Source organism: Anopheles darlingi, chromosome 3 (assembly GCF_943734745.1).
Source record: "Anopheles darlingi chromosome 3, idAnoDarlMG_H_01, whole genome shotgun sequence".
In the NCBI taxonomy this organism is placed as follows: Eukaryota; Metazoa; Arthropoda; class Insecta; order Diptera; family Culicidae; genus Anopheles; species Anopheles darlingi.
In genome coordinates this window covers 16086467-16211466 of record NC_064875.1, presented here as the reverse complement: position 1 = coordinate 16211466, position 125000 = coordinate 16086467, and the positions used below count along the sequence as shown (strand labels likewise).

Sequence of the window (125000 nt, the reverse complement as noted above, 5' to 3'; positions counted from 1 at the left end):
TCCCGTGTCTCGTGTCCCATGTTTTTCTTCCTCCCACTGCACTAGGGAGGAGTGCGCTATGCTATACGCTCTCCAAGAGACGATTGTTCAACATCAAGCTTGTACCAGTCACGAGCTCTCTGGATGTCTGTCTAGAAGAACGATTCGGCTGGCGCACCCGACAGACAATTTGGGTTTCTTTTTTCTTCGCTCTATTCTGGCGCGCCACCAAAGCTTCAGAAGTTTAGAGATGCAATTTCACGAAATGGCAGTGCATGTGGCGTTTGCATCTACCGTTTACCGCATATGAAGTGTACGAGCGCCACTTTGTAGACTGGATAATGATGATGGCACTCTCGTTGCGCGTTCATTTGCCTTAAAATGCGAACATTAGGCTTTAGATGGTGGCAAAGACTGTAAACTCTTTCACTCTGCCAGCGAATGTAGGTAGTACATAAAATTTCAGAATATTGTAATTGAATGTATGAGGGTAATGATAAGAGATAAATGACCTGGTACGAAATTGGGGCGATATCGAGGGTTTCGTAATTGTTTCGGTAATTTCTGGAATGATTACAAAACCAACAGCAAGTGTATGGTTTGCGCAACAGCCGCAAATTTAATTCGAAACATTGAGGATTCCCAGCGAGTTTCGATTGAATTACCATATCCAATATGGTGTGTATCCAACCGCTGTGTAATCATTGCCATTGAAGTATGAATTTCCAGAAGACTTCTACCGCATATTGCGGGCTGATAATGCTTCTTAGAAGCGTCTAGAGCCGTATGCCATGCCACTGAGCAGCATTCACAGATTGAAACATGATCATTTTGAATAGAATGAAGCGTTTCCAGGAATAGAATAATACTATACTAAGAACAGGCTTTGGGAATATACATTAATTTAAATTTCCTTTCAAAAAAGTTTTTTAGAAATAATGGCTCCGACAGGACGATGTCCATCCCATTTCAATTGAACGCTGCTGTTCGCTTATTTAGGTTTTTTTTTTACTTACGACCATAAATTTCTATCGGTTTCCGGAACATCATTAAATCCGATGAGATGCCGATCAACGCTGTCCCCGGATTCGCTTCTTAATAATGCAGCTTCTAGCTACGAAAGGCCTGCAGATTAGCAAACACCGATCCAAGCACCGATAACCCGCTGCATCTGCTGCTGTCAGCCTCTGGACTCTCCTGGTGTAGTCCGATATCTCCGTCCTTTCCCAGGCCAGCCGCCAACCGCCAACCGACCGCGAACCGGTTGCGTGGTTTAGCGAGTTGTTGAAAAGTTTAATCGAGCACTAAATTGACACCTACGGTATTGATCGTTACGTGCTAAATGGTGGGGAAAGCCTTTTTCCTTTTTCCTTTTTTCCCACTCTCCCATTCTCACTTTCCTGTCCTGGTCCTGGCCGCTACAAGACCGCCATTTAAACGGAAGGAGAGCGCAGGACGGCGTAAAGGCTCACCGGTCGACCGGTTGTATTAATTATTCACGTCAATCTGCACAAAATCGGAAGCAGGAAAGTGGTGGGCATCTACCACCGTACGGTCGGTGGGCGGACGGTGTGCCGAGGTTTTCCAAGGATATCGATTTACCATTCGTGTATGCGTCGAACACCGGTGCGTGTGGATAAAATAAGAGAAAGAGGAGGAGGGACTCAAGTTAAATCAATTTTGGGTAGTCGCGACCGGCGACCGACGCCCGCGCTCGCTCGAAAGCGTTACCAAAATGTTTGCCGATGAAAGATCAATTAAATCGGGGAGACGGTAGTGGCGGGAGCTTCTGGGATAACCCCATCATCCGCTCATCGGCAGCTGTGCGTTCGATGGAGTATGATGGTTTTTGGGTGAGGTGTATTGATTATTTCGAAACTTTTTTACCTGTCGGGGCCACATGATGGCGGGATTTATCAACGGGATTTTGGAATCCCCTAAATTCGTGCGCTATCTGTCTATCGCAGTGTATCGAGATGGGTTGAAAAGGAGGGCAAAAGGGTTCTAAAGCCGGGAGCGGGATTCATGGAATTCTCCAAACACCAAACTTTGGAACCACACACACCATATAGGATGTAGGATAATTGGAATTTGATCGACACTCCACCTCCGCGGTGCTTGCGACTGGATCAAAAAGGAATTGGGCCGCGATTGAAGACAGAGATCAACAGAATGTGTGCCGCCCTGCTACGGAGCACCAACAACAACAGAAGGATATGATTCGCGGTCGGCTGGATGAGCAGATAAAGGGCCAACAAAAGTTGTCAAAGATGGCCCCACGAGATGCCAGAATAAACGGCGTTGGTGGAAAACTCCCCAATGAACAGCTGGATTGACACCGTCGGGTATCTGAAGGTGTAGCTTCTCTGATTTTCTCCGCCCCCCCAACTCTCACGTGAGGTCTTTATGATGGGCCGTGGCACGTGCCACTGAGGCCTGTCAGTGATAATCATCCACCGGGCGGCACTAACTTTATCCAATCAACGAATTGCGGCAATCAGGTTTGAGTTCTTCCCATTCAGTTCGCACCGAACTACTTATCGCCCATTTGATGTGTCTTTTCGGGGTGGAGACTTACGGCTTTTGACGGCTCCCCAGTCATCAGGGACAAACCAGTTTGTACGCGTGTTGTGTTTGATGTTATTGTCCCTTGTGATGTTACGCTAGGCTTTTCCCAAGCAGTGAGGGAAATCAGTTATGGTTTTTGATGGAGTTTAACGTTTCTAAACTCTCCCCAGAGGGAATGAAAGATTTGGTATGATTGAGACGTTCTAAGGCAACTGTTAAACTCCGTTTAATCCTTGGCATATAGTACGTATAACACGATTCAATAAACGCCGTTCAGTTTCTATAAGATCACTTATTTTCTAAAAAATCATCAAAATAAATGCCAATATAAATATAAAAGGTTATAATTATTCAAAGAAACGATATATTTAGAAACTCTGAATGGTTTTTTAAACAGTTTTAATCAAAAACTTAATTTTCGTTGCTATTTTTACAATTATTATTCCTATAATTGCTTTTGATTTAAATACAACAAGACGATATCGGTATCGATTAGTGGTCTTTTATATTCCTTTTTATTTATTGATGGTAAAACACTTTATTATTTATAATTTTACATTTATTACTTTTCCTCGCTATGTTAGTGATTTTCGCTTCGACATTTCGTATAGTTAACTTTCAAAACATTTCTAGTTTCGCAAAAATTAACTGATTGTTCCAAAAATTAACCCTGTTAATCCACAAAATAGGACCTTTGAACCTATTACTAGACTCGTAAAAAGGATCTGATTTTGCATATACTGGAAGCATGAGCACAAAAGTTTATAAAAATCTATTCTAATATATTTGCTCGAAAGAGACACATCTATCTGTTCTTGGTTAGTAGTCGCAGGCAGAATAAGACCGCAAGGGATTTAATTAAAATGTTTTTTTTATTGTTCGACACAACCAGAGTTCTACTGTTTCACACACGCCCAACCAATACCGCACAAACGCCTTAATTTAACGAAAACCGATAACCGACTACGATGCCAGAATCTACCATTTCAGTCGATGATCACATGACCAAATGTGTTGTAAGTCGAGCAACAGCTCCCGTGGCAAAGGATATGCGTCTCCATCCAGGCGGAAAGTGAAGTGAGAGTTCAACGAAGCGGTGCGGTACACATCACGGAGCACCAGCACCGCGGCAACGGCGACGAGATGAGAGACAGAAGAGACCCAAGCCAGAATCCAATTGCAAACTTTTGAGCAGAAATTCAATTTCTACCCCACCGGGGTCCCCTCGCCATATCATGTTCCAGTCGATTGGAAATCTAAACTGGAAACGCAAATGAAAATACAATTACCTCGCAAACGGACGATGCTTGCCGCTCCGTCAGTCGTCGGTATCGGGACAGCATCGTCATCGGGACACCCAGACACCGCTTATCACCCCAGCAGTGCCCTCTGGAATGTGTCTCATCGCTCAACTTCGCCAAACAACACGCCAGTCCAACGCTGTTTCTCTTTCGCTCCTGAATGAGTCTCCATCAATCGCGAGCACTCTAAACGTTCTGGCTCTATTGCTGTTGATCGTATTACATATTCATGATGAAGAAAGTCAGGTTTGAAAAAGTACTTACGATCTAGAATTCGCCCACAGAGAAGAAGGTTAGTCGTTCGTTCTTGTGCCACAGTAATAGCCACCGATTGCGGGGGCATTTTTGAGTGGAGCATTCGGGAGGGAGTGGTCAGTGGCACAGCGTTAGAACCTTTACTGGCAGTACGTTAGTTCCGTTGAATGGTCAGCTAACATCAATCGTCATCGTCCAACCGTGACCACCGTCATTATCGTCGTCAGTCAACCAACCGGCGCGCTTAAAAGCCTGACCAGCTCCACAGAGGGTGCTTTTGATTTTCGTTAATTAAAAGTAGGCTAACAACAATCGGGAACGGTAACTAGGGCCACCGTCAACTACCGGTCTCCGTTCGCTCCACTCGCTCGCCTACTAATGAGTCCACGAATCGTGCCAACATTAATCGTTACCTTAGGTACCCTAAACGACGCGTCTCTCCCAAATGACCGATCAGAACCTGGAGCATGGAAGCAGGGAAGCGGAAAAAATCCTGGAGGTGGGAGGTTTTGTGAAAAATTGCGTTTTCCTCCAATCCTCCTGGGTCGCTCCCGTTTTGAAGCGAGATTAGTTTCGATTTTTTCCATCCCTCCATCCAACGTCCTCCGGATCTGCGAATAGAATGCGAGAATGTAAACCGAGCTGTTAAGGAAGGAATCCAGTTGGAACCTACAACAACAAGCAAGCAAGCACCGAAAAAGGGAACACACAATTACGAACCATGATGAAGTCGTTCGGAATGAAATATTGTAACTCGATGGAGCGCGCTCCTGACTCCTGGACGCCCACCAGGACGAACCGGAACAGGAACGTTTACTCAAGTAGCACTAGTAACAGTAGCACCACCACCACCAGGGCTATGAATTAAGATCTACTACTTGGCTAAGTGACTAAGCGTATCGTGTTCCTCTCTCGCTCTCTGTCCGTGCTGAGGGTGCCATCAATAATGGTAATGAACAGGAGATTAGCGAACAATATTATTACCCACCGATGGCTGCCACCGGTGCCAGGGGCTCCACTGGAGTATGAGTTTCCAATGGTTGGTGGTTGAGGAGGAGTGAGGAGAGAATGGCTGAGAAAACAAATTAATACGGCGCGATACGCACGAACATTCGAATCCGACACGCCACGTTTGGCCACGTGCTCGCTCGCGGAGGTTCATCTCATCGTCGATGTGGCGATAAATCGGCCCAGTTTGAAGGGATGTTTTGGTGGCAAGGGGAGTGGGTGAAAGGAACATAGACATTAAGCTTAACGAGCCAGGGAGAAGCTCAAATCGAGCTTCGCCTGTTACGACAAGAGAGACAAACAGCTTCTAATGAAGTGCCAACTTTTCGGTATATCCCGATATGGTACATTCAGTTTGAAGTAAAGGTAAGAGGTGGGTGCCTCGTCCCTGTGCTCCTATGTATTGGCCGCCATGTTCCGAAAGTCCCACACAATCCATAAGTGCTTAGCCTGGTTGCTCTAGGATTCGGTCTGCTGGGCGTCAGTAATCCGAGTCGATCGGAGTTCGTGGAAAGTGTAGCAGCATGTCGAGGTCAGTACCAGTGTCAGGACGAATTCTGCACCGAGCGGGAAAGCCTATTTTACTCTCTTTCACACACCGACACACACACACACATGCACACTTGTTGTGGGAATTAAATGGAGGAGGGCGTAAAGTGCGCTAGTGGCAAGCATAAACACGGCTTATACATTATAACATTCAATTTATGTTGCTCACCCTACGCCGCCTACGTTTAGTGGTTGCACAGTCTCCTCCTCTCCTCTGGGAAGGGGTTCTTACCAAGGGGAGGTTGGTTTGACTTGTACCCGCGGGCAAGCGTTAAGCTGGGATCTTGTTCAGCATCATCCAAGGATTGCGGTACCGCGGAATGGTGGTCGCTTGTGGCTCAGGTGTTCTCGGCGCTTAACAGGCCGAGCAGGAGAGGACGCTGGCACGCTGCTGCGCCCTACAGACAGGCAGGAGTTGGACTTAAATCCCTGCTGAAAGCTTCTTCGGAACGAATGGAGCGGATTTGTGACGCTCTTCACGTTCGATCGAATCACCGGCAGGCGAGCGAGCTACAGCGACGTCTTTTGTCGACGGACGCCGCTGTCGACACATTCCGGTGTTGACGTTAACAGGTGGCGTTTCACTCTTCTTCGCTTTCCAACATTCCGACCGATATAAGGATGCGATTGGAGGCGCCGTTTGTGGAGCAGGTATTCTAAGAATTTATTATTAAAAAAGCAACCATTCGCTGCATATCCGGGAGTAGCAGCAGCAGCAGCAGTAGCAGCCCTATCAAAGCAAGGACTTATGAGCATTCGCTGACCCCATCCGAAGGGTGAGGAGAGGGAGCCAATGCTACTCCAAGAGCGAACTTTATAATAAAGTCCATCCGTGACCGCCAATCCCGATCCCGAGGAACCCGAGGAAACTGGAATGAATGTTTGCAAAGACAGAAGAGAGTGACGCGATGCTGGTGGCACGTCGGCTGGGAGAAGTTTTGGACGGAAAAGTTAGCTGGAAAAGCCGACAAGTTCGACACAAGCGGACAGGTCTCTAAAAACTTTTCCTTTTCCCGTTCTCGAGACATCATGGGCTCCCCTTTCCCGGTTGGATTCTCTCATTCGATGAGTTTTCAATGCCGACATTGGAATGAGAAACCGATTTCGATAACAAACGCTGCCAATGCGATCGTGCACCACAGTTGCTGACATTCGTTTTTGGTCGCTTTGCAATGGCGTAGCTCGATGCAAAAGTAGGCGGCCATATTACCGAGCCTGTCAGCGAGTGCATGGAGCACACACACACACACACACACACACACACATAGAGTCCATGGATACGAAAAGATAATTCGCGTGAGCCACATTCTTTTTTTTTTTTTTTTGGGAGAGCTGAAATCGGCATAATTTGCATCAGCAAACCCACGGGTGGCGAATGCAGGAAGCGCGAAAAACCATATATTTACCTGGCACTGAAAGCAAACAACGTAAAATGCAGCATAATTAATTCCCATCAATCGTACCCCCACCCCACACAAGCACTGCACCCACAGCCTGCTGTCCTGTTGCCGTAGCAGCGCCCTCTCGTCTCGGACTACTCATCAGCAATTTGCAGTTTCCGTGCAATAAGTGTCAATACCGGACCGATGTACCGGATTCGATGTTTATTGTGGTTGTACCACATCGTGCGTTCGATGATTGATATTTTTGTGATTGATTTATACGGTTTTGCTGTACTTTAAACCACGTTCCGGTTTGGTTTGTGGCTGTTCCGAGAGCAATGGTTGGGTCCTTTTTTGTTCTGGAATGGAACAGACCACCAACAGTCCAACAAAATTTATCGCATTACAGGAAGGAGGGGGTGGGGCGGAGGATGGTGATGTTTTAATTGAATTGGAGTGCGTTACAGCGTTGCCTGTCAATGCATCGTATACCGCTTGTCACCGCAGCAAGAGGAAAGCGTAGACTGACAGGGACCTGCGGACGCCATTCTGTGTCGTTTGATTGTCGAACTTTTATTTCACACCCATTAGGCTGATTAACATGAGGATCTTCAATGTGCCACCGGAAACGTTGCAAACTTGTGGTTATTGTGATCATCGCGGAGCACAACGAACAAGCTTTTCGTCAGTGGAATAATTAATTTCAGGATCTTTGGAACGCTTGCGATGTTCCAAACATCGACAACGTTTGCAAGCAGCATTACAGATTCAGTAGAATACAACATTAAGTTTACGTAAACTGAACGGAATGTAAGAGAAAACCGATTAGGATATCAGTATCTAGACATTAATCTACACTATTCAAATCGAAGTAAGGAGTCAATAAGTAATGCACTATTTTTGCAAGTAACTGAAATATATATTCTCGAAATTCGAAGTGGAAGGAAGTTTAAGCAAGCAAAAATCTATAATTGATGTAATATAAAAAAACACACACAACCACGTGTCACATCCTACACTGCTCTTGCCATTTGATGTAAACTCTCGTGCTTTTAACGATTGGAACCCATGTCCGTACATTTTTCACGATTTGACATATGAAATGAATTAGTTTTCCATGATATTAATAGCCCATTGTTGAAAGGAATTAATATTGTCATCCTGTAAAAGCAATGGAGTACATCTCCGCAAACTGATAAGCAACGTACATTATGTTGAGAAGAGAAAAGAAAAATAGGATCTACCCCCTTGCTGCAAAGTGAATTACTGGCAATCAATATCCGCTGATTACAAGGAATCAATAATGAATCAAGCGGTTGCGGTTACCAGGACCAGCCGCCAATGGCTACGCGTAGCGGAAATGTCAACATGGAGGCGAGGATGCCGAGAGCTGGTAATCAAACATGCTGCAACAACATACCACAATCCCGGCAACTCCCTGACAACTAACGAGATAACCTGGTGCAGCTCTGCCTCACACGCGAACACGTTAATCCCATTTTGTTACAAATTATGCAAATCAGTGAAGATTAAGGAAAGGAGAACATCCCTAATTACTCCTGTGGGGGCTTTAATGAGCTCCGCGATGGTGATGATGATGATGATGATGATGATGTGGATGATGATGCCTGATGATGTGCCGGTTGGTGAGGCGTCGCAATCTGCGCAATCGCTTGCTACCGTCCGGGAGATGATGGATAAAATTCAATTTTGAGTTCCAACCACCAGTCGTACGTACCTTCCGGAATCAACACACCAGCGTTAGCGCAATTCCGTAGTCAGCAACAAGTCAGCAGACGGTGACTAGGACGGGTTGATCGTGTTTTTTTGTTTCATCACTACAGACGAAAATGAGTTTTCCAACAAACTGCACCCCGATGAGCAATTTGTGGTGCTGCTGGGGAAGGAGTGTGTGTGTGCGCGCGCGCTGGGCGAGTTAAAGTATTACAATCCTGCCTGTCTGCTCCCACCGATTTCATGGGAGGAATCCTGAAACTCGGATGCTTCGCATGCGCACCATTGGTGTTTCTGTATGTGGTCTGACAGCTCGAAGAAAAGCGTGTCCGGTCCATTTGGGGCTAGTTGCAGTTTAGTCCGGTATAAAATCGTCCCCCAGGGAACTGCGGAAGGTTCTCCGGGGATTCAAACAGTAGGCGGGATGTGTGAGAAGAACGTAGATGAACATAAAAACGTCCAGCAAAAAGGCTTCTGTGGTACAAACGAAAAAAAACGCTATTCCCTACTTCAATCGACTAGCAGCTCATATACATGCAGTGAAGTCAATTGGTTAAGTGGAGAGTGAAGCAGGTCTGCAGAAATAAAAAAGAAAAAAAAATGCACGGAACATTAAACATTCATAAGTGTGAACGACCGAATGGCCCTCTGGGTCCGCGGGGGTATTGAATGCGACCGCTGCTTTGTGGTGGGTTTAGATTTCCGTTTCCTTTCGCTTCCCTTCTTTCACCCATTTTGCTGTTTATGTTTGCGAACTATTCGAAGTGTCACAGCATCCACCACAACACCGCGTGGGGTCAACTTGTTGCCCGATACCCTGCGTCCAGGCGGGGGGGTTCAGGGGTTTTGCAACGCTTTTAAAATGGCAATAAAAACTAATGAGCAACTTAATCGGGCACCGGACACCGGGACGGTCTTTAATAGATGCAGTAAACTAAATGTCACTGATCATTAAAGTGGACCCGAACAGCTGCTCTGTTGGTTTGAAAGCGGATTTGAATGTTTGTTGATGAAAAATTATTCGATAGAACTTTTTCCTTAATTAAAATTCAATGCCGTTTTTAATGTTAACACCAAGCAGTATCAAGGGAAAATGTAACATGCTAACTTATTCATTAGAAAGCAAACATCTCGCTTTAAGCATCGTCGGTTACTGCGCTTACTATTACTACGTCGCTTACTATTAACAATGTGCAAAACTCTATAATTTTCGTCTATCAAGGTTTGCATCTCGTAGAACAGAATGTTAAGAAAAGCATTATATTGTGTTCCGCCAACCAAGCTAAAGTTTATGAACATGCAACGAACTAGAACCTAATCAATTCTCTTATAACAAATGCTGATGATAAACCACAATGATAAAATGAGCAGGAAGGAATGCTATCTTTGACATAGATTTTTAACAAAAAGTATTGAATATTGAATTATCAAGAAAATAATTTTCACAAAAATCAATCAAACCCATGCTGGGATAGACACAATTTTGTTGGACAAACAAGGTTAACAACCTGGTAATGCAGTCAAACAAACACGATTCAACAACAGACAGCATAAGACGACATCCGGATGCGGATCTCAGTATAAGGCGATCATAAGGTTCGGAGCTGCTGCTGTTGTGCGTACGTGACAGATTAACTGCACACCAAACACGCTCGCCCCTCTCTCTGTCCCTGCTATCAGTCGACTTACCGCAGGTTTGCCGGCCCGTTTAACCTCCGCCACTTATCGCCACCTTCTGCCACTGGGACTATTAATGGTGATAATTGTTTCAACAACCTGTCCAACACAGGAAGTCTCTCCCTTGCTTGCGGTGTCCGATGGTCCGGAAGCTTCTGGTGTTCGAAGCTTGTCCGATCCGACCAGACCAACATTCCACGCCTCTAATACGCCTCCCGCTACACATCGGCCCCATCGGCGATCGTCAAGCTGTGCAAACGTGCCACAAATAATAATAGATTTTAGATCCAACAACTCTCGTCTCCTCGGGAGCTGGGCTGCGGTCGATGCTACGTATGCCGGCACGTTGCCGATTGCTAAATCAACCGGAACTCGGATATGAGTTTAAAATAACTCGACCGGGGCCAGAAACACCCTCCAGTAGGATGGGCGTCGGATATGGTATCATGGCACTCGCTGGTTGGTGACAACGGGCCACCATCGGCATGGTTTCGTTCGTAAATTAATATTCCCCGAAGCGTGTGTCTCCAGGAAACACCAAGCCTCATACACAAAAAAACTATACGAAGAAAAAGAATGAATGAATGAAGCATTCCAGCATTAGCATGCTCGGTAAGGCTGGTCGGTCGGTTTGAAACCGAGACCACAGTGGCCATATTTCGTTTCATGCTTTATTTGGCCAAATTCGGTGACACATCTGTGACGAATGATGGACTGCGGCGATTTCCCGGGAAGCCAGGCTCAACGTCCGCGTTGCGCTCATCGTTAGCCGTGACAGAACACGATGAACGGAACGATGAACGGAACGATGGTGCGGTCGCCTGGCTGCCTGTGCCTGAGCCCTGGGCGATATGTTTCCTGTACGGTGACACATTGATTCATGTTGAGCATACGTTACCTATTCTACCAAGCAGTCACTCTTGCTCTCTCTCTCCTTTCCTTTTTCTCGTGTGCACATGCTGTAGTGCCATCAGAATCTTTTGTTTTCCTTATTTTCCCCCGCAAGGAAATATACACGAACCAGCCTCATCGAGAGTGAGAGAATGTTTGTCATGTTCGCTGGATGATGGTAGGAAGTCGCAGCTTACCAGTAGTCACCGTCACCGTCACACCATTTAGCGGTTCGCACGGGACGCCAGGGCAAACACGCCAGGGATGCCTCTTGGCACATGGTTGCAATTATTTTTATGTTCCGCCTTTGTTTTGTGACGATATTTGCGCTCCGTTTTTCCGTTGCTACGGCTCGGGCCAGCCACCAGCCAGGGGCGGTTGCTTAATTTTCCGCCATGCGAAAACTATTCCGGAGGCCGGTGGCAGTATTTGGGTAGAGAACGAGCACGAACGGAAGGAACGGGACCACGCGGGAACGGTGTCACCGCGTGTTACATGGATGTCTTACAGATGTTACGACCGTACTGCTCGTCATTTGCATCAAAGAGCACGCGGAAAGATAAAGAGGCTAGCTGGGCAGTAGCGAGAGAGGAGAAGGTTTCCTTTCCTTGCTGGTGGTGTCGCTGGATGCTGCTTTACTTTTAAAGAACTTGGCCAGCATTAGCAGGAGCAATATATTTTATTAAACCCATGCTTAAAATGCGGCGTTGATAGACATTTGAGACATTAAGAGTAGATTGCAGAACTTTACGGCATCAATAAATTGACCGTGTAGCTTCGGCTGTCTGCATCACTGTAGCGCAAGTATAAGAGAAGATATTAAACAGCTTGCCGTGTTATTATGTATTATAATGGCTTCCTTCTTAGATAATACGCCATACTTCCCAAGTAGGAATCGTTCTTTTATTTCTGTAATTAACAAACAGGTTCAAAGCGACAGCAACTACTATCGCAGACGTTTCCTGATTTTGAATTTGGTTTCGAAAGCTGCTCGAAAATAATCGAAGCAATCATCGACGAAGAGAAATGTTCTCACAAATGTTGTAGCGATTTAGTAACAATTTTCCATCGAATACCACAGTTAAGATAGTCCAAAAGTATGGATTAAAGGTAGGTTCACGACAACGAGCGCCTACACTTAGCTTCAGAACATTTGCTTGAAAAGAGGATCATGTTCGATAAAGCTTCCAATGTCACAAAACATTTTAATATCATGTTGATCCTTCAATACGTATCAGCCGCGAGGCTGTAAGGTTGTGCAATAATGCTGCTATTATGGAGAAGCAACTAAATGCTGAAAAAAAGGACGGTACAAACATCAAATGATGGAAAATTGGTTAGTTAGTTAGTATGTGAAAAGTTTCGTGAAAGTAGTTTTCCTGTCAAACAATGGCCCCTATTACGAAAAAGTCGATAACGCTATCGATCGACAAATTAATCGACTCGAATTTCAGATGAACACAATCGATATCGAGTCGATAACGCGGAGCTGCTCGAAAGCAGGCAATACGTCAAAAGTTGTTTAAATTGACAGTTATTATAGAAAATTTTGGGGGAAATGCTGATGATCTGATGCTGATCTGCTATCTTTTTGATTAATTTTATAACCTAATTCATGTATAATCATGAAATACATGTTTTTTCATGTTCATTTTCATGTTTTTTGGTGATGTATTTTAATATTCCTTCTCGATATTTCGATCGAGAGGGTGGATTTTCAGAACGTTTACCCTAGCGACGGGTCCTCTGATAGATAACAGAAACCGCGATGTAAGTTTTGCTAGGACGATGTGGTGCAGGTGTCTCTTGGGTTCCGCAGTTAGCTCCGTGAAGATTGTGGGCGTTTAGAACTGTTGACGACGCCGAATTTGACTGGTGATTCTTACGACGGTGTTCCGACGCGATTACTGGAGCATTAAGAAAGCCAGGAATCGCCGTGTCACCGCATCGAAGCATCCGGTTGGCTAATCGCGAAGGTTCTACAAACAGCCGCATATGCGCAATCAAAAATCGATGGAAATTACATTGCATTCCATGCAGAATTAAGCTTTGATTGGTTTAAAAAATATCTGCTTTTAATAAGAGCTTTTCGCTGCTAAATTATAGGAAAAAAATTTTTTTGATGCGAAAAATATTTTTTAAAAAGGGGGCAAGACAGGGAATATCAAATAAAACATTTAAGAATGTTTTCCTTCATCCTAATTAACATTTACATGCTTAAAAACTACCATCTTCCAACCAAAAACAGCGTTAAAGATGAACTATCGACGCTATCGACTGCTCCGGAGCAGTCGATAACTAATCGATCGATAAATGTGCGTTCGCAATGCCATTTTGTCGATTGACAACCAAACTGCTCGAAAAAATGTATGGGATGACAGTTCGAGTCGATTATTTCCTTATCGATCGACAAGCGGCTTTATCGATCGACAAGGAATGAACCAAAATGAACAAAAATGACCAAAAGTTCATCCCTTGTCGATCGATAGCGTTATCGACTTTTTCGTAATAGGGGCCAATGTTCGGACAAGTATGGCCAATCCAGTAGTAGCAAGCGCTGCAGAAGAATGTTGCGCATTCCAGTAGAAAATGAAATTAAGTGGAGTGCAATTAGCCAATCTTTCAAACTATCTTCACAAAGTATTCAAAAAAAAGGGGTACAAATCAATTCCCTAGCACTACTACAAACATTTATGTTCGTCCAAAAGGCACAGATCAACCGATAAGAATTATATACCTTTCCGTGAAGTTCATGGCCATGGTTTGCTTCTGCAACCGTAACCAGCACCGTGGAATCTTTGGTGGGAACTTAAAATTTGTTTCAAGCACCGAAGCAGGAACTAGTCACTCGAACTCCGTTTACACAGTGTGCTGGAAGGACCGTGGCGCACTGGCTGGGCGCAATCGTTGCCACTGAATAAGTTGAGTTCAGCTGGAAATCGTGGAAAAAAGGAAACGCGAAACAGCGAAAACTGATTCACCGGAGAATCTCTCTGATTTTGCTTCTGCCGCTGCTGCTCCACTTGCGATTATTAGCTAGAGGTAGGAGTTCATCTTTCACTCCCCTCCCTTTCCGTCTCTTCACCCACCGCCCCGCGCGCCATTTCTTATTTCGGTAGCTCTTCGTCACTATTTTGCCACGTGATCCGGGGTGGCTGGTCTGGCCCCCTCGGTTAGCAGCGCCATTCTCTGCCACGCTTTTTTTTTGCTAACCCACTACCACTACTACTACACGGTACACGGCACACTCCGATGGCAATCGTTCATCACTGTCAGTTTCACCGTCGTCGTCGTCGTCGTCGTCGCCATCGTCGTCCTCGAGGTCGTCATCTGGAAAATGCGAAAAAGCGGAAAATATTTTCCGGATACTCGAACGCTTTTCCCCCGGATCTTCCGCGCGTTCGTTCCACGAGTTCCCCTTGGCGGCCCGAGGTTGTGAGTAGTTTTCCTTTTTCCAGCAGAATTGGTTGCGGTCGTTGTCGTGGTTGTCGTCCTCTTTGCCGGTCGTTGTTCCGTGGGTTGGGTCTGCTCTGCTAGTGGCATCCATCTAGCAAACATCGCGTCATTGTTGATGAGATAATTAATTAGGTGAAAATTAGATATGGTTTTCGGCGGTGACGGCGGTGGTGGCCACGGGGGTCTTTTCGGATCGGGCCTTGGCCGGTTGGATTGGCCCCTTATGGAGTTCCCCGCCAGTTCTGGTGGTTGCCACGGTTGGCGACGGTTAAACCGTGCGTGTCATACACTCCGTCCGTGTCATGGATGGTTTGTCACCGAGAATTCTTCTTCTTCCCCATCTAAAAGGCCTCCTGACGCGGTTGGGGAAATGGAAATGGTAAATCATATCCCCCTCAATCCCCGTGCACCGAGGGAACGAGTAATTTATTAGAGCTTCTTCCGACAAAGAGAGGGCTGCTCCTTGGAGAGAAACCTTTGTGTTTGCTCTTCGCTTTTTCGCTTCAATTTATCATCTTTCCGATTTGCCGGGATGATTATTATGTGAACTTCCCCCTGCCCCTCGCCAATGGGGAGTTGATTCTTCTTTGGGGTCAGTTCCTCGAAAGCCGTCCTCACGATGCTGGCTAATGCTAATGCTGGCTGGCTTTGTGGTTGATGCGTGCGGTGGCGATGGTAGTGTAAAGCGCTGTTTTATGCTAAATCCATGTTCCATACTTCATGCTGCTGCTGCTGCTACTGCTGTGCCTTTTGCAGGAGGAAAACAATTCACCTCCCGCCGTGAGCGCACGGTGCAAAGTAGAACAACAACAAAAGAAGAAGAAAAAACGCAAACTCGTAATGCAGAACCTCAGCAAAACGGTTTTCAATAAGCTTGCGACAGACCATGGCCAAACGGTAGGGAGCATCGGCGCTTCGGCGAAACAGCGAAACACGAAGTACCATCTCTCGGTTTTCCCTCGATTGATGTTTTCCCTCGAGGAACCTCCTGCTGGAGCGCCTGGAGTGTGCGCAGGTGTTTGTTGGTCCTCTTCTGGCGCCAGGACGCCTGCTCGCTCGTGGAGAATGATGGAAATGATTTAAAATTAATCATGAATCTGAGGTTCGCCCCAGGGAGGGGACGGGCGTGCCAATGGAAGCATCACAAAATTCTATTCACTTTAGTTCGATTTTACTTCCCGCCCTTGCGCCCACTGCCCCTTGCCTCTTCAAAAGGTCCTGTGAACCGCGCACTGGTGCTTTATCCTTGCTGGAGAGATGCGCTGGGTAAGCCTCTTCAATTTCCATGCCACTCTCCCCCGGTTGGTCGATCGGTCGGTGGCTGCTCATGAATAATGTTCAATCACGGCGCCTGCTGCGTGCCGGAATCAATAATGAGAGTTTTCTTTTAATTTTTCCTCCTATTTGCTGGCGGAAAACAACCGAATTATCATCAGAGTGCACATTGTCGTCGTTGTCGTCCGGTTCGGTGGCATTGTCATTGCGTCGTATGCCAGTCGACGGGTCGAGGGGTCGGTGCTTTTGTGGAAGTGTTTTAGTGTTCTGGCCTGCCAGCATGCCGGCCGGTATAAGCGCTGCATGGAACGGGAGGAGGGCTTGTTCCTCCCGGTTGATGATGAATAATTTAAGGATGTAAATCCTGATTCCCGTGGCATCCCCGGGAGCAGTGCGACTGATAGACGATGGCGAAGCAAATGTAAACCCGATTTGATGGGATTTGTGTTTTTTTGTTATTATTATCGGTCGACATTCGTTTCACTTAAATCGTTATTTACCGAAGCAGGATCAACAATGGTTCGATGTGTGATCGTAAGCTTACGAAGGATATTCTTTTAAGTTTTGTTACGCTTCGGAATGAAGTACAAAATCATTTCAAGCCACTGCCTCGCTGTTTAATGCTGCTATGGTAAAAACCGGTTTAAAAACGTTTTGATAAGAGGATTTGGAATGCAAATATGAATAAAACAAGAAGTGAAACTTAAGTCTATTGTGCATGTTCTAAGGTACAGTGTAAATAACATAGAGCTTAAGAATGTTTTTAGTTTTTGGATAGCAAAAAAGCAACTACAGGAACAGAAAAAAATGATAAACTTTTCGTAGTTTTTCGCATAAAAATGATATAAAAATGATATACCAAAACTGGTTTGCCACAAATGTTGCGATGAGTTTTATTTACTTGCTGCGATAAATGCGATTTTCTGCCATCGACAACAAATAAGAAACAGCTTTGAAGCTCTGTTCAAATGGTTGAAACGATACTGTCGCCATGATATTAATGTTACACAGGAAGTCATTGCAAAACAAAATTTTAAAAATCTATCCAGTAAAACACTATTTAATTCAAGTTCCCTTGCCCTAAAAAATCAACTATATTTTTCAATTTTCAGGGAAAAATGAGAAAAACATAAAAACATATTAAAACTATTTGGGTGCATCAGCATTTGGCCTTGGATAGTGACTAATCGTGTAATGCTAGTCTTTTCTAAACAACATTAGAAATTAAATCTTCTTTCAGTACTTAAATGTGATGGGATTTATTTCGAAAAGCATAACTTCATACAAGTAGAACATGTTAACAAATGTTCGGATGAATTTAAATTCCTCCAAAAACCAACAAATTTCCAGCCCTTTACCTGGACCTAAAGTGTCTGGAACAAAAGTGTGTTGGCTTTGTTTCACACAGTTCCAACCCCAATTGAATAATCCGCCCACCTAGCGTTAGTGCATTCGGTCGCAGCTGCAGTCGCCTCGAAAAGGTCTTCAGACACACATCCCCCACCATCCATTGCCAATACCCAGTTGTGTGACGAGACAACGGCACTCGGTAACATGCACCGTGGAGATTAAAACAAATAACAAACACAAGAGAAGCGGATCGAAAGCGAACGCATGGACGAGAGAGACAATGCAGTATTTAACGAAGATAAAGATCTGTCGGAGGAGACGGTTAGCAGCGATTGCCCGGGCTCGGAGTCGGATCATCGATAACTTCGACCCAAATCCGAAACCGATGCCGGTACGACTGTGGTACGACGACCGGAATGCGACAAGGCCATCTGCTGCAACATCGGTCCACCAATCGTCTGGAAGTGTCTTTCGATTGCAAGCTGTCGCGTCTCGTCGGTTAGAGCGTCGTCCAACCCATCGCCCAGGTCGTTCATCGTCCGGCCGCGTCGATGGTCAGTCCCCGCGTCCCACAGGAGGTAAGGGCGTGATACCTGGTGCGATGGTACGATCTTCGCTGCATCCCTCCAGCCGGTCTAGAACGAGAGAATCCCTTTCTTTTTGCCTTCCACGAACCACGGAACACAACAAACAAATCCAATTCGCTTGCATTCCGATGGTGCTCAGAACGAACGATGCTGCTGCTGCTGCTGCATGCAGTATTTTGCGTTTTCCGTTCCGTGCACCTCTTCCTCTTCCTAGTTTGACCTTCTCGGTTCCCGATCCTCGGACCAAACCGGTCAACATTGCATTGCTCGGATGCCAAAAGGGCCTTTTCGGTGGCATCGAGAACGGCAGACGAAGACCACGACGACCGACGATCGGTGCCGTTCAACCTTCGTCAATTGTTGTCTTTAATTGTTACACAAAGGCACTCCAAAGGAGAAGCACTTCTCGAGCAGGACAGGCGGAGAGGATCTTAAAGGCGAGACGGTTCTTATACTCTCCACCAGTCCGCGTCTTCGCTTTGTTTCTTAATCATAATTTATCGTTCGACGCCAACTTTGCTCTGGGGATCGACTTTTACGGTGCATCCTCCATTCAGGCGGAACATCATCCTTGAATTTCGCTCTCTCGCTAAAGGCACGATCTTAAGCCGGTGTCTGGGGAGACTCTGGATTGAATCTTAAGTCTGGCTTTGGCTAAGGCCACCCCTTTTTATGACGGATCGTGGAATTACCTCCGCTACACACACACACACCCACTGCAATCGAAGCTATAATTAAAGGCCCAGTCCGGCCCGTCTCTGTAGCATCTCGTGGTGCTGATTGGCGAAGAGTTATGCCTCGCGATAAGCAGACATGGTGCTGCACATCATAAAACACAACGCAAACGCGTCTGTGGTTTTAAGGCTTTCCTGAGAAGCAGTGACTCAAGGTTCTGCCGCTGCAGAATTGGGCTGAGGACGAGAACTGAGACCATCGTCTGCTTGCTTTTGGTAGACTCTGCGAATCGTGATGGAATTTGAATTGTTTCCGAATTGTTGTCTTCAACTGAATTGCGTTCTTTTGCGGTAATTGAAACATATTGAACTGTGTTTTCGTTCTGGTGTCGTCACAACGAATTCGCCGAACAGTCGCAGCAGGACACAGTCGTATTGGTCCCCTTTTGCTTCTTCGCGCTTCCTCTTCTGTCACGCTGTCATTTAATGAGCTTTCGTTCGGTTCTTCAGTTGGGGCAGTACCGCCATTAAACATTTCAATCAAATTAAGTACGACTTCATTTCGCCTGCCGCTCCTTTTACTTCTCCTTCAGGGCTCTCTTCCCAGGGAACTAATTGAGCGAACATGACGCACTCCAATTTGAATATTTGTGGGCTAAACGAGAAAAATTTTCCCAATCACCCAAAAAACAACAGGGTGGAATCGGTCCGGTCGGGGGTTCCGCAATCGTCAAAACTTATTGTCCCACCGCACCCCATTCCGAACTCCATTCTCCTGTTTCCAAATCAATCAACCAACTGTCAAGCTCCTACCGGGCGAGTACATTTTTCATTCCGCTGAGCTGACTACTTCGTCCGCCATTATGCCGATTGCCATCCATCCTTCGGGTCAGGTCCCATCGGTTCGGTGGAGTGTTTTTCGTCTGTTTTTTCTTTTTTATTGAAGATCCTTTTCGTATAGGCCGCCATGAAGCTCGTCATGGATCTAGCAGGCCGCCCCCCATCCCGAAGACATCGATCGAGCAAAGCCCGATTGGACCTGTCAAAACGAAGCAAGCTTTGGGTGTTTCGACTCGCCTTTTGACTTTGTTTTCACCGCCACAGTGTGCTGTGTGCTCCGGCTGGCTGGCTGGCTTGTGGCTCGATTTTACATTTGATCCGTCCACTGGCCGTCTTCCATTCGTCCTTTCTGCTCCGTCCATCACTCTGTGCCTTTATGGTTGGTCGCGACGCGTGTTCCGTTTAAAAGAAACATGGATTCGCGCGGACGGACACACGGAACGAACCAAGTGAACCGGAGAGACCACACAAGACAGCGAAACGAAAAACAAAAAAAGCTTTCGCGAAAATCATAAAAAAGCGGTCAAGTTAAAAATACTTGCGTGCCCGGCACACACACACACACACACCAGACACCTCGCGGCTCGGAACCGGGACGGTTACGACCCGTTACGACGATGACGACGGCGACGACGAAGCGGGAATTAAATTGATTTTAGATTTATTGACTGTTTTCCTTATATTCCACCAATAGGGGGAACCTGCGGCGCCAACCTGAAGAGAGTGAAGCGTGTGTTGGGCGGCCAGAACAGAGGAGAGGGGACACGCCAACACTCCTGCGAAACGATAAGACCAAACGGTGCACACCGCACACATCATCGCATCAGCCCCAATATAAAGCCTGCCAGCAACTTTTACAACAAACTTTTATTCACCGTTTGGTGAGGTCCCACCTCCTGCGCCTCTACTCAGCTCCAGCTCATGCCAGCCCAGCTGCTGACTTTGGGGAGGCAGCACCGCCAGCTTTTTGCTTACTTTTTTCGCGGGTAAACTTCCCGCGAAAAGAATCATAAAAACGGCGCTCGCGCGCTCGCGTTGGTGGCGTTAAGCGGCAGAACACGAGCCGAATCCTGGCAGCCGGGACCGGGACCGGGTGGGCCCCTCAAGAAATTTGGCAATTTGTGGTCTGCGCGAGTGAGGGCGCGTTTTCTTTTTTTTTTGGGAGGGGGTCGTGGAGCCGAATACTAGGCAGCACTGAAGCGTCGCTTGGGCTTTTCACCGTCAGCCGGCGGCGTGGGAAATGTGTTTTTCCCCTGGCCGAGTTTCCCTGGCAAAGGATATCGAAGTGAAATCCGATCTGGCAGTGGCTGTTGTCGAGGCCCACGAGGTGATGAAAGTGCTGCCGTGAACGTCCTGGGTCCCGGGTGCTTGATCGGGGTACCTCGAAAAGGGAATGTCAAAAAGTGAAAACAAAACCAAAAACGAAAAAAAACTAATAAAATATTTGCAGAAACCGGCACGCGGCGAGGTCGTCAACGGTTCTTGGGAGGAACGTCGATGAGGTGAAGGGAATTAAAAACTCGCGCAACTTTTCATCCTTTTTCTGTTTTTCTTAACAGTGTTGAAGTGTGTTTACCTCGTGGTTGAAGGTGATGAGAAAGCAAAAAGTACAATAAGTCGGCAGGTGGTTAAATACTGCCGAGTAGGTCAGCTACTTTAATAAGGATGATCGGTGCGATAGTAAATCAATAAAAGCAGAGCATATCGAGAACGATGACGCACACCTGGTTTTGACGGCAATTGGAATTTGACAGTTCGACTGCGCGCGTGCTCACCGAGCAGACCTGCTGTACAAGTAGGCGCAACCTGAGCTAAACTAAGCAACCTTTTCTTTCCTCAACTTCTGAAAGGTCTACCAGAGTGGAGAGCAATCCAAGCAATACAAACCGAGACGAGACACGTATATACACACTGCATCATAATGTGCTCATTAGGCTCGTGTCTTCAATTCTTGGGAACATATTTAACCACCCACTGGGGGGCGCTTCTCTTTACGCACGAGTTTCCATCAATACACTTGGCAGCCATTGAGACAAATGTTGGCGCGTGTTCCGTCGCTTGTGTGGGTAGTAGCTAGAACAGAACTCGGCACACAAAACATTAATACCCGCTGGATTTACGCCCTCGTGTGCCAATACTGACTAGATGTGTGTAGAGCCAGGGGCAGGGGAAGAAAACTTTTCTGCTGCCCGAAAGCACAGACCGTCCCCCCAAGTATTTCTCGTTGCGCACTTGCGTTATCCTTTCAGCACACACACCCACACACCGTAGCGCGGAGGTGGCTGCATCAGTGCTGCTCATCGGAATGTTTTGATGAATTCCAAGTTGCCGCCATCTTAGGCTTAACCGAATGGTGGGACGAGTTCTCATTATAAGCCGGAGTTCTCGTTGGTTGCGCCATTTTTTTTGTTGCTTCTGTTGTTGCGTCAACTTTCTGTTTGTTTCTGTGTTCCAACCCTCTACTCTTTTCACTGTACCACCTCACTGCTACTGCAGCCCCGGCTCCTCCTCTGTTCGCGATTCGTTTTCAAATGCTCGGATGAAACCATTCCCATTATCGCGCTCAGCGGCAGGTGTAAGGCGGCTGTATGGAAAGTAATCATCCCTTCCCCACAACCCGGAGGTACTGGGATGGTTGGCCACTTGTCTCGTCCTCCCTTTCCATCCCGGACCTCCACCTCATCCCACCGACGGCCGGAACAAGTTGGAATTTCATTGCATTGGACTTGCCTTGGTATTTGCTTTGGTGAAAACGGGTAAACAACGGGGATGATGCTGTTGCTGCTGCCCTGGAGAGAAGGAGAGTTCGCACGATGGCGAAGCAAACATGCAGGTCTCGTGACAACAGGGTGGCCATAGCGCACACTCAGGGGCACCCCTTCCGCCTGTTGCTCATATTTTAATTTCGTTCCCACCAGTCCGTCTTCTGAAGCCCACCTGAGATGATCTAGGCCGCACTTGGCCGTCTTTCTTCTCGAGAACCCGCTGCAGATTGAATGGAATGACCATACATGGCCGTGTGGTGCGGAGCTCGCGCAGGTGACACTCCCCAAACAGACAGACACACACACACACACACACACACACAGTGAGACGAGCAAAAGTTTTCCCATTCCGGGGGACCCCGGCCCCGGCTTCGGGGTTCGAGCTGAATTGTGCGGCAAAACGCGGTACGATAAGTTGCTCTTGGAGTACCTTCGCTGTGTGTGTGTGTGCACTCGGTTCGTTAATTATGCTCTATAGGATCCGGAATTACGGACAAGTAGTGTGGCTCCGAGGGCGTCATACCGGCGAGGCGAGAAGTGCAGCACCGTGGTGCATACAGCGCAGAGAGAGAGAGAGAGAGAGAGAGAGAGAGGGCTCAGCAACAAGTTCTCCGGGGCCCCAACAACTGGCGGTAAATTATGAACTTTTGTCAGCATTTAGAACCACGCGCCGTATCGGGTGTGGTCACCGATCGCAGATGGCGGTCTTAGCGAGCCTTAGACTAAATGAGATTAGTTTTTCAAATAAATCAGGTCCCTTTGCAGGGTTATTCCCAAGGAGCCATAGGGCGCTTTGTATCTGCTGCTGAAGCAGAAACAATCTCCGGCCATGGCCCGGGAACTTACATATTCATCGATCTGCTTCGCCATAACTAATGCAACCGGATAGCTTAATGAAGGCGCGAGCGGGCGCTTGCTCTCCCGAGAACCGAGAATTTATAATGTGACGCTCGTCCCACAATTCCGGACCTCCGGATGGAACCTGGTCCAGGTTTTGGGTGCCAAGAAGCGCCACAACTAATTACCATCCAATCAGTTCCAGCTCACCGACAACGGCCCGGCAAGCAGAGAGCGAGAGAGAGCGAGAGACGTGGCATAATACCGCGTGCATTATCGATTATTATGCTGGACCATGCTTCTCCTCACCTTCCATTGACACCGATTGGTAGGTGACACAATTACCTTTTGAGCGTTAATTATCGCCCCCCTGCATTGGCACGCGGTGCTTGTCAAGATGCTTCTGCTGGTGCCAGAGTGCTGTCTTCCCAACAAACATCTAATTACCATAATCGAATCGTTTGGATCGGACCGGGGGAAATCGAAACAGGAAATGGTGTTCACGTGTCTTGTAGCAGCAGCAGCAGCAGCAGCAGAAGGTGTAACGGTTCCCGAATTTTACGATAATTGAATGAACTGCAAATGGGTTTGTTTGGCACCATCGTTTCGCCCTACGCATTGTTTCGATAACGGTACTGCACTAGATAAGCCGTTGCCGAACGTCATCGTCATCATCGCTCAAAATCGCGCAGCCAACACGAACAGCAACAACATCCGGTGCTGAAATGATGGGGCCTTTAAATTTGAATATTTTTGCCATAATTCACGAGACCATAACTGGTGGCCGTTGCGCACATTCTCAGCCGGCTTTTCTCTCAACCACTTCCACTGCAACATTCCCTCGAATTTTCTTTCGAACGTCCACCACCGTTTCCAGGGATTGAATCGAAACGCAGAGACCGGTTACGGTTTTATTGGATTTTTTTTTCTGTTCCGTGTTTTTTTTTGTTTGCAGTTTTTTTTGCGTTCTCCTATTTTTAATAAATACTTCAGTTTCTTATTTAACCGGCTTAATGGCATATAAAAATAGTCTAATAAAATACTATTTACATGTAAGATGGTTTTTGGGGCATGCATGCATGTGGGGCGCCGGTCGCCGTGATGTTGTTTTTTTTCCGGCACGTGTATTTTTTCCATTTCTTGTTCGTTTGCACACACGCCAGTTTTTAATTCAGTTGGTTGCAGCCAGCAGTTGAAAACGGAAACAGAATAGGGAAGGTTCGAGAGGGGCCGGAATTCCCGCGGGGCGTTCCCAAACGCCTGTCGAGCATTGATACTTTAGTAGTACTTAGCTCACCTTACTGTACTGTTGCTGCTGATGCGGCTACCGCTGCTGTGTAGAATTGTTTGAATATTTGTTATGGTTAAAAACGGTTTAAAGTGATTCAACTGTCTGGCCTGATCTGCTTCACTTGTCAGGGTATCTGTTTGTGTGTCTGTGTGTGTGTGTGAGTATAAGTTTCTGGTAGAGAAGTTACAATTTTACTTAATTCGTGTGTTAGTTAGTAGCTAATACACCTAATACGCCTTACTCGTGACTAAAAAGGGAGATAAAAAGAAGACAAAAATAATTGGAATTAAAAAAAAACGAAGAAGTAAAGAATGAAAATCGTCCCCCCCCACTCCGCCCTATTTGGACGCCACGTGGTGCTGCGACTGCGAACGGGGACACAAGTCGTTCAACTGTCAAATGGTCGTTGGTCGGTCGGTCGGTCAATGGCCAACCTCTGGGTCTCGGTTCATCCGCTCGGCTTCCGGTGATATGGCGATATAGTGATGGGGTGCGTTGGAAGAAGAAGGATAGGTGGTGGTCACGCCACCCTCCGTTTAGATGAAAATAAACTGAGCATCGCTGGTGGGACACTTCTTCGGTTGGCCCACCGTCAGCCGCATCCATTTGCCCCGACAGGCCGGAAGGGCGAGCGTCGTGAAGCGGGTGTTCCGCCCGGTCAATCCATCCCCCCGGCAGCGATACTTGGGCGTTTCCGGATCGTCCTCATCGTGGATCGAATTGCTGGCCAGCGTATCGACGCTCTTGTCCTCGTGCAACGCCTCCAGATCGCAGCGTACGATCACTCGCTCACCCTCGGCCAATCCGCGGTAGGTCGCGTCCTTGTGGCATGCCTTCGTCGCCTTGATGACCTCGAACTCGACGCAGTACCTGACGAAAGAGGGCGAGGGAAAAACCAAGCGTAGGGAGAAGCGTTAGAAACACCGCAAAGAACCATTTTCCGACGGGCGCAACCGAAGAAGAAATCAGATTCGTGGTCAGGATTAGCTTCCGTGAAGGGAGCCCGTATCCTGTGTCTGGCCATCCTGTACCGGATGAAATTTCAATATTCTCTTCATCATCGTCCCGTGCACGGGCTCGTCCGATTGCAGATAAGGTTGCCGCATTTATACTGCTGTGAGAGAGTGTTTTGCCAAACGAGCAGCGCCATCGGCAAAGGGCGCGAACACACCAGAGAGAACACACCATGGCCCCCCCGGGGGTAGTAGGGTGGTGTAGGCGCATCCCCAAGCGCACGGATTCGGTTTCGGTGCGGAAAAGCTCATCGCAAACGGACGGCGGCCACTCTCCCAGTCCGGTAGCGGTGCAATCGGAGCGTTCACATCGAACACCATCTTTGGATGGGCGCTAGTGGAATCGCCCTTTTCAGGCTCGTCGTCGTCGTCGTCTGGTGGCGTCGTCTGGCGTCGTCTAGCGGAACGTGACCAAGAGACCCTTGATACGATTCTGCAAAGCAAGCGGTCGGTACATTCCAATGATGATGATGATGGTGATGCTCCGTACATGGTAGCCGGAATGAACAGCAGCAGCTGCTGCTACTGCTGGTGCTGGCTGGCAGAAGGTTTTGATCTCTGGTCTCTGGGGGGTGAAAAGTGGCAATTCCGTTGAAAAGTTTTGGGAACCTTTGATTTGCAGCACTGGCGATCTGGGCGCCGCAGACTCCGGCAGGCATCTGCCGCAAACAAGGCAAAAACCCCGCAACCGGAGCGCAATGTGGTGCTGGAGCATTTCCGGAAATTAATTTCATTTCCAGAGCGCCTCCCCCAAGCAGCGTCCTGGTGCAGTGCCTTTGGTAAGGCGAAGATTGCTCTGATGTCTGGGTTTATCAATCACGCAGGGAACAACATTTCCCATTCCCTGTTGATACCCTTCTTTTCGGGGGGTTAGCAAACTAGTTTTTAATCAGTTTCCAAGGATAATTGAAAACGAAGCCACTGTAGCACAACTGGTAAGCACGCTTGTTATGACGTCTGGAGTACGTACATCGAGACTCCTTTGAAGCAGCCGTTGTTTGATGATATGAAAATACTAAACAACGTGTTTGAAGGTCTACTAGGTGTTAGAGGGATACTATGAAAATCTTGTATATTTAGTTCAGGAATCCATATAGTTGATTAAATTAAGTTGATTAAATAAAGTGGGTTTATGCATATTTAATTCAATATTTTTTTATAAAAAGTCTAAACAAATGCTAAAGATAAAAGAGTACGAAGAGAGGATTCACTTGGGACAGGTTCTATCAAAAACAAATCAAAGGTTAAAGCACTAGTCCTCTTCATCCCTGTCCATGACAACATGTCATCGAACAAAGGGGAACGAACCGTCATTAAGTCTCAAATAAAACATCAACCAATCGTTCTCCTCGTCTACGTACGAACGAGAGTCACACTGCATACACTGTGGGATGGTGTGCCAGTCCCGGTGCAATAACATGACCTATTCGAGGCGAACCTCTCTCACTGGCTACAGTTCTCAAGCACGAGTTTATTACAATTCTTCTGTTGCTTTTAGTAAAGATGCAAGCAATACTACCTCACCACCAGCCGCTAGCGAGGTTTCGAGGGCACCGTATACGGTCTCGCTCTGCAGCCACCACCACCACCATGACCACACCACGGTTCTCGAACTGCAATTCGCTTATTGAATACCGTTGCACCGTTGCAATCGACCAGAAGCAATCGTCGAGCACCAGCACCATCACCGGGGTCAAACAGTGCAATTTCATCGGCCACAAATTGATCGATCTTCTTTCCACCCCCGAAACTCCCCTCTGGTGGTCCCCCGTTTGAATACTTACTCATTTCCTCGGTTGTGCTTGAAGGCGTTCTTGTAGCGCAATCGCAGATTCCGCCGGATGTCGCTGGTGTCGTTCTCGTGGCGGCTCTTGGACAGGGCGGCCGGCAGCAGGAGCGCAGTTTCTGTAGAGTAGAGCCAGACAGACGGGGAACCACGGTTAGTGAGCGAACGAACGAGCGAGCCCTGGAGAATGGAAACAGTAGCCGATAGCGGGCCAATCGATGGCGATGCAGACGTAGACGTAGCACTTGCGTCTAGGTCTAGGACGGTAGAAGGTGGTTCCATCGTCCATCGACCGGTTGTCCGGACCGGGACAACTACCATCCTCGGGAGGGGTGAAAAAAAGTTTTGATTATTTTAGAATCCAGCAGCAGCAGCAGTAGCAGCAGCAGCTGCAGTAGCTAGGTAGCGCCATGTTGTTGAGCGTACATCATTGGTACAAGCACCAGCGGCCAGGGAACATACACGAGAGGTCTGGTCATCCGGACGACCCGTTCGTCCTTCTGACCTGATAAGGCATGCTGCGTTTGCTGCGCGAACACCGAGCACGAGCACGATTGGTCCATTAAATCAGGTTGCTGCGGATCACACACTGCGGTCCGGTCGCGCTTATGATGTCCATTTTAGGGAGGTTGAGGCCAATGCAGTGCAATGAAGCGCGAATGGTTGGTGGGGGCAAACCTCCGCAGGAAGAATCATCGCGTTCGCGCTTCGTCGAGCGCGATTTATTCTCACGCTTTCGACGCTCAAGGTTTGCCACCTGGTCTACCGTACCGTGGGGACCATACGAGGCGCCAGAGGTTATCCCGGGTCTTCCGGGGTGACCATGGAAACCATTTTCACGGCGCACAGGGTGGACGATTTTCCTGTGGCGCAGATCCAGACGTTAGAGCTCGATGATGCACCGTTGCTCATAAATTGTCCATCGGAGAGATGTGAAGTCTTTACCACGGTACATGCTACTGCAGCATACCGTTATGCAGCATCGCTCCAATGTAAAATATGCAATTTTCAGTGCAGACACATGTGTTTCAATAACACCTCAGGGCCCGAAATTCCAACTCCCTCATAAACGTGTGCTTTTTATGCTTATGCTGCTGGAAAATCTCATCACGCCGATCAAACAACTTTATTATCCGAGTAAACACACGAACGGAACGCACGTGAGAAAACTCTATTAAAATGTAAATCGTTTGTCGGCCACCGGGGGTCCATGAGTTTAATCACCCCGACCCAAAAGACCCAATCCCATCATCAATCGCCTCCTTTCCTACACCATACGGCACGCGGTATTGCCTGAAAACACCTACAAAAGGGACGAATTACGTGTTTGCCAGCTTCTGAAACCGTTGAAGGGCACCCGTTGAGAGAACTTAAAGCTTCTCGCTGGCTGGCAATAACGAAAAAAAAAACGGTTGAAATTCTTGCGCAAAAATCCTCTCACCAAAAAAAGAAACACAAAACTAGAATTCCAAAAAACATGCGGCCTCGCCGTGGAGTCCTGTGGATTCCAGGTTCCCGCTGGATGACTTTTGCCCTGTCGAGACCATTGCTAATACCGTAGACGTAAGCCCAACGCGGCGCTGGTGATGCCAATAATATTTTTTTTCCTCCCGGTTTTTCGTGTTTAAGCAATACGAGTGTCTGTGCGTTGCGTGTGTGTATGCGCGCAATGTAGCATGTGGCGTGTAAGGGAAGTGTGCCCTTTGACACCGCGGTCCTGCCAGGCACATCAATCATCCGCCGAGAATGGTTTGGTGCGAGAAATTGGCGTGCAGACGATGTGCTACGGGGAACAAACTCCGGAAACAACCAGCATACCACACCGTACATTACACTACACAAGCACATTCCTTCCACAGCTTCTGACAGCTATCGATTGTTGTGAAACGATAAAATGTGTTTTCATTTGAAGTTGGAGCTGAGCTGAGGCTCAAAAAAAAAAGAGACTCGAGATGACTTATACATGGACTTTTGGAAGATGAGCCGGTGAGGAGGATGGTAAAACAGGGAGCAATGGGACCATCAAACGGAACAGCAAAACCATCCAAGTGGCAGCCATGACTATCCCGTGGCTAGAGAACGCAGGAGAAGATAACGCGTGGTGATGGTGGTGATTGAGAGGCACTGGCAACTGTCCGTGTTTCAGTTCCTGATAGAACCACTGACGCACATACATGGCGGCGGCATACATCAACGCAGACACAGACAGACAGAAACGGAAACAATATCGAGTTGATTCCGGACCGACAGAGGAAGCAGGGACTCCACTCCAAATGTAAAAAGAAACGCCGCAAACATTACGTCGATACTGTCAGTCAGCAGTGCGCGAATTTGGCGTGGATTCCATACGATTCCTCTGCCGGATAAAACAACATGGCCGGATAGCTATTTGAATTTCACAAAACAGAACAAGGAAAAACAAAATGAAAATCCCTCAGTAGTGACTCAGTGGATTGTGTTACAAACACACTGTGTCCATGTTTTCCGGGGGTCCGGGTTGGTTCGGTTTGGACCACTTACCTCGCAGTGCTTTCCGGTCGTGGTGGTTGTGGCACTTGAGACCCTGGCAGCCACGTTTCTGTACGAGCGATGGGCAGTGTTTGCCACCGTTCTGTGGCTTTTGCTCGATGATGCGCGTCCTCGACATCATACCGTTACCGCAGGCCGTGTCACACTCGCTCCACTGGCCCCATTCACTCACGATGCAGTCGATTACTATGGAGAAGGAAAGAGAGAAAGAGAGTGTAAGAGAGGGACATGTGAAATCAATCGAACAAGGACAACCTCAACCCGGTGGTGCTGGTGGTGTTTCAGTGTTTTTAAATTATGGGTTCTTTGCATCCGTATTCCCTTTTCCAGTGTCGAAGCGGGAGCATGTACCCGCACCTAATGACCGGAGATTGTTGTGGTTTCATTTCCTGTTTTGTGGTGCGGTGAGACACCCGGCAACCTTCGCACTTCGTGATGCATATGCAATTCCGGTCAAAGACACATTGACAAGAGATGGACAAATTGACCAATCCCAACCAATTCCGTCCGGTCCGCGTTGTTTCATGCTGCACCATAAATCATTCGCCAGCAATCATTGGGATGGGGGTAAAGGCGAGATGGTTCAGTGTCAAGGACACTTCTATATTGAGGCCCAACTGATTACTACGAGGTAGAGTGTTTTGTCAGAAGCAAAGTAAATAAATGTATGTCGATTTGTTATGCTACAGCCGGTTCGTCCTTAAGAGCGGAATAATGAGCAGGCAATGCTCTTGGCATTTTGTCGTATTGTTCGTGATAAGGACTGGGAGATGACATTGCTAATTTTTATTTTTAAAGCATAATTTTTGAACTAACAGCTAACTAACGAAAATTGCGCTTTACATGTAAGGTCGATAGATGCAATTAGTTATTGATTAATAAATCAATTAAGGATAATAAAAAATAAAATAATATCATATAAACTGATTAACTTATGAAAGTAATTATAGAAATGAAAAAGAAACTAATGATATAAACGTATAAAGAAAATTTATTAAAGAACAACACAAAAATTAAGATGTATCCAAAAAGAAGTAAAAGCTTAAAAAAGATTGATTATTGAAGATAATCATTTAAAAACTATAAACAGCTGAAAACCAAAGAAAAAAAAAACAAAACTTGGTTCGCAATCTGTATCAAATACTAGCTAATAATGCTGATTGAGCAAATTAGCGACTCATGATCCAAACGATAAAAAGCATAGAAACCATTAAAATCGAAAAAATGGAACTCTACTTAGCGGTTTCTTCACTCCGTACTACTTCTTCAAACCAAGTCGCAACGCGAATCTCAAATCCGCGCACCATTGGAGCCCATTTTCCATTCCATTTCCCTTTCCCAAATACGTAACAAAGCGATTCCAATTTATATTCCAATGGTTTTCTTTTCCATTTCCCGAACGCAGTTGCGGGGACCTTACGAGAGGACGAACCAAAACAACAAAATCATCGACGACCTGCCGAGCTCGAGATTGGTAATAACGTTTGATTTGATTTCCAGCGTCATTCCATCGCAAAACTGGCCAAGGTGCCGTACCGTACGACAGAGGATGAAAAACTACTACCGGCCAGTACCTTGCCAGGTCTGACGGGCGGATCAATAGGAAAACCGGCGACATGCCACAGACCGGCAAATCGGTCTTATATAATCGGTAACATCCGGGGTTTTTGAACGCGAACGAACGCGGATATTCGCGCTTCTCGATTCCACTTTCCTTCCTTCAGTTCCGCGACACATTTCTTCACCAAACGATCTTCGCTGGTGAAAAGACTTTAGCACAGGTCTCAGCTTCGATTCGGAAGAAGGTTGATTGCTTTGAGTGCATCTTCCGTGCCAGCGTGTGTGTGTGTGTGTGCGGGCACGAGGGCACCATGTGCGCCTTTGTTTTGCTACCAGAAGCCCATTTCTATTATTCATGTCTTGAGAGATGGTCTCGGGAGTGCGTACGGAAGCTGATGGATTGTAAGGGAACCTTCTTGTACGCTCCAAGTAGAACGTAGAACCGACCGACCATGTTAGGTTTTCTTTTTGTCAGGGACGGGGCAAAGAGATTGTCTATTTGCCGCCCCCTCCCACTTGGAAGATCCTGATTGGATCTGGTGCGCCAAAATGATACAAATACGTAACATACCTGCCCTGTCTGGGTGTCTCTCTCTCGTTGGTCCGACAAATTGTTTGTTGTTTTCGCTCAAAACCACTGTCCTTAGGTCGATCTGTCCGGTGTCTAGGCGTGCACTAGGAGCTACCAGTCTCAGCCTCTTTTGTTGTTTCACTTTGTTGAGTTGCTTTACTACAACAAACAGCACACTTCCATCCTATCCCCCCTGGTCTATAAGCCTTGTCAATGCTTTGTAGCACAAAACTACTTCAAAACCATCTTGCACCTCAAGATCCTGGCGGTACCAGCTCTCGTCGTTATGGCGTGTCGGTTTGAGTCTTATCGTCGTACGCCCCGAGTGTCCATGACGTACCCCCAGCTTACAGGCACGACCATAGGGCATGCACCAGCAAAAGGTGCGGTCTAATTGAGAGCCTCTGAAGCCGGGTCCTCGGGCCTGAATCGTGCTCCATTCCATGCCCTGCTACCAGGCCAGGTGCTCACCATCACTACCATACCTTGCAGATGAGTTGATTGTGATGGACAATAATCGACACTTGGCCCAGCCAGTGCAGGACCAGGAGGCCAGAAGAGATGCGAGATGCAAGATATAGCGAAGGGCGAGCTCCCTGGTTCGTGCTGCCAGGCGGCCATGACAGGCAATGACAGATATAAACTTTTATGACAGCAACGTTCCTTCTCAACCTGGTGCACGTCAACCGGGTGCACGCCACCAACGCTGGCCTGTTGGTGTCGGTAATGCAGAGAAACTCGAGACCGACCACAGACCGACTGCAGCAGAAGCTGCTACATTTCTGCCTCCACGACTGCCTGGGGCACTGGGAAGGGACCGAGAGCTGACCCCCGGAAAGCTTTTGCGCTTTACGAGGCATGAAATGTTATTACCTTTATTCGCTGTAAACATCCTCCTCCCTTAAGTCGGCCAACAACCAACGGAACCGATGATTCAGGCGTTCGCTTATGATTAGGCCTCGCCTGTGCCACGATTGCCGGCCCTGGCCGGGCATAGCGAATGATGCGCTTCCCCGTTTTAACAGCGCTCCGATTCGCGCGCCCCTTGACCAAGCGGACGGACGGAGCAAAACGGGGCCAAACGGGGGAGCTGGTCGACGCGGATTGCATGCCAAAAGGTGATTGACTCTCTCGGTGGTATGCAGTGCCAACTCCTGCTGCCTGCCAGCCAAGGTGTGCCTCCTAATATCCTGCTGGAGTACCACCGGGAGTGCTATTTTGTAGTTAAGAAATTTTGAATCGCAAAACTGGTGGCGTGCCGTCATGACTGGTCACGCACAGCACAGTGGAGGAGGTGTAAGCGCAGCGAGAGGAGTCACCACGGTACAGCATCGACACTTATCATAATTAGCTTTTGATAGTGACACCGTCGGTTCGGAGCTCGCGGCTCGCGGTGGCAGATTGAGCAAACAGTGCCGTCGGGGGGGGGGCCTTTAAGGCTTTGCAGTTCGCGTACGATTGGCCTCTAGGCATTCTTAGGAAATGGCACACACGCACACAGGTAACGGGGAGACTTATGGCACGCGAACAATTCAACGCGAACATCCAATGCCATATCATTCCACATACGAATGCGCATAGCACGGAATGTCAAACCGCTGGTTAGGTTTGTTAGCTGTAAGGTAGGTAATCTCTCTCCGGTTCTCGGAATGTAGCGCTACAGTCGCTCGACCTTTGTAAACGAGAACCCCCCGCGCGTCCTGGCCGCACAGCACAGCACAGTATGGGGAGGTTGTTTGCGTAATGATGACGTACGAAGGGCATGATAGCATGTTTTTCTTCGCTTTCGAATGGTCGCCCATTGTGTGTGATTGAAATGTAACATTCCAGCCAAGGGACATACATACATGTGTGTTGCGTTGGTTAACAGAGACCAACGGGGAGCCACAGACATGCTGGTTGGTGGTATGCGATTGCATGTTTTTATCAGATGATAAGCGGATGGTTCGAGGCACGCGCGTGCACGCGAACCTCACAAATCATACACCTCCCTCAAGCAAAAGCCGGCGAACCAAAGGCTATAACAACAACAACAGCAACCTAGCTTTACCAACTTTACAGCCGGACTCAATCCGATCCGATCCGATCCGATCCGATTCCCTGGTTTCCCGAAAACTCAAAAAGCCAAAGGCACCGCAACAACAGCAAAAGGAACAAAGGGATAATGTTGTCCTTTTTTTGGAGGCAGAGGGGCTCGGATAAGATAAGCGCAGTGAAGTGAAACACGCAGAGAAAACACCAACAGCACACAGTTAAAGCAAAAAACAACAGAACCTCCCTCACCCAAAAAACCACCAAATACCGAACGATCAGCCGAAAAAGGTAAATCGCGGTCCGAACAATATATACCGACCGCCATCGAACGCTCGTCGCGGTGGCCGCCCCAAAATCGAATCCCAAATCCCTCGGGACACCGGGATGACCGAAATGAGGAGTATAAAGCGACCACCCCTCCCACTGCTGGAAAAGCGTTTTCCCTTTGATCCTTCCTGATAAGAATCAACCCTGCCGGATCCTTCGCCAGTGAATCGGCGCCCGAGTTTCAATCCCGAGTCGTGTTTTTTGGGTCTGGCTGGCCAAAGATTAAAAGTATTAATCCGCTTTAAGGACACGGGGATAACCGCGAACCATTCGAGTGGACCGTGGTGTCTAGGGGGCTTTCAGTATTAAATTGTTAAAATGCAAGCCCGATGTGACAAGTTTCGAAATGAACATGATGAAAGCTTTTTTCAGCCGAACGGCGCAAGCAGCAATCCATTCGGATAGTCTGTACGTGTGTGTGTGTGTGTGTCGTATCCAGTGTCCAGTTAATCCAGTGATCCCTCTGCGACCGGACAGACGCAACCCCAGGTACGCCTGCTTCTCAATGAGTACAATCCGTACACTAGTACAGATACATGAAGGTAAGTGAAAAATCCTTTTACAGCAACCCCTAGCAGCAAAGAACGAACCGTAATCGCACTGGACGTACTAGCGCTAGAGACACCGCAAGGTAGGACGCTTCTGTTCACAGGTTTGTGTTTTAGCTAATGAGGCTTGCAATGAGAGTGCATGTCTGTGTCGGTATTAGCTGCATTGCTAATGGAGTCGACAGGGAATGGAATATGTAGCAGACGTAACAAATGGAATTGCATTGCACCGCAGCAAAGTCTGCACCGACTAGCGAATACTGACTGCGAGTTCCAACAGCCATATTTCGCTTTTTTTTTTCACTCGAGTTGAGAGGAATTCTGTTTCGAAATCAATTAAAAGACGCACTCAAACCGGTTGAAAAGTTTCCCAAGTTTGCGCTACTACCTCAAGCCTCGTTACAGCACTCCTTAAGACGATCAATTGTTCTCGAGCTTTTCTTCTTGAGCGGCGTGTTTTTTTTCTCTCTCTCGTTCAAAGTTCGTTCAGAACAGAACGCATCCTCTATGCATCCCTCGTTCATGCATAATTCAACCTCGGCATTCCTGCAGCGCCAATTCGCATATAAAGCAAGGCCCCCACCTTCCGTTCTTGGCCAACTTACAAGAATTGTAAATGAGCCTTCGAGGCTCGACCTCGGCCCGGGGCGCACTCGCGGAGAAGGATGACGCACAGCATTTCTTTCCAGCGTGCAATCCAGCACCGCACCGCACGCTACTCCCACTCTCAGCTTCACTGCAAATCAGTGAAGCAAAACTTTACCACCATAGTACCGGAGCTAGCTACTCCTCGCTCTCGCTCTGCCAGAGATCTGGTGAAATCCCTCAACCGTTTCACCGAAAATCTCCACCAAGCGTCGGAGCTTTAGCTCGCTCACTCGCCGGCGGCGGCTTCCGCCACATACTTCCGGCGAGCTGGAAGCATTTTGCAAAATTACCCAGCCAGCCACCAAGAGCCTGCAGGCCTTCGCCCTCGTCGAGTCGAGTTTCGTCAATGAGATGCGGCGGCCAATTTGCTGACGGGCTGGCCCCGTGCTTACGTACGTACGAAAGGCGAAGGCGTAAATTATTTACAGCGAAGCGTGCAAACAGACGCGTAGAAAGGGAGTAATTTAGATGTTAAACACCTCCCAGTTCTCGGTGCTTGAGGAGGTGGGGGGAGTAGTCAACGGGGAAGGGGACGAAGGATTAAAAGTCTAAAACTTTGGCCCAGCTGATGCCTTCCCGGTGCTGACTGGGAGCGTTGTTGCGGGAATCCAAACCAATCTTCATTATCTTCAAGTTAAACTGTTTGTCTTACAAATTGCTAGCCTTGCTAGGGGGGTGATGGTCAACCTGATGGGTTTAGAGTCAGCCACAATCCGAGAGCTGGGGAGACTGCTTACAGAAGCACCCTGGCGAGTAACCCTGCAAGACTGAGGGCGCAAGGGCAAACAAAACCTCAACCTCAAGCTGAAGTAGAGGGGAGGGAGGGATGTCGTCTCGAGTGGAGTTAATACAATATTGAATTATTATTATTCCCGTCGCACAGACAGGCCCGACCAGCCAGCTTCCGGTGGCTTTCTGGACGGTTTCTGGTTGGTTCAGCTGCGCCGCTGTGTTGAGAGCCGTGGTGGGATCGGCCGATCCAAAGGCGACCGTCGCTCATACGTTGCTCACACACACACACACGAGACGTGAAAGAACATCAAAACCGACTGCCGAAGATGAAGGAAAGGCTCAGGTTCTCTGCATTACAAACACGTACCACCATCACCGTATGCTACGGTCATTGCCAATGGTTTGGGTTCTATGAGTCGCTCTGTGTGTGTGTGTGTTTTGTGTGCTTTGTGTACGTGTGCCACGAGTGGAAATGTGCAGAAGCAGAAAAGACCTTCCAGATGAGCGCAGCGCTTCTTATGAATTATTGAAAATTTGCATTTCCTTGCAATCGGCTTAAGGCCCCCCCCTTCCCGCTCCGATCAAACATTTGCACCGCACCATGGAATGTCCTTTTGGTGCACCAATGGGCCGTGACTTAGAGCTCCGAGAAGTTTTGCACTCGTCGTGCTGCTCGAAATGTGTGCACCGTGGGTACGCGGGATTTTAATGAGATTGATCCGGATGGTGCGGATGCGCCGGCGGTTCGAATCCGAGGTCAGATCATCAGAGCCAGGGAGAGAGAGAGAGAGAGAGAGAGCAAGGAGAGAGAGAGAAACCGAGGAAGCACAGCGCCTCGAACGCACCCGCAACGTTACGTTGATGGATGATGGAGGATGTTTTATGCATTCAGTGCACTCAATCAGTTAAAACATTTGTTCCATTCTTTTTGAAGTGTTGATGGTACGAATTAATGGTACACGAAAGCTGACGGATGATAGTGGGGGGTGGAATGGTGCTGCCGGAAGCCAGATAGGAAATGAATATTCTATCCCATTCACCATTTTCTGCAAATGGCTTCGTCGTGCGCTCGAACGAGAACGGAGCGTCCTTAGACGTTAGAGTCAAATGGTTTGCAATGGGTCGTTAGCAGAAGTCGTGGGAGGCTTCTTGCTAGTTTGTGTGAGATGAATAATGAATTGGAGAATGAGCTGCTGCTGCTATTCCACTCCATTCATTATGGTAGCTTATGTTGAACTAGAATGTGGTAAATTAATCAAATGATAAATCAGCAAATTGTAGCTAACAGCATAACGAGTATAATTATTATCTGTACTTACACCCCGGCTAACTTGTGATATTATCAGGATTCGAAGAAATACTTTAGTAACATTCATTCGAGTGCATCCATATTCCCCCGTCATACTGGACACAAAGCAGTTCATGTGTGTCCACAAACGAAACTGTTCTAAGAAGTGTCACCACCAACCAGCAACTGGAATAGAACCATTGATCACTGTCTTCTTAATTAACCTACCTGTCAAATTGGCTACCCTTGCCCTCACTACAGGACGCAATCGTTGCTGGTATAGAACTGCATTACGCAGCAAAAAGGTAGCAACGTGAATCGATCGAATGAAATACCATTTTCCATCGACCAAAAAGAATGCAATTGGATATATTGGAAAGCTGTAAAAGTAATATACTGTGACGTAAAAGTTCGAATGTCACCATTCCACACCGTTCCACAACTATTCACCAGGGTAGCTAATAATGCTACCTGTCCGGAGAAAGGACACTGACAGGGCTACCACAAAAGTTATACCCGCAGGTAACCCCAGGAGATCCAATTTCATATCGAAACTTTGCACAAGTAAACACAAGTACACCGCACCACTGTCCGCAGTAGACTTCGGATGCAGACCAATCTATTTTCCCCCCTCTTCCTCCTCCTCCCTTCTTCCCCGCGCAAAAACGCAAAGGGGTATTACTATTGGATGGTAGTTTGAAGAGAGCATATAGCCTAAAACAACTAACAAACCTAAAAAAAAGGCAACCACCACAACCACCACCAGCACCACAACAACAACAACAGCAGAAAGCAAGTATCCAAAAGATGGGTCCTCGGGTTCGGGGGCATCGACTGACGCTCGGCGCGATGGCGTTCCAGTGCCATCGTCGCAGCATTACCATTTTCATTTATATTCCATTTTTCGTCATTTTGTTTTCCCCATTCTCGCGCTTGGTGTGGGAGTAAAAAGTTTACGAGACCATCCACTCCCCCCAGTTGGGTGTTTCATGAATTTCATTTCGTCGTCTTTCGACGGCTGGATGGATGCTGCTGGTGTCTCGACTGTCACACCACAGTATGAGCGCACAGTCCGGGCACAGAATGCTCCAATGAGCAGAAGCTGAAAGGAAGTTAGTTAGACGACCGGAAATGGCTATTTTACGGTGTGGTTTTGTTTGAATTTTTACATTTTCGCTCACTCAGGGAGGGGGAGCCCGAGATGGCCCCGAGGGTTGGGTGAAAGTAGTAGCATCAACTTATTCATAAACTATGCCACTATGGGGTGTGTCAGTGGTGCGCGTGGTGAGCAGTACCCGTACACCCCCGGGTTGATGTCGTCAGCGAGGTAAAGCTTTTCATCCCCAGAAGCAGCAGCAGCAGCAGCAGCAGGGGTTCGAGGGAGCCGGAGAGGCGTTTCGTGGGATAGAAAATTGTTTTTCGTTCTTGGCTCGTCCGAAGCGCAAAGATAACAAAAAACCTTCCCCCATCTACAGCCCCAAAAACTGACACACACACACAGACACGGCCACGGATGGAGTAGGTTCTCATTTGAGATGCAAATAAATTACGCTCGGCAACTCGGTTGAACATTTCAATAAATAATGGGATAACTGCATGACAACTAATGCCCCTGTCGACGAGCATTTTTCCCCCCAACCCGACACAAATCACCAACACGAACAGCAGCAGCAGCACCAGTGGAAAACCTGGGAATTAGGCTGGCAGGTGACGCAACTACCAGCAGGTCACCCCCGTTTGGTCCGCGCCAATGAGTTCGTAAAAGGGCCCAAAATCTACCCCCGGGAGGCGGTGTCTGTTGAAACCAGCGGCTCTCAAGTACCGCACACCAGGCTGCATGGTTACGGAAGCGATGCGCCGGTTGTTTCCAATCCGCAATCCGGAGCACCAGCTATCGAAAGAGACTCCCTTAGCGGCCACCGTGGTTCGGGAGATTGCAGCGATTCTCCTAAAAATATAATATCAAACCCCGATCGAGCCCCGGGTCGAGCGGCTGCATCCCGGAGGAGTGCTGCGTGATTTATGATCGGTTGTGTAGCGGTGGCCGGTGTGGCGCGTCGTTGATTCATCGCACGCAGCATCACGATTAATTATGCAATCATTGCACCAGCCAGTGCCAATGACCGGTTGGTCCCGGTCCCGGTCTCGCTCGTTCGCTCGATGACCTTTTTCCCTTCCGTCGTCATTCCACGGGGGGGGATCGCTTCTCTCCCCCCACCCTCTTTTGGACAGCGTTTGCTCGTGCGAGACAAATAGCAAAAATAGGAAATGATTTTCCACCAAAAACCAAAACCAAAAAACAGCGATCCGCTAGCAAACAGGTCGTGCGTCGATTCGAGATTGCGAAAGAATTTATTGTTTCCCTCCCCCCCCGGCACATTCTAATCCTTTTTCGATTTTATCCCCGTCGCCGTGGATTGGTGTCCATTTTCACCACTTTCCAATTACTTATGTCGCTCAAGCGGAACCAGAGATAACCCTCTCCCGGGGGGAGGCTCGCGACGTGCTCCGTTCCCCGGATTGGGGGATTAATGGTTCGGCGAGCATCGAACATCGATCCATGGGATGTCCATGGAGATCCTTTTCCAATCGAGTGGCGCCGTTAAGTTAAGGTTGGCTGTTGCGTGCGTGCGCGCGCCGCCAATGCCGTGTATTTATCATTTTGCGGCTCAAACCCGCGGTGACTAATGGTCAGAGTGGTGGGCAAGGATTTGGAGAGTGTTTTGCGTGGAGAAAAGTTTTAGTTCCACCGGGCGGCGCGGGTGGGGGGCCACAACCTTTTACTCTGATTAATCGTCACCGAACTCGTGATGAATGGTTCGGGATGAAACAATCATACCACACATAAGCGCACACACACACATAGGCGCGCGCGCACCAAGCACCAAGATAGTAGCCAATCAAGCGGAAGCGATGTGGATTTGGTTGCCACGGATGCGGTTCGGAAATGCACCCAACAATGCGCGAGCATTCGCGGATGAGCTGATTGCACACCCAAGAGGATAAACCAATCAAAAGCGGGTCCGAAATGTAAATTAAAAAATACTTTCTCTCCCGGTGTCTGCCCGGAATCGGAAACCGGTGCATCCCGGAATGGAATGAAATTTCCATTTTCTCGATAAAAAACCCTCTCGGTAGGCCACGGTAGGCCACGAATGAAACAGTATGCAATCAGTAAGCGGGGGAAACTATCGCGCAATCAAAGTAGCGTCGTGGGTTTATTGCAACCGGTATTGCATATTTTTCTCCCTCCCCATTTTGATTGATATAAAAGCTTGATTGAGGCCGGGAATTTCGATAACAAGTAAAATCATGAATATTCATCAAGAGCAGCGCGAGAGCTACTCTGCTGATTGATGAAGAAGAAAAGGTCGTCGTCGTCATCATTTGTTGTTTTATATATCTTTTTGTGATCGATTATCTGTCTTAAATGATGAGTAAAATTTTAATAAAAACCTCCAGAGAATCCACAATGCTTCGAGATCTAGATTTGAACCATGGATCGACGTCACACGCTGCAAAGCGCCTTCTTACCAACGGTGCTATTGAGCACACCGTAACCTTGGTGTGGCAGCAGAAGTAACACCACAGTATTGAGTTTGCTTCTCTAAACAGTCGCGTTGAACAGTCGAGTTGTCGAGCGTCGAAGCACGACCCTATCGGAAGCGGCAATTTCCGTTCCAGCCCAGCCGGCACGGAACACCCGCCGGGCCCGGACACACACACACACACACACGCACACACGCTCACTTACCTCCGCAGTGCGACTTGAAGTCATCGCAGCAGTCGCCCAGCTTCAGGCAGGCATGATCACAGTAGCACGGTTTATCGTTCAGATCCTCGATGATGGCGTTCAGCGGTGCCTTCTGTACGACGCACGACGAGTCACGCCCGTTGCAGCAGAGCGTCGCCTCCCGGCACGAACCACCGTGGACGCCCTGCCCGGTCAGCAGCGCGAGCAGTAGCAGGACCGCGGCCGGCACGTACTGACCTGCGCTCACTACGCCCCATTTTGCACCAACACCACCCATTGCGCTCTGTTGCTGTTGCTGTTGCGGTTGTTGTTGCTGTTGGTGGGTGGAATTGGTATCTTCAACCGTGAGGCGGGACTATGCGGTTTCAGCTCCAACTTCTCCTGCTGCTACGTTGCCCGTTGGGTGAGGATGATGATGATGAACCGATTAAACGGTCAGCGTCGAAGCGCTGCTGTACCTTAGCACCTCGTCACACGCACTCGTCGAACACCGTCGCCGTACCGCCGTCGTGGTTACCACCAGGTTCCAGGTGAGCGACGCCTGCTGTGATGCTGCAATTTGCTTCCTGCGTGAAATGGAAACAGTGGGAATAAAAAGAAAGAAAAAAATATGCGGTGAGCATCAGTGAGCGCGATGACGCCGAGCCGTGATAATAAATTGCTTGCTTTCCTTTCTGTTTCCTTTCCTACTCCCCCCGGGGGGGAAGGAGTGTTGGAGACAGAAGTTGCAGAAACCCTGCTCCCTGCGGTGCTTGCCTTTGGCACAATAATTGCAACCGGAAAGTGAAGGAAAACGATGAGTATTAAATCACAATTCGTAATTGGGTGTAGTGGGAAGGGAGGGGAGGGACCATCCTTTTGGAGTCTTTATCTGCCCGTTTCGTCGTGTTGCTCCTCTCTCTCCCTGCGGCCTGCCCTGTCACCATCGAGATGATCCTGGCACTATAATTCTTCCGTCGGTCACTTCCACTCTACTCCCCTTTTGTGCACTTCGTTCTGTCCGCCGAAGCTCGATTCGAGTCGATTCTTTCGGGAGCAAGGAACCCATGGCAACTTGCCGAAAAAGGATCTGTCCGAACCGAGGGAATCGGTCGCTCACGGTCGGTCGGTCGCTCGAGACGAGAAGGATTGAATTACCGAACCGATTTTCCTTTTCATCGAGCCGGCGGCAGCGGCAGCTCCCTGTCTCTGTCCCCCCCCCCCCTTGACTTACAAATAAATGCCGGCGAAAGGTTGCTGCTGGCGGTTGCTTCGACCGTTTGCTTCGGTGGAGCAGCAAAAAGGCAAAAAAAAAAACAGAAAATATCCGAAAAAGGAATCTCCGCCCCGCTTCCACCACCACAAAAATAAAACCCCAAAACGCGGCATGATTTGAGAGATTGGATGGCAAAGGAATTCCGGTGGTGGTGGTGGTGAGGGTGGTGATGGTGGCAACCCCCGCGGGTCCGGGACTGACTGGCTGGCATTGAAATATTGCTGACATTCATGCGTTATCGGTATTCGGGGCTAAATTACTTTTCGTCGCGAATATATATTGACGATAAATTTTTATATTTTTGTCAGTCCGACCGCCCACCATCGGTTTGCTTCTTCTTCTTCTTCTTCTTTTCGGCATCGTGCGCCGATTGTCCGTTGAATTCCGGTTTTTAATCAGCGAAACTCCGTTACTGATGAATGAGACAGAACGGCACGTCACACACAAGGGTAACCGTCGTGGTCCTTACGAGAAGCGCATTAACTTCGCAATTCGGTTTATCCTAGTAGTCGCCTCACCCCAAAAAGGGCTCCTTCAACAGAAGGACGACGACGACGGTGGTCGTAAGGATCCTTTCAGACATGCAAATTCATCGCAAGCCCAACTCCGGCGAGGTTCCGTTTGCTGGATGGATTACTAACACCCGGAACCCGGAAGCGGACCCCCCCCCCACCCCCCCAAAAACCGGAACCTTAACGAGCTTCAAGACAAGATAGAGAGTAACCCATTAACGTGTTGGATCAAGCACTACAAGGCACGGCAGTTAGCCTTCCCATCATCATCATCAGCTTCTTCTTCTGCTGCTGCTGCTGCTGCTGCTTCATCTTCAGCCTTCAGCAACGTTCTCCGAAACCGAAAGTACAAACACGCTAATGCCACAAAATCTGCGCACAAACGAATTACCGTGGATGGTGAAAGCCTCTATCTATCTTCACACTGGAACCATCTGCGTGGGAGTGGGGAGGGGGGAGGGGGAGGCTAATTTATTCCCCACAGCAGCACACGTCCCACACACACACACACACACACACACACACACACACGCCGGGGGTCCTTTCCGCCCAAGATTGATAGAAGAGAAGATAAGCAGCAGCAGCAGCAGCAGCAGCACAAAAGTCGGAAGCAAACGAGAGCCTTTGGCCGAGACTGGCCAAGACTGGATAAGTCTGGCCAGAGCTTGCGTTTGCGTGTTGCGGGCTCGGCCTCGGTAAGGGCGAGGGCCTGAAGAATAATGAAGGTAGAAAGTCAGCCCAAGAGATAGGAGGAGAGCCTAACTTCAAATTTCGGTTCATTCATCGTCGCCGTCGTCGTCGTCTTCGTCGCCCGCAATGTCGCTCTTAGTTGCGTGTTTTTGCGTAGGTTGTTTCGGGGGGTCAGCTTCTCACCTCCGCGCCCACCACTCCACGGATGTGATTTGTTCACCTTCTTTGGACCACCGAAAACCCCCGAGGGAGAGGGGTGGCTCTTATCTTGGTGACAGACATCCCGATATCCGATACAGGGCCGGGGCTGGACCACGGGGGCTAATAGCCGCGGACGCTGCCTAAACCAGATGTCACATTCCTTGCATGGTGTGGCGACGACCACGAATCGGTAATCGGTATTCCATTCATTCGCTCGCTCGCTCGCTCGCTGGCTGGCTACCACTTCCTGTTGTTTTGCTCCCCCTCCACAAACACCCAAGAAGCGACCTCAAGAAGCGATAGAGATAGCTCTGACTTCTGGTCCGTTCGTTAGGCTCAGTTTGCCCCTAATAAGGGTGCTTATCGACCACGGTGCTGGTGGTGGTCAGTTGGTCCCCCGGAACCCCGGATTAACGTCGGTTCGGTTCGATTCGGTTTTTCGGAGACGATGAACGGACGCGCATCGACGCGGGAGTGGGATGCTCAGTTTGGAAAAGAACATGGAAAGTTAATCTGACCATGTCCGGGGAGAAGGGAAAAGATTTATGTCCATCGCATGGTTCACCTGGCCACCCCCTGGCCGTCCTTCAAAACCGGCGTCACCTTTGCCGGGTGTAATCGATGAGTCAGTTCTGGGGCGACTTCATTCGAACAATCTGCTGGACATGGCTGGACGCGGTTATAACGTTCCCTTTGATGCACGCGAACCCGTCGCTCGCTTGTCCATCCCAGCTGGCGTTCACCGACCGTCCACCGATTTACAATTCAAATTGCCATATTACGGGAATCGGTTGCAGCATCATCGATGCTATGGATAAGCTCCTTCTCGTTCTCTCCCTATCTCTCTCTCCGATTCGGAATTAACTGATCGAAATGAACACCGACGATGAAGCGGTTGAACTATCCCCGTTCTGGTCCCGGATTAGAGCGTAGGAAGGACAGCTTCTTCATCAACAAACGACCATCCTGCCTCATGCCTGTAGCTGTCAGATCTGCCCATCCGGCCGTGAAATGGGAACAATGGGAGTCGCGATGGGATGCCGATATGAACCGCGGTCACTCATCATAATGCTTTCCACATATCATGCGTTGCGTTGTTGCGATTTGAAGAAGGAGATTGAATCCACCGGTACAATGGGGCGGTCTGCACTGCAGGCGGTCTTGTGCGAATCTCAATATTAATCCCAATTTCATTGCTCAATCAACCGCAGACGAGCCGAGAGCGTGTTCCGCAGAAAACAGCAGAACCCTGGGGAGAAGAAATATTAAAATTGAACACACAGACACACACACACAGGTGACGTGCAGGTCAAAAGGCCAAACGGCGTGGATCGTGAACTTCGAACGCCGGGGGACGCGCATCTTAAGGGATTGCATTTTCCGGGAAGCACGGAAACACAAACTTTGTCACCGATTCCACTTCGTCTTAGCTGCAGCATCCTGCCAGAGAGGAACAGGGATGTTATACCTCCAATGGCAAGGAAGTCAAGGTACCGTTGTCACCGGTGTTGTCAGCTATTCTGCACTACGACGGACCTGATGGACCTCACAGTAGCCGCTTCACTCCACAAACTTCCGTCGCTCTTTCCTTTTATTTTTCCATTTCTTTTTCCCCTGTACTTGTGTGTTCCTTCCTGGACCATTTTCTTTCGTTTCTCGTTTTGAATGTTTTATCTGGTGCCGGAAAACTCCCAGTGGACGCTAGTACCAGGACGCTAGTGCAGCGTCACTCAGCGGATCGGATAGCGAATGCTTTCACCATCACCACTACAACTCCCGGTTTTGCGAGAGAAGCTACTCTACCGGTTCTCTGGATAGCACGAGAACAGTACACGAAGAACACGTAATACCTAGAGAAAGGATATCCTCTAGTCTACCTTTCTGTCCTCATCCTTCACCACCCCCGGGGAGACGGGCTCATGCATTTTCCATTCGTCCGGGAAAAATGTCAAGCAAACCGGACGGCATCAAGGCCGGCAATCAGGGATTGCAATCTGGGCGGGGAAAAAATATGTCTCCCAGTTTCACGGTTGCTACAACCATACAACCGGGCAAGGATTATTCAACTGGCCGTCGAGTACTGAGTAGCTCCAACGCATCGGTTCTAGCAGCCATAGTAACACCGAGACCAACGGCAACGCGTAAACGGGATGGAGCGTTTCCATGGCACTCCCAGCGCTGGCCAGATGACAGGTCGGTCGAAAAGGCAACACTGCAACACGCCGTCGCGGTTGACCGCAATCGCAGTGATCGGAGAGTTTTGTAGTTTCCGAAGATCGGCGACCGAGACCAACCCGCCCGGACCTCTCGAATGACGCATGTCGTGGCCGCTCTCGATGGCACTTTTATGACAGTTCGAAAGTGGCTTCACAGTTTCAGAGTGTTCAGAGCCGAGCGAGCGAGGGGTGTGTGTCGGGGAGTATGACATGAACACGAACATGGCACCATGGAGGAGGGAGTGTAAGCGTTATTATATCATGCCGCCCGGAGCCTGCCGTGAAAGCCGATGCCTGTTTGACTTATTGATGCCTTTGATTGACACATTCGTTAGCGCGAGCATTCGTTGAGGTAAGCCTGGGGGGGGGGGGGGTATCGATACCGATCACCGATGCACCCTCCCCCCTTTATCCCCTCTATCCCTTTGGCATTCCTTTGGCTTCGAACGCTTTAACGTAAAGCTGACACAATAATCGGTGAAGGCGATGGCGTGCCACCGGTTTGGAACGTAAGGGAACAGAAAGGGGAATGAGAAAAAAAACATCCCTTTTGGGCTCCTTCGACTAAGCTTGGATCTAGGCTCGGATCTCGGTTTGAATGTTAGCAATGGCCATAATTGGTCAACGAGCGAACGATTGAGAAACATATTCTCCCCCTCATTCGGACCCCACAGCTAAGGGTGGAATGTTAAGCGGCCCTTTTACGTAGCGCCCCAACTCTCGATCGGTGGATCGTTCCATCTGATGATGACGACGATGACGACGACGAGTTATTGGTGGCGCGCGAGACATCTTAATGGGGTCATAATGGGTGTTCGAATTTCGCACGAACTGCAACCATAAATCACCGCCGGGAGGGAGGAGTAGGTAATAGCAGCCATACACCCACACACACACACCCACACTCGTCGTCACTCGTCCTTCCAATGTGGGTCAATCAGAAACGGTGGCTTTTACCGTGGAGCAATCAAAGCAACCTGCACCCCGATGGCAGGGAGCTAACTCAACCGTTGGAATCATACTCAATTTGTCTCGAAAGGTGTAAATTGATGGTCAAACGGACCTTAAGGGGGACCGCAAATAGGTGGTTCGATGAATGGGACTTGTGGGCGGCATATGCTTGCGCAATGCACACGAGGATCGGGAAAGGTGTGAATCGGATGCTCGACTGCTGAAGATGATGATGAGCTCGTGAAAACGGTGGGAATTAGTAGTTAAACAACTTGCGCCGGAGTGTGTGTGTGTGTGCTTGTGTTTTAATTCCCCGTTTTTGGGGGTCTGGTAACCTTACTTTCGCTTTTCTCTTCGGTAAATGGCAATGGGCCCAAGGGTAGCGGTAGCAGTTCAAGGGTATTTACTTTGAAAGTGAAAAGCCTCACCTTATGGTATTTGTTTGATTTTGTATTTGTTTTGTAAGGAATGCGTTTCCTACTCCTATTGTTTGCTCAAACTCCCTTCCGGAATGTTGAGCTTGGATGAATAATTGATTGATAATTTTATGAGAGATAATTGCATGAGTTGCATACATGTATAGTTAGAGGAAGTTTTAAGTACTCTTCCTTTAATGTGTTTCATTTTATTTTAATTGAACACTAACAATTTGTTAAATTGTAACTCTGCGTAACTTATGAAGCTAAAAGCAAAAGTAATGCTGCAATTACTTAGAATTGAACTGATTTCTCGTTGATTTCAGTAAGAAGAATTTTTGTTCAAAATTAACACATTGTATGACCGAATCGAATGAAAACCGTGAACTGCTCCTGTCACCTGTCAAACAGAAAATGCGAAAATGAAATTAACCATGTATCCGAGGTAGGCTATCGACATTCCTAGAATAATTCCGAACCTTTTGTAAGGACCGATCAACCCTCATTAACCGTTGATCGATCATCGATTGTGGCGAGTCCCCAACAAAAAGCCAATGTTAATGGCGAGTCAATTAACCCACGGACCACGGGTTATTGAATGCTGTTGCTGATGCTGCTGCTGCTCTGAGATGCAGTTAGTTACTCAAATGTGTTCTACCCATAGCTAATGATGCCCAGCGCTCACGTTCTGGGTACGATCGCCGAGAAGTTCTCACATTTCCTGCTTATTTAAATTGATGATTTATGTTCCTGTCTATCCAATGCACCTCATCCTCCTCCCTTGGCGTTCCAGGTTAAAGCCTGCCAGCCAGCCAGCCAGTGGTCTCTGTCTGCGTGACTCACCTCAACCACAACGCCAACGCGAACGGGTCCATTTTATGGCTCAATCAATATCCTCCGGCCTCAAACGCGGTTCCAGAACACTAACGTTTTGCCCCGTTCCACCAATAAAATCCCCAACCCCCCTCCCCTTTGCCTTCTCTTCACTATCCCTTCGACATCGGGGTGCGATCGCGATGATTTACCGTGCAACCGGACGACCCAATGGACAGAGAGGCACACACGCATGAACGCGGCAGCAGCCCTTAGCGGATACGTAAATTCTCACATTAACGAGCGCATATTTTATGCGCTTATGCCCATCGTCCATCGTGCAACCCAGGCCGGGCTGGATGGTTGCATTTTGGCGCACCATCCCATCCACTGTGCCCACCATCTTGCGTTCGCGCACCGAATTCGATTCGATAATTTATGCAAAGCACATTTTATTTCTCATTTCCGCTCCACGGGAATCAATTAATTAATAGCAAACGCAAAAACGGGGACGAGAACGAGAACGAGAACGAAAACTCGACCGGCAGGAACAACAGGAGGGGCAGTTCATAAAGCCAATAGCAAGTCAGCACCGCCTCTGGCCCCTGGCACGCGATCGCGTCAGCGCTTGGTATGGATCCGTTTTTAATTAAATCCAAACGAATTTGCACATCGTGCGGACATGATGGCGACGACGACGACACCGATGGACGATAGACAGCCACCGTACGAGCGGAAACACTCGTGGGTGCCCCCCTCCGGAATCAATATTCCGGGCACAGCGGGCGCCACCACGCGTTCACTAAGACCCCTGGTGCTGCAGCAAAACTAATTGATAAATCGGATCCGGCACCGGAGCCCCGGGACGGAAACTTCACCGTAAGCCGTCCTCCGACCCCTTTTCGGGGGGCCTTTTCAGGTGTCTTATGGCCATGCTGTCTGCCCCCTTTTTTACCGAGTGGACGCGCGCGTGTGGACAACAAACCCCCCTTTCTGATTACATTAAGGGCCGCCGCCGCGTGCACGGTGCTCGGTTACATTAATAAATTTGAAACGAAATAGCGCTTGACTCTCGGGATGCTCTAGGGTTACCGGAGCGAAAGGACGACCGAGGACCGAGGACCGAGGACCGAGGAGGCGACGCGACCGTGTGCTGCCCTTCTAGCCCGTGGTCTAGCCACGAAAAACCTGCCTCCCGCTGGCTTCTCAGACGCTGCGGTTCTCAGACCGCCACGAGGACCACGCGAGGCTTCCAGTTTCAACCTTCCAGCGGTCCCAACGCGCTCCGTGGATGATCGGTTTGCGGTCGCTCTAGCTTCCCACGGATCCCAACTCCAATTGGGTGCGTGTGTGTGCATGTGTGTGTGTGATTGTAAGTGTATCTCTAGCATCTAGTGGCTATCGTCTTCGCCGGAGACCTCGTGGGTTCGTCCCTTGCGCTCCCAGAATTTAGCTCGTTGTCAGTGGAACAAGTTTTTAATTTGATAACGAACGCCGGTCGGAAAGGAAAACGGGAAAAAGAAACCATCCTTCCCCTCCCCGCCAAACTCTCTCTCTCTCTCCCAACAGTCACAGATTCTGGCTGTCTGCAGACACACGTAAATGAATTAAAAATCCAACAACCAAAACCAAAAAAAACAAATTGGTGAGTTGGTGGTACTTCAGGAAGTGCTTTTGTGTTCCAAGTTTATCGCCCACGATTGCTCCTGGTAGACGCGATTGCGCTGCTCCGGTGTCTACGGCAACCTTGAACCAGCGGATGAAAATGAGAAGTTTCCCTTTCGCCATTTCCCGCGCTTCCCCCCGCCGGGTTCCAGCCAGCACAAGTACAGGAAGTCTCGCATTTTCTCTCTATCTCTCTCTCCCTATCATGTTTCTGTTTCTAGCCACGTTCTTATCCCCAGGCGCTGAGTCTCTAATTTCCTTTTAAGTACAAACTTTGCTGATGGCTGTGATTACTGTATGTGTGTGTGTGTTGTGTGTTCTCTCAACAGCCCATTCCGCGTAAGGCTTCGAGATCTCGGCTAATGAAGCGCCGGACTCGTTGGCCTCAGAGCGTTGGCCATGCTGACCAATGGTTTAATGTGGTCCAAGGGCTTAGCAGCCAAAGACTGTGGCCTGACCGGGCACTCGAATTAGATTCTATTTTCTTCATTTCACGGTTCCCTGCCACGTGCTGCTGCAGTTCTCCTCCGAATTGCAACGTGGACCATGACCTAGTGGACCTCGCACCGTCCACCTTCAGCCAAATCGACGCCATAGTTCGTCGTGTCCCCGGTGGAAGTTGCAGCATGGATCATGAATTGGTTCCAACCGCATAGCATACCCGGTAGAGGTGGTCATGCTCTACCTTCACTTGGCAGCTCAGCCACAGGGTGTTTCAACACCCGGGAAGGTCGCTTTTGTCCCCGCGAAATGAGTTTACTTTCGTCCTCATATTATTTGGTGTGTTCGGTGCCAACCGAGTGACGTTGGTTATGAATTTGAAGAAAGGAAAAACGAAAATGAAAAGCGCTCTAAATTCAATCCCCCACACCCTGGTCACTCTCGCACACACGTCGTCGCCTGTACTTTGTGTGTTTATAGAGAGAATGGTTCGCGGGACCGCCATAAAGTGTGCCGGTTGATGATGAGATGAGAAAGCATTTCAAGGACGGTGGTGGTGGTGGTGGTGGACGCTATAAAAGAATGTTTTCTACGACCGTTCAACGCGTAAGAACCGCGCGAACCCAACCCATTAAAATCAGGTGAAGGGGGGGGGGGGGAAACCAACAACAAAAAAATCCATTAAACCCGATAAACATCATTAGAACACGAAGGTAGCGAAACCCCGGATCCGGTAGCGATCGAGACCCGTGCCGTGCTGACTCCGGTTTTTTTTCGGAAAACCCTGTGGTCCCCTTGTTAAAATGTTTAAACTTATCGTCAAACTCGGTAGCGGGCGAGGAGTCCTTAGAGACGGTTTTAGAGAATCCAAATTATGTTTCCCGTCCCCGTCTAGAAGGTCTGCGCCCTTCCGGCGGACAGTTTTATTAAATCCAATCTAATGTGCGCCACACGATGCCCCCTCTTTCCGGCCGCCTTTCCGGGACTGGTTCTTCCGAAAAAAAAAAAAACACTTGGCATGGCCCCAGTCGAGGACACCACGTACACCATCGGTGCCGTCGTCTGAGTTCGGTGGTGCCAGAGTTGATGCCAATCTTACAATTTCCGCAACCATCCCCTCGTTCGCTCGCTCGCTCCCCAAGGTTCGAGATTAAAAAGAACGAGAAAATCAAAAATGCGAAGCGGATAGCATACGGCGCGTCCGGATACCCGAGCCCTGCCAGACGAACCTGGGCCTGCCCGTGGGATATCAAATCCCTCACAAATGAGCCGTAGAAAAGAAATTATTTTTCATTCTTATCGCCACCACCAACCGCCCTTTTTCGAGTGAAACCAAGCAGAGTGTCTGTTCCTCCGTTCCTAAACACAACATAATCGGAGCCCCAGACCAGGCCAGAGTTCTGGTGGAGGAGCCGGGAATGAATGGCGGGCCAAAGAATAACATGGAGAAGAAGAAGTTGAAATGGATTTGTGTCTGTTCTGACCGCGCACGGGCTCGTGTCTATCTGACAGATTTCTCAAAACAAAAAAAATGTACTCAAAACGAAGGAGAAGGGCAAGAAAATGTTGATGAATCCCTGGGACTTGGGTGCGGGACTTTCTGTCGGCAGCAGGTCGGTCCTGACGAACCCCGAACCACACAATCATCCTGCATCCTGCTGAACCTTGGCCTTGGCCCGGACCCCTTGATATGGTGCGTTGCGTAGGTCAAGTGGGTAACAGAGAAAGAGAAAGAGAGAGAACAGGCCGAATGGAATGGAAGCTGCCAAGCGGCCTGAGGTCATCCTCATCATCCTCATCATCAGCATGATCAGCGTACAGGCTCCGACTCCTCGAGTTGATCCACATTCATCAACAAGTGTTGGCCACGACGACCACGACCACGACGACGACGAATAGGCTCGCAAAGAGAAGATGGAGCGATAAAGGCGGAAGACACCAAACAGGACGACTGCTGCTGCTGGTGCTGCGGTGCGGGAGTTTGGGAGGACTCCTCGACCACGGGCCCATTCCCATCATCGCCAGGGCAGCAGCAGTAAAGGGTTTTGGCCGAATTAATTATGGACCTTTGTCCGGCAGAGCTTGTTTGCGTCGTCGTCGTCTTCGGGAAAGCTAACAGCAACCAGGAAGAGGCGATGAGCGAATGGTAATAAAGCTCACGCGAAGTCGAAGGCTCAGCCCGGTTTTTGGGAGGTTTTGAGAAGCAATTAAAAAAGGTAACCCATCGGCCCCACCCCTGGGGCCCCATCCATGGTCCCCACATTTCGGGGCTACACTTTTGAATAATCATTGCTGATGGAGGTGGAATAAATTAAGAAATCGTAATTGAGAGGAGACAGGTAGCATTCCGGTTGGTAAGTTTGTCGTTACGGTGGTGCTGCCGCTGCCGGTGCAAAAAAATAGAGATTATGGTCTCTGGCGGTCTGCGCACGAGGCAGCAGCACAGTAGCTCTTCATTCTTATGCCAGGCTCCGGTGAACGTGAACGTCGAGCTATCGGAATGCGGAATGAGCGAAAAGAAGAGATAATGATGTGTTTATTGAGTTAAGAGGCTAGAGAAGCCTTCAAAAATCCCTTCAAAATGAGGATCGCTCGTTGAAGGTTGTGAAAAATGTGTACCGGTCGGATGAAGAAGGTTCCTAGCAACGATCCCGTCGTCGCATCTCAGGAGGAATTTATGGCTTACTTTGTGTTTACACAATGCACAGAATGACAGCTCTACTCCGCGCGTGTGTGTGTGCTCTCGATGGATCGTTGATGGACAATTAACCGTTTATGGGAGGAATCGAACACGAGGTACCCTACGAGGTTGCTAAGATCGACGTGCATGTCAGGTATGCTATGGCCTCTTCCTGGTTGCTGGTGTCTTCAGATCGATCATCTTAAATTACCACCTCGAACCATCTAACGATACAAACTGCCCTAGAAGCAATTTGCTGAGTAGCACAGAAATAGCACCATCATCATCATCATCATCATCATCATCATCATCACATAACCGGTATGACCCTTGCGTTCTATGCTTCACAGAAACCGAACGATTCGCTCCCGGGAAGGGGCTCCCTCTAACTATTTTTAGCTCCAATTGTACCGCGCGCCATCGCAACGCGCGTCCCACCGCACGTAGGCTTGGCTTCTTCTCGCTGGAAATGCCATTATCGCTGGCCCTTCATAAACGATACGGCGATGCAGCAGTGCAGCAGCATCCCACCCGGAGCAGCAACCTGGTGCAGCAACATGGTATAGTCGTTGCAGGCCGCATTTGCTGCTATTGCTGCTGCTGCTGTAACTCCAATGTTTATCAACATTCGAGGGTGTTTCTGGCACCTTCGCTGACACCCTGTTTGCCGCTGTCTGCCACCCCAAAAAAGAGGGGAAAACAATTTCAAAGTGACCCTTTAGCGAAGGATGCAACATGGTATGCACCGGATAAAACCGACCGTTCCTCGGCTCACCACCAAAAGGGCGTTTGGTGTAAACGTATTCAAAACATACGACCAACCCGTTGGGTCGCTGGTGGACTTGACTTGTGGCCTGCGATGTTTACCTGCGATCGACCGAACCCGTTCAGGACCGATCAGGTATCGATGAGAGAAACCTCGTGAGCAACAAGAGGCCATCAAACACATCAGCCTTCCTCGTGCACCGTGTTCGATCCTCTTCGGCGGTGTTTTCTTTAAATTTCAAGACTTATTATGTATTTACGGAAATTCGAATTCGAAATTCGGAACGAATGTTTTACTTTGCTTTCCGTCCGTGGCTGCCGGTACTCCGCTCGGCTCCGGAAGGTTAGATCAGATTGTGATGCCGTCAGCGAGCGAGCCTGTTGTTGATGGCCCAATGGCGTGTTCACGGTGCAGTTTCAACTCTTTCTGCAATAACACTTTGCAACCACAACGAGTAGGTTCACAAAAACCGGTGGTCACAGAACTTCGTCGGTCGCAACAATCAGACGCAACGCATCACAACGCAGCAAAGCACGCCACCGGACTGGCCACACACACTCTCACTCACACTAGGCGTCAGAACAGGGCAGCACTGGAAGGCAGGGCCACGATTGGATTGGAGCCACCATAAATTCATAAATCACGCACCTCGATCTCGCACCTATCTTTCTCTCTCTCCGCGCGATGAATATTGCAAAAGCCCGAAATCCACTCCGAACTCTCACGAACGGATATCGCACTTTAATGCACGCACTGGATACCTGCTGCCAAACAAACCAAACACCGCACCAACAGTAGTGTGTCTGGGGTCTGATGGAAGGGTTTGCTATCACCGCACACGCGACCGCACCGTACGGCGTACGAGAGATGAATGCCAGGCGCCTCCACGAGATGAAGCGGCCACGAGAGAAAAGATGGTAAAGCATAACACCGTACGCAACTCAGTCCGTTAGCATAAGCCTTCAGCGGCAGCAGCAGTGGCAGCAGCAGCAGCACCAGCATAAGCATAGTGTTCATCCGAAGCCGAGCCGAAGAGAAGCAGAAGTATTCATCGCGATGGAGCGCCGTCTGAGTTCCTCCTGTGGTGCAGTTTAGCACGTAAATTTACAATTACATTTCAATTTCAGGAGGAAAGGAGTTAGTAGAACATTGGAGTATATTAACACAGATTGGCTAATTAAACATTCATTACAAGTCGTGTTAAGAGCACAACGGATTCCATCTGAAAACGCAACGCTCGCAACGAGTCCTTCAACGAGGTTCTGTGAGGGAAAAATCGTTTGAACCAGACTTCAGCCACCTTAAAGCACAATCTCTCCTCGTCGTCTCCGTTTCATTCACTTTCCATCTCGGTAAATCCAGCTTTTATCTATCCTAATGGCAGTTTAAACGGAGCCCGCAACCTATACACCCTCGTGATGCTCGCTCGTGAGCTCCCAAAACAAAGCTCCGGCTCCTGCAGCATGCCATCCACTGGGAGTCTTCGATCAGCGCCCGGGGAATCGAGGGAATACGCGAGACACACTGCCACAGCGGGCTGCTACTCTGTATGCATCCGTTTGTAATCCGTTCGACAGTCGGAGCCGACAGTCGGATACTTTACATCGAACTTTTCGAGGTTGGTTGGGCGGAGGAGTACCCAAACGAACCCAAAAAAGGGCGAAACGGGGGCGACGGCCAACAACGATAACACAAAAATAACGAGCCACAAAATGAAATTCCACTTAACTCCCCTCCTGGTGCTCCTCCTTCTCCTCTTGCTCCATGGCACGGGTTCGGATCGTTCTCGGTCGGTGCCATTAATCATTAGGTTTTTCTCGCCGGGTGCATACGTCGCCCTCAGTACACCTCAAACAGGATGATGGTGATGACGGTGGTGGTGGATGGTGGAGGATGCTGCCTGCGTCTGACACAGGTGAGGCAGTAAGCCGCACCAGAGAGAACCAACCGCCAAAGTAACGCCAAAGCAGTGATCGTGCAACGCGGTAGAAACAGAAGGAGGAGAATTTAAAAAAAGGAGGAAAAAAGCCGTCGAGCGGTCGAGAGTGAAACGCAAATCCTGCATGTCGAACGTCCCTGCCCAGCGCCACCCCCCTCCCGTTTGAACCGAGGACAGAATGGGCAGAAGAGATTAAGGAAGTTGGACATCATAAACGAAGCCAGCCTGTCCCTGGGAAGGGGGGAAAAAAGCGAAAGGATTAGCCCACGGAACAGGCATCAGGGCCGAACAGACGCGTGCATGGGCGTCTCACGGCGAAGTACGAGTGTGTATGTGCCGGACACAACGGCTCCGGGGTTTTGAAGTGTGCCGAATGGTGTACCAAGAAGGTAAGGTACCGGGGATTGTATGGCTGGCTTGGCTGGGACTGCGCTGCTCGGTGGAAGATGTTACAATGCAAAAAGGCGTGCTGCTGACTGCTCTGCTGCAGACTGGAGTGCAGCAGAGTGGAGAGGAGCTTCACTCGTAAGGCAAGCGAATTTCGAAAAAGGGAATCAGCCCGAACAAAGAAGAGATCTTGCGAGGGGTTTTTGGAAGTTAAACCGTCGAGCGAAGTGTCGCTGTCTGTTTGTGGTGGTTAGGAGCTAAATTTAGTTGGCTGGACGACTTCTTTTACACACAGTCATTGGCCACAGAAAGAGAAACGACACCCGGTTGGTCCCATGCCAGAGAGGAGATGTTGTTGCTAGTTAAATTTTAGCTAATCGTGAACTGATTTGTTCCAGCTCAGTTCAGATAACTGAGCTGTCAGTTATCTAAAGAGTTGTCTAGTCCTCCTAGTCAGTTCTCTCCTCTAGAAGAACTATCAAATGGAATGTGTTGTCATGAAGAAATGAACCCCAGACTTCTACTTAATATCCAACATAATATCCTACCATCTCTACAATCACCACTTCAAACTGTAAACTATTGCAATAAAGGCTAGTAGTTTCTCAAAACCTCGTGCACTAGTTTCCTACAATGTTGCCGAAACTAGCACACACTCTACCCTCAACCACACAACGTACTGATAGCCTGAACTATATTACACTTTAATTTGATTTACAACCTACATTCTAACCATCCATCGTGCTAGACCAACCGTTTCATCAACGTATTAAATGCAAATTTATCTAGCTAACTTTACGGATTTGTTGAGCAAACTCAGCCCGACGCAGCAGCAGCAGCGCCGGCATACTTAATAACCTTGCAGCGGAGACGGAATCACGGGACGGATCTGCAGAATTTCCCTTCGCAGACTCGCATAGAACAGCGAAGGTGTGCGTTCGCAAGCTGCGGCAAACAAGTTTCTGTGAACTCGCGGTTGACGCAGTAAGTTGATCCACGTTGAACGGGACAACAGCCTCTGGCTACTACCAAACAGCAGCAACAGCATCCCGGAGGAGCGTGCAGCGCGTGTAACGATGAAAATGGAAACCCAAGCAACACATACGCCTCAGGATGCGTCGTTGGCCAGAAAATGGGAGAAGTGACTCTCGCTTCTCGGGTTGCGCTCGCTCAACGTCTGCAGCGCGTCTGTCTGGCACGTTTTGACCGTACGCCACGGTTCCCGACAACCTGGCCAACCATTGTATCGATGTACACGAGATGCCACCGGCGGTTCCCTGCTACCGGTTGCTATCGTCCGCCATCGCGCTACGCTGGATAACTTTGTTTGTTGGTTGGTTGGTTAGCTGGTTGGATATCGATTCTTAATCCAGCACGCTGATGCCGCCGTGCCGTCCGAGGCGCACACAGCAAGAAACCACGACACCGTCTGGCCGGGGAAGATGGAATCGGGAAGATTTATGTCCAACGCAGCAGCCCATCCCTCGGACCAGGTTTTGGTCTCGGTCTCGGTATCCGAGGCCGGCTAATTTAGGAAGCTCTCGGTAGCACCGTGCGCATGCTGCATCCAAAAATCGAGACGGGACTCGGGACGAGGAACCGAGAACGGCGGTGGTCGGGCCCGCATGCAGAGAATGTTAAATCTGAACGGAACCATGATGGCCACGGCATATGTGTTCCTGTCCGTCGTCGTGTCTCTTCACGCTTACTCCTGCTGTCGTTGTTGTTGTTGTGCTGCTCTCTTCTTACCGTGTGTGGTATTCTAATTCCATTCGAATGCCGTCTTGGAATGCGTTATCGTGCAGTGGGATCTCGGATCGGATCGGATCTTCGCTTACAAACGCCGGCGTGGCGAGGAACTGATCCTTGACGGAAGCTGGGTAATTAGGTGGTTAAGCATTTCAACGAATTAGTTTCGGCTGCTGAACCCACCAGTGGGTATCAATGGGTGGTTTCCGTTGGTGGTGGTGGATCCAGTGGCTATTCATTCGAACAATGGTATGTGATACTTTGCCTAGCTAGTTATCTCCTTCGCTGCCCTTTGTGTGCTTGATCTCGATACTGTTTCTGAGATATTTTGGACGATGGCATAGAGGGTATCTATTACAATACATATCACATAGTTCTGGCATTTCTTGAAGAAATGAAAGATCTATACATTCTGTTTCCTTTGTCATAGAAGCCAATGCAGGAGAAGAATCATCTCACGAATCAGCTCCAGATGACTTTGCACATAAATTTGAATTTAGCGTTGATAGAAGGGGCACTGTCTAGTGTGCTGCATAAATCTTCATTTGGCGATTGGCGACAACGACAGCTACTCGATACTCCCCAGGACCATAACTAGCATAACTGCAAAAGGTCATCAAACGCACAGCTCCTAGGCCCAGGAGCTTCTTCTCCCATGAACTCCCACAGCGGACGGCGGAAATTTAATTCCTGGTCAGCGGATCCAAGCGAACCACCGAGCAGCCCAATTAGTCCGGCAATTAAAACACTTTAACGTATCCCTCAGCACAGCAATTGCCCGACTCTTGTCCGGTCACATCCGCATCGAATGAGTTTGCGTCTACCAAGCCGCAACGCAAACGGAGACAAATTGATTAATTGCAATTTTCATAATTGCCCCGATGAGATGCGATGAGATGTGCAGCATACGCCCCATTGAACGCTTGGTTCGTTGAACTGGCCTCGGTTCAACCCTCCGTGGACCCTTCTTCTTCCGGGGGGCCACCAGAGGTCACCATCCCGAGTCCGGTATGTCGGACCACAACAGCACATGTTTGATTGGCCGGCTCCCGGCCAGCAACTCACTAATCGATCTGCGAGGGTCTGCGATCAGTGAGGCGCATCGAGGCCCAACAACCAACGCACCATAGCCTACTGCACGCAGTCGGCGGCTCGTAGCTGTCACAACTTTGTCAGAGCAATCCGTTGGTGGAGGGCGACTAGTTGGGCGATCGTTTGCGTACGACCATTGGTGCCCATCAATCACGCCACCCTCAGGACCTCAGGATCTTCAAAACCACTCCCCCCGACGGGTACTACTCGTCGATGTGGTTAAGCCAAACCGAACTACGACGACTACGACCTACGTGGTTCCTGCCAAGGCAAATGACAAAATAATCTTTCCAAAGAACAACCTACCTCACCTCGCGTGAGACGACCGGTGGTGAACGATGGCCACGGTGTTGGCCGGACTGGATGATGATGGAGACGATGATAATGGGTTCGTTGCTTTGCTACTGGAAAGAAGCAAGCAATCGTGCCGGCACATCGGCGCGTCCTAATTGGGGGTCCCCGGATTATCCCAGTTTACAGTGCGCCGTTCAAGTCGTTGCGGTGATGGTGGTGGTGTGGGATGGTAACCACAAGAGATGGCCACTTCCGCCATCAACCATCAACGTGCAATCACGTGGAACAGCATGAACACTGTTTGGACTGCGGAGTGGGCAGCACCACCATCGAGCATCAGAAGAAGCAGTCCCGCAATGACTGTTCTCCATCTTCAACATTCTGTCCGGGAAATGGCTCTGTCGGGATATGTGTTTTACCGTCGCGCGTTGGTAGAGAAGTGGTCTGCAAAACGGTCCCGTCCAACAGACCGAACCGGAGGAAGAATGCATGATAAACGATGTGCCAGAACGATGCGATGTGCTGGCTACTAATTCTGAACCGGGCGCTCGCCTTCGAGGAGGACTCCCACGGATTTACCACCGGAGTGAACAGAGCCTCGGTGCCTCGGTGGATGTAGGTGTAGGTACCGTCACCTGTAGATGGATGATTCGTTTCTGTCTGCCGCTTATCCTACCGACCGAAAGCATCCCGTTGCTCCGTAGGCTCCGTGTAAGTGGAAAGAAAGTAAATTACAACATCGAATCAACGTGAATTCTCCCCGATCAAAGGATCTGTTTTGGGGACATCAAAGGAACACCCTGGCACAGGACGAGAAATACTCGAACGGGGGCCACCCTTCTTCCACACGCACGAACCGCCGGGTATGTGTCTTATCATCATCAGTCAATTAAAAAGCTGTCTTCGGTGAATGTGGATCACGTGAAAGTGTGCTCTTCGGTGCAGACGTCTCGATGGATGGCTGTGTGATGGCTGTCGCACACAGTTTTTAGTGCAGTTTGATGTAAAGTGATACCCATGACCCTTCCATTAACCGGGATGGTAATGAAGACGTCGATGTGTGCGCACAATGTGGCTCTCTTGTTTGTACCACAAATTTAATCACTTATCGAACAGAAGAAAAAAAAGTAAAAAAGCTTTACAATGAAGTTGTGGTTTGTCAATTGCCTTCATAGAGGTACAGCTGACGGTAGGTGAACTGAATTGGGTTGGATACTTAGTTGAAATGAAAAACTTCAAGAAGTGATAGCTTGATTGAGAGATTAAAATGCATCAAGACACATCAATCGTTTTCGAAATCAAACATCATCTAGTGAATGTCAAAGACAGGGGGTGTCTAATATTGGCTCCAGTACTACCGTATGGATAGGTGGAACTTTACCTTTCTACACGTGTAAAGCTAGTCTGCCAGTTTGTGTGAATGTGCACCTAAAGCCCAACGAACATTGCGAAATATATTCCAGCAATATTATGCTCTGCTTTATACGAATTCAAACTTCATGCAGGCAACTCCTGATATGTAACACAACGGAGCAAAAAATAAACCCGCACGTTCCTGGCGCCCAATGTTGACCAATGATACACGGACAGCTGATATGATAGCTGCCTGAACGGGGGGGGGGGGGGGGGGGCAAAGGTGAGCCACGAAACCATTTCGATCTGCTGCTCCAGTTAGGGATGCTGACGCAACATGACGATGATGTTGTAGCAACCAAACTATACTAGTGAAAAGCTGTCAGCTATCATGACAAGCTCTTGTCATTCTTGATATGCTTGCAAGGGAAAGGTAGATTGATGTATGTGTAGATGAAAGGTTTGAGATATCAATGAAGCGTCATCATTCAGACTTAATAATAATAATTCCAATATGCACAGCTCATTTGCACATCATCACAAATGCTCGACAGGTATGTTAATTAGGCTATTCCAGGTGAACCAATTCAGTAGATAATCAAACAGTCGGCAGCGTGAATTCCAAGCAATATGAAATCAGATTGTATGCTAGCGAAACAGAAATAATGTTTCCGGATTTCAAATGATTTGACGAAGCGAAAAACGATCGCTTGTCGAATAACTTTGTTCGTACGCTATACAATTTAGGTTTATTGGTTGGAACAATGGATACCGGGCAAAAGGTTAGGCAGGTTCTGGTTCCAAATGCAGCTGACATACTTTTGTGTGCTTGAGCCTTTTTTACTAGACCCTGATCTGATGAAACGTTCCGACAAATCAATCGTAAAACCGACCCCCATTGCACACTAATCCATGAATCAAGCCCGACAAGCCATACTGAGCATCCTCTGCAGGTCAGATGCGGAGAATCCATCGCCTAAAAGCTATTTATTATTACTGCACCCGAGACCTCGCTGCTATAAATGTCAACCAATAATTCCCAGTACAAAAACAATACTGATCGCGTCCAGTGCTGGTGCGAGGCGATGTTTATGGGATGGAATTATCTGAGAACACTATCCCGATGATTTTATGTAATGCCCCGGTACACGGTATGCGTTATGCAAGTTATGCACGAGGATTGTACAAATCCGGATCTAGGTCGAGGTACAAGCGAAGCCAGATTACATCTCGACGCAGGTTCAACCTGCTGCTGCTGCTGCTTGCATCACTCTATCCGTTCTAGTGCTTTTAAAATGGTGAAACATATACCAGCATTTGAGATGTGTATTGTTTGCCAGGAAAGCGGTTATGGCATTCCGCGAACACTGCATCACACCGTGCACTGACGCAAACTGGAACGAGAGGAATGGAAGCGTCATGCCAACTTTGTTCCGGGAGTCATGGTCCGGTTTCAAGGATGCTAGATGCGAGATGCGATTTCCGATTGCGTTCGAGCTGCATCAAAGCATCACAAGTGCATCTGGATGTGATGCAACAGAGGAACAGGGCTATTGGTTACAGGAGACGGAGGCTAATGTGTGCTCTATCGGTTGCAAATCGCTCTTCACATCGATCAATTTTAATCGAGTGAAATGCTCTTCCTCGAGGCGGGCATTTTATACTAATAGAGCGACGCGGTAACGACGATTCGAAAGGATCCTTTGGAACCACCACTAGCCAGCCAGTGTGACCGGTAATTTATTTACCCAGCTCGATGCACATGCCGCCAACAATAGGTCGTTAATCTTTTGGTCTTGTGTGCATGCGCGCGCACGCGTGTGTGTGTTTGTGTGCCCGTACGTAACCTTCGAGAGTTGGAGAATTTATTTCTATTCTCAAGAACTTTTGCTCACCGCCCGATCGGCGCCATGAAGAGCACGTACGGTACAGCACGTGTCACCCTCGCAACCTCTATGCTCGTGCGTGGTGCATAACCTAATCCACTTTAATCCAACGCCCCAAGGGCTGATACAGGGTGCAGGAAAAGTTACCGATTCTACTGCAACTTGCGGTTGCATGTTGCTATCATGTTCAATGGTACTCGTTAGCATGGCGGGCATTCCATGCAAACGAATCGCTTTTGAAACAAACTCATATTAACTCCTTAAAGCCCACCCTCCCCTTTTCGTCGTAGTCGGAAGTCAACCCATTTAGAGTGTAGCATGTTTTCGGGAAGTTTTTGCCGTAAAAAGTTGTTCCAGCACTTCCCTCTGCCTGCTGCCACCATTCTCTGCCGCCCCCAAAAACTAAACAATAGAACCCGGGTGTTGCTGCGTTGGCACCACCGAAAGGTGAAAGCTAATTCTAGGTTAGGGCACTAGTTGGGGGGCTGTCGTCCCCTTTTCGGTACCAGGATTTTTAAACATACACTTCACACCTTCCGCACACTCTAGGGGCACACACACACATCTAGTACACCGTTGCAACACTTGACCTGGCCCCAGGTGCCAACACCGCTCCTCATGCAAGGTGCAACCTTCCTTTTCGGAAAGGAAACGGATTGCCAAGCAGCTGGCAAGCGGATGGGTGACGAGATGAAAGAAGCTGCACTCGTAACGGGCTCACGATGCTGCAGCTGCGATTCCAGCTCGAACGGTATGCTGTGGATGCTGGAAAAACCCGGGCAACATTATGCTACATGCTCCGAGTTTTAATGCACTTTCTTTCATGTTTCGACGTCTGTGAAAGCCTTGGCGGAATCGGAATGGAGCGGCTCTGGATGCTGTTCCCTTTGCCGTGTTTCCTACTTTCGGGACCGCCTTCAAATTGGGGCTTTAAAAATGGAAATGGAAAAACTTACGTGCGATAGTGCTTCATGCTGGATTTAACACTTTTGTGGGAGCTTTGAAATTCCGAATTGCCTATAAACGTTATAAACTGTTCCCTACAAAACGCTATAGCTTATTCGAACTTTAGTTTACTGTTGACGCAATGTAACAGTGGAATAATCTTTATGAACTAAGCGTAGGTTGCTTAGCCTTCATAGCAACAACCGGTATCTATAGTGATGCCGGATTACTATTCCAACAGCCTTTCTTAAACCATATTCCCTATCTTTCGTGCAGTAATCAAATCGAGTTACCATTCCAATAAAAAAAAATGTTTAAACCATAGTGTTGATAAAAAACCACGAAGCGTTTCAAAATTGTCAATCAACCCACCATTCCGTGTAAAGTCAATAAGTCTACTCTAGGCGGCTGGCCCAAGGATTCACATAGCGCTTATGTTTCTACATATTTACCCAGCAGCAAATTCAAACAAGTTCGATTCGAAAAATCCCTCTATGATACAAATGTAAAGCATCATTTTTCAATCACACAACATCCACTGCAGAAGCGTCCTTCCAGCGACCTGGAAAACAATATCCACAGAGAAGAACACCGACCAAGCATCGCAACCATCCGGATCCGTGCCCTCTCAAAGGACATGACTTTTCCGAATTGGTTCGATTGCGCCATCCCGCCCCCCAAAAAAAACACTTGAAATGCGAAACAAAAGAAACAATTTCCGAGCAAACCGAGGTGCGCAGCCAGACTAACGAAGCTGCAATCTGCCTCGGATGCTCCCGGCATGGCCACTGCTGCTGCTGCTGCCGCTGGTGCTGCTGGCGTTTGTGATGGTGCTGCAGCCTATAATAGCTATTTTCGACGGCGAACAGCGTTTCCCCATAATTTGACGTTTAACGAGAGCACCATAATGGAAGCATAATTCAATCAGCCACCCCCCGGGGGTGGGGGCGGCCAGTGCAATGCTTTGCAATGCTACGATTACGTTGGGACGGGCGGGTATTGGCTGCGTGCCAGCCACTCCTAATGGGATCACCGTACCGTACCGCACCGCACCGTACCACACCGCAACTGCTCCATCGTTTGCGCATCGCTCCATCGTTGATTACGTTGAATGATTCGATCTTTGAGCTGTGCCAGAACCACGCCACGGCACCGGTGGGTGGATCTGCAGAAGCCACCGGGATTAAATTGAGTTGCCATGCCATGATCCGAAGGCCGTCGTGTGTGTGTGTGTGTGTGTGTGTGTGTGTGTGTGTATGTGTGTGTGTGTGTGTGTGTGTGTGTGTGTGTGTGTGTGTGTGTGTGTGTGTGTGTGTGTGTGTGTGTGTATGTGTGCGACGCACGACGGACTGCAGGACGAACAAACGGCTGGCAAGAATTTATAATTTTCCATCTCCAAGTTCTCCAACGCGTCTCGCCCTTTTCTCAGCTATACTCACCGGAAAGGGATCCTTGGCGAGTGACTGACAGACTGGCGCTACGAGCGTGCGAGTTGCCTTCCCAGACTCATTGGGCATTGTTTTCGATTTCGATGGCCATTATGGTTCGCAATCATGTTGATAATACTGTGCGATGTAACGCCAACAGCATTGTCCTTGCTGTGACTATGGCATACTCCTAGGCATGCCCCGGGGCCCGGGGCTCGTTCCTTGCTCGTTGGCTCCTTGGCATGGCTTCTGCTTGCGCGACATCCATATATCATTGTTGCAAAAGCAACAGTACCGTCGCCTCGCAGAGCACTTCCAGAGGTCGTGCATGTGTGTGTATGTGTCTTCTTCTTCGGCGAAACATTGTAATACCCAACGGTTTTCCTTCCTTTTCCGGCGTCAGACGTTAACACCGACAACACCGACGCAACGCCATCGACGATTGTGACTCCGACGACGACGACGACGACAACGGAATCATGAATAAACATCATTCTTAATTCACACGAAGGTGGTGAAATGTCACCGTGACACCGAGAAGGAACCGGGACCGGGACCGTAACAGTGAACGGCGTACCTTTGGTGGCGCGTATTTGCGCCAAGATGATGATGATGATTGTTAACCAGCCGTTGCCGCCCCGTTCGACAAACAAACAACAATCCGGGGAACAATGGTCCGCTGACACGCTGACGATCGACAAAGTCCAGGCCGGCGGCTGCCGAAGGAGCGATCGCTAGCAGCACATGCCAGCCAGTTGACAGTTCGTGCTCCATTTCCATTTCATCGAACGGCATCGTTTTCCAACATTCACAGCCACAGCTCCCAGCCGTGTGTGTGTGTAAAGAGGGCGCGAAAAGGCAAATGTCCCCAAGGGGAGGGGGGAGGAAGGCAACGTGGTGCTTCTCTCTCTGCGTAACCATCACCAAGCTGGCAGTTTGTGTGCGTTCAAACGTTGCCGGTTGATGATCCACTGTCGGTACGGGGCATCAACGGAGAACCGGAGAGAGTCGGCATGCGTTGGTCATGTTGATTTGGCAAACAGTGCGTCCTCCGAGGCCTTCTCCTCCTCCCTGGTGTACCGTTCCGGTGTGCTTCGAGTTTTCGCACCTTTTCTTGAGGTTGAGCCTTGAGGTTGGAATCTGCACACGAGACGCACCGCGTCTTACGGTTTTTGGAACGCAAAATGCGCAAGCAACGAGGATCGTATAGTTAGGAAAGGGAGGAACGGTGGTGTTTGGAAGGACAAACAAACGCACAATCACACACCGCACCGCTTGATTGATGAGATTAGAGGCATTGTGAAAGGCGCATGATCCTCACCAGCAGTTTGCTGCCGCGGCCGCCGCCACCACCGCTGCTGCTGCTGCTGTGCGTGTGAATGATGGTGCTGCGTAAGGTGACAGATGTCAAGTTGTCTTTAGCCGGGAGGACGCATTAAGATTAACAAGTGTTTTTCCCTGTGTTGAGTGTATTGATTGCACGGCACCGGGAGCTTTTCTTGTCCTGATGGCAGGTTGTTCGAGGGGTTTTCAATTTTTTTAATGCTCAAGCATCGTTTTTTAAAAACATCTTTTGTTAACCTTTCATTTTGCTCTTTTTGTTAACTTTGTTGTCTGTTTGGTGGTACTGATAACTTTTCTCTATTTGTATAAGTTTCTTTAGTCATCTGTTTTTTATGAAATGATTTTTTATATTTCTGTTCGGATTTTAATTGTGTGTGCAATGCTTGGAAACCTACTTCTCAAATATAATTGTTTAACTTTTCATTATCCCGTTTTTGTCACATTCTTTTATCAACTTCAATTTCGCATCAATAATATTATTTAGTCTTCTATATTTGTATAGGTTGCTTGTTATCAGTATTATATCCATTTTTTTTATTTATATTCGTGTATTTTATTATATATTCGTTTCAAACAATAACACTAAACACGTTTAAGCTATTTTGTAATAAACTAAATAATAGCAACCGTAAATGTGTTAGCCATTTAACGGAAATGAAAGAAACTTTTTTCTAAAAAAAAATCATATAAATGTGTGCGTCTGCGTTCAACAAAATGCAAACGAGAAAGGTACAAGGAGGTACCGTTCAACAATCAAATGAGTTCATTCCTCCCACAAGACAACCACGTGGCCTCGCAAGCTCTTCATCGCATCGTCATTCGCCCGGAAATGGGAAAATGCAATTCTTCCCGCATGAAATTTGTTCCCTCCGCGTTCATTCATTCACACTCCCCCCCCCCCCCCCCCCCAAAAGCAATTGTCACACTATGCATGCGCAGCCAGGCATGGATTCGCGAAACTCTGTCAACCGCTCCCCACCCGGTGGGGCCAAACGGTTCGTTCGTTCCTTCGTTCCTTCGTTCCTTCGTTACAATATTTACACTTTCAATCAAACGCGTCCCCGGTTGCTCCGGTTGATCCAGTTACACAAATCATCGTTTCTCGCTCGCTCTGACACACGGAAAAGAGAAAGAGGATGAGGATGAGGATGGAGTGTGATGTGAATATGCAAATCTTTAGTCTGACACATACGCTTGCGGCATAAAGTAGTGCCTGCCGGTGATTCTGTGGCCAGAATCGCACGGTGACGACAGCCTGCCAGTGACACTGTTGAAGTGCCGATAAAATTGCATTTTGCGAAGGGAAAATTTCGGGAAAAACCATATCCAATGCACCACCCACTCGCACACCAACGCCACACCCCTTCCGGCAATCTGGTGCGCGGGCAAACGAGCTTCCATGCTGCTATGGCATGGATCGAGCAGACACGGAGAACAGTTTGTTTGCCGGCAATTCATTGGAATGGAGTTCAGGGGAACCGAAGGCGAGGGTTGATAGGGGAAAAAAACGGGAAAAAATTTCACTTCACAGACCTTATACCTCATCGCCAGACGATGGTTTCTCATGTCGAACAGGTCACACACACGTTATCATGAAGCTGAGCCTCCCTTTGCTCATTATGTCCTTCACAATGTCACCGACTTTTGGGAGCAGGAGGAGGAAGCTTTATGCTGAACTGTCTCCTCACTGCGCGGAGCCTGCAGAATGTGAGTTTCAATTATGAAAATGAACAACTATTTACCCATGTTCCCACTTTGCCTTACCGTACCTTTCTCTTTGGCTTTTATGTGGTAAAAGTTGTGCATTACGTTTATGTTTCGCGAGACTCCAACAGAATATACCGGAAGGAAAAAAAACACGGCAACTAAACTTTGCTTGGGCTAGAATTCCTAGACTCAACAAGAGTTGATCGTCAGTTGGTGCTAAAGTTGCGGAAATAATTGGAACACTGCGATAAACTACGCTTCTGTAAATCAATTTACATGATGCATAGTGGAACATTGCAACATAACGAACTATTCATTAACTAAAAGCTGTTTGTATGCTGAATTGTATTCTGTGCCTCGCTAAAGTAAATCATTTCCTTCTACTCGTCGCGCGAATCTTGTTCTTCCATCCATCATTAAACCATAGTAACGCAATAGCAACCACGAGCAAGCATGCCACGATGCCGATGCCCAGGGCGCGACGTTGCACCACACTCAGCTGACCCTCGGTGGCTCTGATGTGGTGGCACAATTTATGCGTTATGCCTCCATTCTTCTGCAGGGAACACGGGAATTTTCCTGCAAAATAATAGCCCTTAATGAAGCAGTACCGCACCAGCAGCAGCGCCACCACAGGACACAGGACACCGCAGAAAACAGAAAGCTTATGCTGACAGACTTTCCGGGAGAGCTGCAACTGCAAAAGGGGAACCCGGGCGGATTTCATTACCATCTTCACCGGTCACGCGGAAAGCGGGGGTTGGGCCACCCAACCGGCAAAACTTTCCAACCCAACCCACCGGGACGGGACGGGACGATGCTGTTGCGGTTGACACTGGAGACAGCTGATCGATGACATCGTCGGTGGGGTGCGGACCGACGTCCAGCAAGCATCGCTCGCTGCAGCTCAAAGTTTGTTGCCATTTTTTTTTTGCCATGTTATGTGGGCCTCTTTGATTAATGTCCAGACGCGGGGAGAGGAGAAGGCGGATGTTCGTTCGCCCGAATCCGGGGATCGTCGTCGTCGTAATCGTATCGTCCAGGTCCAGGTAACGGATTCATTCCGTCGGTCATACCACAGGGACGGACCACCGGCTAAGCGGCCGATCGGAGGTGCGCCGGCCTCCGACTAGAAAGTGCCAGATCGGTGTTTGGATAATTTATGATGCACCGTTTGACGCAGACCTCACCGGCAGACGATGGGGGGGGTGCCACGATGGACGAGCTCGAGCTGACGATGTGTGGCCGCACGGAGTTCCGTACGAGAGGCGCGTAACCACAGAGGCGGCACGTCCGGTCTATGCCACAGATTCGCAGCAACATGGACACGGTAGCAGGAAGATCAGTTTGCAATTGAGACAACTTGCATGTGTTTTGGCGCCATTTTGTATTTTCTATTTCCTTTTTTTATTGTTGCAAAACCAGAAACCGGGCAGACGACGCCTACTGGACGCCTATTTCGATGAGGCTGCACTAAGGGTGAATGTGAGAATCAAAACTCACCGACCACATTGTTGCACTTTGACATACTCGATGGCCAAAAGTAGTGAAGCATCCTTTTTTTGCTAGTACAATATCCGCAATATTATCAAACTTCAATCAATATTTTTTACAATCGCTTAAATAAAAATTAACCTAAAAACCATTTTTGGTTAAAAAAAAACAATGTTCCAGTATTCCAGAAATCGGACAGCGGACTTACTAAAAGGTTGCAAAAGCTTTGACCCACTAAAATGGATCTCCCGGAATGCAGACCAGCCCGTTACAAACGGGGTGCCCGTTTGATGCTCTCCCGAGACGAAAATGGCTCTCACGGATGTGGTTTTTTGCAGTTTGGTCAGCGGTTTTCTGGGTTTTGACGCTGCTGCTGCTGCTGCTGCAACCGAACTACCGAAGCCCTATGGCCAGCTCTTGTGTTCCCTTGGTGGCACAGGACGGCGCGTTCACCGCATCGCACAACCAGAAACATTTCGAATATGATATCAGCAATCTTCACCGTTCACAGGACCAAAAAAAAAACAGCATTCGCTTCGAGTTGGAGGAAACATCCACTAGTTCTCCCTCCCCGGGGTTGGCTACTAACGAAGGGACCAGTAAAAAAAATCCCCCCTGGTGAATTGCCGTTTGGTTTGGCTAGACTGGAATGAAGGGAAAAGACCATTTCGTCTTCTTTCACTGCAGCATGGAAACACGAAACTAGCCAAGCGACGAGAAACCGGAGTGCCGGTACATCCGGAGGGATGCGTTTTCATCATTCGCTGGCATCACATGCCGAGTGCTGGTACATGGTGCACCACCTGAACGGTACTATTTGTTGATGTTTAGCAGAAGATGAGCAATCGAATGCATGCGAGCGTTACTAGACCAATCGATTGCGGTTTTAGCGGGATGTTTGATTCGGTTCGGTTGATATTCTTCGTTGAATCGCTCGATTCCGCCATCCTTCTATCGGTGAATCCGAAGAACCGCTTGTTGGTTTGACCAGCAACATCCTGCACGTGGAAAACGTTTGACTTTTTCCACAAGTAGATGTCTACTTGGACGATTTAGCGAACCGAACGATGCCTCTTGCTCCTTTGCAAAGAAGAGCCAAAGGGACGTCTTGCATCGTCAAGTACCTGTCATCGCAACTTCAATCGGGTGTTTTTAACAGTTTAAAGTCGTTCTCGTGTAAGTGCGCGTCATCAAAAGCACATCAACTCCTGTGATGTCTCACAATCTCATCGCGAAGTTGCACATCCCACACAGCAGCAGACGCACACACCTCAAGACCCCCCGTAATGAGTCCGATGACGACAGTGCGACAGTGAACGGCTTTTAAAATTCACTTACCCGTCCCGTCCAAACTTTGCTCGCTCCAAACTCGATTACCACCACCATAAAAGTCCCAATGGGGAATATTGCTCCGTGGTAGTCCCGATATCGGGGACGAGATTTATGGCCAAGGAGGAAACTGAACCGAACCGACAAGTTCGAGCGGATGAAGCAAATCCACCTCGACAGTTTTGTGACGTCCGCTACACTTAGCCCCGTGTAACGATGAAGATACTTATCGCCATCAACAGCAATAGACCAAGTATCCCTCTACCGTGAAAGGTGTTGAGTAATTGAATAATGAATGACGAAAGCTGAGAAGAGCAGGCAGCGTAACTCCTGGAGACAAGTCGATGTCAGCTTCGAATTCAAGGCAGTTCGATGAACGAACGAACGACGAAAGATGACTACGATAAGCTGTTTAGTGTTTTGATAGAGAGCATTGAATGCCAGAAGATGCTGGTTCTGGCAGGACCGTACACCAGATCTCTAGTCTAGAGGTCGTCTAGTCCCCACAAAGATGTGGCGAAGGTGGAACTAATTAAGAGTGATATAGATCACTCCATTGGGTTCACCAGATCAGCATAACCAGGGCGAAGGCGTACACCGCATCATGAGAGTTTGTAGAAGACCTCCGCTTTCCAGGGAGTCCCCCTCCTTTCTCCTTCTAAAGTCCCGTTAGGGTTAACCCACTAGAACCTTCTACACCCACCCACCCTTGCACGAGATAGGAATCTCTTTGAAGCGCTCCGGGAATTATGTTATGAGGCAGCGAGAAGAAAAACTCATAAACCACTCCCTAGCAACTCATAATTGGCCTCCAGCCGGGTGTGCGTGTGTGTGTGTGTGTGGAAGAACGTACAATCCAACCCAATATCATCTCCGATCGTCGTGACATCTCGTGACGCTACAGGAACACGCGCCAAACCATTCCACGGTTCACATTTCGTGCCCATTTCGTGGTCCTATTTTCGTTCCGTCGTCGCCCGGAGTAGCAGCATAGCCTCACCCACCACGGTGTCACGTCTCGTGACGGTTATGTCGGGTGGGGTGGGACTGGGTAATGAATTGCTCATCGTTATCGAATCCAAACTCCAAACCCGATGCCCCCACACGGTGGTGCGTTCGCGAACCCTGCCCTGCCTCCCACCCTCTTTCTGCCGGGTTTTTGGAAAGAAAACTCTCGCCTTTTACGCGCATTATTTATAGCCTTGCGCCGAGTGTGAAAGGCGATGCCATTCCTCGACTGTCGGCGTGCTCTGGTCCCCGCCCGGATCCCAGCCTCCTCTGTTTGTGAGTGTGTGCTGTTTGAGAATTTAATTTTCTGCTTGCATTGCGTTTCCGCCTTTGCTTGTGGTTGGTCCTTGCTCTTGTCGCTGCGTCCTGGTAGTGGTGATGGTGGTGATGGTGGTGGAAAACATAATAAAATCTGGTACACCAAGTCCGCCAACCCCGGGAGATCATGATGGGATGCGGTGCCACTGTCAGGCAATCATAGTAGGCCCCCCTTTACCTTGCACACACACACCTTCATCTTCACACTTTCAACTCATTAATGTGACGTAAAAATGAATAACACTTCCTTCCTCCGCAGTGTGCAGTGCAGACAACGAAAGTCTTCGGCCGAAGCCGAACCTCGGGACCCCAAGTGGGTGAGATGGAGATGAAACCGTCTTAAATTTATTGCCCACTCCTCACCACCCCCTCCCACTGGTTGGTTGTTGCGAGAAGTTGTCCCAGCAGTGCCACGGTGCGTACAACGCAACGAGTGACTTTGCGTCGTACCGACCGTTCAGAGAGATCGAGAGACAGAACGTTGAACGATGAGTCGGTGTCAGTGGCGAAGAACTTCACCTCCTTCTCCTGCTCGAGCTGTAATTCGGTACTTTCGGTTACGAACTGCATTCGTGGTGCGCTGATGGTGAATGGAGACCGGCTCCGACCTAAAGTTATCTAATTCCCCGATGCTTTATTGCATTCCCCGGTTTTGCGGAGCTTGCCAAGCTTCTCGCATTCACTTCTCTGCAACTCTGTCGCTCTGCCGACTGCAATTGTGAGTTGATTTGCGGAAAGATTTATGACAGATTCCCTTGCCCCTCGGCTCTTTTGAATCCGCTTGCTATCACGGGCCTCGGGCACGGTTGGGGACGGTCTGCTGGTGCTGGTCCTGGGTTATGAAAACAGAGGAAAATGCAGGCAATTTGCAGGCTGGTCATTTGAAACTGTCTTTTCGGTGCGGTTTGACTGTTGGGGCGATGGTTTGTTGGCCATTTGAGGCCAGGAATGCAAATTAAATCGTTTTAATTTCTACGGACTGATTCGAATGTCTGCGAATGCCCGTTCGGAACGTGACAAAATGGCAAAATTTGGTGCCGGACGAGTCCATCGGCAGGAATTTTGTAGCCACGGGGGTAGAGATTATAAAACGCAACACCGAAATGGTCAAGAGCATAAAATCGCAGGCAGGCAATTGGACATTCTGAGAGGAAAAGTAAATGATACGATGCGTTATGATACAATGCAAACCACAAGCATTTTGGGCATCGTTTTCGGATTATAGCAAATGAAACAACAAACGAATTTGGGTCTTTATGTTCCGAATGGACCTTCTGAGCTGAGCTGCTGCAACGATACGTGTTGAATGCATGCATATAAAGGGGTTTTGGGAACTAGAAAGTGTAGAAAGACAAAGCTCAAGTGTCCCTAACCTTCTCTAAGAGCAACAATGCTGAAGATACTTGGAGCATAGTTAGTACATCTCTTGAAGTCTCTCGTAGTTTGTCTACTCTCATTTTATTTTTCCATTTAAGTTGGTCCTAGCTGTTGTAAGATTAGTAACAAGCTAGATTAATACATTAGTTCAGATATGAATAATGCGTTTTTATTAGGCATATCGTCAGGCATGGTTTTTAGATGGAATTATTGATGGGAAATTTATTCTCCTTCCTAGTGCTCTCGACAACTTGATGCAAAAAAATTCAGCGTTCGTTATTTCCTCCTATGCTGTTGAATTTGAAGATTAGATTATTACTCTAGCCTAATTTAGCATTCATTAAAACGAACAACACACAATCCAGGAGAAAATTCAATAATATGTAATCAGCATGCGATGACATAAAAAGAAAACATCGATGATCTGATCTGCCTTCAGGCTATGGCCAACATAGGAAAATGAAACAACACGCAACAATGCAATGTTGCGTAATGAACATGGATTCTATTCAATGAAAACGCCGCAGGTCGGTATGTTGTATGGTATTTTTGTAATTCCCCCCAAAACCAGTCCCTCTCCCCTCTTTTTTGACCGCGTTCAATGATCAGTCACCGGTCTTGTCGTGGTGGTATGCTTGTTTCTACAATTGAACGAAACGAACCACAACCTGAAACACGATAGCTCATCAAACGAGACATCGTTTCGGTTTGAGAGTGTTACGGCCCTCCTACGGCACGACAACACCAAACAGGAGCAGGAGCACCAAAAAATACACAAAACCGGCTTCCAAGGATCAAAGACCCTTCGGCAGGGCCCCCGTGGTTGTGAATACGATTCCGCGATGTTGGCTCTCCTTCGACTCCGAGTCGTCTTTTGGGGTTTCCACGAGCAGTGCGACATGCAGAAGACATTTTCCTGCCACACACACACACACACAAGGCATGTTGCCAGGCTGGGCGCGTAGTTAGCAAACGGGAGCGCATGATCGATGCCGGTGATGTGATCTTTGCTACTCGTCTTCCATTCATTCGACGCCGCGTTCCTCGTGGTAGACGTTAGGGAACGAAGAGAGAGGAGGATGATAAAGGTGAAGCTGTTGCACGCCAGCATGCTCCCCTCCCCTCAGTAACACCCTCCGCTTCTTTCCCTGGAACAGCGGACACGAGTGCACACGAGACGTAATTAATTTTGTTGCTAAACGCGCTGTCACTGTACACTAAGATCGGGTGTATCCTGTTCTTCCCCATAAACACACCGAACACATACACACACCGCACACACACACACACGTACAAAACAGGATTATGTGTCTCGGTATGTATGCCTCTCCTCTTACACTCGTTGTCGATTTCGGCGAGAAGACAGCAGGGAAGAGCAAAGTGTCCACACACGATTTTTTTGCTGACAAATTCCTACCATCATCGCACACTTCGTGGAGCACCAGACCGCGTCTCCCTGACGGACCAACAGCCAGACCAAACCCCCAATGGTGAGTCAGTAGCGATGGAATGTGAACTGCTGCTGCTGCTGGGGAGTTGCAGCTGCAGGCAGCTCGCTTCGCCATTCGCATTGCGGGTGCCAAATGGCCGTCTGCGTCTTCGCCGACAGGAAAGAAACCAAAATTCCTTCGGCAGCAACACAAGCTCCTCGGGGATTTGAAATATTGGCCACGATGGCGACGGCGACGGCGACGAAAAATTCCAGTGATTTGTTCGTGTTCCGTGCCGGTCCACGGCAGCACCGTTCAAACACGACATACTCGCATACACGCATAACACGATTTATGGTCAAAGCTGGGGAAAGAACATCGTTCGTGTGCAGCACGTTACTTTGGGGCACGTTTGTTGCACGGACACGGGCCCGCCAGATTGAATCTTTAAACTGGTCTTTAAGATTTGCGCCCTTTACCTGCGCTCCGAACTGCTTTGTTCTGCTTCTGTGTTGTGCGACATTCTCTTCTGGATTCTACAATCGGTCATAGATAGACCCTTATTGGATTATGAAACATGATTATGACAATGTAGTTGTATTTTTAATACATATTTCTCACCTGCTGTTTAAAGGATTTGTTCAGGATCAGAAAAGCAAATTCCTAGAGCAACACCAGCGAGATGTTTTCTATTTATTTCCTGTCATAACTACAGGGTTGTTTTGTCCTTGACGGTTTGCGTTATGGCATTCGCAGGGATACAGATTTCAGCTCAGGGTTTTTTTTCTTTCTGAACAATCTCTAAAGATACTGCTAAAAATCGCTTACTATCAGATGTTTTTTTGTATATCCTTATAGTTTTTATGGGTTTTGGTAACTCACAGTGTACTAAACCTCGATAACTAACTTATTTATTCAGAGCACTGTCCAAGAACCATCGTTGGTCAGTTGCAGCGTAGAAAATAAAAGATCCCTGTAAGCTTTCTTAAGAAGAATCCTTGTAAGCTTCGTAACAATTGCTTACCTTAAATTTCGTTAATCAAGCTGTTTGCTTATTGTCCAAATGAAACTGGACACAGATAATTCTCATGAGTGAGAATGTCTAGAAAGGTTGTCGAAAGCAAATCAACTAAATTCAAAATAAATAAACCTTGTGCTTTCATGAATGAAAAGTCCATTATGATCAACGTCTCTTAAAACAACAGCACCACACTCAAAGCAAACCTTCTCACGCCTTTCGTCCGCGTTGGAACTTCAAAAGAAACGTACAAACGTACCCGGTCAAAGCGAAGCCAAACCTGAAAACGCATAAATAAATGCTCACGCACACGTGAGCTAACACTTGTTATTCAGCTCAATTTATGCTGTGAATGCTGATTGCGAGCAAGTGGACCCCAAAAAAAAAACGATGAAGGTCCGGAAGTCCTTGGAATAAAAAAAGGATGACCCTTAACCATTACGGTCAATCAAACTCGTCGCATGTTGGACGCATGCTGCCACCGTCGTCACCGTCGACCCAATGAACCGGGACGGTCGCCGCGGACACTGCGGAAATGTTCGGCGATCGTTTCTTATCTGCCTTGGACCACACAATCCCCCAGCAAATCCTCTTATTACGGCAAATCGAATCTTTTTTTTCCTTTTCTTCTTTTTTGATCATCCTTTTCTCCAAGGGACAAGCAATAAGCACCTCAAAGCAGACAGGCCTGCCCTCCCGAAAAGGTGGAGAAGAAGGTCAACGGCTTCACAGCCGTTTGCTGTTGTTTGATAATGAACTATGCTTCAGCTAACAGAGCCACATAATAAAATTACTCAATCTCGCACACAAACACACCGGACTGTCCCTTGTGCTCATATGGACGACTGATCTTGCGGGACCGATCCAGCCCATCACACAGCCCAATACCCGCACCCAGGGGCCATTTCAGGTGACGAGACAGGGGGAATAGAAATCAAGAGCAAATCAGGTAGCAGACCACAGAAGCGGGATGCAACCTCCTCATCCTCACACAAAAGAACGATGGACGACACCCGGATCAGAAACATCGTCCCCATAATCCCACTGATACAGAGGAAAAACGATAAAGAAAAGCTACAAGAAAAGGTCACAATTGTCATGGCGTGTTCAATCCCTATTGATTAATATATTTTCCACGGAAACACGACCACCGCACGGTTCGAAGCGCTGGCTAGTCGTCCGGAAAAAGAAGCGAGCAAAAAACAAACGGTTCCCAGACCCGGAGTCTGGGGATCCGGGAAAACGGTCATCCAGGGGACACGGATGAAGAGAAAAAAAACGCTACAAAACCGTCGCTTCTCTCACTCTCCCGCTGCCTCGCTTGGTAAGTTGGAGTTGATTTAAGGTATGGGTTTTGCGTGTCGCAACTTTCCTCACCCCCGGCCCGGATTTTGCGTCGCGGTGACACGATGAAAATGCTTGTCAGCGGCGACCCCCCAGCTCCTCACTTCCTCCATTGTTCATTTCCTGGTCCGAGCGAACTCTCACCCACGCCGCTTTATGTGTAGTTCGTAAAAGTTTACGGACATTGTTTTTAACGAGTCCGATCTTCTTCGGTGATTGTCTTAGATTAACTTTTGATTTTACTGCTGCCCAGAGAGAGTGAGAGAAAGAGAGAGCCTTTTCTTTTTGTTTCTCCTTTCTCGTTGCCCCTTGGCGACACCTGCTATGGATTTTTCCGTCCTTAAAGCCGAAATCCAGTCCAAGCCCTCGACTTGACTTGACATCACCAATAATGCAGTAGCCTGCTTCTCAATTAGTGCGTCTGCGCTTGATCGAGACTTCGAGGCATCGGCTCACTATCAACGAAAAACATAAACCTTAATGCACCTCCCAGTAGGCTTAGCACAAAACAGATGACGCGCACATTCGCCAGTGACCGAGAGGCCCTTTACCCTAGAGCCGGCACCGCAATTTATGTGCCACCAGATGGCATTCCGTGGATGACGCTAGGCCGCCGCAGTCGCCGTCGCCACCTCCGGCATTCATTTAAATTCTCGAACAAATTAGCTAATTTACTAGCAAGCACGAGCACCGAGCACCGGCGGCCATCCACTACTAGACGAAGCGAGAAGTCCGCAAGCAAGGGTCCCACCAATCCAAAAAGGCAACAATCATCACATAAACCGAGCCGGGAAACGGTGTCTGGCGGACCTCTGTCTAGCGGTGTGACAGCGTGTGTGTTGACAGAGACTCATCAAACGTAAACTGCTGACAGGTGTTGCTGCTGCTGCTGCTGCCTATGCTGATGGTGATGATGACGACCGCGAACGCGAGGACGACTCCTAGAGACAAATGAACCGCCCGGGCCGAGTACCGAGTACCACGTCCGTCGACCAATCGACCGGTGGCTCAACGGCCAAGGAAGTATCAACAAACATCTCGCGTGTCACATTTCACCACCCCACCCTTGCACCTTCCCTCCTGACCTCCCCCAAGGGATGGGTGATAAATTTTCCAATAAAACTAGCCCACCTAACCTTGTCGGCCAGCGCTGAAGGTGAGTGTTCGGCGGAATATATCAAAGCCGAAGCCGGGATTGCTGGTGGTGGTGATACCATCATCAAACGACCGTATCAGGGGGAACCGGCCATCGTCGTCGTCGTCACAGTCGTCGTAGCAGTCGTTGTCGCTGAAGACGCGGATTACACGCGTAAATCGTCCGTGGTTGAGTCGCGCAGCATACTATTAACATTATGCGGAAGGTGCTGACGGCACCCTCCAAGGGTGATGTCGGATGCGTATGCTCACCACCATGTGGATTCGATTATTTTTAGCTGCCGCATCGATTGTACGGTGATGATGACGGTGCTTCGGTACAGTTTTCGTACAGGGCCGCTACGGGAACAAACAAATTGGTGAGACCCTTAGGTGCGTTTGATGTTTGAGTGATTTGAAAATTGATTCTAAGTGGATCTGAACGGCCTTCATCAGCTTCACCGCAAACGACAGTTGGTTCAATTTAAAAACACCATAAAATGTGGAAATTAAATGATAATGGTTTGTGGTTTTGAGGTTGCGCTTCTCGTGTTCATATGATTACGTTTTGAAGTAACATCACTATTTGCTATTTTTAGCATATTAGTGATAGTATCTTTTTATGACTTATTTATTACACGCTTTTAGCATCTGAACTCAATTTGTTCGGTAACTTTTAAGTGTCGGCCATTACACTTTTAACGATGAAATACACAACGGTTAACTTGTTCTTCGGCTCATAAACATTTTTTCTCATAATGCTAACAGTCGTTCGTTATTTGTTTCTCAAGTAGCAATTCTTTGTATTCCTTGATTATCAATTCGATTACCAAAACTATTTATGGTTCTGTCTCTTTAACTATTTATTTGAGCTTATTCATTCAGTTTTTTGCATTTTATTACATTTTGTACCAGTTTATTTTGAAGTTGTATTCTAGCTTTGAGTTTTAAAAAGTGCACCAGTTTTTTTCTGAATAATTTTCGTCAGAAGCAAAGAAAATATGAATTCTATTAACTCTACCATTATCTCGTGAACAGCATATCATATACGCCATCCAGTGTCTCACGTGGGAGGCGTATTTAATGTTTCTTTTTTATTATTTCAAATCTTCAAGCCTTTCGCCATATCGTCCATCCTACGTACAGAACAATCTTTGCACCTTTGCCCGGCAAGATGAGCATTCCTTTGTTTAGTTCCGAGCGCTTTGGCAAGCGAAACGGGAGGAAACATTAAACCGGTAAGCACCGAGCGCTCGGTCCCATTGCGTGGCTCATACCGAAACGACGGCTATCCCGCCTATCTTCTTCGTCAGTAACGGTTCTAAATTGTACCATCCCACCAGACCCGCGTGAATGGGTGATCCTCAACCGTCGTAGGTTGGCTGGCTGGCTGGCTGCACCGTTCCGTTTCAGCTTCAACCGAACAATGGCCACCTACGCTAATGACGTTTGCTTCTGCTGCCACCATCGACTGCTGCTGCTGCTGCTGCTGCTCTTGCAAAATCCATCGAGATCTGGCACCACTCCTTGGACTCCTTAAAACACCGACCACGACTCATCCACGCTCCTAGACGGTGCGTTCGGCCTGTGGTTATACACATCCAGCGTCCACACCTTCGCATGGCCACCATGGCCAGAGGGCCTGGCTGAAATGGCTGTTAAAATGTGTGTTCGTCGGCACACCCGGTACGGCACTCCCGAGCACCGATAGACCTTCTTGCCGGCGGTGGTCTTGCGAACCAGGCAATGTCTGCTTGCGTACGTTCACGCCTTGCCGTTTGAAGGTGCAACGCGTGCAACCCACCCTCCCAAAGCGAAGCCAACCCGACGGGGCTGAGGAAGGTCCTCCTGGTGTGGCGACGACGACGACGACGACGACGACGACGGCCAAGGAGAAAAAGTGAAGATGCAAATCGACACCGAAGCCAAAGGGCCGCGCGTCTTCTTAAGCCGTGCACGTCTCGGTGTCTCGCCGTGCGGGCGGTGTTATGCAGCGGCATAATGAAGTGTCTGGAGTGCTTCGAAGTTGCGTCATTTCAAACGCCCGATGTCTATGCCCTCGCCTCCTTTGCTGGCCAGCACCAGCAGCAGGAGCAGAAGCATAAACGAGTCCACAGCGCGTAGGGATGTTGGAATGGAGTTCTTTTTTTTTATTGCTTGTTCCTGCTGAAAGCTCCTTCCGGGGGAGTTTTGTTTTTTTTTTGTTTTTTTGTAATGAGAAACACAAAAGATGAATCGCACGAAAGTTCGTTGCCCACGCTCGTGGATCTCACGGCAACCGAAGGCGAAGAATGAATAAACGGTGGACACTCAGCTGAAGGAGTGAATTTTCATAGCTTTCCAGCAGCGGGAATCGAGAAAAGTATACTTTACGATCCATTTTCTTATAATTTTCGCATCTTTTACTAGATTTATAAGGAAGACATTGTTTTATGTTAGAGTGTTACCATGATCGTACATTTATTTAACAGCTTTTAATTTTGTATAAGTGATGGATATTTCTGCCATCTTATTAGACTTTTTTTTCTTTTCCATAGCGCAAGAACTCAACTAATCAACTATTATATGTACTTATGTAATTATTAGTTCACCAAAACTGCTATAATTATCCATGATATGCTTAACTGCTTTACGCTACACTTGATATGTGAAATGTGTGCTTAAAACCAATAGAAGCTGTCTTTTACTCCTAAAAGCATGCATCTCAATCCAATTAAGCTATTTTTATTGTTATAAAATATTAATATTATTATCTTTTTGTTCGTTTTTGGTTAAACTTTTCTTTTTAGAGTTTAAAACGTATCGTTTGACTTATATACAACATAAGCTTTGCCAATAGATATTATTGTCTTCCAAATTTCTCTATAGCTACATGAAACCTTAAAACAAACTAAATTTATGGGAATTACCACACACAAAACAACTTACACATCCGCATAAAGCTAGCATCCCTTTGGTGGCATAACAAGAGAGGCATGCACATCGTTTGCTGAATAATTGCTCGAAAGCCGTATTCCAGGATATCTTTCGTAATCCAAATGGGAGCTCCGCGTTTGCAGCATCAACAGTGAGAGGCACGTGTCAGACAAACGCTTTTCACTTTGCAAATTAATTTTAATTTAACAAACAAATCAACAAAGTCCGGAACGATCGGCTTACCGGATATGAAGGGTATGCCGAGTTCTACAAATTAGCAACAGAAACGTACGGCAAAACCAAAAACCAACAAAAAATCAGAACTGAAATGCCAAGTACTTCTTGCATTCCGTGGCCAGTGCTGAGCGGACCAATTGCACTGGTAAGCGGTTAGGGGGTAACTAGTTAATTCCTCGGTAGAGCAGGGGTAACCTATCAGCGCGCACCATTTACCCAATTAACACGATCGCTGCTCACCTGCCCGCCCCAAAGGCCACTTCTGGCGCCAGAGAAACAAGGAACCAAAGCGAAACTCTATTTCCATTAGCCACCGGTGCTGGTGGCACAAGCAACAGCAAACCACCGCGAACCACCTATCCGATGTGCAGCATAAATAATAAACGAATCCACCGGCCATCTCGAGAGCCTCAAGAGCAGCAGCAACGGCAGCAGAAGAACACGCTGTTCGGATTGTTCGCTGCGCTGCGCTTGACCACCGGGCGGACCATCGACCGGAGTAATTAACCGCTCGATTAGCTTCCTAGCAGACTGTAAATTGTTTCTCGTTCAGTGACAAATTGATTAATCAAAGCGATAGGAACGACGACGAAGACGACGACGATGGCGATGCTTTCTTCTTGTTCGAGCGTAACCACCGCGTACACGGCGGCGCACACAATTTCGGGACGCAATCGAGCGGAAAAAGCATCTGGTTTCATCAATGCAGAAGCGATACCAGACGACCAGATCGTTGCTGTACCACGAAGATGTGGTCGCCTTGCGCTTGTTTACTAAACAGAGAATTCTCTCGGTTCAGATAGTGGTTCAATAATGTTAAACATAAGACACGAGAAGATGACGGCTCTTCATTCGACGTGTACAGGTAGGTGAACCAGCATTCAGCATTTGGCGAAGTCACGCAAACACTCCAAAATCCCGGAGCCCAACCTCGGTCGGAACGGTTACAGTTTGGTAGACGTTATTTATGAATGGCAGGCGGGATGGAACCGATGCCGCTTTGTCGCGACGGACGGTAGAAGACAATCTCTCTCTACTCATCCATTCCGTCATTGATATTTAAATGTTTGCTGCGTGCCGTGAAACCATAAGGTAGACTTTGCAAAGCGGAGACTTTCCGCTGGCCTCGCCGATGGCAAGATGCTGTCCCCCGTCGATGAATAAGTATTTGTGCGCCCACGTACAACAGCGCCAAACAGAGAAGCGCACCACGCGAGCCTTCGCGAACCGCACCATTTGTTTGGAGTAATGATTCAGGGCCATCCGGAGGCTGTATGTACAACGCTGTCGTTACTGTCGTTCTTTCTACCTTGTTTTTTTTTTCTTGTGCGTCCATTTTCTAAATCGTCAATCGTCGACTCCGTCCGAAACGACTCCTTGGTGCTGCCATGCTGCCTGTTGCGCTTGTGTGTTGCTTTGCGAAATATTAATTTACGATTCAAACAAGGCATTGATAATGCATAATGCTGCCAGGGCACGCTTTGAGCTGGAACGGCGTGCAACCAGTGGGCCATATTTTATATTTTCTTTCTGGTTGAACATCGATATCGAAGCAGGCCGTGAAGTGATCATTTTATGGTATTCGATGCTGTCTTCGTAGAGGTTTTAAAGGTTAAACATTTGAACTCAAAAACAGAATCTATTTTCCTTATCGCAAGCATTACATCTACTTTAGTGATGTTGCCAGTACAAAGTTACTTAACGACCTAGTGTACGCAAACAGATGGACACCATACTATTTCCTCCAACAGGTATTTCCAACATTTCTCCTTCCCGCCCTCCGGGGTCGCTTTGATCACCGTCAACCCACGGAGCAGAGACAGATTTCACCAAAGCTAATTGATCAAACAAGATAAAACGAAATTCAATTAGTCACCGAGCGAGCTACACCTGATCCACTGAAAACGTCCTGCCCGAGGGAACCGCTAGCCCTCTGGATACACCCCCTCCCCTCGTCCTTATCCACAACCTGTCAGCTTCTCGTTCGTCGAACGCCGATACGTTTCATTCCGTTTGATGAACGAAGCAAAGCCGCTCCGTTACAGGATGCTGTCGATTGACAATGCGCAGATCCCCTTAAAGGGGACACCAGGTAGTCTGTTCAACAATCTAGCCAACAATCCACCGGGTTCAATCGGGGACCCCAGCATATCACCGATCGATACGGCGAGAACGAGGGAAGGAATTTGTGATCAAAGCATTTACATAACATAATTAGTTGAGCCGCTGCTGTTGGAATTGTTCAAATATTTTCTCGCCAAATCAAGCACAACAACACACTGGCTGACTCGGCAACTCGGCAAGGCAACGTGAACCCTGCCAGAACCATTGGCACGGCATCGCGTAGAAAGGATTCATCGCGCACCCCATAAAAAGACGTACGCTGAAGACAGGACAGGCGGAAGCGTCAGAAGTTAGTTCTGCTCCTATCAGCGCAATATGCACACCACGCTCCTCAGCAACTCTGTTGAGTGCAACTTTTAGTCCCCGTCGAACGTCGCATCAATGCGCACTTACTAAGCACGAACATCGGCGCGTACATACAGTGGCACCCACCGTGTGCCTGGTTACAAGCACAAGAACTTGTGTTCAGCTTCTGTGCTTTGTGGCTTATGCAGCAGCCAACAAGTTGCCTACGCAGAAAATGCCGGGGAGGAAACCATCGATAGGAAAGTTATGGGGGAAGTCAAACCAAAGTTATCGATATCCGCATCTTGCTCCTTGCTCCGTGTCCCTTGCCCCGCATCCCTCCAGCCAGTTCCATCGGAGCGCAATTAATTAAAATTCATTGCTTCTGCTTCTCACGGCCTGCTAAGTTGCTGCTGTGGAGTTACCTCGTGTATGACAAGGATAATGGTTTGTCTGCTCGAGATTGAAATGGATTATTGTTCCGCAGACTGTGTGCGCTGCTTGCCGGGAGTCGTTGTTGTTCAGTCGTAAACTGTCGATGTACTACTTCATTACACTAACTACTTTCCTTGTTTCATCGTCACGACAGCATCGCGAGACACATTCCTCGGAATTTAATTGCAAAATGTGTGTCAATCTGCAACACGTCCAAAGGCCGAAGGCTCCTTGGATTGCGGCACAAAGCAGAGCATTGGATCAGGATGCTTTAAAATCATTCTCTCGTCCTGAGACGTGCCCAACGGCCCAGTGTTTCCAACGGATAACGCTGCTGGTCAACGGAAGTGGCATGGAAAGTGGCAAAACTTTAATAATTACATTAACTTCCAGCAGCGGAACTACCGGACCGCCCCAGGGAGCAGGTGCAGTGGCTTGCTGCACTTCTCCTTCTCTTCCTGCGACCCCTCCAAAACCTGCCCGTAGCTGCCGTTCAAACACAAACGCTCGATACCAGTGCGGCCGATGGAAGGACGAGCATGTTCTCTAATGGTTCCGGGGGTTTCCTTAACGATGGAGACCGTGCTACACCACCTCGCGCTGGTGCCACAGTTTGCGCCACTGGTTGGACCCGCGGGGCTCATTTGCTTACCGGGAACATTCGGTTCTCTCGGTCGCTCATCACCGGTACGGGCACCTTGGTAGCCGGTTGGCCACCGTTAGCATACAACTGCAACTCCACATGGCCAGCTTTGTAAAAAGCAGACTACGGCAGGTAAATGAGTGGGGGTGAAATGCAAAGAAGAGCCAGAACAGAGAAGAAAAAACGGAGAAGAACGGAACGGAAAAATGTCAACTCCATCTCCATCAGCCGCAGTCAACATTAATCATAATTTCGCGAGTTACAAAATCTTGATCGATCGGCGGCTGGTAGTGGTGTTTGGGGGGTAGAGCTGATGTCCATTAAAGTGGACTCGGGGCATAAGTGTACCCAGAGGAAGGGGCTTATCACGACGCTACTTACAGAATTCCCCCGTTGCCGTTTTCGGTCTTGTTTCGGTTGTTTGTACTTTGTGGCACTCGTCCTTGTACTATTGGTGCTGGTGCTGCTGCTCGAACGAACACTTTATGCAATTATGATACCAGTAAATCACACTTTAATGACCTGCCCCCCCTGAAGAAGGGTGAAGGTTTAGAAACAACATTTTTGTGGCGTTCTTTTCGGGCACGTGTTACTGATGGGAAGGTGAATGAATTAATGAATTCAAAATGTACTAAAACATTGTTTTATGGGAGGTTTTGTGGTGTACATTGAAGGACAAACGATTCGCCACGTAACGATGTAAAATTGGAGATTATTGTACTTGAATGTGTAAAACGCTGCGCAGAATCAACAACTAGTTGGCGTTTGTGGTCGATTGGGTTTCCGTTTGTTTCTGGGTGATACTGTACTCCTTGTCTCATGTCTCAACATTTATTGTTCATTTTGATGACTTCTTGAATGTGGACCTAACAACAACATTAACAACCTCACGACACCTTATGTTCAGCAATGACAGAAGCGTCTACAGGCGAAGGTTGTCCTTGATACTCATTTTATCTCGTTAAAAGTGACCAAAGCACTGCGGTCAACGACCGAGTTTCCTGGTGCCAAGTCTTAATAATATTTAGCAAACTACACATGTAAAATTTAATTCAAATTTTCACTGTAGAACTAACAAAAGGTTCACTGAAAATATAAAAATGCATACAGCAGTAAAATTTGATTCTATAAAGAATAGAGCTAACTAAAAAAAGTAAGAATTCAATACTAGTAGTACCGATTCTTGGAGTTGGTCAACATTTAGTAATCTTAACTGTTATGTTATTATAAATGCATCAATATATCAATTATTGCATATGGCATTGGCTCCAATCACCTGAAATTGTTTTGATTAGCTTCAAGAACTTTACTTACTGCTGACTATACCTTTGTGCGTCGAACCTACAGCACCAAATTTTAAGGAAAGAAATGCATTTAAACATGTCACTTTATAAACCATTTGTAACTCCATTTTTCAAAACATAGATACACATATAAACTATACAAATAATACAAGGCTAAGGAATAAGGATACGAAGTATAAATTGCTGATTTTGAATCATAAATCGAATGATTTTCCCAGCAAAAAACCACGTAAAGTCAAACCAAATACCACAAATTAACTGTTCACGCCATCGCTAAAAGCTAACAAAGTGCGAGAAACATTAATTTACTCCGTGTTCAAGCTATTGAACTAAGCGTTCGTTGAGCGCGAACCAATATTGACGCTACGCAGCGTTGGACGGAAATGAAGCATAACGCAACCAAATTGCTTAATGTAAAATTATTCATTAAGCCTATTTACAAATAACACACAAAGCAGATCATAAAACTAATCACAAGCCTTCTCCCCTGTTACCCCCCAAACAAACCATCCGTAGAAACGACACATGAAGCTTCACATTTGCGCACGGCATTCAGGAGCTAGGAGGGGCCACATCGTCCCCCTTCTGCGTTGCCTAATGGGAGTAAATTGCCTCCAATGAACACTTACAGCCTCCGAGATGTGTTACTGATACATACACTCCCACACACACACTCACTAACCACTCCTCAGCCTCATCGGCCTCACGCGGGCTGTTAACGCGAAACATCGAAACACTTTTTGCGGCCCCCCCCCCACACACACACACACGCAGTAGCAACGTTTCGGTCAGTCAGCAAACTGGCCGGCTGGCCGGCCGGCCGGCACTGATGCCAACGTGACGTGCCTTCACGCCTCGAGGACACATTCGTACAACGCAGCCCAGGAACAATGTACTGTTTTAGCAGCAGCAACAGCAGCAACATGAAGCGAGTGACAAAAAAGAGCAAAAAAAAGCCGGTGGCCGGACATAGTACATGATTGGAATCGGAGATTAAATATCGATCGCCGGACATTGTCGGTTCGCTTCGATCGGCGATTCGGTGGAACAGCGTGTGGACATTACACCTCCCGTCCTGACCCCGAAAACGAGCTTTTTCCTCGGTTGGTCCTGGGGTCGAAGTAATCGATGCATTAAATGGTAAACAGGATTAGCGCCAGTTAACCGGCAGGGTTTTGGAACCTGTGACATCGAGTAAACGCCCTGTGTGCTGGGAACGTTCTTAAAGCGCCCGGAATGGCTCTGAAGGTTTCTCGGTTGATTAGAAAGATAATCGAAAGGGGTTCGTCTGCCCGAAAGGGTCTCCCGGGGTTCTTGCCATCCACGCCACAGTTTTCGGTTCAGTTGGTAAACCGAACGAACGCGCATCTAGTCCGAGGCAGGGCTTCCTTTGATCTTGCTGACTGCTTGGCTGGTTACCTGCCTGTTTATGGTCGAGCCAATACGGACCGCCTCCCTCGATACATTCGCTCCCTTTTTACAGGCGCTGGTGTAAACCGCATTGCAGCTCAACCAACCGTCCCTGGAGGTCCCTGGAGTGGAAAACTTAATTCGCTTTCCCGTTCCCACCAAGCGATCCAAGGTGTCCCGGATCCGATCCGTTGAATAAGTAATCATCTTGAGCGAAATTATGGGGCCGCCACACTGGTTGCTGCTGCTGCTGATGCTGCTGCTGCTGATGATGATGAGTGTCCTGCAACAAGTCTCCACGCCATAAAATCCTCGTTGATCTCGTCACGTCATAACACGGGCACTGGGTGTGTAATATAATTTGTGTCTCGGACGATTAAAAGCAAACAAACGGTCTAGCTACCAACCGACCGGTACATCCGGCGGAAAGGATCCTGAAATGCGATGTTTAATAACAGAGAGAGAGCGAGAAAAAAAAGAGAAACGACCCAAATGTTGGTTTTTCCACCAAACTCGCCCTCGCGTTCCCGCCCATTCGGAGCAACCCATTCTCCCTCTGAAAGAGACCGCCCCGTGCAGGATGTGAAGACTTCAAAATGGTAATTCAACATTGAAACTCATCCCGGACCTGCTCGCGATACCTAAGCCGAGCGCCATATTTATTTATGTTTCTCGCTAACCGAACCGGCGAACCAGGCGCATCGCCGGCATTCTCTCCCTCTCTCCCTCTTCCGGTGGATCGCCGTTCTGCTGCGACTTGTGTGTGGATGGGCAAGGAAAAACATTTTAAAATGCAAAATAGCATGCACCATCGTATCGGGTGTGGCTGGGGGTGGGGTGTGTATGCAGTCTGGCGTCACGTCCGGAATGCTGCTAACAACAATCGGCTGCAGTTTGCGCTTCGCACGGTTTGTGGTTCTGTTCCATCATAATCGATTCCGCTTTAAACCTCTTTGTGTGGGTTGGATAAATTTTGATCATTTGTGTTGGGTAATTTTTTTTTTCCTGCTCCCGGATGGGTTATAAACCTCACCTGGGCAAGGCTTAGGTCCTGGGGAAAGGGGAATGGCAGGGCAGGGTTCAAGTAATGAAAGAATAATATTTATGAGTGATGAGCAACGTGACGGAGTGTTATCTACGAGACGGCAAGATGCAAAATGCGGAAAAATTATAGCAAATTGTATGAAAACTCGTGACATGAACGGACTTAATCCCATAATCAGAAAGAGAAATTGAAAGAAATCGCCATAAATACATCATAAACCATATTTCCGGATTTTTTCCCCCGATATCGGAGGCTATAAGATATTTTTGGGGGCATTGATTCATTGGTTTTATTCACTTCTATAGCTATAACTCTATGCTATATTTCTAGATACAAATTATGATCGTTTAAATGGTTTTAATTCAACTTTACCTTATATGATAATCATAATCAAGAACACAAACCCATTACGGAAAAGTAGATTTCGTATCCAAAAAAAAATCCATATAATTGTTATAACTGCAAATTAAACTTTCAGTAATTAATATCTTTAAAAATGCGTCACATACACGGTAAAATACAGCAAATATTTCATAAAAACAGCAACCATCTTGACCGTGCCTGTCTGTGAGCAATGTCAGCTTACGATATCGCATCATTTCATTCTGTCACATGTCCAATCGCTTCACCGTTTCTCTCTCGCAACTCGTTTAATGGTTGTGACACCACGAACGGCATCAAGCAAAGGAAGCCATTAGCGAAGACAATGCTGAACACGAGGCACAATAGAATTCACGAAGAAAATGATCCCCAATGCCATCTCCCAAGGAGCGACGAAACAACTTCCGCTATGATGGCAGCAAATGGAAAAGTAAACAACTCGTTGTCCATCGAATCAGGGGAAATATTCGAGCAGCAGCACAATTATCCGCAAACTGCGCTCACTCACTTCCAACCGACAATCATTAAAAATGTCTTTTGTTGTGTCTGCTAGTGCATGATGTCTGGAACGCTGGCAAACTACTACTAACGGACCTGAACCAAACATATATTTCATTTCATCACCTCTGGAACTCGACGCTCAAAGCTGTGTTCATACCCTGCGACAGCGGTAATCGTGCCGTTTAACAATGTTGGCGCATCGTTCCGGCATAGTTGTTCAGGTGTTATTCTACCGCTTCTGGCGCTGTTTGCATTTTCCAGGGGAAGAGATCATAGAGGGATGGCGGAACGAGCGGAAATCCCCCCCCTCCTTTTGCATAAGCGGAGCTTACGCTAACAGCACAGCGCATTTTACGCATTATTGGCATTCTAATCCGAAACAATCCGGTACCGGAGTTTTCTGTTCCGCCAAATTTATCGAACGGCAACCGTACATCCTGCGTACATTGTACGCGAATGGGCGGATTGGGGGCGGTCCGGAAAGGGAAGCTTAAATGAAGAAAAATGGTTCAGTGTTTAGTGTGCATATTTCATTGCACTATTTGCTCCGAGCATATTGCCACCCATTTGCCTTTGGTGTCCTGCCAGTGTCAGTCGTGTGCGCGAGGCGCGAGAACCATGAAATGGGCACGCACATTAATGATATCCTGGAATCTATGCAGCAAACAAGAACAAAAAAATTGGCTGCAATGTTTATCAAATCGTGTGCATTCCATACATTCCATGCATTCGATGCTCATTAATAATGCATGGTTGTGCAGATTTTTGCGGGGCACGCGACTGAATATTCAATTTTAATCAACAGAATGGGGGTGTCAGAATTGAGCGTCCAGCATACCAGCTGCAGAAACTGTGTTTTGGACATTATTTTACACTTCAAAAACCCGAAACATGTTACGCTCGTCACTTCAAAGTTCTAAACTAGTATATGTTTTTTTTTATGATCAGAGTATTTGGGATACCTAACCGTTTAGTGAAACCATTTTTTTCGTTTGAATATAATGAATATTCGTATTTAGTTGAGCAGATGATGTTTCGTGGAATTTCAGCCAACAGCATTTATGATCAATAAATCCTCCATGTATAGTTTGCAAATGCTGCTGTAAACCAAATTTAAAATTAAAGGTGTGGTTTGGCTTAATAACGTAAACATAATCTGCTAAATTTATTAATAAATTGACGAATAATCGAGGACAGGTATAGCACACGAATGAATTGAGTATGTGCCGTTGGTAAATATTAAGGTTTTTATAAAGTGTACATCTGGAATGGGTCCACGGCACAACGGTTCCATTCAAAAATAGAAATTTCACTTTCATGTTCCCATCCCATGTAACGCATCCTTCAACACATCTCAACGCGACCACGTCACCCAAGGACTCGCTATCATGCCAACCATCGTCTGCTCGTTTCAACATCCGGAAGGAAAAACGAGTTTCATAAAAAAAAACCCACCAAGGAAGGATAATTTCATTTTCATCCATTAACGACACATTTCTACGGTACTCGCGAACCGCAAACTGTCACGGATATCATACATTCACACACACACACACACACACGCCCACGCGGGCTCGAAGAGAACACGCACCGCGAAGCACGTACCACGGAACACACAAATAATAACATTATAAAACTCTCTCCCTCTCTCTCTCTCTCTCTGGCAGGCTTCCACATCGCCCCCGGGAGTCATCCACCTACGGGACAACAATTTCGCGGTCTTGTTCGCTGCCTCACTTGATTAATACCGCGCGGCACATACACGCACGCACACACACGCGTGCAACGCCCCGAAGCAGTTAAAGTCAGGCGCAAGTAATGGAATTGTTAAGGCTCTTGGTGATTTATTAATATCCCCGGAGCCGGATTAGCAGCTACTCCGTGGCTACTTTGGTGGGGGGATAAAAATATAATTTCCATTTCAAAGACAACACTCTCGATGATTCCTGTGAAAGCTTTCCTTTCCGCCTATCCGGGTCCTGGCTATCAGCAGCCGGTTTCGATTCGATTACGATTCGTCTTTCCAATGCCATCCTCTAATGTACACTGGAAGGGCAGCAGCTCGGCATTGTAGCAGCAATTAATGAAGCAAACAAACCGGCATGTGATCATCGCCTTACATCAATAAAACAGCGGCACATACTCCTCATGCTCCGTGGAGTAGCCGAGCAATGGCGAGATTCCATCACCAGCAACGGGATTGTGCTCGCCATAATTGTCTATCATGCGCTTCAAACAACTTGATAAAGTATTCACGAGCTTTTACCGGCACTCCCGGTCTCTCTCACACATCCCACGCATCTGAAGAAAAACAGCCGGAAAAGGCAAAAGAAATCCTGCCACATACACACGCACACACTCGCTTTGGGCTCGGTAAGATTCTTGCTGCATTGTTTGCCGTGGCGCAGCGCGTGCGTTGCGGACCGTGAGAAGGAAGGCACATGCCAAATGAACTCGATGTGCGCCTTTTATGCTTACATGGTTGAAGCCGGAGGGCGTGAATTTTATTTGCGAAAAATTCGAATCTTCAATCCAGCTGGTTGGCGGGAAGCTTTTTGCACGAAACTACAAAAAAACAAAACCCCATTGACCGACCTTCTTCGACGCATGTTTGCAAGATTTATTGCTTTTGTGGCGCAGACCACAGACCACGATTTCGATTGTTTACAATCCATCCCCATTCGCTTAGCGGCAGTGAACAGCACTTTATCCGATGTCCGAGTGCTTTAAGCTGGTTTACGCAACAGAAACCCTCCAACCGCAAACGCTTCAAACAACAAATGCACTCTCTTGCAGGAAAATGGATCACTTTTTGCGTGTTGAATGTACTCCCCGAATGGGGGTGGCTCCTTTCAGGTCAGGTGGCAAATCCTTAGCGCGCGTTTCATATTTCTCTCACACTTTCGGTAACAAAGCGCTGTGTGCCAACAACACCCGGGACCAAGGGACATGTCGTGTGCAATGGGAGATAAATGAACACAACACGATTTTTTCCTACACCATTTTTGCACAACGTGACCCACATCGATGGAGACGCCAGGTACTTCTTTTTATTTTTTAGGAAATGGAACCCCGGGTGGTTCGATTCCAACTTAACACCATGCTTGGGTGGTTGGTACGTTTTGTTGGCCACAACGGAAGTTTCCTCTCCACTCACTTCACTCTTTAGACGCTCTTTCTAGTATCAACCGGATTTGTGTCGCTTCTTTGTCACACAAGATTCTCTTTACTTCTCTAATCTACGGGTTTTCTGATACAATCGTTGGACGATTTGTAGGAACAGAGAAAACCGTAAGCGATGCAACGAGAGCATGCAATTCGATGGCTACATTTTATCGTACGATGGAAGAGGGTAAATCGTAGCAACGTGAAAAGCGAATGGGACGCTGCCTTGCTCAAGGACTATTGTGACTATCCGTGAAGCGCAACAGGTCCACAATTGATACTTGCCTGAACCATATTTCAATAGAACCCTTTCATCGTGTTTGAATCATAGCTGCTACATACCAAATTGAATGTTTCATTTCTCATTATGATTCGGGGTGTAATGTTCATTAATATCCCAGTTGGACATTGGTAATCAATTCTCGGGCAGCCCTCAATATTTGATATGCTGTGACATTAACGTTAGAACTGGACTAATATATGATATGGTGTGACATTAACGTTAGAACTGGATAATGCTAGCTGCGCTTTGATCATAGCTTTTGATTGCTTCAATTTCTGTACTGTGTGCTTCTAGCATGCATATTGTGTATCACGGGAGACATGACGTTTAGTTTGAATTTTAATCAACGTTACAACGTAACTTTTTGATCAAAAGAACAGAAAGTATACAATCATAATACCGCGCTTCTGATTAATTAGTAAGCGAACATTTTCTGGGAAACTACTGCGCAAACCCGCGGTGTCCGGGCTTTAAACAGTTCTGCAAACTGATGTGACGTACACATTTTCTAAAAACAAACTTAATCCAAACCGAGACCTCCAATTCCGCGATGCAGTGCCAGTTAGTGGCGTGTTATTGTGAACGGAACCCACAATTAGGACAAATAGAAAACAATCGTGCCCACGTTTCATGAATCAGAACCACGCCAGCAATCCGACGTGAAGCCAATGGCGTCGGACAACTGTTGTCAAAGCAATTATCTGGCTAACTGGTGGAAAAGCTATCCATTTAAAAAAAATATACAACCGAAACAGTCGTGACCCGCTGGAACGCCACAGTAAAGCCAAGTAAAATTTCAATAATTCATTGCTCCCTTGTCCCCCACCCTTGTCGGCGTAACCTACCCTCGGGGTAGGCGAAAGTTGGAAAGAGCCTCAATTCGGCCAACTTTTGCCCGCAGGGAGGTTGCCGGCAATGGACGACAATAAAAGTCAGCAGCACCCACCACAAGTCGGTTTTGGCATTCCGCGAGACGACGAGTTGTGGGTTTCACATTTGAATGGCCGACACGGAGTGGAAAGCGGTAGAAACAAAACAAACAAACGACGCAACAACAAAAAAAAAGGAGGCAATAAGTTAGCTAGACAGTCCCAAACCAAAAATTGTCGACAAAAGGCAAGGGGAACCGAAAAGCAGCGAAACAAGCGAACGAGCAACAGGAAACCGCGCCGACCAGCCCGACCATGGTGAAGGGAATGTTGCGCCAACTGACCAAATTAAATTTTAATTCCAAACCACTTACGAGTGTGCAGCGGAGGCAGGCGGAAGGAAGTGATAAAGGTTGGTGTTGCTAAACTGCTTCCCCCAGTCCTAAACTAACACCGAACTTTGGAAAGGACTTCGGGTGGGGTTAAGACAGACCGGCTCGAGCTGAGGCTAGTGCAAGTGCTGCTCATTCGAGAGTGTTCCCGTTAGAAGATTGTTTTGCCTTCAGCCACGTTCGGGGCATCATGCAGAAAGTCTAGGTTTGTGACGTCTGTAGTGTAAGCACGTGTGAGTGAGTGTTAGTGCACATAACAAAGATGGAAGCACACAGAAACGAAAAAAGGAAACTGCTTTCTGCAGAAGTTTTGTCCTTGTCCTTTCGAGCACCGCAGATGAACAATAAATTTCATTTGAAGCTGACCAGCAACTAACTTTCACGCCAACAGCCAAACACACTGATTGCTATCGACTAGCGTGGCCTAGCTAGTTCGATGGCAAGCTTTTAATCACCGACATAAGAGTAATAAATTTAATCAATTTTCAATCGACCAACTACCACATCTCTTATGCTAGCCTAGCATACTATTCTAACTTACAATGTAATTGTGAGTCATTCATTGTATTGGCTCCACGTAAATTTGTCCGGGATCGCATCCCTTCTGTGATTTTATGCTGACCATCGGACGACAAGTTTTCGAATACCACAAGACGAATTGCAACATGTGCTCTGGGCTGGGTCGTTACAGAAACATATCAAAATAACAAAGTCCTTTCCTACCGGCCTCATCCCTTTAACTGTTTCCTTTTCCTTTGTCAAATCACCCTTCTTTGAGCTCATTAATTCAGTCAGCCTTTCGGTTGACTTCTTCTGCGTAGGAGATGGTTTGCAAAACAAAATCTCAGAACTCATTATTTTGTCACGCCGCGTTCCTCCATTTCGTCTGCTGCGGCTTGTTCTTTTTCACTTTTTCTGTACCTTGTATTTGTGTTTTGTTTTTCCTGCTTTAAGCCCATGCGAAGGATGATTTATGGGTCCCTTTGAGGTTTCAGGACGTGACGATTGGGATGCTAACCGACAAATTAACATTCGTCACACCAAAGCCCCGCCGGCAGGAAAACAATAAACAATATCTTTGATATCCATGTGGAATTAGTCAATCGCTTCTAGGATAACAACGTGGGAGAAGTAAACAAAAAGATACTAACTGGATAACTCGCAATCACGTGGCCCGCAATAGCTACATATTTTTGAAACATTTTGTTGTTTAAAATGTTTCCCGCTGTGAACATTTTGTTGTTTAAAATGTTTCACGAAACATTTTGTGGTAAAAAACCAATATATACACCTCAACCGATTCGGTAGGCTAACCGATTCTAATTGCATACATTTAGGGGCCAAACATTTCAAAATTTGGCCGTTAAATAACCAGCGGAATGAACAAGAACCTTAAACATGAGATTAAATCAATTTATGGTTCGAGAAACTACCCAAATATTATCTTTCGACAGTGAAAATGTAATGGCATCTCCCTCCCCTCTTCTGTAATAGCACTATTGAACATTTATAATGTATTTTTCAAAGATATTTAACTGAAAAGGTGTGTATGTTTTTGGGACAATTATTATGTCTAAATCATCTTTTTATCTATCTCGAAGAGACGGGGGGAGGTACAAGCGATGTACTAGGTATGTACTCGCTCCCTCACCACCCCTCCTCCGTTTTCCATATATTTTTCTGTGTCCGGCTCATTCTATCGGTTAACCAACGGCACAATTTTGAAATGGATAACCGCTTAAATTATTTGATTCGGTTGAGGTGTATATATTGGTTTTTTACCCGAAAATTCAATTTTTTTCTTACTTGCCCATGTTTCAGTTACAGCATCTGCTATTGAACCTATTGGAGTCCCGAGAGGACTCCTTTGCGCTGCTTTGCGGCAAACATGTGGCATAAAGTTACATCTGTTTGTTTTATGCTCTATCTATTCACGTTCTTTCGTACGTTTCTATTCTATGTTGTGTCGATGCTATTGTAATCCTCAAAAGTTCTCCCGATACTTTAGTCCTCAAAAATATAAAATACTATCTCTTATGTGTGATTCGGAAGTTCTTTATTATAGTCCATCAAAAAAAAAATTCAGAGTTGAACATTCGAATTACCCACCCTTTAAATGTATTAAGAAAAAAGGTTTATGATTTAAAGAAGTTTTTGTAATCGATTTGGCGTCCAAAACGTGTTGAATGAAAAAAATTACCATCAGCCATAGGTATCCTCATAAGCATAACGCTTTAGGACATCAAAACATCAATTCATTGGGCGTTGGAGCTCCGGGAGCGGTACCTAGTGGCATGGATCTAAAATGCGCAAGAAAGCTATCCACAATATAACTAGCATCATCATAATCCGACTCAATTGAATTCACCGAAACGAATCCTTTAAAATAATCTATGAATTGATAGTAAAATGCATCATAATCCGAGTAAGTGCAATGGTTGATTTCGTTCTCGTAACAGAACGACTTAAACTGCCCGCTACGAAATTGGCTTGATTCATTGGTAACGATAGTTTGCGGCAAGCCACGCATTATGAAAACATCATCGATGCATTCAATACACGATCGTGCCGAAAAATCGTACGTTGGAATTATCTCTGGCCATTGCGAATATTCATCCAGCATCACGACGAAACATTTGTCCAACTCTTTCAAGAACCCAACATGGACAGTTTCCCATGGTGCACCATGTGCTGGCCTCTTCGGTTTCTTTTCCAACACTTTAGGAACAACCTTCATATCCTTCAGGGTAAGAGGAGTGATGGCTCTGTCCAGTTTCTCGATCAATCGTTTGCGCAGATCGGATTGGTTTGCCGACGACTGTAGTCCAGAGATAAACATCAGGCATTTCATCGTATCTGGATCGACCGCATCCATCTCGGCGGCACAAAATGCATAAGCTACCCTTTGGCCATAGCTAGCCAAATCTTCGTTGTCTCTTTTCTCCAGTTGAAGAAACTGCAATCGTCGAGTGGTACGTGATTTGGTTTTGGCGAACAGCGACATGAGTTTAGCGATCGTGTCGCGGAATGGTAGATCAGTCACATGATGGGGCTCGATGCTTTTTACATATTTTTGATACTCCGATTCCCCCAGCCTCGTCAGCAGTAGTTGCGCCTTTGCCCGATCGTTTAATGAGGTCGTCTCTTGTTTGAAGATCTCACCGTACCTAAAATACCACGCATCGAAAGTCTCCGAAGGCTCGCGGTATTGAAACAACGGGATGAACGAAGCCAGAGATTTCAGCTGCTGGTATTCGACCGAACTTTGTACGATCGGAAGTTTCGCGTATTCCTTCAGTTGTTTCTCCATCGCTTGCTGCTGAATCTGCATTTTAGATAGTTTTTCCTGCAGTTCAGCGTACGATGGTGCTGGCACATTTCTATGGCCGGATCCGGCGCATGGTTGCGGCATTCTGTCGGAAATAACAAACAATTATTAAAAACAATCGCTCAAAGAAACCATCCAAGAAACACAACGACTCACGTACTTTACTTCACTGTTTATTTCAAACTCCCCAATCGCAGCAAAACCACTTTCCCAGTTTTTATACTTATTGAACATCGTTTCTAACTGCAACACTTTGTATCACCGAACAAGAGAATTAGCTTAATCTGGAAAAGAACAAAGAGACCACCCTAGAATGATATCTCTACCAATAACAGCAGCCCAGTCAAAATAATGTCTTTCTTTGAATTCGTCAACGCCATCACCTCTTAAAGGGCTAAAAAAGGATAGTCGATTTCATGCGCTGATTCGACAGAATCGAAACGCGCCAAAGCGAGACGGCGCAAGTAGAAACACAAACTGAATTCTGGGATTTTTTACATTTTGTTTTGTGTACCCCTTTTCTTCTCGTGTTTCTATTTTGTGTTGGTGCATTCAGCGTTAACGCTTACCTACAAAGTTGCATTATAGACGAGTTGGATTACAATAGCAAAATATGAAATTTTTATTTCATTGTAATAATTCATTCTTATTTTTACGTCATTGTAATATGTATGTAAAGTATGGCACTTTTAATACATCAGAATTTTATATATGGAAGAGTAACATCGATTGGAAAAATAATTTAAAATGGATATCCAGTACCAAACACGCTAACAAGATATTCCGGAGGTGCATCCTCTTTATCCCGCAAACGACGGTCCAACATTATCTCGGCGGGGTTTTTTTGGTCAGGTGCTCCAGGGAACGATGTAGTTCTATATACTGTCAAAAACGATCTTATAACTTCGGTCCAGGTCTCTGTGCGATCCTCAAGGACCAATTTCAATTCTTCTTTAAACTTCAAATAAACTTCATGCAAAGACATGTAATGGCCCGTTGGTCTTAAGTGCAATATCTGATTATCAATGCAGTATGAGAGGAACAATTTGCTTTTAACTTGAGTTAAATGTGGATTACACGATAAGAGCAGCGTTTCCGGTGGGCCAAATCGTGAAAACACCGTTCGCATGCATTCGACGATTGTAGCTGCTTTGCTATCGCGGAACACATACACTTCCGGCCAATGAGAGTACGCATCAAACAAAACAACGACATGTATCTTGTCAGTATGGAAAAAGTCCAGATGAACAGTGCGCCACACTTTCGACTGGTCCGATTCGGTTTTCATGGTAGGTTTAACCGAACCTTTTTTGGGATTATTGTCCTTAAACTGGTCGCACAGCACCAGCAAGTCACAAAACTTAAGAGGCTCATACCATCGCTTATCCATCTGTTTGATTAACCACTCCCGTAGTTCGGCTTCCTCTGGGCTCTTCAATCCTGACACGAAAATCACACACTTGAACTCTTCCGGGCTTATCTCTCCCATTTCACCGGCACAAAATGCTTTATCTACCCTCTGTCCATAGCTGATAAATTCCTCGTTTTCCTCTCTCTGCAGCTGGAAGCACTGCAGTCGCCGAGTGGTGCGTGATTTTGTTTTCGCAAACAACGACATGAGTTTAGCGATAGTCTGGCAGAATGATGCCTCCTGCACTCGTAAAGGCGCAATACTTTTGGTGTATTTTTGATACTCCGATTCTCCTAATCTTGAGAGCAGCAGCCGCACCTTTGCATGATCGTTTAACGGCGCTGTGTCTTCTTTGAACATCTCACCGTACTTGAAATACCACTCATCGAAAGTCTCCGAAGGATACTCAAACAGCGGAAGGCACGTTGCCAGCGACTTCAGCTGCTGGTATTCGCACGAGTTTTGGAGGATCGGACTGGATGCGATTCCCTCCAACTGCTTCGCCATCACCTCCTGTTGGATCTGCATTTTGGACAGCATGTACTTCAGTTCAGCATACGGTTCTCCGATGTTCTCAGCGGATGAGGCAATCGCCCCATCCGGTGTTATGGTTATTCTGCAAGTAAAATAACGAAACACTAATCAATATACTAGTTCACCAACGCAACAATATACAGAATCACGCTATAACATACTTTGATTGACTCATTTTTCGTTAATCCTTCCTCAATTTCACAGCACAAGTAAAATAGTAAACCGTGCGCGCTGCGCAAAAACGTTAATTTGTTTTTACTCTGTCAGCTCGCGCGCCTCTGATTCGTCAAACGATTTTCGAAACTTAATGCCTCCACATACAGGTTTTTAAAGTATAGCTGCGGCAAACTTTATCAACAAATTAACAAGTGTCGGCTGGAAGCAGCTTAAGGCTTTAGCCGTGGCCACACGGAGCGAAAATTTGCGCGCAAATTTACAAATTAATGCCAAATCGTTTACGCTTCGATATGTTTACGTGGCCGGGTTGAGGAAATAGCCGTGGCCACACGGGGCGAAAACCCTAGCGCAAACGAAAAAATTAATGCCAAAACGGTTTCGCTTAACCCTTACACGCTGTCAAACTTTTATACGTCCGCGGACTTTTTCGCTGAACCCTTGACGCTATCGAACGCTTTATTTACGAAAATGTAGGTTCTTTTCGTATTGTTTTTGCATTTTTAATATAAATATAGCGGCAACAGCAACAAAATCGTTAAAAACTGCAAAATTTATTCGGAAATCAACTTCAGCGGCCAAAACACAGATGAAAACAATACGTTTGACATTTCGGCATAAATTTTCGGGTTTTTACCCCTGCCACACGAAGCGAAAACATTTTGGCATTAATGTGCAAATTTGCGCGCAAATTTTCGCCCCGTGTGGCCACGGCTAATTAAAATCGTTTTGTGGAAGAAAAGGATTGAACACACTAGCAATGATCACTATCTATCAATGTAAACCACAAATAGAACATATTGCGAGCCCTTCCGTTTGCAAACAGCTTTTACTCTAGGTTTTACGCTCCACGGACCTATAATCGTTTGACAGCATGTAAACGGCAAGCGTAAATGTTTTGGCATTAATTTTTTCGTTTGCGCTAGAGTTTTCGCCCCGTGTGGCCACGGCTATAGGAACAGAGGTGTTGCCGTTGAAGCTGCATTCACGGCCATACTTTAATGGTCAGTATGTGAGGGCCTTAAGTTTCGAACATATTCGAAATTCGTTTGACAGCTCACACGCGCGCAAACTGAAAACAAAAATTTAACGTTTTTGCGCACGGATTACGAGAATTTTCCTTGTGCTGGGAAATTGTGGAAGGATTAACGATAAAATGAGTCAATCAAAGTATGTAATGCTGTCCTGCTGTACATTCTTGGGCTAGTCGATTAGTATATTGATGAGTATTTTGTTCTTTTTTAGAAAAAGAAATGCTACGGCGGCTCGTGCGAGCATCGCATCTGGTGAGGACATCGATGAAAAGTGTGCTGACCTGAAGGAAATGCTTTCCAAAGTACAAATTCAACAAGAGGCGATAGCCAAGCAGTTGGAGGGAATTGCATCCAGTCCGATTTTCCAAAACTCGTGCGAATACCAGCAGCTGAAGTCTCTGGCAACGTGCCTTCCGCTGTTTGAGTATCCTTCGGAGACTTTCGATGAGTGGTATTTCAAGTACGGTGAGATCTTCAAAGCAGATACAACGCCGTTGAACGATCGGGCAAAGGTGCAGCTGCTGCTCTCAAGACTAGGAGAAACGGAGCTAAACAAATTCAACAAATTTGGAAACATTTACGTCAAAGCATTTCCCGAGACGATCTCTAAACTTATGTCGTTGTTTGCGAAAACTAAATCGCTCGTAACTCGACGACTGCAGTGCGTAGAGTTGGAGAAAAAGGAGCACGAAGATTTGATCAGTTATGGTGATACTTATACGAGTTTGATACTTAAACGAGAAGAAATATATTTCTGAAGAACCAGTTACGAAGCCCAAAGAAAGCCAGTCGAAAGCGTGGTGCATTGTTCATTTGGAATTTTACCGTATGGGGGACATTGTCGATACCACTTTAGCATACCACTTTATCGTACTCTTCGATGCCTATTCGCAATGGGCGGAAGTATATTCTACTCGGGATACCAAAGCAGCTACAATCGTTAGTTGCTTGAAATTTATCTTTTCACGCATTGGCCTACCGGAGACGCTGGTCTTATCGTGTGATCCATGTTCAAGTCAGGTCAGAAGCAAACCATTCATCGCGTTCTGCAATGAATATGACAAAATCCACATAAGACCGAATGATGACTACAAATCATCGCACAGAGATTATTTGTGGTTTAAAGAAGATCTAAGAGGTGCCCTTGAATGGCCAATGGTAGGCGGAGAATGCGTGGAGGAAACCTTAGAATTGTTTCTCTTAGGGCACAGAAATCAATCGGTTTACAATGCCCCTGAAAACAAAACGCCCACTGAACTAATGAAGGGCCATCGTTTGCCGCTCAAAGCGGATCCTCCGCGACAGGAATCTGCTGTGAGCGTGTTCGTTAAATGAATTATTCTTTTTCATTGTTATATTATTTTCATTGATTCTATTTTATATTCTTTGCTTATTTGTACTCTATCTCATCTTCGATGCAACTACGTTGCGGTAACGTTAATGAAGTAAAACTTTTTTCAATCTATATTGCTACGGGAAAGGGTTATAATCGGTATATGCTCCTCATTATCGAAATATTGAGTGAAAGGAGCTTCTCAGAAATAAAAATTACGAGCATTAATTTCATGTACTGAAATTCATTTACTTCCACGTAATCGATAAAACTGCTGAACTGAAAAAATATATACTAGTCTGGATTTGTTCAGAATTCGAAACTAAATAAAAGAAGAAACGAGCGCCAGAACTTCCCTCAGGCACAATTCGTGAATGTTGATATCTCCCAAACGTATCGTTCTGCTGCTGCTACTGCTGCTGCATCCGACGCTTAGCTTCACCAGGACCACCACGTGTGCCGGTCCGGGGAAATGTTGTTTTTCCTCCGAATTTCTACTACAAAAAAGGTGTTCCGAACAAGTGAAAACATCCGTAGGGCTTGCATTTGGCAAACACCGTACGCCTTTTCCCACAGCGCGGCCACCCGATTCTCTACGGGAAAATCTCTCACGACACAGTGCCTTCAAATATTGATCGGGCCTCTACGGCTCTGTGCGCACTTCCACAGTGACCACTTCGAACATTCCCTTTAGGCGATGGTGCTGACCTGTGTGCACCGATTCTATACTTTTCCGATTGCGAATTCATGCTCCCGTTTGCCCCCTCGGGTCTGGAGCACATTATACCGAGGGCTTTCCTTGTTTTTCAATCGATTTCAAATGTGGCTGTGTTTCGGAATGGATAAAGGTGTGGGAGAACATTTCTGTATTGAAAAGAGAAGTAGAAAATGTGTGACCATTGCGATAGTTTACACACAAAATGTTTGCTGACGAACAATGATGATAACAATTCGATAGATGGAATTACCAGTCTTTGATTTTTATAGGTTTTATTATTATTTCATATATTCTTTTACAAGTATTATAAAATTAAATTGATTGGTATAATGTTTAGTTGGGAAACCGGATTGTTATTCTGGGTAAACCTGGATTTAAAATAAAAATGACAGCATTCGAAACAATCTACCTCTCGAACTTCAACTTCATAGGAACAATAAAATAAAAAGAACAGCATTTTAATACTTGTGTGCCGTACCTCCACGTGTCCGTTGTTACGGCGTGAAATTACACAATCTATTGTTTCGATTCGCGTCACCAGTCGCGTCGTAGAACTGTAATTACTTCTAAACGCCTGTTTGCTGCTTAATCCATTCACGACCCGCCGCGATGCTACTGTAGACGCCGTACTTGTTAGGCCGGGCACAACCGATCGCCCACGAGATGATCCCAGCCTGCTGTCCACGACAGATTAGCGGACCACCCGAATCTCCCTAATCGAAAGCAAACAATGGGTGGTGAGCTTGTTGTTTAGATACGGCCCACATCGGCCGTGACATCGCGGCGGCAATGGTTTCTTACATCACACGCATCCCGTAAACCTTCGGCATATCCTGCGCACAGCATGCGACCCGTTATCTCATCGGTGGACTGGTACGCCTTACGGCACACGGGCTGCGCCACGATCGGTAGCGCAACGGAACGCAGCTGTTCCCTCGATTCCGGTCCCAAGGTGTAACCCCAGCCGATCACTTCACACAGCTCGCCGGGTGGGAAGCGTCTCTCGCCGGAAGGTAACCTAACCAGTGCCGCTCGCAAGTATCTGCGCTGTAGCTTCAGCAATCCATAATCGTAGTCCCCCGTGATGTAGGTGAAGTTATCGTGCCTGATCACCTGCGCGATCCGGTGCAGTTTGCCACCCTTCTGGTAGAACGAAGAGTTGGCGCGCACCATAGCGGTCCGGGGAGTGAGGCGGCTGAAAAAGAAAATGACCCGAACACGAGAGTGGACACTATGAATCAGGCACGAATGCACGATGCAAAACGATCATGCTGGCTGGCACAAATAATACTCCACACAATGAGCTGCACTCAGTATCCAGGTATCGCTGATGAGCGTTCCACCGCAGATGTGCGTCTTGTCCAGGGCTGTCCACCGTTGTATCGACACAATGTACGGATAGCTGGTGATCTGGGTGGCCGTACCGTTGACAATGCGAAAGGAGATTCGCCGGGTGCTTCCACCTTCGCCAGCTATCGTGCAGAAACAGGGCAGAATACGCATTAATGAATACTTGCAATTGAATACGATCAGCGGGTGGCGGGAAGGGACATTACGGAACATCAAAACAGTGGTAATGACCGCGATAATTTGCACCACGCACAACATGCTGAACCTTCGCTAATGGACGTCACACGCTAAATAGAAGCCAAGGTACACATTTTATTCTTTGCCGATCGGATGTTGGTCGGTTTTACGTGAGGTTATTAAAATCCAATATTCTCACAATCGGTACACGGGCTACAGTTACTCGTCCGTGGGGCTGCACATCAATCAGCGATGAAATTTGCTGATAATTGGAGAAACGAATTGCCCCAAATGTGTAGCATAACCTAGACACCGGTTATCTGTTGAATCCAGGACCGTTGATTCGATATGCTGCTGTAGACGCCATATCGGTTCGGTTTGGCACAGCCAACACCCCAAGAGATGATTCCAACCTGAATACCTCGGCAGAGCAGTGGTCCACCGGAATCGCCCTTGAAAAGGAATTGAAAAAAGAAAGTGATCCAATGAACAATCGAATATCCCTCATGAGCCGTCCACCCATACCTCACACGCATCCCGGCGTCCTTCTTCGTATCCTGCGCACAGCATACGCCAGGTGATGGGTTCGAACAGGGAGTACGCGTCGCCGCACACGGACTGCGCCACGATCGGCAATCGGACCATCCGGAGCTGCTCCCGATCGCCGGTACCTTTGGTGAGGCCCCAACCTACGACGGTACACATCTCACCGGCCGGAATCCGTCGATGCTTGGCAATGAGTCGTATCGGAACTGCCCGTTCGAACTTGCTGCTCAGCTTGAGCAAACCGAAATCGAAATCGATCCCGGGGGAACCATAGCGGAAGTTTTCGTGTTTCAGCGCCCGGCTAACGGTCAGTAGTACACCGCCGGAATCGTGGAAGGACGATTCGGCACGCACTATAACCGATAGGTCTCTTTCAATCTCGCTAGCATTTGAAACAAAAAACACGAGAAGAACAGGTTCCAATGGATGCTATCGAAGAGCCGAAAACGTGACTTACTCGACGCAGTGCCCTGCTGTAAGAACCCATAAGTCGCTGATCAGTGTACCACCGCAGATGTGTGTCTTCGTTTCCTTCTCCCACCGTTGAACCGACACCAGGAACGGGTATTCCGATATGGAGACGCCGGTTCCATTCACTATCCGATACGACACGTTAGCGGTCAACCCTCGTGTTAGGTCTGCAACGGTAGGAAAAGAGAACAGTAACAGGCGTTCCATGGCGTTCTTCGCCTCAGAGAGTGTGCTTGCCCAATAGGTATGCCAATAGCACCGCTCTGTAGCAGCAGGTATTCATACTGCCACATGGACCTCCGGGATTGTACTAATGAGGCAAACTATCTTGCAGTGCGGTATACATAACCGTAATTCGGTGACAGTAAATACGATTATCCGATTAAGCCATGTGGGTAACAACAGGGTGATTAGGCCTTTTGTAACAAAACAAGATCATTTTCAGTTCTACTTCGGTCGTGCGAAGGTTGATGCCATGTGCCTACTGAGATTCTCGATGGATTATAGTTGTAGTTTACGTTCTTTTTTCTAAAGAATGGTCTGCCATCAAAGAAGGCGCTGTGCAATTGGAACTATTTTACGGGACTTTTCGGTGTCAGCAGCATGGAAGAAACACGCACCTGCTCCGAGCTCCTCGCGGCCGCTTTCGGATCGCCTGAGCCCGGAGCCGTAAGTCTCACATCGCTCCGCCAGTTACTGCTGGTAATGTTGCACAAAATAGAAGGCAACCGATCCACCGAACACCCTGCAGAACGTTCAAACACTGAAGAGCAATCAGAAAAACCGGAGGAACCGAAGGAACTAGCTGAGCGATTTGAAGACACCGAAGCCTACCGAGAGCTGGTCAGCAAAATCGATCACCTCGCGACCGCACAGCGCACTCTCGCTGATCGTTTACAGGAGACGCAAAGGGTGAGTGGAACAATCATGCCGACGGTGGAACAACTGGAAAAGTATCGCGGCAGCCGAACGTCCTCACTGCATCCGGCGCATGAAAACGCGATCGATTACCTGACGCTCGTGTCACGCATCGATAAGATCGACGAAACGATCGGGAACCTCACCTCACTGGCCAACGATACGGTGCTCGAGTACGCACGGATCGAAAAGTCTATCCTGCCGCTCTTGGAAGGTGACGTGCTGGCCAACATTCACGCTCAGCTCGAAACCATCCATCGGCAGCTGCAGGCACAGAATCCTGATTATAAACCGCAGCGTCGATCATTGAGTGGCGTCGTTCGATCGTCTAAAACATTGCGTCCGGATGTGGAACCTTCTCCGATCGATTTCTATCAGCATACCGTACCAAGTTCGGTGAACGCACTGGTTCCGAGGCGTAGCACCCTAGCCGAGCTACCAAGCAAGGAGGAGCTCTTGGAGCAGGAACTCGATGGCATACGAAGCATTCTGTTGGGGCTGATCAGTGACTCGACACTCCCCGCAAGGAAGGAGGATCTCTTGGAGCAGGAGCTCGACTGCGTGCGAACTATTCTCTCGCGACTAATCGGTGACTTGACACTGTCCGAAACGAGTGAACTCGGATCACTGGCGACTAGATCGACGAGCTCAACGTTAACGGCGGATAACTGTCGTGCCTTGTGGCCTCGAGCGCTGGAAGAGATGCTTACATCGAACCAGGACCGTATCGATGCACTCGAAGAGAAACAGAACAGTCTGCAAAAGCTCTTGGAAGCGTCAACCAAAAGTGGTCGTTCAACCGGTGACTCCTTGAAGCAGCTGACTGGCGCGCTACAGAACCATAAGCTCAAGATGCAGGATCAATTTCACGCCCTACAAGCGAGCTTCTCGGACCAAGCACTCTATCTCGAGGATCAGCTGGTTGAGTTGAGGCAGCAAACTCTTGCCCGGCTGGAAACGATCGATCGCGAGCTGGAACGGCGCGTCGAGATCGAACACTTCCGGACGCGCGTTTCGAAGGATCAGTTCAACACGGCCATCGAGCAGCTGCACGGGGAAATCGATCGAGAGGTTGAGTTTTTTAGCGATGAACTGCAACGCATATGGAATATGGTGCAGAATCTGAGCGTCAGCGTGGCGGATAAGTGCGAGCGTGACGCGGTGGAGTTGATGGAGACGCGCCTTCGACGGTCGCTCACCTACACTCAGTTGATGATGACCAAACTGAAGGGTGCACTGGCGGGCTGCATTCAGGCAGCCGGTACCAAGCGGCAACTACAACCGGATGCACTGCGCTGTCTGTCGTGCAATCATGCCGCCATGATGCAATCCTTGGAGCAGCTCGTTCCCACCGGAAAGGAGCTGTTTACGGCCGAGGTGAAACGGGAGCAGCGTATCAGTCGGCTGAAGACGATGGCCAACCGGGAAATGGCCAAGGAAGCTCGACCTAAAACGAACGCAATTCCAGTGATACCGGTGCAAGGCGCTACCACGATGGCGGATATGGAACGGCCGGAGCAAGTGGCTTACAAAATTCATCCGGAAGAAGGCGATGGCCAGCAGGGGTAACGATCATGGATCCGTAATGGGTGCAAGCTAAGCCATCATTTGAGACATTTTTGTACAAGAAGGAAGGAATAGGGGGAAAGATCAATCGTCATCAGATTCAAATATCGTAATAAATTTATATTGTTTCCATTAAAACTAATGCATGCAGGATTTGCTGAAGAAATGATTTAAAAAAATATATAAGAAAGTATAAGTTTTGGGATTGGTATGCTCAGGAAGATCTTTATTGCATCTATGTGTTACAATTTTGCAGGGTAGCGCGAGGCTGGTGTACATGTGCACGTGTACATCAGTGAATATGTATACCACACTTCTTTAAATCCTGGTTTTGTACGCTCCAATTTGAATATTTGAACTTGTAAATCCGCTATAAATAATGATTAATTCCAACGGAGTTATAGTTTTTGTTCTCCGACTCGTTTAAGTACCTAGTGATTAATTTTGTATAACTTATTGATTTTTCCTCTTTTTTTAGCCACACTCGATTGCTTTTACGCCAGCTCAATCGTTTCCAAGCATCGTCACGTCAATTCGTTGCAGTTTTTTGTTTCAATTTGGAAGTATATTAACAATACATGCATCATCGATTGTTGATAATATTTTGAACAATATATGCTGTCGAAAAGCATTTAATCACGATGTTTTCTATAAATGCATTCTTTAATGTTTTCTTTGGAAAAGAACATGAATAAAATAATAAAAGAACATAAATAAAGTTTTGTTAGCTTCTTTGGCCAATCGCGTCACCAAGACAAACCAAGCTCCTCCATAACCGAACCCTACCGAAGAGCGGCGGCGTGAGTAACATAACAACATGCACGACTAAACCTTTATTTTCCATACATCCGACACCACCCAAATCCGAACGACTCAGCGGATACGATAACAGAAAAGTGTGGCATCATCCAGATTCCGACGACACTCCGCAAGCGCTTCCAAATCGCTCGGAACGAACAATAGACTTGGGAGGCGCAACAGCGACGAACCTCACGACGACTCGCGATTGATTGCCCAACCGAAATCTGTCTCGGTCTGTTATCTATTCCGCACACACACACGCACACGGTCGATGCCTGTGCAGCCGCACGCAGCGTGCGTTAGGAATTATGCAACCACGAGGTGCATTCAGGAACCTGTTTCCTGCGTGCAGTGCGTCTCGCCGAGGTGTTACCGTTCCAATGCGGGCAATGTCCGGTGCCCATTAGATGAATCAACGCGGAGAACAACAGGTGACGATTCCTATCCGCACTAAAAACCTCTTAATGCGTGAAGAACGAGCGCAGCAGCCCCACCGTATTCGCATATTCATCTATGCAAATGTTATCGCGCGCGCTCACTCCATGGGCTTATGATGAAATACTATTTACACTTATCCGCGTGGTCCATGGTCAAAGCATGAAGTGGAGCTTTTGTGCAGAGAGAGAGTGCCATTTGCTCTACGATCTGGTATGACGAACGAATCATTACCGTTAAGAAGAAGTAAGCCCACCTCTCGCAGAGTTCGTCTCTCCGCTCTTCTGCGCTGCTGCTATTGACATCGATCTCGCGGTTTTTGTCCACAGCGCCGTTGTTGTCGTTGTTCGATCATTGCCTAGGGATTCAGTAGAGACAGAGATAGTGGACCTTGAAACGTGCAGCCGAAGGGGCGAACCCCTGGGTAAAGATTCCACCACTACCACCACCATCGCTACGGCGCTGACCTCGGCAGCAACGCCGCGCATTCGGCGGTTCGGCTGTCCGCGGCGCTGCTGGCGTGTGTTTACGAGTTTTCGAGACTCACCAACCGGAGCCATTCTCTGCAATGGCGGCCTTGACGCGTCGTCTTGTAACGTGGTGCAGCGGTGTCCATGTGATGCAACAACTGCAACAGGCCATAAGCCCTGCCAGTCCGGTCTCCAGTGAGATGGTGTAACTTGCAACAACAGCTCCATTCGTGCGTCTAAAGAATGGCCAGCGATCCGATTCAACTGGATGGAAAAGGGCTTTACTATATTCCTTATTCCATCGTGACTTGCTCGATCGTCGGAAACACATTAAGCGAAAACCTTTACCAACGTTAGTTTGCTGCGGTGTTCTGCTTTGTCTGGACTCGCGTGCTGTTGCTTAAAGCGATCCTTCTGTGGTCTTTGCAAATGAATGTGAATTGCTTTAATGGAGGGGCGTACGAATTGATCATTAAAACCGCAACACCACCCGAAAGCACCATTTTGTTAGTGCTTGTGCTCCCATTTTTTGTGAGCTTTTGCTTTTTTGCGCGCGCACACAAACAAACGACGACCGCTAAGGGTGCTGGCTGGTGGATCTCATCATCTACTCAAAGATGCGTAAGTGAAAGTACGAAGCCCCAGCCGAGGAGCATCTTGTGGTGTGGCGTAACACGAAAACTTGGTAATTAACGATAAACATACCAAAACGCCATGAAGCGGCACCAGTCGGAGGGGAGATGTTGTTTTTGAAAGCATTTTTTGATCTCCCACCTGGCCCTGTTGCTTGTTGACGTCGAAAGCTGCTGAAGTTGACTGATTTGTGTCTCCCTCCCTTTTGGGGGGGAGGCTGCGTGCGACACTAGCCGGGGCAGCTGGCCCAAAGACGGCCGAGAGAACCGTCTGAGCGCGGCCGTTTTGGGTCGTCGACTTATTGGGCTGGAAACAGCTTGAGATGCGTTATAAAGCGGTATCTCGCGATGCGTTTGGTGAAACGATCATCAAGGAAAGAGAGCGAGAGGAAGAGAGAGAGAGAGAGAGAGAGAGAGAGAGAGAGACCAACGGTGAAACCGGATCAATGGTTGCTTTGAGGTACCTTGATCACTTACCTTAGCAACACTTAGCTTAGTAACCAAATTGCAGGTTACTACTTCAATAAAAACTAGCTACATATTACCCTGGAACATCAATTACTTCGTAATGCTAATGAATTGGCTAGTGACTGAGCAATGCGTTAATCTTACAAAAACAAGAATGACTAATGTTTAATAGAATATTTTGTATCATGCAAAATTTCTGACAAAAATGAAACCAACCAAATCCCGTAAAAAGCATAACGAGACAATCCAGAGAAACAAAGAAAAGTCAGACCTCTAACAATAGTTTCTAAGAAATGCTACTAATACAGAAACATCAAACAGAACACCACGAATAAAGCAATATAAAAAGATGATAACGAAGTTTAACAAGCAATCCGAAAAAACATTGTTTAAAGTTTAAGCTTCTACCATTCCAAAACTATCCAAATTTGACCCACGCGGTGCGGTACGGATGGTTGGCGAGAGACTTGTGCGCGAGGCATAAGACTCGAGCGAGTGGACCAGACAGCGCCATGAGAGCAAGCAGCCCACCGTTGCGTACATCTCCAAAGCCAACGATGCGATGTGGAGGGGCCAACCAACCCCCCCAAACCGGGGAGAGCAGGTACCTTGATCTATGCTCACGCTACTGCTGCTGCTGTTGCTGCTGCTGCGGGGCTCAGCGCGCTGGCGACTCAGCTTCAGTATTACCACGCCGCGTCATCCAAGCGCACACGCCACGCTGCGTTCCGAGCCGGTACAGTGAGAGAGAAGTTGCGCAAAGCCACCGTTGCTGCGCCACTTCATTTTGCTTGCTTCGTGAAGCTCCAATCTTGAAAACTCTACGCTCCCTACCCCCAGTGTACCTTCAGCACCGTTCACAACGAACCGGCACGAAAATGCAGCTTCTGAAGCGGAACAAGACCAATCCGAGCTTCGCCATCAACATCGAGAGTGGTGTCGAGGAGGTGCGAGACGTTAAGGTAAGAAGGGGGGTGCAGAATGGTGTGGTGTACAGCGCAGGTTTTGCGCAACTGAAGATCAGAAAACGGAGTGTGGATAATAGCCAACAGTACCTAGACCACAGTCTAGACTACGCGGAGTAACTGAAATTGGGTTTGGGGACAACTCTGGTGAAGGAGGAGGATGCGATGCGATGAATCTCCCCCGTTGCAATGGTTGAATCGTGACCATCGGTGCACGATCTCGCGCATTAGGATGCCGATTAATGCTTACCGCCTCTTCTTACTCCCTTCTTTGCTCCCCCTTCTTCTATAGGTGCACGAGGAATGTGACTTTCTGGTCGATGTGCTGACTGGGAAGAGCTCCGTTTCGCCGGACTTTTGCTGCCGGATGCTGTACATGATTCTGTGCACCTGCTTCACGACCGATACCCGCGAAAAGCGACGCCGCGTTGCCACCGAGCAGCGAACACGGAGTCTAGCCTCGTGCCAGACCATCTGAAGTGAAGATCATCGTTGTGGCCCTCCCTCGGTGTTTGGGCTTTTGCGGTGCAATCTGGAGCAACTCGGTCTGCTGGGCCCACATGTGTGTGTGTTTGTGTGTGTTTGTGTATGTGTGTGCTATGTGAATTCACGTGCGGGAAAAGTGCAGCGTACGGTGCAACCACCAGTCAGTCTCCTCAAACAGTTGTTAGTGCAATAGCTTTGTAAGACATTACTGTATAGACGTTAAGGCAGCAGCACCTCATCTACCGCGAAGGATTAAAGTTCCAACAACCATACGACTCATGATGTTGCATTGTGCGTAGATGTAGAGAGTGAATAGATGGAAATATATAAAACGAAGTGTTAAAAACCAAAAATCGTGTGTACAAGCTGTTCTTAAGTTGAGTGTTGACTTGTTCAAAACCCGAGTTCTCCCCGCTGGAGGTCCTTCCATGGGCTATAAAGCACGCATTGCAGCCGTTTCACGTTACATCCGTTCGCCAACGCCGGACAATGGCCAGGCCGCCCGGTAACGGATGGAATTATGTGGCCGCGCGAAAAAACCTGTCCACCCTAGTCCGTGCCCTGCTGTTGCTGCTGTTGCTTGCCAATCTGGTTTTCATGATAAATTTTTGGCAAACCAGTTTCCACCTTTCATTATCAAAACCTTGACTTCTCCACGGTCGGCTTCGAACTGTGCGATCGGGCCCGCTCAACAGTGGGTTTGGACGAGAAAATACGACTATCTGGGCCAGGGTCCCAAAAAATTCAATCGTACGGGGGTTTTTTTCGGGGTTTGCCGGTTCACCGAAGAACAAGGATCATCTTTCACCGTCATTTTTTTTTTCACTCTTCCGCTTGCGTTGTAGAATGTCTCGGCGGTAAAACGATCTTCTAATGATCAGAATTCCTGATCAGCCTGTTGGCTCGTTAGTGGTGCTATCGCGTAGTTCGAAGACATCTACAACTCCCGACTTTGATGAGATGGGCTGTTACTGCTGTTATCCAAATTCATCTATCTTCCAAAATCGATCGCGATGCCATCATGCTGATCCGCGTGTCGAATATTCTGGTTGTCCTTGAATGCACGATGATTCTGGATTCAAATGCTCAATTCCGTGATCCGTTCCTTCGTTTCGGTTTATTCTACTTTATCGCTTATCGCATGAAGCGGATGCAAAATAGTTGTGCGAAAATTTGAATATACCCCTCGCCTCGATTAGGTTGGGTGTTCGATGAGCGGATAGAAAGTTGAATAAAAAATCCGTTTTCAACCAGTCAACTGCTATTTCTTATCAGTTCTGCACACCGCTGGTTCCACGGTATGGTCCATGTGCAAACTGTTAGCTCTATTTTAGGAAATAACGGATCACGGAATGTGATGTAAAGTATTACCAGCGGTTAATATTCTTCGTCTAACCATCTAGTTGACGTTGGTTGACATGCATTCTCATTTGGTTCTCAAACTTTGTCGCATTTTTTTTACAGAACTATAATTAATGATGCTGCTAATAGTGAATCGTTATTCGTAGGTTCTGCCATCAACTTCATTAGGAAGGGGTCATTAATCATTGCTTTAGAACGTGCTGATAATGTTTTTTCAAATCATTAGCATCTTCACAGAATGCCACCTCCTCAGCATTCACTAGCACCGCTAGAGCAGCGCATTCAGGAGAAGAATAGTCGTCATTTCAGTATAAACAGTCGATGTGCTAATGAGTTAATGATGCAAAGTTGGAGTTAAATTGTCAGGATTCGGTTATTTGCATAACCGAGACGCAGCGCTGTACAATCGAATCGTGAGCATCACCTTGTGAAAAAGAATACCTTCCAATGAACGCGGTTGAACGTCATCCGCATAACAACTCTCGTGAAATGGTGCGTTAATATGAACATCTGGCAAATGTGCCACCATTGATGACCTTTACCGGATAGATCTGAACCCCTGGGGTGGGTAACATTTGACGCACGATAGCTTATTCTTGGGAAAACAATTCACTCACTACATCACTATAGAGAATACAATTTTGTGTCGATCATCATTAGTAAGAGTTCTATTTCTATTATCCGAATTCTGCAGATTGTGGTGAGTTCTAAATTATCTTCATCATTTTAGGATATCTTTCTGGTATTTCGTTATTCTGCTCTCTGTTCGATTCCCGTGCGTCACAGTATGGTGTTCGCTAGCACCATAGTGCGAACCTGTTATGCCAGAAATGTAAATATAAAGATGTTCGTTTTGAAGCATAAATTTATGACATTCTTTCTATTTCGACCCTCCCACCATCAAACACACGGCTAGCCCGTTCTCGTATATGTTTAAAAAATAACCCTCCCACCCTCTATGTCCAGTGTGATCGTCACAATTGTCCCTCGATAGAAATGGTATAAATGAAAGGGAGCAAATTTTAAGAAAGTTAATAAAGAAGTTATTTCATAATAAATCACTTACCTAAATAAAACTTACCCCAAAAACCCATCACCAAGACAACAAACGGTAAGAAATAAAAGAGGAAACACTTCAATTCCGTTTTTAAAAGTTCGTTTGTTCGTTACTTTATTACATTTACCCTATCTCTGTTCCTGTCGTGATCGACGATCGTAGCGGATTCCTGTTTACGAAGTCGCTGCTTCTACCACTGCTGCTGCTGCGGATTTGCTTGTATTACTCATGTCAACTATATCAAACAAACCCGAGGAGATGGTTGCCATTCTAAGCGAACGAAATTAGTTAATGGAGAGAGAAAAAGAAAAGTAGAGGGAAAAAACAAACCGGTCGCCGGTTTACCCCCCTTCCGGTCGTCCATACATTGAACATGAGCCACGGACAACCACAGTGTATTGTAGATGATGATGGTGGTGGTGTGTCTGTCCGTTGCAAATCCGAAAGAAATCATACAAAGCCGAACAAAGGCTGTATCTCTCCTTTCGCCGTGGAATGAATCTGTCGGTGGAACGCCGGATATTGATAACACCTGTAGTTTATCGCTGTTGCTCTGATTTCTGATACCTTGTGGGTCTGTGTATGTGTGTGCCTACTAATTGGGTCGGTACAATATGGCCCTCACTTTTATATCTTAGTGCGCTTCCGGGCGATCGCTTCCTCTACCGCCCGAAGCTGTTTCAATAGTTCCTCCCGTCGGGATGATTTCTTCGAGGCGGCTGCATTCGCTTTCTCCATCGCTGCGCTCGACGGTGGTATTACTTGCGCACCGCCCCCCTTACCACCATCCTTCTTTGAATCTGCGGAAGAAGAGGAACATTCAGTACATTCCCGTCTCTAGGTGTCATTCTCCGTTTGCGTTAAGATGCATACCTTTTTTCGCCAAACCACCGGCTCCCTTGGCCAATTTTCCTTCGGCTGTGCCTCGAATCACCTTGCCACCGGCCGCTCGTGCCTTTTCGCGCGACGAACTGTCGGAGCTGGAGGAATATGAGCTCTCGGAGCCCGAATCGCTCGAATCCGAAGATCCCGAACCGGACGAGCTGGCGCTACGACGACGTCGCTTTTCACCCGCTACTTTGTGCATCGGTGGTGACTGTGTGGACGAACGGATTGCGAATTCAGAATGAGAATCAATTAGAAAGGGCCATGACGGGGCGATGTCTGCCAACGGTCTTACCTTTTTGCGTTTCGGTGCGACGCCCTTTTCGATCAGTACCCGTTGCTTCTCGACAACGATAGGAGAGGGACCGCGTTTATCAATTCGTTTCACAACGACCGGTGATGCTTTACGGCCTCCGACTGCTAAAAAATTCAAATCAAAGCATCGTAAGCACGGCATTCTATCCTGTAGCGAAAGAGCGCTATCTCGCCGCAAACTTACCACGCCTCGGACTGATGCTCGGTGATCGTGTACGGATCACCTTCCGAATGTGTGCTGCACCACCACCGCCACCACCCGGCGGATGCCGATCGCTATCCTTCGATCGGTGACTGTCGTAGCGAGCTCGGCGCGTTGTCGCGCTCGGTGAGGGTGAACGACTCGATTCCGAGCTGGAGCCCGATCGTGAGCTACTGCTGGAGCTGGAGTATGATGAGCTGTTACTGTAGCTACGTGCTCGATCCCTTCCTCGTCCACCTCCTCGCTTTTCACGTCCGGGAGACTTTGAACGCATCCAGGGATCGCTCCACTCGTCGGCCCGTTGCAAAATCACTTCCCGGGTGGCGCCACCACGCGGATTGCGACGTTTTGAAAGATCCTCATCCTCGTACTGTGGCATCCGGTGTGAAGGGAGTTCACGGTAGCGAGTCGTACGACCGAACGCGTCCTCCTCGAATGCGGGAGGTGCCGCTGGACGTCCATACTTTGACGATGGTGGTGCACCGTAGGCGTCGTAAGCCGGTGCCACCGCGGCTGCCGGTGCTCGTGCCCCTCCAAATGGTGGTGATAGCTAAAAGATGCAACAGAAACTCGTTACTTAATCGTACGAACAAACATGCGGTGGTCAAACGCGTCCACACGTGGCCCTTCACTTACATTCGTGGGTGAGGCACGATCACGGGTGTAGTAGTTGTCCTTTTCCAATTCATCTTGCGTCAGCGAGAGGTTCATCTTTTTATCATCAAAATCAATATCTTGCTCCTTGCGCTTGCTTGCCTTGCGCATCATCTCCTTGGCCGTGCGGAGACCCCGCTCCCAAGCGCTCTCGGTAAGCGGTTCGGCAATGGGTGGCCGTGCTACGGGTGCTGCCAATACGGCCGGTGGATACGGTGCCATCACGGGATGGTGCGCTGCCAGATGATGCAGCCCTGGCCGTTCATGCCGATAATCGATAGGATGCAGCGGGCCACCCCCTCCCGAGTGGCCACCGTAACCGGCCGGTTGATGGTTCACCGGAACTGGTCGAACCATGTCGAACATTGTGTAGTTGCCCTTATCCGTCACACCCGGGTGTAGAAAGCGACAGCTCATACCCCACGTGCACTGGCCGCGGGTATAGAATCGGCAGATGGGCTTCGGTTCCGATTCCTCCGGACGCTTTTCATCCTCATCGGTTACCTCGCCTTCCTCCAGCTCTTCGCCTTCTTCCAACTCACCGTCAGCACTGCCCTGTTTCTTCTTCTTTGAATCCTCCGTCCCATCTGAACCTTTGGCCGACGGTCTTGGGGACCCATCTCTATCATCCCCTTTACGATCCGCTGACGGTTTCTCTCTCGCCACTTCGGCGCATTCGCCCTCTTCCGCCTCGAAATCAAGCGCATCTTCATCGTTCTGTTTGTCAAGCAGATTGCCTGTATCGAGCATCGATCCTACACCGCCACCACTACCACCATTACTGGCGTGCTTCTCCGCGGCTTGGTTGCGCATTTGATTCTTCTTTTCCTCAAGCTTTTGGCGCAGATCGATGATCTTCGGTTTCTCTACCTCAGCCGATGGTTGTTGTCCTACCGTTGCTTCGGCGCGACCCGGTGACCCAGCCCTTTCCCGGCTAGCCTGACCCTGGGCCTGGGCCGTTTGACTGTGATCTTCATCATCAGAAGCATGCCGTTGATCGCGACTTTGACGCTTTCTGTTTTCTGTCTCACTATCGTGTTCGCCTTCCTCATCTTCCTCTTCATCTGCGGAACCACCCGGGCCATCGTCGCGATCGTGATCTTCGTCGTCGTCATCGTTGTTCTCTGCGCCCCCTTTGCTGACATTTTTCGGTGCTGGCGCTACCCTTTCATTCTCCGGTTCGGGTGCTTCCGGTTCGTTGTCACTTTCCAAACTAACGTCGCTCAGATCTTCGTGGCTCATGTCCAATGCACTGTTCTTGGCTCCGGGACTCATCGACGCTCCTCCTCCTCCGGTCTCTTTCTCATCCGTCTCTCTCCTTCTCGACCCTCCTTCGTCCATCTCCTCCTTCTCTTGGCCATCGGATTCGATTTCACAGTCCGAGATCTCCTCTCCCTTCAGTTTCTCACTGAGGTTGGTGCCACTCGAGTGGCGCGACAGCGAGCGCTGGCCGTGAAGGTGACGCTGGTGGTGTGAATGGCGACCCTTGCTTGAGCGACTGTCCGAGTGGTTCGATTCCTTGGACAGTGACCGGTTGTACCGCCTATGATGTCCATCACCGTCGTCCTCTTCCTCCTCACCGCCCTGCTCCGGGGAGAGAGATCGTGCCTCGCTGGGCGATCGCGACCGATTGGTAGATGGTGACTGGGGGGACTTGGGTTGCGATTGTCGCGAATTGTCGGCGCTCCGATAGGACAGGGAATTTGATCGTGAACGTCCTTCCTCGTCGTGCGGATTCTTCGGAGAGCTACTGTCCGGTGTGCTGGAACGTGACCCTTGCTCCGCAAGCCCATCGGCTGGACCAACACCACCATAATCGGCGGCCGGAGCTCCCCCCTCAGAAGTACCATCACCTCCACCGCCACCGGCGCTCCCTATCGGCTCAGCATTCGAAGCCGGGGACACCGAACGGGACGCCGATCCGGAACCATCGGACTGCTCCTCATCGTCATCATCATCTTCCTCCTCCTCCTCTTCTTCCTCTTTTGTGACGGGGCTCGGTGCCTGCTCCGAGTCGGAGCTGTTCGATGCCGAAGAACCAGGTCTCGAATCATCGCTATCCATCTTCAAGCCGAGATGAGATTAACCGTACACGTGTGGCGCTGTTGGCAAGCTGAAAGAAGGTTTGAAAGACGGTTAGTCATTGCCGGTCATGCAGCCCCATCTTCTCTCATCCTTTCCCCCAGACAAACACTAGGCAGCAAACAGACCAGGAAGAGACCATTTCTTTGGTACTTTTCCGCGCTATCAGGCCGCCTCTTCCACCCAACCGTCCTTTTCAGCCCAGCTTCTAAGCCTACTGAGGTGGGTAGCTCTGGTAGGTAGCTGGCTGTGTTGCTTCATTTTCCCACGCCTTCTTTGACCGACTGGCCGCTGATTTTGCGCAAAGCAAAGGGTAAGCAATACTTACTACTACCGGCACCGCGGGGACACACGGGCCATCTTTAGCAGCCATCTCTGGCCATCGCGTGGCCATCTGTTGCCATCGTTTTCTTTGCGATTTCGCTTCGAATTGTGCCATGATTCCCATTGGGTTTGGATTTTTCACTACCTTTTTTTTTTTGCAAACTACTACAACGGACACCACTACTGGACTCTGAACTTACTCACAACTAACAGGACTGTTACACACGGCTTCGCGTCGGTTTCGCGCTCGGGCTCTACTGAGTAGAGCGGATCGAAAGTTCGGAAACATACTTTGTGGAACTACTTGAACAAACTTTAAACTTTTTTTTACTTTTGCACAACGCGCGGAATCACGACAACAACTGCCAACTGACCGAGACCGGTTCAAACCACGGCCACCGGAGGAGGAACAACTGGGAAGCGGGAAGTGGGAACAGGAAAGGACAGGGGATTTCGGGAGGGCCAAGTAGAGCATGAGAGGTAGACAAACAACTATTTTTCATGGAATCGTTGGGCGCTTTGGGCTGCAAAACAAACGGACACGCACAACACATCATTATGAACCGGCGGTGAATCGGCATCCGTTTCTTACCTTCTCCCCGGGTACGGTTCAATTTGATTAGGAATTGGAAGAGAGCAAAAAGGTTCGTTTTGCGGGCATTAGGATTCAGAGGAATCGGACTGACACGGCTGCTCCATATTTTACAGTACACTTGTTTCCAGGGACTACTCTTCTGTTCGCATCGAGCAGGAGGATCGAGAACCGGTTGTTGTACACAGCAATCTTTGTCGCAATCACTTGGTTGGTTGGCTATACATTCCAACGCCTACTTTCTACCGGAGTCCGGAGGGAATGGCAACTGGAGCAAACCAGATAAACTCTACTCTCGAGATACCTTTGCACACGTTCTGAAAGTCCCGTTCTCGTCACGCCGAACCTTCGACGCCGTGATCCGCACGGCACGACGGAAGTGGATTTATTTTTATTTACTCCGCGGGACTCGCGGTCGCCGTCATCGTCCGTTCCTTCCGTTCCTTCCGCTTTCTCGATCAGTCATTTACCACCATCTTGTTTTCGCTCGGTCGTTGGTGACCACGTCCGGAAAGACCGGAAGGAGAAAACCGTCGATCCCGGAACCGCAAGAAATTAGTAGCAAAACTTGAGAATACTTGGCCGATTTCGCGTGATTTGCAATCTTTTTGTAGAGGACGCGCGGCGGGGCTTACTTTGTCTTCGTTCCGCGGCAGACACACACGCACGCACAAACACGCGGCAACAAACGCACTACGGGGGGAGGTTACGCTCTCTTTGGGAAGAAGTTGATGGTGATTATGCTAAAGAATTGCATTAGGCTTGGTATCTGCGATCTGCAATCGATACTCGGCCATAAAACTGGGACTGTGGGGAAGACAAAGGATTCCGTGGTTTGCCGGCCCGCTTACCCGGTTCTTACCTTTTCTCGGGGGACGTTCCTCGGTCGACGCGGAGTGCGATGAGATGCGGGCTGTTGATGCTGTTGCTGGCGTGTTTTCTGCTAGCTTGATCGGTTCCGCGAGCTGTATGCTTCGTCCAAATCACGACGGTTCCAAGGTTAATCCCGCTACGGGTTCGCCGGGGAAAAATCGATACACGCACGCCCGAAGTGAAAAATCCAGGAATTTTCCAAGCCGCTGCTGCATGGGCCGTGACAATTGCTGACGGCTGCTGCCGGGGCAGTGGCAGTTGCTGCATGGACAGTGTTGTTGTTCCGAGTTCAGAAAAGTTCAGAAATCGCAAGATGAGTAATTTTTACATTTTTGGACTTTTTTGTGCACGATAAGAACAAAGTTCAACTCCCACCGTCGTTATCGTGAGAAAAGTTATCCCAAAAAGAACAAAACCAGGTGGTGGCTGTTTCGGGGTTTGGTCGGTCGGTCTGTGGTGCAAAAGCAAAGATCGAAAATCGCTCACGATGGTCGGAAATGAGCGATTTTCGTTTCAAAAAACCGTCCAATGTCTTGCCCGAGTATTGGCCATGATCAAACCGACACCCTGGGAAAAGGTAAAATCGCTCATTCGCCCTTGGCGCCGTTCAACTTGGAAAAAATCGTAATTTTATCGCGCCCTCGTCCTCCGTTTCCGCTCTTCTGCAGGTGCAAACGCTGTTCAGGTACTGCCCCCAGGAGAATGCCGCCGGAGTGTTCTGCCTTGATTCACGGGCCCAGGATGCGGTTATCGCGCTCGGGTTGTACTTTCTCGAGAGTGGCTACCAGTATTCGAAGGAAATCATCCCCTACCTTCTGCGGTTGGCCAAGGCGCTACCGAAGGCCGTCTGGATCGATGACGTCAAGTCGAACAAAATCGATAGTAAGTCCCCGGGGGAGAGATAGATAGTGCTGCGTTCGGGTGCCGTGGGAATTGTACGAACCTTTCATTGGCCGTTTTCGTAACTCTCGTTGCAGAAATACCGACGGCGGAAAAGTTCAGCTTCTGTCTGAACAGCCTGCTATCGGACATTGCCAGCGGATGTCCGGAGCATCGTGATGAAATCATTCTGAACCAGGTCGAGGTGCTGACGGTGCTGACGAGTATGATCAAGGGTAGCAAGGAGAGCAACACGCTCCCACCGATCATTCTCTGCAAAGCAACGGTCCCGCTACTGCTGGGACTTGGTCGGTCGATGGGCCGGTACGCGCAAGGGGAACCACCGCTGCTCTGCCGGTTATTCCCGAAGGACGAGATTCTGGTGGTGAAATCTGCGGAAACACCACTCTGCATGGCCGATGCCAAGGATAGCATCACCGGTGTCAGTCAATTTCGGTCGATCATACCACGTTCGATGTCCGGTAGTCTGACGATCGACAGTACATCGGAAACGGAGAAGTCGTCCAGCAGCAATAGCCGCAAGAAGCTCAGCTCCTTCTACTCCGTACCGTACGATCCGACGACGTACTTTTTCGCAAAGTATGGCTCCAGCTTCAACCAGTTCCCGAACATGCGCTTCTGCGAGTCGCAAGAGAAGCATGATCGGTTGCAGTTTCCCATCAACCATCTGCAGACAATCTTTGCTCTCGCTAAGAAGCTGCTAACGAAGGAAACGCTGGAGCATCTGGATGAACAAGCGGGCGATATGTATGCCCTGAACCAGATTAAACCTTACGGCTATAAGAGCTTTTCGGAGACGATCAATCTGGTCATGGTGACGTTGTTACGGGAAATACTTCAAAATCAATCCGGTAGGCATGGCACAGTACTATTGCCTTCACAGACCCCTCGTTTAACTTACCATACTTTTGTTTACTTCCCCACTCCGCAAAGATCTACCGACACCGTTTACCAAGGATGTGCAGGAGTTTGTGAAGCGACTGTTTCTGATCGGTCAAACGGAACTGCAGAACAAACAGCACGACGCGATCGATCGAGTACGCGATCCATCCAACATTGTCGTCAACAAGTACAAGATCAACGTGATGGCTAACGCGGCTTGCGTTGATCTGCTCGTATGGGCTATAGGAGATGAAACAGGTATCTAGGCGAACCCTTAGGACACTGGAGCTTCCGAATCGAATGATGCTGTCGGTGATGGCGTTGGTGGTGGTGCACTGAATGACACACTGAATTGTAGCTAGCTGGACACGCGGCTGGTTGTTGTTCGTTGTTGTTTACACTTCCTTCCGATATCGTTTCCATGTCGTTTCCAGGCGACAACTTGTGCGATCTTCTAACGCATCTGCAAGAAAGCTTAGCGTTCACGATGGGCTTAGGTGATGATGGATGAGTCTCGATCTCGTAGTGTTTGGTTTGGTGTTTCTTTCGTTTTCGTTTTCGTTTTCGCTCCCTTTTTCCTTTTTTTTCCTGGCCACATTTCATCCGTTTGCCGCTGTTTGTGGTTTGTCATACGATCCATTGTTCATTTCGTTCCACTTCCATTCGGTTTTCGATCATTCTTTGCTTACCATTTGTTTTCGATTCACTGAGCCAGTGAGTGTACAATCAGCATCCTCTTCATCTGCACAGAACTGCATAATGAACGTGCAAAGCAATATGTTTAAGGATTGAAACGGCTTATACCTACCATTGCTCTCCTCCTGCTGCTGCTGATTTGAGCCCGTGTTCTGACTCTGGTTTTTGCTTCCTCTTCCATCGGTTTTGAGCGCTCAACATGGGAGACTCCTTGTGCAAAGATTGGTTTTGATCACGGGCAAAGAGTAATTCATTCTTGTCAATTCGTTTTCCAGAGGCCGACAAGCTGTGCAGTCGCCTGTACCAGAAGCTCAACTCGGTGTTAGGCCACAAAGTAGTGATGGATCATATGCCATTGCTAATGGTTTGCTTGGAGGTAAGCTAGTGCCACGAGATGTTTGAATTCACATTATTGATTATTATACTCTGTCCTCATCGTTCGCAGGGTTTGGGGAAGTTGGCCCAAAAGTTCCCAAACATTGCAGGAACATCGATATCTTATCTGCGAGACTTTCTTGTCGATCCCAGCCCCATCCTCACGAAACTACACATGCAATCACAGGCACAAACGAAGAAAGACAAAGAAAATGCACCGTTCCGCATCGTTGGTAAGTTTTTGAAATGCTTCTAATGAATGAGGGCAACCAGTCAGCATCTTTCTACCTATGCTTACGCCCATTTTCCAGTGCAAGGATCCGACTTTAAGGCATTCGATCATGCGACGAAACCACGCGGACTTACCAAGTCCTCACAAGAGGCGTTTGAGGCGCTACGTGATGCAGCTATCGAGAACCTAAGCATTGCGCTGCGGGCGGCCCATGCCCTGGACCAATATTGCGTACCGGCGCTCGTAGCGAACGTTTCAAATCGACTGTTTACGGCGGAAAAGCAGGAAAGCGAATCCAGTCTCGTTTCGCTTAACATCATCGTCATGTTGGGTCACGTGGCGGTCGCCCTGAAGGATACACCCAAGACGACCAACAACATACTGCAGTTCTTCATTCAGCGCTTCTGTAAGGTACCGTCGGAGCAGAATGTGCTGATCGTTGATCAGCTCGGCTGTATGATCATCTCCAAGTGCGAACCGGCGGTGTTCGAGGAAATCATGAAGATGTTCTCGCGCGTTACCGTACAGGCGGCGTCACTCGCTTACTCCACGAATCCGGAGCAAAGGTAAGCTGTCCCCTGGGTTGGGTGAAGGAGAATCGCTGCTACCATCTAGCTTCAGTGCTGGTTTCTGTTGCGGAATCTATGGTGCAATTGGTCCTCAACTCATACCGATCGTTCATACTAATCAACATTCGCGTTTTGTTTTTAGTTTGGGGTTTGTTTCTTTTGCATTATACACTATTTAGACCGTGATACCATTTCGTGATCATGATCGCATCTGTTGGTAGATCGCTTTTTATAATGTCGAATTTTGAAGCTTATTTTTCCTAAATTAGTAAATCGTGCTCATTTATAGTAATTGCGTCCCTTCCCTAATGTCCAATTCCCTCGACATTATCTTGAAGATATCAAACAAATTCAATCCTACCAAATTCCATATCTATACATTTTCGTAGCCCAACATCATCTCCACTTGGGCATTTTGGCAACCAGGTTTCACATGTTTTTATCGATATTGCGTGATCAGTTTTTGTGATTTCACTAGTACATAACGATTTTAGATTATTTATTTTTTATTGGATTTTGATTTTTTTAACGATTTCCGTGAATTCTTGGATAATTGATTGTTGCTTACATGCTACGTTCTAATATCTTTCGACTAGAAATAGGTTTTGTACATGATCTTCTATCACATGATCGGTCTTGAACGTTGGACACGTTTTTCCCCTCGTTTTGAACGTTTGACAATTTTCCGTGAATCTGTGTTGTATAGGAAATCCTATCTAGAACACATGTTGTGTACATTTTGATTTGATTTTTGTCGTTTTGATACGTTTGTGTGAATGTTGCTCGATCATCTGTGAACCGTC

At 47.8% G+C, this 125000-nt stretch overlaps 5 protein-coding genes across 11 annotated transcripts in view; 1 reads left to right on the top strand and 4 right to left on the bottom strand.

The window, feature by feature from the left end:
- Positions 1 to 24026: 24026 nt before the first annotated feature.
- Positions 24027 to 54577, bottom strand: LOC125953498 (somatomedin-B and thrombospondin type-1 domain-containing protein). The gene is made up of 5 exons (XM_049683108.1): positions 54112 to 54577; positions 41210 to 41775; positions 29739 to 29933; positions 27217 to 27337; positions 24027 to 25289 (listed from the first exon to the last, which is right to left on the bottom strand). Exons 2-5 carry the CDS (start codon positions 41484 to 41486, stop codon positions 24956 to 24958), a joined length of 927 nt encoding a protein of 308 aa, XP_049539065.1. The 5' UTR covers positions 41487 to 41775; positions 54112 to 54577; the 3' UTR covers positions 24027 to 24955.
- Positions 54578 to 96414: 41837 nt separating this feature from the next.
- Positions 96415 to 99871, bottom strand: LOC125953459 (uncharacterized). Of its 2 annotated transcripts, none has more exons than XM_049683065.1 (3): positions 99815 to 99871; positions 97869 to 99735; positions 96415 to 97793 (listed from the first exon to the last, which is right to left on the bottom strand). In XM_049683065.1, exons 2-3 carry the CDS (start codon positions 97940 to 97942, stop codon positions 96623 to 96625), a joined length of 1245 nt encoding a protein of 414 aa, XP_049539022.1. In that variant the 5' UTR covers positions 97943 to 99735; positions 99815 to 99871; the 3' UTR covers positions 96415 to 96622. Both variants share the same exon structure in this region; 1 of them encodes a protein (XP_049539022.1).
- A 3607-nt stretch (positions 99872 to 103478) lies between these two features.
- LOC125953451 (transmembrane protease serine 9-like) lies at positions 103479 to 105663 on the bottom strand. Its single transcript, XM_049683055.1, has 6 exons — positions 105443 to 105663; positions 104965 to 105367; positions 104753 to 104891; positions 104195 to 104384; positions 103714 to 104107; positions 103479 to 103625 (listed from the first exon to the last, which is right to left on the bottom strand). The coding sequence occupies exons 1-6, from the start codon at positions 105661 to 105663 to the stop codon at positions 103479 to 103481; spliced, it is 1494 nt and encodes a 497-aa protein (XP_049539012.1).
- A 9041-nt stretch (positions 105664 to 114704) lies between these two features.
- LOC125953403 (zinc finger CCCH domain-containing protein 18-like) lies at positions 114705 to 120746 on the bottom strand. 5 transcript variants are annotated; one of them, XM_049682961.1, is made up of 8 exons: positions 120533 to 120746; positions 119671 to 120385; positions 119083 to 119602; positions 116655 to 118785; positions 116001 to 116568; positions 115797 to 115921; positions 115490 to 115712; positions 114705 to 115416 (listed from the first exon to the last, which is right to left on the bottom strand). In XM_049682961.1, exons 4-8 carry the CDS (start codon positions 118734 to 118736, stop codon positions 115244 to 115246), a joined length of 3171 nt encoding a protein of 1056 aa, XP_049538918.1. In that variant the 5' UTR covers positions 118737 to 118785; positions 119083 to 119602; positions 119671 to 120385; positions 120533 to 120746; the 3' UTR covers positions 114705 to 115243. The 5 variants fall into 5 exon arrangements, with proteins under 5 accessions (XP_049538918.1, XP_049538917.1, XP_049538919.1 ...); XM_049682960.1 differs by lacking the exon at positions 119671 to 120385; XM_049682962.1 differs by lacking the exon at positions 119671 to 120385 and having other exon boundaries at positions 119083 to 119391.
- A 75-nt stretch (positions 120747 to 120821) lies between these two features.
- LOC125953384 (phosphatidylinositol 4-kinase alpha) overlaps positions 120822 to 125000 on the top strand; it is a 9149-nt gene continuing 4970 nt past the window's right edge. For both annotated transcript variants that reach the window (XM_049682918.1, XM_049682916.1), the window contains exons 1-7: positions 120822 to 121120; positions 121212 to 121425; positions 121521 to 122294; positions 122377 to 122583; positions 123297 to 123397; positions 123467 to 123629; positions 123708 to 124194. In XM_049682918.1, coding sequence (XP_049538875.1) covers positions 121031 to 121120; positions 121212 to 121425; positions 121521 to 122294; positions 122377 to 122583; positions 123297 to 123397; positions 123467 to 123629; positions 123708 to 124194 — 2036 coding nt within the window. In that variant the 5' untranslated portion in view covers positions 120822 to 121030. The remainder of the gene's footprint in view (positions 121121 to 121211; positions 121426 to 121520; positions 122295 to 122376; positions 122584 to 123296; positions 123398 to 123466; positions 123630 to 123707; positions 124195 to 125000) is intronic.

What these genes read in the sequence shown, in the direction of transcription:
- LOC125953498 (XM_049683108.1), bottom strand. Translation starts at nt 41,486, where the DNA reads ATGGGTGGTGTTGGTGCAAAATGGGGCGTAGTGAGCGCAGGTCAGTAC. An exon ending in CTTCAAGTCGCACTGCGGAG is followed by an intron (nt 29,934 to 41,209) that starts GTAAGTGAGCGT and finishes CCTTCTCCATAG; the next exon opens with TAATCGACTGCATCGTGAGT. An exon ending in CGACCGGAAAGCACTGCGAG is followed by an intron (nt 27,338 to 29,738) that starts GTAAGTGGTCCA and finishes TCTACTCTACAG; the next exon opens with AAACTGCGCTCCTGCTGCCG.
- LOC125953459 (XM_049683065.1), bottom strand. Translation starts at nt 97,942, where the DNA reads ATGTTCAATAAGTATAAAAACTGGGAAAGTGGTTTTGCTGCGATTGGG. An exon ending in GAAATAAACAGTGAAGTAAA is followed by an intron (nt 97,794 to 97,868) that starts GTACGTGAGTCG and finishes TATTTCCGACAG; the next exon opens with AATGCCGCAACCATGCGCCG.
- LOC125953403 (XM_049682961.1), bottom strand. Translation starts at nt 118,736, where the DNA reads ATGGATAGCGATGATTCGAGACCTGGTTCTTCGGCATCGAACAGCTCC. An exon ending in GAGCATCAGTCCGAGGCGTG is followed by an intron (nt 115,922 to 116,000) that starts GTAAGTTTGCGG and finishes TGAATTTTTTAG; the next exon opens with CAGTCGGAGGCCGTAAAGCA. An exon ending in TCGCACCGAAACGCAAAAAG is followed by an intron (nt 115,713 to 115,796) that starts GTAAGACCGTTG and finishes TCGTCCACACAG; the next exon opens with TCACCACCGATGCACAAAGT.
- LOC125953451 (XM_049683055.1), bottom strand. Translation starts at nt 105,663, where the DNA reads ATGGAACGCCTGTTACTGTTCTCTTTTCCTACCGTTGCAGACCTAACA. An exon ending in CTGGATTCAACAGATAACCG is followed by an intron (nt 104,385 to 104,752) that starts GTGTCTAGGTTA and finishes TCTGCACGATAG; the next exon opens with CTGGCGAAGGTGGAAGCACC. An exon ending in GTTTACGGGATGCGTGTGAT is followed by an intron (nt 103,626 to 103,713) that starts GTAAGAAACCAT and finishes GCTTTCGATTAG; the next exon opens with GGAGATTCGGGTGGTCCGCT.